Genomic DNA, 113961 nt, shown 5'->3' with positions numbered 1-113961 from the left:
GGCTTGGCCTGGCTGATAAGAGGTCAGGTAACCCTGTGCTACACCACTGGGCCAATTCACTGCTGGGACATTCCTGAAATTGCTGCAAGATTTTTTTGCCTTTTTTCCTTTTCATCCTAAAGCTCCTAATTATGCCTCCAAGCACTGTCCTAAATAGTTTTTTTCCCCAAGAGCTGTGATATGTAATTTTTGCTAGACATAAAAATCTGATAGTTTTTCACTGCCTCCATAATTTTTAATAATCTTGCCTTCCTTTATCCTTGTTGAAGACCTCCTTTCCCTCACAATCTGTGCAAGTTCCTTGACTGCCACCAACTCATACTTCTTGCTAGTGCCTCTCATTTCTTTCTTAGAAGCCCGAGGAAGAAGTTTTCCTCAGTTTAAATCCTTTCTTCCCCTCTTTTTGACTGTGGCCAACTGCCTTTCGATAACACATTGCCAGTGAGGCGGCTCCAGTGTCTGCAACCCCAGGCTGCAGCCACGTACCCCTCGGCACTGGAGACGGTAAGGTCAACTCCTGAGCTAGGGGTAACATGCATTTTTCCTGGATATCAGCTCCTTCAGAGATCAACTTAGTGATAGCTTTTACTTCTTACAGACCTAGGTTATTTATTGTATTGTAATTTAACTAATAAAAATACTAAAAATACCAGTTTTCTGCATGTCATTAAAAAAATGAAGCTTAAATCACGTAATTAAATGCAAAGTATCTTCCTGGTCAGCAAAAAGAAGTATAAAATTCACCGCAAAGACAACATTTATTTCTACACTACCTGCTTTAATGGTTACCGCTCAGGAAAGATCAGTTTCATTAAGACAGTAGCAAAACCAAGACTAAAATGGAGACTTTGCCTAGACACTTAATGAAAAATCACAATTAAATTGAAGAGATTTAAAAGAGTAGTCACTGGATACAGATTCCAGGGATTCAAAGTCAAGAGAGTACTTCACTGACCGCTGGGGCCCCCATCCCACCGACCTGTCCCTAACGCAACGCACAGCCTGTGTTGGAACCCCAGAGACACCTGCTCTGTGAGGGGCGGGGGGGGGGGGGGGGGGGCAGTTTGTGCCCCACAGGGTGAGCAGCGCGGTGACCAGACACTGTCAATCTTAATTGTTTGAATATTGCGATTATTTGGCATTAAACATGTTCTGAAGCTTTATCATCACCTGGCATGCAGTTTCCTTCATATCTCATCAGAACGTGAGAATTGGGGGAAAGCAAGTGTGCTTGTGGCGGCAGGGACTGCTGCCCGGCCGCTGAGCGCCACGAGTGGGTCAGACACACGCGTGTGGAACCTCACCAGCACGGTTCAGAAAAAAAACGCTCTCTCCTGACCATGGACACGATGACACAGAAGTGCTGCCACGCCAGGGAGCTGAGAACTGACTGCAGCGACAGGGCCCGAGCCAGGTGCCCTGGAAGGGAAGGCAGGAGCGATGGATGGCCTGGGGACTGGGATACACAGGGCCACTAGGGTCCGAGCGAGGACTGGGATACACAGGGCCGTAAGGGTCTGAGGGGTGAAGAAATACATCGCATGCTGTCGAGGCAGCGGGGGGAAGCATGGTATGTTTAGGAGACGACTTGGAACAAGGCAGCAGCGAACATAGTGGCTGCTGGAGAGTGCAAGGCGGATGTGACCGGGAAGCATATGGGCCATTGCACTTGGGCTGGGGCAGGGGGCAAGGCTGTGGTCAGAGACATAATTTTCCAACTGTGTCGGTTCATTGGGATAAATGAAGTGATAATGTGCACTAATTAATACAGGAATTATAGCAGCAAGCAACTCTTAGTACTACAGAAGGTTAAAAAAAAACCCAAACAAAACCTTAGATTCTTTCAAAACCTTCCCCCAGTTCTGCCCCTCCAGTAGCCTCCCAGCCCCCAGCCGTGCTCCCCAAGTTACCAGCGTGCATCCCCAGTTCCACCCTTTTCTTCGTAGGATCCTTCACTCCCCCCTTCCAGGGGAGCTGTAGCAGAGCTGCCTTCTCCCCTCTCCTGGCCGGGCACCTAAGGGAAGGGGTGGGCACAGGGAGGAACCTTAACGCTGACAGGAAGGGAGCACAGCTGGCTGTGATTGCCAGGGGATTATTCCTCCTCCTCCGGATGGTGTTTGCAGGGCAGGCCCAAGTGCTTGCACCACAGCTGAGTGCTTTAAGTGCAAAGTGAGTGTTCTGTGATGTATTTGCATTTGAAATTCAGTGGTGTATCCATCTGCTTTGGGTAGCTACAACCGCATAATGGTAAACTGCAATTCCAGTTTGTATATATATTGTATAACTATATATATATATATAAAATAAGTAGATGGCTTGATGATAATTTTTTGCTTTGCTTTGCTTAAGAGCTTTAAAGCATTTTTGAGAAGCACCTAATGAAGAAAGACATTTTCAAACTAAAGACGAATTTGTGGGAACCTTAGTAAAGTGTCAGGTTCCAAAGTATTTAGATCAGAATGGCTGTGTCGAAACTGCTAAAGCTCTAACCCAATTTAAGTCAGAGGTTGTTCAGGGTTGAAGCATCAATGTAAAAAAATGAAACAAACAGTATTTTTGAAACATGTTTGTTAAGTAAAAATAAATAGCTTAATGTTAGAGTTCTAAAAGCAAAATTTAATAAATTAATGTATGCATGCCAGATAAAAATACAAAATTACAATCAAAATAGCAATAATAATAAAGGAACACTGTTCAGCATTGCAGATTTCACTGCAACCACCATAAACATCATGGAGAATTACTTAAAGTAACGTTTAAAGTACACATTTTGTTTCTGTTAAAAACAAATTACTATATGATGAAGAAACTGAAAGAAACCCAAGAAGAAATCAGCCCCAAAAAGTGGCAGAGAATGATATGAAATGTCAGTAAACTGCCAGAGGCTCCATTTCACGTCAGCCTTCTTTTTAGTATCAGAAACCAATTACATAGAACATAAAAGCAAATTCACAACAGGTTTACACAGAGAAACATGCTGAATTACAATCACAAACTATCCAGAACAAAGATGCTGCACCAGTTCAGTTGTTTTCTTCATGGAATGAGTCTCACCAGAACAGGGAGAACAGGGAGCAAATCATGCAATAGCTTTAGGCTTTTTGTCTTTTATTTTAACATGATAAACACCCAGGATTACTAGTACTGGAAAGTATGTGTTAACCTTTTTCAACATCAGCTGAATGGCACTACAGAAATGACAAAGAGTTCCTTCATTTTTATCCTGAATACATCGAAAGCTCTAGCAAATATGGAATTCAGCAACAAGAACCATTAAATTACTTTAAAATATTCCTTCATCCATAGAACATGGTTGCTTCCTTTTTTATTACAAAACCCCCAAAATATTCAAAATAAAATGTCTTCATTTTTTATAAGCATCTCCACCACAAGTCTCTGATAACGGATGTCATTCAACGCCGCCATTGCATCCAGCTCTGGTGCTCTCATAAGAGTTGGTCCGAAAACTATGCCCAGATTCTCTGCACTCATCAGATTTTCCTTTTCATGGAGCGTTACTCTGTAAAAAAAGGACAGTGTTTTTCACATTCCTTCCAGGCCAAACCATGCCTGGATATGCTTGAAAACCAAGGAGACTGGAAATACTCGCCTCTTCCCAAAGCCTCAGAGAGGCTGCCATTTCCAGCAGGATACATACAGAAGCACTGGGTGAAATGCTCAGAAGTTAAGAGTGCAAATGCTGTGTGGGCTTAGCGTGACTCAAATACCTCTGTCCTACCACGCACACAGACCATGCTTACTTGCAGGAGGGATCGGTACTCTGGGGCGAGGGAAGGGGCTGAGGGGTGATTTCAGACAAATCAGAACAACTTTGCTTTTGCTCTTTACAGTGGCACCACACGGAAGCCGTCCCTCCGGGGGGCAGGCTGTGCTGGTTATTAGGTTAGCAGCTTTATGGTCACTAGAGACTTTCTACTGTGCCCACCCAGGTGGGATTCTGCCCAGGTCCCCCTGGTGGCATGGCTCCACGTGGACACACCGGTCCTCTCTTGTGACTGGACGGTGATGGGGGTGAAGCACAGCACGTGTGGATTCCCTGCCTTTAGGCACTGTGGGCTAACCGTGCTAAGCTGCACACCTGGTTCCTCTCCGAGACAAATGATGCCCTGTGGCATGTATTAAGAAAACCTAAATCATCACTTTGGGGCAGCTTTGAAACCACCAAGGTCTCACTGTAACCTCATTTGCACCAATAAGCAGGTCATTACACGTGTGCTCCAACAGACCCGCTTCCACCCTTCCCCTTCCCGGGGCCCTCAGCAGCTGAGCCCCCAGCCCAGGGCAGCCTCCCCCGCCCGCCTCCCATCTGCCGGAGAGGAGGAGGTGGGGAGGCTGCGTTCTGCTGCCCCACAGGAATCCGACCTGTTCAAAGCTGCAGGCTGAGGCCCTGCCACGGGCAGGTTTGCAGGCCACCTCCAGAAATGTAATTTACCCAAGACTTACACCTACAGGAGATGCAACCTCTGCCAGGGCTACCGCAGAAACACGTCTGCTCAGCAAATGCCAGAAGGGTCACCGCTGCCCTGCCACGATGGTCCCCAGGGTCACCGGGTGGTATTTCTTAATGTGGGCTCAGAGGGAGCTTGTGCTCTCCTGTGTGCTCAGCGTGGAGCTGAGGGTCGCACGGTGGGGGCGGCAAGGGGACAGCCTGCTGGGGTGCCCTGGCTCTGCCCGCGGCCATCGCGGCTGCCCGCAGCAGGCAGGCACAAACGTGCCTGGAGCCTGAGCTTCTGCCGTGGCTTATCCTGGCGAATTGCCCCGCTCAAGGGAACAGATTTAGATGATGCAAATGTTTTCATACACACGATGGTTTCAAGAACACATAAGGATTCTCAGAAACAACTAAGAACCCAGGGACAGGGACTGAAAGGGTCTGGCTAAATTTTTTCTCTTTCCACCACTCTGGTATCCTGCATTCATGAACAAATCCTTCGGTATTAAAAAAAAATAATAAAAAAAATTCAAGGCTTTTTTTCCTTTTTCCCCCCTCTGCCTTAATTTTTATTTTAAAACAAGTCAGACTGATTTTTCCAGGCTACTGTGCCTTCAGTCTGTAATTATGCCAAATAAAGGAGCTCTGTCTGATTACCTGAATTCAGCAGCAGGACAACAACCTGTCGAGCACCATGTCTCTTTTTAACAAATGTATTAAAAGCAAGTTTAAAAATGAGTGGATTTTGTCACGCTTCTACCTTATCATTCACCTATACAACGTGCAAAAGCAACTTGCTAATTAGAGCAGCAACAGCTACCCCTGAACAGGGTAAGGAAAAATTAACTTCACACTTCACAAGCAGTAAGGTGGGTTTTTTTGTTCCTGTGTCTCTCATCCCTATGTCTGTCCTAAAACATCCATTAGAAACATTGAAATAAATGGACAAATCAGGCAGAAACCCTGTGGCTGAATTTTGCCTGAGGCACTCAGCAGAGTCAACATATTCCTACTTCTAGAAGAACTGCAAAAGGAAAAAAACAGAAGAGAGCTGAAAATAAAGTATTTTTCTAAGGAAAGGGAATGATTCTTATATATTGACAGTAAGTTCATGTTACTTGAGAAACTAAAATGGATACCCTAACACACCACACTGATTTTTCCCCCCCTGCTTTTCTGAAAGAAAGAGAACCTGTGCTGTTGTACTGGATATTCATCTGTCAGTCTCACTCTAACAATTTTTCAGCCTACTGACCAATTTCAATTGTGTCTTGGGGAGCAGGAGAAACCTCAGACAGAATTTATGCTCCTATGGTTTTGAGAAGGCGGCGGGTGGAACAAGGGGCTCCACGCTGACAAGGAACAGCTGGCAGACCTCACCAGACCTGCAGCTGGAGGGCCAATTAACACTGTGCCTAACTGGCAGCAGCTAAAGCCTAGTGTCTGCTGTCTTGTTTAGGGTCTCAGGGACGACCAGGGTAGACGAGTCTTGGCAGAAAAAGACATCAATCTGTAGCCACTAAGCTGTATTAGCTCCTTGCCCAGGGAGTGACTTTATTACTCCCAGAGGTATGAATGGCTTGTTTACCATTAATATTCACTGCAATCTGAAACGCAGAACAATTTCGTTGTTCGACTTTCAAGTTTCAAAACTGCGTTTTTTTACTTATTTCCTTCAAGTGCTTTGCAAGTGCTTGTAAGTGGGATAAACCCCAGTGTTTGTGTATTCACTGTTGCGCAGACTATAATTCCCTGCCACAGTCCATCTCCACGATTTGGTGGGCCTTGCCCAGACTTTTCTGGACTTTGCTAAAAATGAGTTTGGGTTGAGAGTTCTTTCCAGCTAGTCCACCTACCTCTTCAGATGTGCCATGAGATACCGCAAGGTTTCACAGTGCGCAGGTGGCAGCAGTTTCAACGCCTCATGGAGAATTTCCAGCTGTTCATCCGGATCGGTGGTTTCTGAAACACAGATGTTCAACTGTCGCCACATGTACAGCCAGAATTCACACACAGAAAGACAACAATGGTAGCCTGAAGAGAAGACCAGGTCTCACAGCTCTGCTGAATTACTGATTCCCAGAATCTATCAAAACCTCACAGTGGAGGATTTGCCTGTGCAAAGAGGTGCTCAGAGCACTCTCAGGATGTGACTCGTTTTGGACAAAGAAAGCTCCTCAAAGCAAACTGCACTCCACCAAAAGATTCCCTGCAGGCCACTGAAAAAAGTTCCCCTGGCAATCCTTGATGACGGGACTAGTTTTGCACAAATAATCTACAGGTGCAACCCTGGGACAGCAGAAGGTACTGGGAACATTGCCATCAGCATCTTTGGCTGTGTCTGTACAACTTGGAAAAAGCCTTCTCCAGAGGAGCAGTAAGGCCAGCATCTGGCCCTTGTTTTCTACCCATGGCTATCACACCTTTCCAGGTGTGGCTCGTGTGACTGCTACATTGCAGAGATGCTTCAGGCAGCCAGGACGCTTGCGAGAGATGTTCCAGCTGGGCTTATTGCCATGCTGGCAGATTCAGTGTCTACAAGGCCAGCCTCGAAGGTGGCCTTAGGATGTGTGCTTATCAGCTTATGAAAACACTCAAAATGGACACCTCTAGAAACAAAGGACTTCTTATTTCTAAACATTTTCATAAATCACATTCTTTCTGGCATCACAAAACCAACAGACTTAAAATGTCACTGTTAAGTACCAGGGGTTCATGCAAGACATACAAAGGGATGTAATTGGTAACGTGTGATGAAGAGGAAGCATACCTGGTGACAAAGGCAATGAAAAATATAACCATGATCACACAGCACCGTGCAGTCATGTCGTGCACGCAGTACATATTTACTCCTGCAATCCCTACTAAATAGGGCATGCAGGGTAAAAGCTGATGGGACAGCTATTAAATGAACAGGCAAGTACTGCACAAAAAGGAGAAGAAAAGGTTGAAAATGAGAATCAGGAGAAAAAACGTGTGACACTTACTTGCAGACTCCATAAACTTTGGGTAGGCATCATACGTGATGAGTGGAATTGGCAAATCCCTGAAGTACAGTTTAAGTGCACCAGTGATAATATTGATATCTTCATACATATTCACAGAAATATCAGCTTTTTCCCCATCTGTGTGGAAAAGGCACTGACATTAAAGCCTTGGAAATGTAAACAGATGTAAAACAGCACTCGCAAGAAAAATAATAACTCGCTTAAGCAAACATTATTAAAAAGGACACAACTACAGATGTTGGCCTTTATAAGCAAAACAGAGAGTTACTGGCTTGTGAAGTTCATACTTTCAGGATGAAAACCTCAACCATTTTTACAAGGAAACCTATCCTTTCTGCATTTAAAATGATTACAAAAAACTGCAGGTTTTCTTGGGGGGAAAAACCTGCCTACCTGATCTAGCAGTATCTATCTTGCATTAATGTGTGGGAGTTTAGCTATTTCTGAACATAGTGCATTGCCAAACAACACATTTGTCAGCAACGAAGGAGAAATCAGGGGAGTCTGGGATAAAAACCTTAAAGAAAGAAAACCAGCTTAGTCCCCAGCCTCCTTACTTTACAGGATAAACATGTGTTCACCATTTAGCTCCAGCATACTACCTACTCCTGACCACAGTGGACACAGATCCAGAACTTGGCTTCTCCAGTGCATCCCCACCCTGCTAACGCTGCAGAAGAGACAGATGTTGTCTGAGTAGGTCCAGTTCTCCAGAGAAACATGAGGGAGAGTTTCCAGCATGGATTTTGGCCTCGATTCCTACTGCGACAGGGGGACTGCAGCTGGAAAGCCTTTAATTTTCCCATTGCCTTTTCTCAGAGAGAAGGGATTGTTCTCACTGACGTTCTTACAGACTGTAATAATTCAAACTTTGTTTGCACTATTGTATTCATCTTATTATTTTGGAGCTTTCATCCAGAAAGATGGATTTCAGTTGCACAGCCCTCTTAAGATACTTTACCACTTGCCCTCTATCCCTCCCCCACCCCCCTGAGCGTAGTTTTACTTGCAAACTAGGGCAGTAGTTCAGAAAGCTTTGTCCTTTTCCATGCACATCATTACTGAAGCACAGACACTGATAGAAGGAGAAAAGTAGATTTTGGTCATAAAGGCCAAAGTGAAGCTGATAAGCATTTCTGATGGGAAGACTCCTCTTCTGCTAGCACAGCCGCCGGACTCCTTCAGACCCCTGATGCAGTGGAGCATGAGACAGACCAAGGCTGTGTAGAAAAATTGTGTATATTTAATACATCAGCACAAAGTTCCAGCATGCAGGAAAGACCGTACCTCTGTCAAAAGCCATTTTGACATCTTCAATAAGATCACTAAATCCTGAGACTCGGTATAGTCCTTCAGAATTAAGACCTGCAGTGAACATTTTAACGAGACCAAAATTAATCTTGATTTTACAGTTTCCTTCCACCCAGTTCTTCCTTTGCCAAGTTCTTAATTTAAGGCAGAAAAAGAAGACACATTTTAAAAGCCTTATGAGGCTTTTCTTTCAGAATGAAATCTTATCCTGGCCTTTTAACCCTGACCCTTGCATTAGCAGCACCAAATTCTGTTTACGCAAATGATTTCAGACCTGAAGAAACAAATTAAACCTATCACAACCAATTTAAAAATAACATGCTTGACGTTCAGTCATTATTTCAGAATGAAAACAAATACTCTAATTCTAGAAAAGGATACTTGGTGTGGGCTAGGGGAACTAGCAAGAGGGAACACATCAATACTAACTGCCTTTGTTTTAGCACGTTCACTTATTTTTAAAATAAAAATATTAAAGGAAAGGTAGGTGCCAATATATAACTGTAAAGCAGTGATTGTCCATTAAGCAATTTCTAGCAGAACCTATAAAAATTATAAATGGGTATGAACCATGAAATAATGCAAAGTGTAATATTAGCTGTGCAGGGTAATTGGCAGTCATAAAATGTCTTGTGCAAATCTGTTTTGAGCAATCATACATTCCGCAGAAATCCAGATGACCCAGATCAATCTAAACGGATTATCAGTAAAGCAAGGAAAGCCCATTAACTATGCCTTACCTCTAGATTCAATTTCCCTAATGCACATATCTACTACCATTGGTCTCTTAGTGAAGTGTGCTTTTACTAGCGTTGTAAGGTCACAGCTGTACACTTTTTTGACATGCTTCAGGTCTGGCTTGCAGTCATTTGGGACCATCTTGGAACATTGCTTGTGCACATTTAAACCACAATCTGAGAGAAAAATGAAAATATGATTAGGCTGGTGTTTGGTGAAAACGTATCCCAAGGTCAGTACTGCGCAGTACACGTCTCCTGCGGGATCTGACCTGATCTCACAGCTACTGCTTCTGTTGAGACCCCTTACCCATCAGATGTGTGAGGCAGGGACAGACCTGAACTAAGATTTTCTACCCAAGGCATTTCTTCTGTCCCTGGAAGATCTACCACAAAGCAACACACTTTCCATATGTTTTTTTGAATCAGGATCTCAGAGTCAACTACGTTCCCCACCACTATTGCAGATGTTGCTACCATGATCTAAATCTTCCTCCCAAGTTGCTGCAGATCTAACACAGCTTTAATGTAGTCCTGGATTGTGGCACTTCAGACACCTCCTGGGGGAGATGAAGGTCGGGACTGGGTCTCAGAGGCGGCAGCCCCTCCGCAGCATGCACTGGCGAGGCAGCCCCCAGACCTGAACCACTTCGGGGACCCCCACCCTCCTGCCAGGGGTGGCGGCCCATGTTGGTGCTGCTCGTGACAGGGTCTGTTCCCCAGCTCTGAGGCACTGGGGTCACCAAGCTGGTGAGTGGTGACAGCAATTCTGACACCGTTTCACAGGGTGTTTCTGAAACAAAGTGTTGGCAGGCAGCAAAACAATGCTATTGACTTTAAAAAGGTCTCAGGAAAAAACTCTTTTTTTTTTTTAAACATAAACAAACAACCCCACAGCTTTATTGTAAACATACTGAGAACGAGGTTCAGTTTAAGTGAAACTTACTTGAAATCAGATTATAGAAAAATATTTATTCTGCCTAAAAAACACTCAGGGTTTTGGATGGAAAAATCTCAGGAAACAGCACCAATAATAGGATGAAGACTGTGATCAACACGAGCAGGCAGCAGGCCAGTGTCAGGAGCAGCCTCCGCCACTGCCCCCAGTAATTCTGCTGTCACTGCCACTTCTGCCTTCCACCAGACTCACAGGTGCTTGCGAGGAAAGAGCAACCGGCAGGAGAGGCAGCACCTCGCAGCCAGGGTGTTTGCCATGCAGTACGCACGGAGACTCCAGTTCTGCAAGCATTTCTGTACCTCACTGCATTGCCATTTGCGAGTCCCCTGGATTTCTGCAGAATTAAGGGATGCAGGAGCTTGAAGGATCAATGCCTTGACGAAAATTTGTAATTTCCTCTCCCACTGCAGTACTGAGTATCTGTCTATACAGATCCCTTTCGTATTTCATTCCTGATGATTTTGCCAATACTTGCATTTTCATTAATGCCCCATAGATTATTTGACTTTGCTCTTTCCAAAACAGTAAACCTCAGAACTCATCGCTAAGTTTAATTTCCACTAAGTCAGCCGCAGCCTGCTGCTAAAAGCACTTTGTTTACTTAACAGGCCTGTAAAGCAACCAGCTTTGTCACTTAGGATCCTCTGTAAAACTTCCAATCTCTGATTGCAATTAAAGTTCGGCACGTCACCTTCAATCAGTCAAAACTTGCACAGACCCTGATCCAGATGAAATGGCTGATTAAAATTCTCTTTAGCTATTTCTGTGCAGGAGCGACTCCCTGCCCTGCCAGGAGCAGTTAATGCACAAGACTGAGAGCTGCGAATGCCCAATTTCCCACCTGCTTGCGATTTCGTGCTGCGAACCCCCCTGGGGCAGAGCAGTGCCACGCGGCACCCAGCGCCCTGCCCACGGGCTGCACCACGAGGCCACCCCAGCGGCTGGCTCTGTCCCACAGCCCTCTCCTGGGCTCACCCCAGGAGCTGCACGTCACCCTGGGCTGTTCTGGAGCCCCAGGCACCTGCTGTCCCTCCAAGCGTGAAGTTCTTTTTGGTCACTTGGGTTCCTCCAGTGTTCGCTTAGTTGCCTCATTTGTGACAGAGAGGAACTAGTAACAGCCAAAGCACTTGCTTTCACCAGAACACTGATTTATACTCCGCATTTAATCAGGGGTTTTAAGACCCCAAATCAGAAGGTGCATGACTACGTGATCTCTTTGATGCACAGCATCTGCCACACCTGTGGGTGTGGAACAAAGCAGCTCTGAGCACGCCAGCCAGCGCAGGCCAGGGGAGCTCTCCACCTACACTTCAAATGTCTGTGCCCAGTGCTGCATTTTGCCTGAACTTTGAAAAACCAGGTCCCTCTGTGCTTTAAATAGGGAATCCAAATTCACTGGAAACGTGTGACCTGAACCCTTCAGTGCCTCACGCTTCAGCTGTAACACGGGAAGGAGAAGCTGTTCTTGCCTCCCCTGGGTCTTGCAGAAACAAGTCATTAAATGTTTGTGGAAACGCACGGGGAACAAACCTTACATCTCCAGTGTAAGGTCTGAATTCTGCACCTTTAATAAGACCAGCACTTTTAACGACAAGAAGACAAAACACCGGATAGGTGCTATTAAGCAAGCTCTGCTTTCAGAATAAAGACAAAGTTGTGGAGTCAAAATCATACATAGTCAAATTAATTGGAGGCAATATCTTAACAAACACACAGAAGGGAAGCAAATTAACACTACATGGGAAATCTTAATTCTTGATTTATTTTGAAACGTCAACTTTGCAATAATAGTATTTACAAATTCAAATATAATTATTATACACAGAATTCCTAGAACTCCTGCATGAAGCACCTATTCCAACATGTGTGAAATGCTCTAGTATGTCTGTCAAAAGTGATGCCTAGAAGACTGGAATAGTAGTGTCTCGCTCATGAGGCCTCATAAGCGATTTTGTGAGTGCAAATTAGCTGCTTCACACAAACAGCAATATAGCCCAGAGTCATGTTTCTGGGAATCCAAGGATAATTAAGACTAAAATATATTTAAAAAAAAAAAAAAAGGAAAAATGTGCTTCCAAGTATCTTACACTTGACTTCAAACAATTATCGCATTCACTGAGATCATCCTAACTATATTTATATACAAGAAAGTTTCATTTCATTAAAGTATCTAACTTACAGAGATGTTTTTAATGTGAAAACCTTGCTTCTGAAAATAATTGTTATTGCTAATCCCACAGATTCAAATGGGCTTTGGATCTGACCTCATTAATATCAGAAAAATAATTACAAATGCAAAAGTCAACGTTTCTTCTCTCTCATTTGTTTAGATTTTATGTACCAGTTCACTGCTTAAGGGCTTACAAACACTCCTGAGAAACATTTAAAACCTAGAAATACTTCAGATACCTAATGCTCAGGAAATGCATGAGCACTACATTCAATATTATTGGGCCTTGCAGTGTTCTCCTAACAATCAAGGCTCTTTGCCTCTTTTGTAAGCGTAGGAAATGACCTTACTTTAGCAATTCCGCATCAATAAATACTTCTAGGAGACTTCAGCGAATTTGGAACAGAAAACCTGTATTTTTTCCAATAAAGAAGCTGAAACTCACCAACGCTTTGCTTCCTACCAGGTGGGCCCCTCCCCCCAGCTAACAATACTTCACGGAAGCAGAACAGCCACATCTTAGTCACTGGTCTCTGGTTCAGTTGGTAACTTAGGATGAAGGATGATGCCTTGCTACCTCCAACAAGGTAAAAAGCACAATGGCAGGAGGTCAGTCTTCCTCTCCACAGAGCACTGGGAATGTGCCAGCCTTTAACTATACTCTGCTTACTTGCTAGTACTAAAAGACAGGAATTATGCTGCAAATTGCATATCATTAAATAAAAATGCCCTCTGTTCTCATTGCAGATGCTTCATGAAAGCTTCAAACCCCATCATTTTAGAATCAGCTAGGAAGGAATGAGAAAGCTGAGTCCTGAATCTCTCCACGTGGTGAAATCTTAGGACTGCCTGCCTTGTTTGCACATGAGCTTCACTATTTCGCTGGGTTTGTTAAGACCAAGGGGATTCTCTTGATTCCAGATTTAGGGTCTATTTAATTTTGGTTATATCAAAATAAATCCAGAACAGCTAAGTTGGCATTAGCAGCTTTACCTCGGTTCTAAAGTAACCAGGAACCTTATCCATTTCTTACAGAAGTTCATCAGAGCTTACCTGCTGGCTGGCTATACAAACTGGTGAGGAGCTGAAGAAAAATCCCCCTAAAGCACTCTATCTGCTGATAACTCCTATAATAATACAGGGCAGATTTAAAAGATGCAGTCATGAACCCCTGCAGCTCAATAGGAAAACTTCTCCTGACTTCAGTTAATCAGAATTTCACCTTATACAGGGATGATTGCTCAGGACTAGAATTGTAAGTCATGCTTACCACTCCTTTTTACAGTGCTATCAAACTGTGGCCACCTTTCAAATACACCAAATGTGAAATTCAAGGCTTTATAGGAAGTTTAGAAATTTAGAAAAAAAAGTAATTGTAGATGACAGGTTTAAAAAAGTCTGCAATAAGCTGCCCTGACTCTAATGGCATATTGATCTAAGAGTTCAGGTAGGCTGTGACATTACTTCTGTGAGAGGTATTAAATTTAAAACCAGCCTGACAACAGTTTCCTATGATGCCTAGGAAAAATGCTTGGTAACGTTTTAGAAACAGCTAATACTGATGCTAGTCCACTGGGCTGAAAGAACAAATAACATGTTCATATTAATGCCTGAGCAGAGCCAAAGATACATGTACATTAATACCGCCCCACGAGCACACATTATAAATATTTGCACAGACTAAAATATACTTAGCTGTTGCTTTTTGTTATGCTGATTTGACTTTAGCCAGTTTTAGATTTCCTTTCGTTTATGATTTACTGGCTAATATGGCTGCTGATCACGCACCATTAGAACAATACTGTATGCTACATACATCACTCTAATTATATTTTTGAATTATCACAAAGAAAAGGTATGCATTTTGTCACTCTGAGGAGCTAAAAGGTAGATTTACATTACCTGCAAAGAGTTCTGAAAGGCTCTTCAGAGGTTTATGGTAAGCGTGGGAGGGTGGGAAGCGCAGGTCTGCTGTGGTACGTGCCAGGTGGGATAACACCCCCACCTTCGGCATGCCGACATGCAAAGACAACAGGTTCTATGCAGGCACAAAATACTGGCATTGTTACTTTTGCAAGGGTGAAAAGGTTAGAAAGGCATTTGCTCTCATACATCAATCATGAGCTAGTAGCTTTCCTTTAATAATTTAATGCTTTTTTCTGTAGCAGAGGAAGCAATGTTTTCTGTTCCCTCAGATGCAGTGTGTGAACAAGAGTGTGAACGCAGCAACCCCGCTGGCCCTGCGTGCTGCACTTTTTGCTTCCAAGCACAGGGCAGGGGGGTGCTGTGAACGTCTGCCCTCCCCCTCCTCGGCAGAGCTGTTCCAGCCCGGGTGGCCATGCTGATGCTGCTACACTGCCTTACGTGCATGCCATTTGTTAACGTGCAATGCACATCTGGAAGCAACCTTGGTTCCGCCAGAGCCGTAAGCCACTTTATTAAGCAGTGCTGCGGCAAAAAATTGCTTCCAAACACACATGTATGCTCCCCCAAGCCTGCTTTCATCCATACTACCACATCATGCACTATAGGGTACATTATTCTTTAGGAAAGAATTTTTAGAGGGCAGCTAGTTACTTGGCAACAAAATTGCCTAATACTACAGAAAAATCAGGGCTTATGAAATTAAAAAAAAGCCCATCGAGCAAGCCAATCTCCCCTTATCCCAAATCAAAAGGATATATATAGAGATATATATCCGGGCCTCCAAAAGCTGGACACGTTTGATGATGACGGTTTGATTTTATGGAAGTCTTGAAAGATCAAAGTCAGTTTGTTCAAAAACTTCCCTGGCTTCTGGCCACGACACCTGCCTACCTTCTCAACAGCTCCCCTGACGGGCCGCTGGCTTGCTCAAGGCTTCCAGGTCTGTGTGGGCTTGGAGATAAAGCTGCTTTTAGGACTTACAGTTTCAAGAACATATAGCTCCAGAATAGCTTCCCCATGGGAACAGCTCTGAAGCAAGGCTCTGTTGCCTGATTAGCATTTCAAAATTTTGGAGCTCATTCCTCGCAGGAACACCATCAGATCCTGAGCTGGTGGAACAGCCTGTCAGGCAGTGCGCATCTCTCCTCCAGCAGCATCACCACCTGCCCGGGGTGGGCAGGGACTGTTCTCCAACCAGTCCTCTTCTCACGGCCCTGACCTCTGTGGCTTTGCTTTGCTCTAGTTCCCTTTTTGGGCTGCCTGTCCGTGTCCTGCATAGTCGGGGAAACTAGCAGATCCTGGGTGCACATCTCAGAAGAAACTTGGATGCATTTTTAAGGTACAAGTGTGAGCAGAATGGGAGCTTATCATGACCGAGGCATGCCAGATACCTCAAGAGCAGACAACACAATGAGCACATCTTGCCTTCCCCTTTGCTGAGCCACATCACTAGACCATCAGCCATTCTTCCAGGCACTAAAAGCATGAGCCCTGTACCTGCAGAACTAATGCCTAAGGATGGGCAGTCCGCTTTGTGTTCTCCTTCATCCTTGACACACCAGTGGAGCAACACAGGGCTGTCCAACGCCAGGGATTCAATAGCAAGGCAAAACAAAAAAGCAAACGAAATGGGGCAGTTGTATGTTTTTTCAATTGCTGGAGAAAGAAACAGATGAAATGGGGAAATTAAACACTTCAGTGGTAATTCACAAAACAATCCTGCTTTGAGACTGTACTTCAACTTTTCTGAAAACGTACTCCTGGGGCTTACTGTGGTTAGGGCTGGCAGCAATACAGCTTGGCCTCAGCCAGTGGCAGCTGGTTGCCCCCACACTGATAGTTCAGCTGCAACTTTATTTCTACCAGTTCTTTAGAGCAAAGTTATCTACTCCAAGGAAAGCAAAAATAACCGCTACATGGGTGGGAGGCTGAGATAGTTCAGAGCAAATCTATCAAGGCAGCAGAGATGTTGCTTCATGTACAGCCTCAGACAGCGGTGCTGCCTGGTGTTAAAAGGAGCAGCCCAAAATGCTATCAAAAGCATCCAGTGAAATACGGTCCAAAAAATTGCCTTTCCTTTAAGACAAGCTAACTGATGCTCTTAAACCAGACTGTTCCAAAAAAAAAAAAAAAATCTTCTGATTAAATCACTTAAGGACTATAAGCGAAAGGGTACAGAGGAAGGATGAGATTATACAGTAACTTGAACAGTTCTGATGGGCTGGGAAAGGGGACAGGACATACACAGCAGCTTGATGAGTTTAATAGTCTGCTTGTCTACAAGTCTACTTGGGTAGTACACTAACAGCACCATTAATGCCATCCTTTAGTCTCTGAGAACACACACTGTTCTCTGTTAATGCTACTGAGTATTACGTGTTTGCATAATTCATAAAATTAACTTCCTGCTTCATATCTGCAAGTTTTCTTTGGATATTGTTATAGTTTCTCTCCTGAAAACATTCTGGGCAATGGGATGAGCCCTGTGAGCATGGAGGAGCCTTATACAGGAGCAATGTAATTAGGAATACATTTTTTTTTAAGTTCATGCATTGGATTTTGAGCCGGGGTAAACTCTTATGTCTTCATTAGCTTCTGCTCAGTTTCAGTGTTTACACAAGCTGGTGGCATTATAATTTCAAACACTTCTTCAGTCATTTCTACTTATGGCAAAAGCCTGCAGGAAAGCATGTTGGAGATGGAGCACGCTGTCAGAAAAGGCAGATTCCTTGCATACAGATAATCTTCATCTCACAAAAATTTTAAGGGTCTGTGGCTAGGATGCAAAAACTGGAAGCATGACCCTCTGAGGCAGTAGGGCAGATGCCTATTATAAGGACTGATTCTAAGGGAGCAAATCTGTCTTTAAAGAAATTGATGAAATAAAGATCAAATTTGAGAGAATAACATTTAAGGAAAAAGAAATTATTCCTGTTTTGCTGGATATACCTCCAGCGGAAGTCAGACTACAAAGTAAGTCCACCAATTCATTTCCTACATGATCTAAATCTTGGACATCACCCTAAGTCTCCATGCTGAAAGACAAAGTCTTGTCATGTGTGGCAGCTTGCATTAATGCAAAAACCTTTGTAGTCAAGACGACAGCTAGCATCTTACTTCAACCAATAACCACCCTTCAGGTGGCAAACATGGTGCCTACATTTACCCCTTATCTTTACGGAAGACCACATACTCCTTCTTCTTTGCCTGCCCCAAAACCCGAACAAGGGTAAGCTAGGGAGAATCATCTTCTAGGAGTTAATCATACAGGACTGTACCTGATAAGATACTGAACACACTCAAGGCTGTATTTTGGCAGAGAGGGACACATTCAGTCATGCTGGACTGCAACAAAGCATGAGTCAAGGCAGTTCAAGTTGCTAAGGCATCCTTGCCGGTTGCTATGGCATGTGTACTGTTATGAATGGTTAGTTCTGGTTTATTATTTTTCAAAGGATTGCCTTAGTTTCTGTAACAAACTAATCTATCAGCCATTAGAAACATGGCTTTTTCCATTAGATGTTTCCATTTCCATTAGAAACATCCACATTTTCCTCCGGCTCCTCCTCCTTTCTGAAATGGGTGACATTTATCTTTGTTGTCCAGTCTTGGACTGTCCCACACTTATCTTCTTGGATGTGCTTTTTGTGCTTCTGCAAAGAAGAGGATTTTAAATGGTTGAGAATAGCCCATGCAGTAATCCATTTGTATCTGTTAAACTTATCACTTTGGTACAGCAAATAGAGTCCAGACTCCCCTTGAGATGTGCAACTGTTTGCTATAAAAAGCAAATGCTTTAAAAAGTATAAAATTGCATATGATCAGTGCCGTTTCGCTTATAGGTATTTTCAATAAAATGATTATACAGACCACCAAACAGATTTTGTGCGCTTCCCTGGAGTGGCATCAAACCCCATTTGAATGCAAGTGGGCTGCCTCCTGCTAAAAGCTGTAATTTTTTTGAAGTACAAACCCACTCTGAAAAGCAATGGCCTCATGTGGCTCCTTGTTTACTGTGCCTCATTGTTTCCATATTAAAATGGCTCAGTTCAGAAGCAAAATGATTACTTTTTTTTTTTTTCTCCTGGAAAGACACCCCCACTCTGAGACCCGCACAAACGCAGCCAAATTCACAGCACTCAAATCTGAGCTCTTCCGCACTAGTACATTAACACTGGTTACACAGGTCCTCGCTATGTGTCTGCACGCCTCTGACTTGCCCAAATTTGTGCAGCCTCTGGCTCTGATGGCTTGCGCAGCCACAGGTGATAGAAGCAGACAGCCACTGCTGAAAGTGAGGCACAGGCAAGGCAGACTGGGGACCGCCTGAGCCTGTCCTGCCGTCTCCATGTCCACACGGCTCTGCCTGGAGTCCCTCTCCTCTACCCACCTGCTGATGTATATGAAATTTATGTGAACAAAGTCACCTGGGAAGGCCCTAGTTCTCTGTCAGCTACAGCTGAGATGGCTAAAAGCTAGCCTTGCGGTGAGGGCAGGGCAAGTGCAGTGGGTTGGCTGCAACGTGTGCCCCCTTGGGAAAGCCCAACAGTCCTGCTCCTCAACCCCAAGCAAGCCACGCAGGACACACTGCAGCAACCAGATCCACCAGGCTGCAGAAGCGCCGCTCGGCAGCCTCGCCACCACACGGCTCCTCGCCTGCCCCTCCTCACACCCTGGCTGATGCTGCTGCACATCAGCAGCTTGCTTGGCTGTGCCCAATGACCCCGAGCCTGAAAAACCTCAGCATCCCCCTGCCCCAACACCTTGCTGACACTTCAGCAAGCAAGTGCATGTATTTTATATTTTAAAATAGAAGTAAGATCACAGAAATTACTAGAAGCTACCAACAGCGATATGAAACCTTACACAAGACAGAAAGCCCTAATTATAGTTTCTAAACCTATGAAGTCATCTAATACACATATGTTCCTCTACACTGCAAGGAGCAAAAAGGAGACATACAGTACTTACTACCATCCTCATAAGGAGGAAAGAAAACCAGACTTTGGAAGCCTTTAGAAATTAATAATTTACAAAATTCTGCACAAACCCAGAAAATCAGCTCCACTTCAGTTAAAAAAAAAGGAGGGGGCGGGGCACAGTACAAAGTCATAAGCACTTCAGGTTTAATTACAAAAGCGATATTATTTGTTCATTCCACAGTGCCACGCAGCATTGCAAGCCTCCACTTGCTTCACAAACTCACTGTTTGTTTTTATTGATTTTCTGGATTAAAGTTACTTAACATAAATCTGAAAAGTAATTTGTATTTCTCCTACATGCCAAAACTGAGGAATCTACCTTAGGTGAGGAAGGAAGATGGCACACTCACTGGCCCATGTGTCATCAAAAAATGACTACTTAAATCAGAAAACGATTCAAGAAGAAAATAAGGCTTCCTCTTTCTCTTCTAGCACTGTACACACTGTGGAAAATCACCAGCAGTAAAAAGTACTAAAAATCTTCATTCATAAGTGAAGGACACGGCTGCAACCCCAAATACTTGGTAGGGGCAAAATACTGCGAAAGGAAACACCATTTTAACATAAACATTTCTTAAAACAGAGCTGTACTCTCCAACACATCCTGGACAGTGCAGAGGCTATAGATAACAACAGAATATTGCATTCAAATAATTATGGGGGAAGCATTTTAAAATATTTCAATCCTATTTGGCTATAAATTAAGTTTTACATTATTTTACAGGTCTGTGATAGAAAGCCCTCTTATTTGCTTGAGACAAGACTTCGGAAAGCTTCAGACAGAGCAGATTTTCTTAAATTAGCTTGAAAATACAGTTTCCAGGGCAACATACGCAGGTCTTCATACATCAACATTTCTTTTCATCATTTTTATAAACATGGTTGCTTGCTAGAATGTCATAAAATACTTTTAAATACAGTAAACTATTTTGATCACTTTGATCCTTTTCTTTTTTTCCTTGGAAAAAGCTGACTGCCCTTTCTTTTCAGAAGAACGATATCAATAAAACCGTCAAACTGTTTTACTTCAGAGGCTTTATCCCAGAAATGCCTGCAGTGACACCCATGCGTAATACATTTCTACCAGCACCCGACTGCTTATGTAACATTTCAGTACGCATCCCTTATTCATCATTCCTTTTCTTCCTTATCAGTTTGCAAGTTGGGGAGACGACTTGGGTCTACAGCATGCTGGGAGTCTGCGGGCTTATACATAAAATTAACCTGAATGCCTGTTTCTCCGCAACAATGTGAAATTTGCTGATGCCCACCTTGCATATCAAGAACCTCTGCGAGTTTCTCGCACCTACCAACCATACAAGTGGTATAAAAGAAATAAAGCTAACAACGCACCTACCTATTTCCTCCTCCATTCCAAAAAGGGGGAAAAAATAAACCCCTCAATGATGGTTATCATTCCCCCCCCCGTGAAGGCTCAAGAGGTACTCTGCATCACTGCAGTGACATTGCTGAAACAAGTACCTGAAACCACGAGCAGCAGAGCGGGTATGTTTCCTTCTTTGATTTTAACAGGGGCCAGATGGGACCCTCGCCACACGGCGTTACGGTGGAGCAGGCAGCACATTAAACAGTTGCAACATTAGGACTGTCTTAGGAAAAGAATACTGAACGACTGTTACCTGCACATTTTACTCCCTGAGCAATGAGGCCCCACATAAAGTTGGCGCAGTATTCACACCAGTGCGGGCCCCTGAACGTGTGCACCTGGAAGACAGTAGCAGAAAGGCAAGTTACAGAAAGCGACCCAACTGTTTCACAGACAGCAATAGCAATGTGTCTAAACAAGGCAGCATTCGTCTTCTTCGAAGGCACCACATGCAGCCACTGGAAGCGTCCCTTTGTCACCACAGGAGGGGAAGAAGGAAACCTAAGAAAGATTTAACTGCCAAGATTTTTGCAGACCTATGGGATAACAGGAGCTCTCCGTTCCAAGCCAACCAGAGCAGCAGAACCGGGTCTGTGGGGGTCTGCCCCCAGACCCTGTGGGGCAGAGGAGCAATGGCAGGTTGCAGCCCTTCTCCTGCCTCTCGGCATCCCTCCATCTGGGCAGGATTTTAGCTACGAGGTGAAGTTTTTGCAGCGACCGTGCAAGAGCTCACCTCTCAATTTAAAACAGCTTCTCCTTTGCCCTTCCCTCCATAAGGTGCTGTGTGAAACGCGTGGGGGGCTGCAAGATTTCGCCTTCAGCAGAAGGAGTCCTGCCAGGCAAAAATACCAGTGCTTCACAGAAATACTCCACGCTCGCTTAGGGACCTTCCAGTTTAGAATAACTCTAAAAGGAAATTAATTCTCTTCAAACTAATGCTTCATATTGAAAATCCAAACGATTCTAGTAAATGGAAAAAAGAATCCACTGAACCAGGAAAAAATTCAAAGCTAAAGAAGAAAATAACCCAATGCTGCTTTCAATCCCGTCTCACACGCTTGTTACAAATCCTGCAGCCACCATTAGCTGCTTCGGATTTTATTCTGGTAAAGTTCCTGCTGTAGGAAACCACAGGATTCTTTACAGAGAAAACCACTGCCTCCTCAGCCAGCACAGCAGGCTTCCAGCCTCTCCTCAGAACAGACAGGCTGACCAAAAACCCAGGAACCGAAGATCATGAAGAAATGAAATTTGCAGTGAAATGCAGTAGCAGTGCTTTAGGCTGAAGTGTCTTGGTCCCCCAGCACGGCTGTGTGGCTATCGGAGCGGGCAGCACCCGCAGGCCCGCGCTGCCCGGCGCCCACGCAGGGCTCGGCTCAACACCAGCAGCACGCCATGCGGGCTGGCCGAGGCGGCGGGCACTCCCTGCCCCACCAGTGTCAGCTGGATTCCAGTGACAAGTGACAACCCAGAGCAGCGCTGAGCAGTTCAGACCACATTTGGCTACGGGGAGGTCTGGGGCCTCCCGGGCACCTGCTGCCCACGAGGCAGCAGTAAGGTGGATCGCTGTGTTGGTCGGGAAAGTTACTGCTGAAGTCACCAAGGAATTCATGTGTGTGTCCGTGCTAAACTCGGCTTATCATCACCTCCAGCCCTGCACTGCTGAGCACCTCTGAGGGAAGCGTAATGGCGCACAGTGCCACGCTCCCCGGTGCCGGCACAGGCTGCCGCCCGCCCGCCACACCAGCTGCCATCCTTTGGAAGGTGTGATGTGCTTCCCAAGGCCCCTTCTCCCCCCAGCTCCAGCTGACTTCTCTACAAAGCAAACTGACACGACTGTCAGCAGCTGTGATCTCCATTTTCTTTTTTCCTCTCACCACAAAGAGATTTTTCACACCTTCTTCTCTGTTACCCACCTGCACTACCCACATCCTCCTGGCTTTCTTCCACAGCCTGGTGTTTTTTTCCCAGGTCTTTGGCAGTGTTCCCTTCCCAGAATAAGCACATTCGAATATCCTCAAGCAAGACACTGTGCTTTAATGCCTGCAGGACTAACAGAACTTTTTCAGGTGGAAAATAAAAGCTTCCTTTCAGTCACCATCTTTTGCCTTTGGTCAAAGGAACGTTCCCCTCAAACAACACTTATTTAAAATATTTCCCAAAATTCCTGTTGAGGAAAATTGAAACAAAAGTGACAGGTCAAAAGTTTGCGCAATAAATAATCTTTTTTTTTTTTTTCAGAATTCTTTTCAGTTTTTTAAGAGGGTTGGGTTTTTTTTTGGTTTGGGTTTTTTTTTTTGGTGGGTTGGTTTGTTTGTTTCTTAGTATTTCTGATTGTACAGGAGGGGGGAATTTTGTCTTGTTCCTTGAAATGCTGGCATTTTAACTTCTTTCTTTAGGCAGAACAAGAACAAATTCTGACACATTCATATTTCTTGCTAAATAAAAAGAACAATACTATCCTGTGCCTCTCTGCTTGCTGATTTCAATGCATCAAATTCGCTGAACATGCCATTTGCTGAAGCATGTCTAATTCTTTCCCTGGGTGCTGGGGTCCTATCCTGCCCTCTCCAGAGGCACCTCCAGCGCTGACACTCACCAAACCTCAGCTGCTCAATCTCTAACTGGCTGTTGTTTCAGCGGTGAACATCCCTCCTTCTTAGTATCTTGCCCCGCATGTTTCCACCTCCTCCTGACTCTCCCTAGGAACTATTCTGCAGGGTCTGCCACATCCCATATCTGCCATTCCAACCTTTTGCCTCCCTTCATTTTTATTTTTATCTTATTACGATGATTTTTTTTTAATGACCCCAGTTTCTCTTATGTTTCCAATAACTATTATTCATCTAGACACAAGAAAACCCCCAACCTTTCCACTACAGCCAGTTCTCCTGACGTTATCCTGGCTCTCAGCTCGCTCATCAGAGAAGTTTACATGACTCATCATCAACTTAAAAATGACAAGGACAGAATAGATTTTCCTCTTCCCTAGCAACACTGCATGTATTGGTCACCCTTCACAAGGCCAAGACTGACTTTGCCCTTCAGGATCATTGTCTCAGCATCATTAGCATCATTCTCTCATCCCATGCATCCAGGCTTCATCCGAATACTGAAATGCCTTTCTGTATCATCAACTAAGAAATTAAGTGCTCCGTTAGAAGATTTATCCAGAGTTTGCTCAGCTTTACACTGCTGCATCCAAATTACTCTTTCTTACCCGCTATTCTGATTGCAAACTCAAAACAAACTACAAGGTGAGGAGAGGTTTTTCTATGTTCCATAATGCTCTACCTTGCTCTGCCCATTATCGGACATGCCATCGGGAGGTTAATATTGCCACAGAACTAGGAGGCTCAAAGGCCGTAACGTCTTTCCGTCCCCGGTGTACCCAACCCTGCAGGATCAGCTCTGAAGCCTCCTGTGGGGTTTCCAAACGGTGCTGTCTTCTCCCAGAGCTCAGTGGTGCTGGAGCGTTAATCTTGCCACTACCACGGAGCGGAACTGGACGTCTAACCCTGTGCTGGTCTGAATACACACCATCTCTGGAAATTAAATCAGACACAGTAAGTGATGCCAGAAAATAGCAGAAAATTGGTCTTCTGAGGTCGGAACAGCCTCTAATCCTGTTTCATCCTGCAGAGTGGGGCCTGGCAGCATGCTAAAAAGAAACACGTTTGCATCCCTTTGCTAGTTCAAGAGCCAACACCTGCAAATACTGCATTTATTACATGACATTGTTTAATACAGCATTCTGATTTTTATATTTAATTCCCCATTCTAAAAATCTGCCAAGCGACCTGCTTGTTTTCAGAACTGCAGCAAGCTTTCCAGAAAAATTTCTAAAAACACACCCAGCAGAGTCCCAGAGATCCTGACTTAAATTACAAGGGGATTCTTTCCCCTTATAAAAAGAGCATCTGCCATATGCAGATTTTACTGTCTTATAAAATGTGAAAGAGCAGGATTGCCAACTGTGGCTTTATATCTCCCAATCCTTCCATTCTCACTCCCGCCCAAAACATCTTTTTCTCTCTCTTTCCATAAGGCTTCAACTGCGAGTGATTTTGTAAGAATGTGGAAAATGGGTGAGTGGGAGAGCAAGAGAAACTGGCTTTAATCTCAGTTTGTAAAATTCCAGGGGAAATAATAAATTTAAAAGAAAAATCTAGGTGATCTTAAAGGAAAATATCTGCCTCAAAACCTAGATAAAATCTTAGGATTTTATCCTAAGGTAAAATCCTAAAAATTACTAAGCTGTCCTGCAAGTCTGAGGTAAGAGGAGAGCCTGATGTTGAGCTTACAACTAGACATTTCTATTTCGAACTCTCCTGCAACATCAGCAAGGTACAATAAACATTTAATTACTGTGACCTTACATAGGAGGACAGTTTTTTTGCTTAGGCTTGAAGGCATTTTCTTATCCACAGGGCAAAATAGCTTAACTTCTGAGGTTAATAGGTGTTTTAGAATTTAATTTATTTTTGGTTTGCATTTAATTAAATTATTTCTTAGAAAAAGAGACAAAGTTTTAGGAGAAGCAAATAAAAAACAACCCGGAGGCTCTGACAACAGATTATACCACAAGCTGTGAAATTCTTCAAGCAGATCTCTCACCATTATTTCTCAGGCTCTATAAAGGTCACTGTTGAAGTTAGTTACCCATGTACCTTCAAACCACACTTATTTTTTTACACTTTTGGTATTTTTTCCTAGGTAGTTGTTCAGCTAGCCTTGATTGCTATCTGAAAACCAAGAATGAGACAGCAGATAATTAGTATTCTTAACTGGGAGCTTACAACATATCCCTTGTCAAGGCAGGGAGGAAGGGAATGAGGAAATACCAGCAAAGTGCTGTGCAAACGCAGTATGAGAGAACACGATGATCAGAAGAGCTTTAGCAAAGCTGCTGCTGGGCAGAAAGCAGGGCTGGATCTGACAAACTATGGTTATGCAAAATCAACACCAAACACAGAAAGCTGAAGTCCTTGTGACAGTATACAAAATACCCTTCCTTTGTTGAGAGGCTGCTGCCATGCTCCTTCTGAATGCCCGCTCCATCAGGACCCTGCTGCACACAGAGTACCTCTTCCACAGCCCTCCCCACTGAACTGCCGGTGAGAATAACAGGTTTTGGAAAATCCAGGCATTACTCTCTGTGTTGGGATGAAATGCATCAACTTGAAAAAGGGTGAAAAACAACATTGTTGACCTACCCTCTCGGGCTCCCAGAGTCCTACACTCTGAGTAAAAAGCTGTGTTGGCACTCGGAGAGGAGACCAAGCTGACCAAGGACTGAATAAATGGCAAACACCCAAGCATTTGTCCCACACGATGCTCTGAAGGTACAGTTCTGCTGGCTACACTGTCTTTCAGACAAATTTCCAAGGACGATGGGACACTGCTGATGAAGGCTGTCAGCTCAGTGGTCCTAGCTGATGTGCAATTTCGTCAACTGAATTCTGCCTGTTGGGACTCCACCAAGCTTTTAATTGGATATGGGAGGCATCATAAGTCCCAATTAAAACAATGAACTCAGCCTGTATTATTAATGTCTGTCTTCCCTGTCGCAGCTGATTTTTATCAGTCACTGAACGTACCCGTGTTTGCACCCAACAGGCATGCCCTTTTCATCCATTCCTGGCCCGGGCACAGATTGCCTGGCTGTGCAAGGTACAAGAGAGATATCAGCGAGAAGGTCAATCGACTCAACTATCTGTTTGGGCAATGCTTCAATTTAATCCTTGCATATATTATGAAGATTAGACAGCGCCTCTAAAACAAGGGTCTCCAGCGCTCCCAGTATGCCAGCACATGATACTCCTCCTGTGAGGCAAATATTGCTGCTGCTGAGTAATCTGAGAAGTGAAAAGACTGCCATGACAACCCACACAGCAGATCTATATCTGCACGATAATTGCTTTCATCCAAAGATGTAACAGAAATGAAAGTAACTGAGACCATTGGAACATACCTTCTCCAAAACCAGAGCTGATTTTGCCTGGAGCAGAGGGGTATTAACTGTGGGGACCCAGCCCGGGATCGTGCAGCCACTCTGCCCAGCAGTGCCGGAGAGGAGGGATGCTGGCTGAACGCTGCAGCATTCAGAGCCTGGAGTATGAACAGCATCGTTATCGCCAGCGGGTACACCGACACGCACGTTGAGTGGGCAAACCTCCCTCCAGGTCCTCACCCACTTGGAGCCTGAAGCACTGACATGTCTTGTTTATTCTCTGGTTTGCACTGATCATGTCAGCAGAGATGGGAACAACTGGGAACTGTGGTTAGGTCATGCTCTATAAGAGCCAAAGCGAAAAACTGGAAAATAGCATGTTGGTGTCTTTTTCTGCTTGAAAATTCAATGAAAATGGCCACCCTTCTTTCAGGGTGGAATAGTAGATTCTCTTTAAATTGGTATCTGGAAACTGGAACATAGCTCATTTTATTCCAGGCCCAAGTTAGATACCTGTGTCTATGCAAAAAATTGTGGAACTAGAGGTGAAACTTGAATAAAATCCTTAGAATTAAAACTGTATATATATGCATACCATATGCACTATATGTGATGATGTAAATAGAATACAAAACCCTAAGAGATTACTAAAGAAATGTTTTTGCAGTGATGCGAAGGCTAATTTGGAGGAAGAGTTGTTGATGATGAGAGAGCATGCACTATGTGCTTCTTGAGGCAAGCTCCCAGTCCTCCCCAGCAGAGCACTTCACCACAGACATGAACTGGTCTGCTCCTGGGGCTGTGCCCATGGACAACTCACAGGATCCACATCTGCGGACTAATAAAACTACTAGTGTGGTGGGAAGGAATTACAGCTTAAATAAATGAAGGATTTAGGAAAAAAAAAAAAAAAAAAAGGTTGCTTGTTTGGTTGGTTTTGTTTTCAACAGAGGCAAAACTTGAATGCAGGGACTAGCACCAAGAGACCAGAAAGGGTTAAATAATATTGTGCTATTTGGAATCTGCTTTGGCAGAGCCCTGGCTTTCCCAAAAAAGTAAAAGTTACATTAAATAAATACCTTAGGAGACTAAAATCCATCAACACCTAAAAGCTTTTCTGGCTAGAACTGTTTCTTATAATACATTATGAGTTTCAGGAGCAACAACATTGAGCTGATGAGGTCTTCTCAGAAGTTTTGTCTAAGTTTTTCCTCCAGTTTTGTTCTCCAGCTATTCTCCCTGCCTTTGAACAGTTTTTTCCCTCAAGTACTAGGATTCCAGAAGAAACATCACATTTCCTGAGGTTTTCTTATCTGTGAAAACGTGCAGAGACTCTCTCCAGGGACTGTGCTAGAGGTACCCAGCTCTTTCTGAATATTCATTTGAGTGCAGTGACTCACTTAAAGATGTTTTGAAAATATGTTCAGTGCCAGGTCCATACCTAACAAAAAAGAAAAATATAAAAAAATCAGCATCCTCTTCTCAGTGGAGCTAGACCAATTTACCCTAAATCGGCTTCTGCCCCAGTTTTCAGAAGATCAGAAATAGAAATGAGTTCATGTTAGAAGTCACAGTAAAATGGCTCTGCTTAATATAGTAAGAGTTTGTTATGGTTTCTGGTCTTTTCTTCTTCTGCAGCATTTCTTCTGCACTTTCCATCTCCCTGTTTCTCAGTGTTTAGGCATGGCTTTGCTGAGCAGCTTGTTAGAATAGTAAGATTTGGCATGGAAGTGATTTGCTATGACTTTTTACACTACCAAAGCACCTAGCACAGATGCAATTACACCAGTGAAATCTGGGCCAGGGCCAGGTTAGCTTACTTGTTTCAAAGAAGCAGTACAGATTTTGCCGGCAGAGTAACCCTTGTTAAAATCAGCAGTCTCTCCATTAAAGTGATGCTTGAGTCTGTCTGTAACAGCAAAGCCTTTCCAGTAGAGACTGGTCCTCACTTGAGACCTCACTTTTTGCACACGTTGAAAGCTATATTCTACCCCCAGTTACTTCTGTCCCTGCTCCGGAACTACCCACCCAGCCTTTCAAATGGGTCACCCTCAAAGGGAAAGCCAGGACGCTGCTTCAGTTGAGGAGGGAGATGAGGAATCTCAACAAACAAGAGTCGTCAGCATCTCTGCTGACTCTGCTTAAGTAACCATGGAAAAACATCTCTCCTCTCTGGCAGAAATGTTGGCTTGAAAGGGAATTACGTTCTGAATGTTCACAGATTCACCAAGCAGCCTTGCAACTGTTACTTATTACAATTAATTGACTATGCCGTCTCAGGCATTAGTAAGATAGTGACTAAGAAACAGCACGACAATACCAAATACTACACAGCAAGATGGTGAAAACAAAAATAGTCTTCTGGAGACATACCTATTTTGTGAAGAGCAAGTGAGAAATGAGACAATATCCTTGGGAAAATGATGCACAGAAACACAGATTTCAGTCCAGCTCTGATAGGCACGGACACCTTCTTGCTTCAGTGAAGCACCACAGCACTAATCTAGGCAGAAGAGTGGTTTTATGCCTCGGACTATTGCAGTTACAAAACACCTGCAGAGCACTCCGCTGGCTCAAGGCATCAGGAGCCAGAGGTGTCTGAAGGAATACCTATAACCAGCCAAGGGAACTAAGCATTCCCCCCAGGGCCCATGAGTCACAAAAGCTGGAGGGGAGTGAAGACCTTTGAGGTGTTTTTCCAGGCTTATTTTAAATTTGCCAAGTGATGAGGAGGTTATTGCACTGACTAACACGTTTCACTACCCAGGAGATTTCTTGCTGTTAATCTCAGATTTTCCCTTTCCTCCTCCTTTTAAGATAACATCCCATAACTCCCAGCTAACACTCCTCTTCCGTGACTGCCCTCCTTGCCACTAACATTTTTCAAGCATAGTTCTAATGGTTTTTCCATCCCCACACAACAGCAGGCAAAGGAGTGAGTGCCCAAAGCACAGCACCAGGTGGGGAGGAGGTGCAGATGATGTTCCATGTCAGCTGGGGATGGACTCAGGGCAGAAGGTACCTCATTAGGTGTATTTAAGAGCAATCTATGGAATGAAAGGGGTGAGACAGAGAGGTGGGAGATGCAGAAAGGGAAAGTCCAGAAGACTGAGCCAGGGGCATCCTGTATATTCAGTACCCTAATAAAAACTGCCTCACCAGAGAGAGACGATGGGGTAACCTTAAACCCAACTTGGACTCCCCTGCTGTGCAAGTCCTTTGGCCTAAAGCCCACCTCACACGTCCCAACCCAAAGCTCCCCCCGCCCCCTGTCTTCCTTTCCATAACCAACCCGGAACGTTTCAATTCACAGGCACCTTGACACAGGCCACTCTCCGCCTCAAATGTGAGGTTCCTGCTGTTGCCTGAAGCTCCTCCTTCACCTGCCTGCCCAGGAGATGCTTCCTCCCCTTAAAATTATTGAATGGATCAGGTATCAGCAAGGTAGGACATCATATTTTAAGTTATAACCTGTCACAGTTACTGCATTTTGGGGACCAGATAAGCAAATGGGATATTTATAAGGGCCAGAAAAAAAGCATTCTTATTGGTAGAGTCCACCTGGAGAATACATTTATGGGAACGATTCTGTATAAATCTACTCTGTCTACTTCTATGAAATGTTACAGAACTTTCCCCTATGATAAAGCTTCTTTTTGTAAAAAAATAAAACCAATAGCTTCAGCTACGCTCCTTGTCAGCACTTCAGAGCACCCCACAGATCTCTCACAGCTTCCAAATAGAAGATGCTATTGTTCATCTACACTGGGTGGAAGAATGAACTTGATATCCACCAAGCACATGTGTCCCCACAGATACGTGTGTACCCGGGAGCATGGGGAGATTTATTCCCCCAAATGGGTAAGAAACTAAAAGAGAGGAAAAGCATTTCTGTGAAGAAAGGTAGGACTAAAATTTTGAGGATGGTGAAGTGAATACCCTGATTTGGACTGATGATTCATTTTACAAGAGACGTCATTCAGTGTGCTGGATTTCAGAAAAGCAGAGTATACAGAGGGAAAGGAAAAGAAATCAAATATGCAAATAGACAGATCCAATCAAGTCACACTCTCGCTCCTAGCTCACCTTCAAATCCCATTAGTCAATTAGAGCCAAATAAAATGGTGCCAAACAATGCAGATCTCTTTTAGTTGATACGTTTGAATTAATAAAAAATTAATCTTTTATATAGATTTATAGTCAACACAGAAATATTAGTTGAAAACTTTTTCTAAATAAGAAAAAGCCCAAATACACTTAAAAAAATAAAGTATTTTTAATACCTAGCTTTCACCCTGAGGAACATGCATTAAAAACTCAGTCTGATCCGACATTTATAAATCATCATCCCTTTCTTTGCTTGTGAAAATTAATTTAAGAGAATTCAGCCACTCTGTATTTGCACTTCAGATGTGCTCACAAGAGACCAGACCTCCCCCGTTATGGACCCATAGAACATTATGGGCCAGCTCTGCCTGCACAGCTCCCCATCACCCCAGCTAGCCAGCCTTCTCATGTCAGGCAGGAGACAACTCACATTCCAGCAGATTTAAGTAAGATTAAAACCTTTCAAAAACCCAGCCGTGTCAGCACTCCTAGCAGAACTGTCTTTATGCTCTTCTTTCAAATAACCCTCAGAACAAAACACAGGTTAACACATTTATTCAGGAAACCTCTTGATGATTTCAGAGTTAAAAGCAGCGTTGGTGTTCACCCCATCCCTAGGCACCTGCACTCCTGTGAGGACCACCGCTACACTGCTCCTCTGCCCTGTGTTCCTCTACCTGAGCTTTGCTGGAGGCAACAGTCAGAGGGTTCAAACTCCATCTGCATCCTCACCCACCCATCCCACAGGGCCAGGAGGTGCAGGGCCAGATGAAGAATTGATGTCTCCCAACCTGTGGCCAAGCCTCTCAGGCATCTGCTAACCCCAGCCTGCCTCTGGAGCGGCTGCTGTTGTCTCTTCCCTTCTCCAAGACAACGGTGCTAGTTGCTGTGCATTAATGATTCTCCACTTCTCCTCCCTCTGCTGGGACGTTACAGCATTTCCAGTATAAAAGGATTTCTGAAACCCCTTCACTTCTACGACTAGCGATGTGACTGATCAAAGGGTTAGGGCCCCTGTCTGTTGCCTCATGCCTGCATAACGAAGACAAGATTAGCTGCAGAAGTACAAAGCAGTGTGTGTCCTCCTTTTTGCTGGTGGAGCCTCTGGGGCCAGCAGTCACTGTTGGTTGGCTGAACCATATAAATTTATTTCATTTCTGGGTTATTTTTTCTCGTTTTGTTTCAAAAGTCTAGGTTCAAGACTCTGGGCCTGACATTTCCTTCCTTCCCACACGGGTGGCACATTTGCTGCTTGGCAGGCAACCTAGAAGACTTTTGCAGTCATTTTAAATGATGATGTTTATACATCTGACAAGAAAAATTTGACAGATGCAAGGAATGATAAAGGAGAGAAGTGCACAAGCTAACGATGCCCAATCATTTCAGATCCAATACACAATAATTACGAAAGGCTTATGGTTATTTTTTTTACAAATGGGACAGTGGCCACATTTAGAGCTCATCAACGCCAGCAGCATTCCTTCAGCGGGTAGGCTGGCTGCTGCACACCCTGTAAGGGGTAAGGGGTTTGTTCCCTTCTTTTTTGTAGCAAAAAAAATCTGTATAAGGTGACTCCCTTTCACTGACTTGAGAAAAGCATTACTTCTCAAGGTAGATTCTTCTGGTAACTGCATGTATACAGGAACTACAGTACAACTGTTATAAAGAAAACAATCTGTGTGGAAAGTTTGTGCTGTAGCTATGACCTTGGATCAGACACACAGTTTGGTTTTGAAAAAAGACTGTTAAATCCACAGCTTCCAAACTTTCCAGAAACGGTTTCTGGAACAAAACCAAATAAACTAACCCAAACAAATGAAAATTAGATTATCAGATTATTTTCAAAACAGATGTGTCTCACGCGGTTAAAAGAAAGCAACTAAGGAATACAGATGTGCACAAAGTTAAATATGTATTATCCTACATACACTGTAATACATGAAAAAATTGGCATATGCAAGAATTCTCTTCGAACCCTAAGGAACAAATTAAAGTTGCAAGATATTTCAGATCTCTACGACACCTCAAGAGCCTGTGAAAAAATGCTCTATGTTTAGCCGATAGCTGGTAGGACTGTTTTATGCCAAGCGCTCATATTAAACACTTTTTAATGTAACATTTTGTACATGATTTTCAAATTTGTGCTTTATTGAAGAACTCAAGTCAAACAAAACATCCTGACAATAGAAAGTTCCCAATTTTAGTGATTATCTGAACTCAAAAGCCAGAAGTTGGTTTAAATAAGATCCAGTGGACGACAGGTGAATATACATATCTGCATGTGTGTATCACATCACACATGCACACAAATGTGATGGAAATCAAAACTGAAAATAAGAGGCAATTAACAGATGCTTGTCACCACATGACTGTATTGTATTAACAATTACCCCTTCTCCTAAAATAAATAAAAGCAAAATCTATATGGGGGAAAAGAACACGTATTAAAGATAAAATCTGGGCTTTGGGTACTATACGTGAAGTCTGTACCGTCATCTACAGGAGTTCAGTATCACGTCAACTCACTTAGTCCTACAGATGATGACTGCCTATTATGCACTGCATTTGACTGCCAGAAGGTTAAATTACTAAATCCTTACTGGACACTTATGACAGACACAGGCACAAAACATGCTTATGCTATACTGACATATGTCTCTGTTACCAAAGAGCATTGTTTATTTTAAATAATGAAACGAATAATTAGAAGCTATAGAGAAGTACATTTTATTAAAACACCAGTTGGTTGCTAATGCCAGCAGCTCCAACAGCCCCACTGTATAAGCCATGCTGCTTTCAACACACTCGATTCATTAACACAGGAGAAAAGCCAGAAACGAAAGGAAATGCAGACCATCTGCTCCATCCAGATGCAGGAGAACATGCCTCTTACCTCCAAAGCTATTCATCAGCGACCAACCGAGATAAGATCAATTTAATCCTCTAACCACAGATCTAAAAGATTTTCCAGCATCATGTCATCATAAGTAAGACGGAACTACATTCATTTGGATGGAAAGAAAACTTTGCCAGTTTTTCCCACCTTTAGCATCCCTCTCCTATAAAGCAACACTGAATAAAAGAGAGAATCTTGATGCGGCAGATACTACTGGAACAAACACATGCACACATGCAGCCACCAACAAAATCCTTGTTCTTCTGCTGATACGTTCTAAAGATGTCCAACTGCTTTAACTGGCAGTGAGATTTAGGCAAGTGTTTAAGTTCCCAGAAAGTCACAGCCGGCATATATATTCCCTCCTTGCACTACTGGACCATTTTGAAATAAAACCTCCAGCCCCCGTGCCTGCAAGAGAAAGCAGCAGCACAATTTCTTACCTTGAAGTTATGAATCTTCTCGTATTTTGGAATGTGTTCATTTTCTTTCAGCGTTGCTCTTCTGACAAGCGATGTCAACTGTGAATAAGCAAAGAGTTTAAGAGGTTGCCAGATCGTCACAGGTGACTTCCGAGTACCCAGTTTCATCCCCAAGGCTGCTATCAACAGATCTTGCTGGCGGCTCTCCCGCTTGGCGCCGCGCACCGCCGCCCTGCTCGCTCTGTGCCCCGAGCAGGACTCCTTGGACGGCATGCTGGAGCTGACGGGGAGGAGGAGCAGCGGCCCCCCGGCCCGACCCGCGCCCTGCCTAGATCACACCCGCTTCCAGACACCCAGAAGGACCATTTCGGGCACTAAGCGGCCGGGGCGGCCGGCGCGGCCATGGCGGGGCACTGGCGCTCGGCGCGGCTGGCCCGGCGGGGCGGGCCGCCCTCGGTGCGGGGCGCGGGGGCTCGGGCCTGCCGGCGGGCGCGAACGGCAGCCAGCGGCGGGAGGGGGCAGCCCGCAGCCGCTCCCTCCATCGGCGGCCGGCGGCGGCGACCGGCGCCCTCTTCCCTCCCCTGCCCGCCTCGGGGGGCGAGGCTGCGCGGCGCGGGGCGAGGCGGCACCGCCCCCGGGGCGGGGGCCGGGCGGGGGCCGGGCGGGGGCCGGGCGGGGGCGGCCGCGGCCAGCGCAGCCCCGGCGGGGCGGGCAGCGCGGCTGGGCCCGGGGGAGGCGGCCGCGGGAGGGCTGCGGGCGGGGGCGGCTCAGGCGCCGGCACGAAATGGCACCTCGGCGCCCTTTGGGGGTGCGGGGCGAGCCGGGGCATCCGCGGGTGGGCGCGGTGAGCGGCAGCCTCAGGGGCCGCGGCAGAAAGCGGCGCTCCCGGCCCCCCGCCCCGTCTGGCACGAGTCGGGCACCGGGGGGTACGGCTGGGAGCCGCTCGGGTCGGGCACCGGCGGGTACGGCAAGGCTGGGAGCAGTTAACGCGACTGAGTTGGTGCTCATCGCTCTGCCCTGAAGGTGACATTTTTCAATGCCTGTCGTGTAAAAGGGGGCTCGTCAAACTCACATCACGTAACAGCCTCTTCCAGTAGGGATGCGAACACACATGCCGCCCGCCGTTCGTTGCACCACCCCGACCTCAACACCGATCGCTGTGGTGCCTCTCTTTAGGAACTCACCAAGGTTAACAGAAGGTGAATGACCCGTGGCCTCAAATAGCGCTGAAAGCCCCAGTTTGGATGGGTGCCAGCGACGACGAAGTGGTCCTCGCTAGCCACCCCCCAAACCAGGCGAAGCACTACTTCACACAACCATTACCGCCTTGAACCCACTGCCACAACAGGCTCCCAACTGCCGGGGCAGCCCATGCCACATCCACCCGGATGGAGCCGCGCAGCGGGGCAGCCCCACTCTGGGAGGCTCTCCTTCAGCTGCACACTGACAGCCGGGAGGGGACACCACCATGGCCGCTCAACTCCTGCCCTTTTTGTTGCAGTGCTCTCCAGGCATCAATGAACAGCCTTTGTCAGAGACAGCAAAATCAGACCTTTGCTCTGACTAGCTATGGCAGTGATTTACACCATGGGGCTGACCCCCAGCCCGACACCCAGGGTGCAAGAGGACCCTTCCTCCTGCCTGTGCTGCTAGCCACAGCGCAGCTCCCCCTTCCCTTGCCACAAGCTGCAACACCACAACTGCTCTCGCCTTCTGCAGCAAAGGTATTTTTATCTCTCATGACTCAGTAACAACCAAAGACAAGCACAGTTTGTCACACAGGCTTCTGGGTGGAATCGGTATGTGTTTTGCAGTGGATCCCAGCATTACAGTTTAGCTCAATCCTGCCGATGTAGCTGAGGGTAATGCTCTCCGTGAGCCCCTCCTCTGTTTGCTTGCATGGCCACCAGGATCTTCTCTACCAGTTTTAGAAATCTGCTGAGTTTCAGCATAGGGTCAGGTTGCAGAGATTAAGGATCAACTTATGTGTCTCACCAACCGCTAATCTGAAATGCAAGTTAATAGCTAATAACCGAAACACTGGCTAAAGATCACACAGGATGAAGCTGTCAGGCTTTAGCGGCTCATCCAGGGGTCTTAGGAGTAGCTGGCTCAGTTCCCACTTTCAATACAAACAGGAGGCTGGTTGATCCTATTGAGAAATAACTTTTCCAATGGCTACCTCAGCCTGCCTGTCTTGCTTTTAACCATTCATTTCTGCTGCAGGTGAATAAATGCCCCTTGTGTTTTTCTGCACATCCTCCTAAGTGTAACGCTGCACCACTATAGGAGTTGAAGAAAAATGAGGTGAGGAGTAAGAGTGGCAAAATCTGACCACCTCATCTATGTGAAGTGTGAGAAAAAGTAGGGACTTGGGAGGAGGAAGTGGACAGGCCTTTGAGCTCATTCTCTCCTTTCTTTCTAGCTAAAGCCACTTCACGGTTTCATTCCCAAGAACTACATCAGGTAAAAGTCCTCATGGAACAAGGTGGACTTAAACCTGCCCCAGAGGAGTCACCCTCTCCCAACAGCTTTGAATGACAATTGGCTCGGGAAGCAAATTGCGGAGATCTGGAAACACGGTTTTGTTACAGCTTCCTTGGAAACCAAGATCCTTCTTATTAAAGGGAAAAAATAAATCGCCAAAACTTCATATTAGAAAATAAAATATTTGAACATTGAATCTGTTGGAAATAAATAACCCAGTGATTTTCAAGACTACATTTACTATCAGACTCAACCTTTATAATTTTGTATAATTCCACTTAAGAGGCAAGATAAAGCATTCTGACTTTTCCTTTCAATCGTTGGTAGAGCACCTATTTGGTTTTTGACATACTTATCCCTTAATTGCTAGCTTCTCTTTTTCCTAATTCTGAAGAACTGATTTATTTTCAATGGCACTTTAGAGTCACATTAGTAGAAACGGATCTCTGGATCCCAGAAAATTAAATCTTAAAAATGCCAATGAAAAGGTAAGCAAAACTACCCAACAGGGAAAGGTCCTATCTCATCGCTGTAATTATGAAAAAGCATTATAATCTGTAAAGCAGTTATAAGATTATGAATTTTAATTCTAACGTTATTTTGTTACAGTAATCTCAGACCGCTTGTTGGTTTTACATAAATCAGCTTCCCATTGTTCAGTGTAAAGCATTTTCTGCTGTTTACAAATATAGGAATACAGCAGGCTCACCTACACTTACAGCCCTTCACACATGCTATATGCACAATGGTTGTGCACACCAGAAACCTAGAGTGAAAGCAAGCCATAAGGCTAGCAACTGAAAAATTATGAAAAATAGATAACAAGTATCTATTTCTTAATATATTGCCCCAACATAAAGTAGTGTTGTAATTAAACCTCATACAACTGCATTCAGATGACATTCTACAATATAGATGCTCATTCTCCTGCCACTGCCTATTTGGTAATCTGGTGTTGCAAGCTAGTGCTCTTAACACGGCCCATTTCTTTTCATTTGACAATCAATATGAAGAATGAAATTTCTGTTGTACACACCTTCCTGACCACGGTGTGGGACATTGGGCAGCACGTGAGATAATGAAGTAAGAGAGAGCGAGCTGCTGTCCTTGGGTAGCCCTAGTCATGGCAGGGGTGAGCCAACATCCCTGAGAGCAAACAAAGTCACGGACCTGGGGGTTCAACTCAAATCCTGCAGGAAGCTGTTCTCTCCCGAGGATGGGCTCTCCTGCTCCAGGTGCTCTGTGCTTTCTCTATTCCCAGCCTGCAAGCCTGCAGGTCCTGTGTGTCTTTTTACACCCTTGGCTGGCTCTTGATTCAATACCTGCTTTCCACCAGTGGCTCCTGCGCTCCTACCGGCCAGCAAAGTCTCCTCTCCATAGCCCTTTCATTTTCCAACAGTTATCTTTATAACTTGCTCTGTCTGAAGTCTGCCTGTGTTTTTATAACTTACTCTGTCTAATGGGGACAATTATTAGATACTGTCTGCTACATACTGGATGAAAAAGAGGTAGAAATCTGGGGAGGAAGGTCAGAAGACCTTCCATTTTTCCAAGTATAATCTTTATTTTATTTTTTTATTAATTGTTTGTGACAGACATTTGCAATCATTGCACTTATAGGGAGCAATATGCTGCACAGACTCCAGAAGGAAGGAAACTGCAGGGCTGTCTTTTAAAATTTAATTTAAGGATGTAATTTCACAGGATTGAGGTGAACTGAAAATGGAACGACTGGAAGTAACAGCTGAGCAACATCTGAGCAGAGCATGCAACCAGAGCATTCTCTCAGTCCTGTACATTTTAGTGACTTAAACACTTAAAAACCAAACCCAGCAACACAACAACCTTTAAACCAAGACATCTGTTTAGAGATTCTACATTGTATGTGGACTAAAGGGAGAGGGGAAAGGAATATAAAGACTGTAACCTGCTATTTCAAATGTTCTTCTTTGTCCTAAAACCTCAGCCATGAAAGTGGCTCAGTCTAGGTCCTACTGGGACTCCGCTTTCCTTACTCCATCATGGAGTAGTCCTTCAGGGTGCAGGAGAAACAGCTGTTTTCTTAAGAACTATCTGTTCTCAGCATTAGCTGGATAATGTATGCGTATTTGCTGGTACTAATCTCACAATCAGTAAGTCTTATTATGAAGACTCCACAGAACTGATTTTAAAGTCATCCATGGCTTGCAGTAAATTCCATTTAGTCATTCTCTGGAAGACACATTACGTACGTTTCATCCAGTCAACATTGGACAAATTATCTTTCTAAAAAAGCAGATAAATGAATTCCCATTTGTTGAGTAATAAACTAAAACTGCTCCAGAAAAAAACAGAAAAATTGAAGTCACGTTAAGCTCACAAGTCCTAAAATGCCCAGGTTTGACTTGATCAGACCTCCTGAAGCCCACATGCATTTCCAATACAACAGAGTGTTTAGTTTCATGACCACCTGGCTCCTCTCTCAAACACAGTATCGTGTTTTCTTCAGTCTCAGGAATGCATGTGTAGTACACTGCAGGTTTTTCATTCTCATATGGTATTTTCATGTTGTTATGGCTAAATATGCAATTATTGTTTCAGACTTTATATATAATACGATCCCTTCCCTCTAAGGAACGTATTTTAATAATAATATTAACCAACAGTTATATTGCATGCATTTTTCTAAAAATCAAAGATGATGGCCCACTGTAACTATCTCAAGAAACAAGATATTTGGTTTGTTATGCAGTTAGCTGCTGTATATTTTGTTGTGTTCTGTTTCACTGTATAGCTAACATAGCCAAATGTGTATGCTTAGAAAATCCTTCCTTGCCTGAACACTTTATAAGCATATTTTATGGGCTCAGTACACAATTTTCAAAAGCTAATCAGTCAGATTGTGAAACTGAGCCCAATTTCCTCAACGCTGTTCCTGGTGGAGGCTTGTTCCATGCTAAATATAATTTTCCCAGTCGTATCTTTCACAAAATTGTTCCAGAGGGGGAAGGGGAGCCCAAAATTTTACTTTTTATTTAAAAGTGGTGAAAAGCTGTTTTCATTTTCTTCACTTGCAGAAATGCTAATGCCAGGCATAGCCTCTGCCCACAGATACATGGTGTGAGTGGAGGGTAGGAATGCTATTAAAAGTTCAACCTGAAAGCTGACATCTCAGAAGCTGGAGGGGAAGGAGGGGAAGGACTATCACGCAGTCTCAGCCACCAGAGCAAGACTTCTCTTGCTGCCATTCCAACACAGCCACACTTAACGGGCACACAGACAGCAGTGCCCAAAGTATACTGGGATCCTCAGGCAACAACACACAACTCTGCTTTGAGTCCACAGTTTCCTACAGGGGAGTTGGGGTTTAAGACGTGGTTGAATGATGAAAACTTACTGCTGAGAAAGTTCTGGGTTTTATAACAAAACTTTCCAAATGGGCTGAGTTCTAATTAAATCAAATCACCTCCCCCAGTGAAATACTTGTGGAAAAATCTAAAGAAATGGCTATTTAAATGTTTAAATTTTTATTTCTGATAAAAGTGTATGCCATTTCCACAGCAAGTAATGAACATTTTTATATCTAGAATTTTAGAAGGTTTTTTTAAATGTTCTAATTAAAACTTTAATTAAACAAATTCAGCCAAAGTGTTGGCTTGGTTTCAAGTACGATTGTTAAATTTAAAAAATAATCTAAACCAAAGTTTATATTATGGAAAAAATATTGCCCAATATTGCTGCTAGAAATTACTGCACAAAAAGAGAGTTTATTTGGTACTGTATTGTGCAATACAATTAGAGTCCATTAGCATTATTTGGGAAGATTTTATGTTTGCACTGATGTGCTTACCTGAAGTACCCAGGTTTTCACACCAAGGGAGCATACTCACAAAAAAGCAGAGACACCTTAGGGGAAGCCAACAGAAAAGCTGTTTATCTGTAGCTTTACTCATATAACCTACCGTCACTGCAGCTGATTTGGATCTAGGTCAGCCAGCGTATTTTGCTCCTAGTGGCATGATGGGTTGCAGATTTGCTCCCGGCAGTTACCAACGTGGGCCTTTGGAAATGACAATTTGAAACCACACACTGGCAAAAAACATCCACTGTGACTATTCCTCTCTTTCAATAGCTGACGAGACAAAAACGATCAACATTTGCTGTTCTGGATAGCGGCACAAAACCAGGGCACTTTTCTAGTGGCAAACACAACACATTTCTTTCCTTCTGGAGGGCACTATTTTGGTATATAGCCATGGATCTAGCCATGGCAAAAATAAAATAAAAATTTCACAGTACCTCTAGTAACAAGTTCAGCTTATGGTGTGGTTCTGGAGGACTTTGCTAACATCCAGTGACTCAGCTTTTAGCGAGGTCAGCAGCTGGCCTGCTGTGCCCGCTGAAGAAGGGGGCTCATTCTGGGGATGCCTGCACACTCCATAGGTACAAATGCCACTACAGGGGTGTATGTGGGCACTTGTGAATGCACGGAGGCAGGGATGCGGAGGTTGCAATCAACAATGGTGCTAAGCTGGGTGTTACAAGCAATGGCTATGACTTCATTTGTACTGTGTAAATAATAATATGCTTCATCACAGGGTTATATTCTGGGCGAGACAGCACAGTCCTGTACCGCTCCCAGGGCACCGGCCTTGTCTTCCTCTGTTCCTGAGCCAGTCAGCACCCCAGGGCTCTTCCCTACAGACACCCATGAAGAGCATCCCCACAGGCCCAGCTGCCTCTGTTACAATAACCCACTGCTCCAGTCCTTTCCTTAAAGACAGGGGTCTACCACCTTGCTCACAAGGGGCAAGATATGACTGCTTGACAAAAGCAGAGCTGCTGCCAAGCTGTGTGATGCTGAGGCAGGATATGCCAATCAAACACCATGAAAATAGCTACCCAGAAAGCTAAGAAACAAGGTCTTTTCACTCCTGAGTCTGTGGTGAGGAAAGCAGTTCCCCATGACAGTGAGTTCAAGCTGGTGTATCAGCCTCAGCAATTCTCTCTGCTGCTTCACAGCAGCTCGTTACCACAACCCCATTCTCTCTTTGGGAAAACAAGCTGCATTAAAAAGGGGCCAGCTCCAGCCAAACTTGTTAAGTACAGGAGGGGACTGAGAGCTGGCAGAGCACAGAAGATATGCCTCCCCACCTCGGAGGGCTGGCAGCCTCACTGTTCCCCAGGCAAAGCAGGCAGGACAGTTCATGAGCAAGGAGAGAAGCATTACAAAACACCAAAATCTGCCTCCAGTAAATCCTTCAGACAAAGCCTATCCTTTACAGTTCTGCTTTCAGTTCTTTCCATCCACCCTTCCATCCTTCATAGCTTTGGTTTTGGTCCACCCTATCTTCCTCTCCTCCTGCCAGGAGCCTGGGCCATGGAGGTGGTAAGCTAAGCAGCCAGTTAAAGCAGCCGCCTGTGCCAGGCGCCCCTCTCCCCGGGAAAGGCAGAAGCAGAGAGACTGCAAGGACTACTCACATAGTTTAAGTCAACTATTACACTGTCACACATTGCTAAATTGGGGCTAGAGAGGTCTGTCTTGAAGCTATGAGACCTACGGAAGGATGAGTTGATGGAGCAAGGAGCTCTGCCTAAGGAAGCAACCCTCCAGAGGCTGCTCCTCAACAGCTTCTCCATCTCGCTCCCATTTAGTCAGCATTTTCTGTTTCAGGTAATAGCATTGCATTTTCTTTCCTTCCCTTTGTCCATGGCATGTCGCCTTGCTGGCCTGCAGGAAGCTGTGCTGTTGTGACCAAGGCACGACTGACGTTCATTGCAGGGAGGGGCCACTCCAGCAAAAGCCTCTTGACTTGTGACGTGTCAAAGCAGACTGTATTCCAAAAAGACCTTCAAAGTAATTTAAAAGTGCCACAAGACTAAATGCTGTCTAGGAGTGATAACGGTCAAAGTGTAATGTGAAGTGGCAGCTTCATGAATACTACCCTTTTGGCAAATGCTTTTTGTTACTAAAATACTAAATTTAAGTATCATAAGAGAAAATAGGCTGTTAGACTAATCTTCTGAAACCAAAAGAGACTGGTGATGGTTTATTTCTCATCTGACCCACACTGTTATAAGGATTTCCTCAAATAAAAATAAAATAAAATACATAAAAGAAAAGGCACATCAAAAAGCTTAACCATACCCTTTGATGAGGAACCTCACCTGCCTTCTAGCAAGGAAATGTTGACAGTGGCCAAACTTCATGAAATAAATAATTTACAACACTTCCTTTAAGATATCCATTTAAGAATCATATTGATAAAAGCAGTTTTTACAATAGACCTCTTTATCTTTTTTGTAACTCAAAATGTATACACTTAGGGATAATGATAATCATGTAATCCACAAGGTCTTTCTATTAATACATATATTAGGGTTTTTTTTCATCTATTCTTCATGGAATAGGAGCTTTGGCTACTGGTATAACATGGGCAGGTGGTATGGAAATTGCTTTTTATGTCTCATTAATATTTTCTTACCTGACGTATAATACTCATTTCACATTAGCCTTTTTTGTTAGTCTAATGCATCTAGTATTAGCCTTTTTTGTTCTACACAGTAATTCAATTTAGAGTAATTCAATGTATATTATAATTGAGAACTGCAGCTCATTAATTTCTAAACACTATTTGTATTTCAGACTACACCTGCTCCTTTGGCACATCCTCTATTTTGAATCCATCCACTTCTTCCTGAATAAGCGATGTTGCTATGATACATGTGCTGTCACAGTTTCTTTCTTCAACATACTTTCAGTCCATAATCATACTTAATTAGCATACATAAGACTAAGAGTGCAAAGTCTCCTAATCCTTCCTTAATTATCACTTGATTCAACCCCATGCATCAAAGTGAACACAATTTTTAACCTGAAGGAATACTAGAGTTGTGATATGGACATACAACATTATTGCAAAATTTATAATGGTGAAAATCTGCTTAATGACCACCTCACTGCAGAAAAATTACAAGACGGGATAACCCTCAGTGTCCATCAGCACTCCTTGCAGACCCTGATTACCAGTCTTCTAGGTGCATGCGTGTCCATGGGCATAGCTGCAACAGCGCAGTGGGCCAGGGTCTACATTCATTTTATACAATGCAATTAGGCAGATTCAGAAAATGAGGTAGGCTGATCATCCTTCAAATGAGTCCCTCATGTGGGCTCCCACTATCCTTGCATAAATCTCTATTTAAATCAAGACTGATTTGAAACCTGCAATGAATGAAACCAGAGTGGAATTGGCAGTGGAATTACACTCTGCTCCCCAAGTGAAATTATCAGTTATTATCAAATTATCAGTTTATTGCCACCCATAAAATCTTCCAATCCCTGATCACATTCTTAGAAAAGACTCGTTTTACATTGTTGACTAGCATTCCAATTTTCTCATTCCTCCTTTTCCACATATGGTTCATCTTTCCTATTTATTCCCTCTCAGTTTCCTAATTAACATTTTAAAATGCCTGTGTCATGAAAATTTTCATATAAGGGCAGGAAGCATTGCATTTCCCTAGAGGAAGCTATAACTATGAAAAATCCTTACTTGACAAAGCACTCAAGAAACCATCATCTCAAATGGTCAACCCCAGCATCTTCGAAATAAATTTAAATAATGTCTTGACTTGAAAACAGAGTAAGTTTGAATGATTCCAAACAGGGCTGGCAATGCAACTCCCCATCACAAATTGGGCTACAAAAATTATTTACCTTTTGGGGGAGAAGCAGGCATCGGCATGCGGACAGGTTATACAACTTCTGTCATGTAGGAAGGACTTTGGGATTTTTTTTATGTTGGGTTGGGTTTTGTTGGGTTTTTTTTTTGTTTGGGTTGGTTTTGGTTTGGTGGTGGTTTTTTTTTTGTTTTTTTTTGTTTTTTTTCCATGGTTTCCCAGTGGTTTCTTGCTGTTTAGTTGATGCCTATTTTCAGTGGAAATCCACTAGTCCCAATCAGCAACTCAAAGTTCTGACATTTGGGATTTCAGAGGCACATAATCTCTGGACAGAAGATCTTATTTTGAGTATAGGGCACATCGAAAGTAAAAGACTAAGTCTGGGGTATAGTTCCATTTCTTAAATTCATTGTCAATGAACAGAATTATTGACAATGAACAAAATGTTTATAGCACAACTGCTTTCTTAGTCATGTTTTTCATCCCATCTTACAGGGCAATTTTTCATTTGTACTGCCACCATCAACTAGCACTGCTCATAAGATTTTTGTTTGATTTTTCAACAATAAAAATAGCTCAAGAGAATTAACCCATAAGGCCCATAAAAAAAAACCCCAATCCAGTAAGCTCTCAGCATTATCAACTTGCTGAACAGTGAGTCTGCCCTGAGAACTTCAGTGTGTGACATAGGTGATGGGCATTTTTCAGGCACCAGGCTGCAGCACTGGGACAAATGCTAGCAAGGATTTGCAGGCTGGAGTGAATGAGAAGCTGTCACTTAAAGAGATGGACCACTTCAAATCTGTGAAAGATAGCAACGCATGATACTTTTTGCAATTTTTGTACATTTATATTAAACACATCGTTACTTTCATCATCAGCTAATTCACCAAAATGCCTGAATGCAAATGTAATTCACTATCATACTAACTGGAAAATGCTTCAAGACTTCTCCAACAAATTATCTGAAACATGATATAAAGCATGCAGCTTTTAAAATATTTCACCATCACATGCAAAATGTAATACATTCATATTTCCACAATATTCCTCCACTCTTCTCTCAGGAAGGGGAAAAGCTGCTTGCCAATAAGTGCTACTAATCTAATTCACAAATTGGAAATAAAATTTACTAAATCATAGATATTTTAATATATAAAATTTACTAAATCATACGTACACACATGACTAAGGTTTAATAGAGAACATTATACTTTGTGATACTAGCTCTAATACTCCTTAGGCAAACAATTTCAGACTGCTTTAGCTCTAACCAAATGTAATAATAATTCCCACTAAAAAGCAATATAGTCCAAGTGCATTATAATATGAACATCACTATTAGAAACACATAATCCTGTGGTTATCTTGGAAGTTGTATGGATAGGAAGGAATATCAGTACTAAGATGATAAGAATTAGAGCAACATTCTCAGTTCATCAACTGAGAATCAGATTTTTCAGTGTGATGATTTTTAACTTGCATAAACATTAGGACTGTAGGAACAGTGAATACCAGAAGCAACACTGTTTCTAACTGCTGATGCCATGCAGAAAAAAGGTTAAATATGGAAAAGTTTCATGTTCTCAAAGTTAATGAACAAAGGAGGACTTTGAAAAACTGGCAAGAGTTGCTGTCTTCACTGATGATGAGGAGTGTGACAAGTTTGAAGTAATAAGAGCAAGCAGTTTATTGAGCTTAGTAATAAAACTGCTCTCCTTACTTTGTTCACATTCTGAAAAGAAAAACATTGATCTAGAGACTAAAACCAAGCATGAGAAGTTTATCTGAAAACATCTTTTTTCTTGTGAAAGATCAAAAGGAAAGAAACAAGAGCAGATCAGCTTCTGAGGCATTAACCGTAGGGTAAATGGTTGTTCTTTTTTTCTTTCACAGTCTAATACTTCATTTAAGCACCTCTAACTACTTCTCTTTCTGCTACCACTTCTAAAATGCTTCATTTCATTCTTCCTAGGTCTTAAGGGTTTGGTAACCACTTATGAATGGGCAATTATTGGTGGAGCAGATGTGCCCTAGTTGAATGGGAGGCAACACAACAGCCACAGCTCCATGTCCTTTCCATCTTTGTACAGAAGGCAAGTGACACGTATATGTACTTGTGAGCATGTAAACAGTGACCGATGTAAAATGCTTTCTCCCCTTCCAAATAAATAAAACACACACTCCCCTGCAAACCCTAAGAGGGAAAAAGGAGCTTATCTGAGGTAAGTGGAGAAAATGCCTGGTAGTCAGACTCAGCACAGATTCAACGCAGGCTACAGAGAATTGCAGAGGGCACAAAACACAAGGCACACTGGATATTAGTTCACAGCCAAAGGTGCTACCAGCCCAAATTCCTGCAGCCTCGGCTCTTCCTTTGGCCTCTCATGTTCAAATAGTGACCAGACCTGACCCTGCCTAGTTTATGAGATTAGACACGATCGTAGCCCAAGGTGATTATCACCAGCTATACAGTGTCACGTTATAAAGTCTAAGTGAGGTAAGAACCTTGTAAATAACAAAATTATCCTTTTATAGGGCTCTTAATTCAACAGTCCAGTCTGTTTCCTGTAGAAGTGATTAGTAATAGAAAATAATTAGGAGATGCCAGATGGGAGGAAGAGTTAAAAAAAAAAAAAAAAAAAAAAGAGACGACTCAAAACTCACATAGCTAAGAAAGGAGAACAACAAACGAGGGAGCTGCCAGCAAGCGGCCCACGGCAGTCCCTCACCATCCAGGAAGCTCTTTGCATAAGCAATAAATGACAACCACATGCCTGCTTTAGAGGCTGCTCTGAAAGAGACTCACCTTCTCCTTTCTGCGGCCACTGCACAGATTATTCAGTTGTGAGAAGGCATAAAAAGTCAAGGGAAACCACAAGGGGTTTTTTGTTGTTTTTTTTTAAAAAAAGATTATTCTAATTTCCTTATACATGCCTATGAGGCTTCCCCATTACACATCTAGGCAGCCTTTTTGGAAACCTCAAGCGTAAGGCCCATAGGGAAGGTAAGCAGCAGACTCCTACAGCATGTTAGGGCTGAAGCCATGACAGCTCTCCATTGCTCACCAGGAATTGAGCTGGACCTCTGTATTTCTGTGTTCTGTCTACTAAGGCCAGGATGGGAAAACTCTCTCACCCTGAAGAGCACCCAAAGAAAGTTATCCTCTTTGGCTCTTCGAGAGCTAAGGGAGATTCCTTCCTCCCTCCCTGTGATCCTTCTTGTGCTAGCCTATCCCAGTTAAGGGATAACAAAACTTCAGCCAGTACACATAAGAGAAGCTAAAGCTACATGGTCCTTTTTGAAGGGTCTTAAAAACGTAACCAGACCCAAACCACCATGCATTAGACACCCTGGAAAAAACTGCTGGTGAGGGCTTCACACTGACTTACCTCACAACACTGGAAACACAGGAAAAGAATAATAGCTTACTCATTGCTAATGGTTTCATTTTATCAGGAAGAACACAACCAGTATTCTTCACATTTAATGGCACAGCAACTGTACCGACTTACAGCCTTTTTAACAGTTATGTACACTACTCATTTTACAAAGGCTAGATCAGGCTCAGGGCATACACTGAGGGCAGGTACTCCCCAAACTTTTGCTGAGGGTCTGGTCTGTGAGCCTGAGAGGCCAGACCCCCTGTATTCACACGGCAGCTGCCTGTCTCAGTGCAACCAGCCACTGGACTTTCTGAAGACTCCATCTTTGTGCACACATCTCACATGCCAGATCATAAAGGGCCACAATAATGTGAAAAATCAGAAAGTAATGTGAAAAGTCATCTCAGCAAGCAGTCAAGTGACTTGTACCCATGACAAAAGGCTGAAGTGGGATGCTGATCCTCAGCTGTGCTTACCTACAAAACAGAGGAAACCTCCCTGCAGGAGCAGCATCACGACGGGAGGCGTGCTGTGCGTTTGAAATGCAGCCTTACCTAAGCCGCTTCTTCACTGCCTGAGGTTTGTGGAGCATTATTTGTTTTGAACCTTGTAATACTAGACCAGCAACACACAAGCAGGCTACCAACACAAGCACAGAACTTTCACTTCACATTAATCCCACACATTAATGTGCTTTGGAGGCACAGGCAGGCAAGGTCCTGCGAGGCTAACTGGAATCAGCTGGGATGCCATTTGTAACCTGCAGGATCTATTAGAGCACAGCTGAGCACTGACCAGAGCTGGCAAGGAAAGAAGAAAGAATTTGCCCCGGGGAAAACAGGAGAGCTATAGGACCATGTTTAGCACTGGAACTGAGCTACAGGTCCAGTTAGAGAGCCCTAAAAAACAATTCTGGCTTGCTAATTTATGCCTTATAAGCATGAGATACTGACAAGAGAAAGACTAGATATTTTGTGACCTGGGGATTAAATTAGCAAAGCTTATGTTTCATTTGGAAGCTCTGAATCTTAAAACAAGATCAGTTTATATAATCTTTTTAGTGTATCAATTTTACTGTCACACTGAACATATATAAGGGCTTAGGTTACTCTTGGTGATTACGAGTAAAAAAAGTACCCTGCAGTTTAGAGAAAAGAATTGTCTGTGTCTGGACAGCGTGTGCTATTAGCTCTCCTTTCTCAGGTCTTAATAAACATATAGTTAAGTTAAAAACATATATGCTTATAAAAAGACATCACAACTGTTTGCAGTTTTAGTTCGAACTGTATGTGCCATATATAATTGCATATATGGCACTAGATCCTTACCGCCATAAATGCTAATGCACAGAAAGGGACGATGAGGAAGACTGATGCTGGGGCAATCTCTGCAAAGTACAATGCTGCCGATATGCTGGAGCAGCTACCTAAAAAGTAGTCCTGTCCTTTATCCTGCTAAGAACTTTCTTGGTATTGACAATATCGTATGTGCTTTCAAGTCTCTGCTGAAAGATGGGCTAAACCTAGAAGAAATAAATAGAAGTTTTTGCCTTCCACAGTGTTATGTTTTATTTATAAATTACATTAAACTTACAGAGTGATTGTCATGGACACCCGCGCAGGGATGGGAAAGGAACGTTTGTGAGAAAACAGTTGACAATCTTCTCAAGTTAACCCATGGGATTCTTCAGTGCTCAGTCTCCTGCATCTTTAAATGTACTTTAAGGTAAACATTCATTAGTTGTACTTTTAAAAAAATTATTGCTTTGTCACTATCCTTGTTACAGCTATGGCTTGTCTAGAGTTTTATACATTACACCCCCATTTTTTCTCATAAAATTAAGTTAATTCAAGTAATTCAAGAAATATTTCAAACAACTTCCAGCAGTGAGATTGTTTCACTCTCGAAGCCACTTTCCTCCCTGATTATTAAGCCCACACCTTCTTTTTAGTTCCTACCAGTCCCAGCACTGGCATTCCTGGGCACCAGTGTTGTTCAAAGCTGTCCTCCTCCCTCACAGACCTTGCTAAGGGGGTTTATGCTTCTATGACAGCCTAGTATAACTTCCTTGGCTACGTTTTCTGATGTCCTTTCACTGAAGACAAAACTTGGTGAAGGAAGCTTTTAAGCTGATCTTACTAACAGATTTGACTGACAGCAAAAGTAGAAAAGCAGAATCACAGAAGAATCATTTTGGTTGGAAAAGATCTTTAAAATCATCGAGACGAACTGTAATGAAATGCCACTTAAATATTTTTCTCAGTACCAGATTTCTGGTTTCCACCTTTCAGCTTTTCCTTGGTTTCTCCTACAACAAAAATATTAAATCACAGACTGTGAGCCACTTGAACCCCAAACTGCAAGTCAGGGGTGGAGTAGGAGTCATCATGAAATCGGTTCCTCAGTAGCAATACAGAAGTAAGAGGTTTTGCTTTCTGCTTTGCTTTTTTTGAATGCTATATTTTATTCTCATTTTACCTTTGCCTTGTTTTCCCAAAAAGCGCTTCCACAAACAAAACTAGAACAGTGAGCATTTTTAGGATCTCTCGAATTCTCAAAATTTTTAATTACACTAAAACTTTTTTTTTTGTTTGTTTTAAATTTTTGTTTTAAATTAAGCTCAGGTCCCTTCTCTGTGAGATATACTGAAACAAGTAGTAGTGTCATTAATGAAAATGTCAGTCTCTGTTCAAGGTTGGAAAGTGAAACTGGTCCCTCTGCAAACACCTATAAGTAAGATTCTTCATTTTGTATGTGGAGGCCGTTATGAATCCATTAGAAATGTACACAGAGACTGCAATTAACTTTGTGATCTGGATTATCTTTGGAGGCAGGCTTAAAAGCATGTTTCCTACTAAAATTACACAGATTTACATTTCCAGATCTCCTTGCACAGGGTTGCAGGCAATCAGCCTTCATCACTGTGGAAGACTAAATGACCATTAAGGTCATTAAAAACAGAACAAAAAGGTGCTTTTGTTGGGTGACTGCTGCCACAAACCTTTTCTCAATTCTTTCCACCTGTCAAAACTGAACTGAATGTAGTACTGTCTAGAAAGGTATCTTTGCTAGAAAGCAAATGCTTTGCTGGAAGGCAAATCTTTAACTGATTTGCAGCCACTAAGTTTCTTGATGAAATGGCACTTATCACCAAAGTAAACATGAATAAATGTAATTCAGTTGCTATCCTAATGTTAACCTCAGCGTTTTGGTGTGAAAGATAGGATAACTCGTAACTAATTATTTGTTTTCGCGTAAAAAAATACTAAATCTTGAATAAATCACTAGTACAACTTCTTACATTAATATCTCAAAAGCATGTCAAAATGGAAAAAAAATCATGTTTTGCAGGGCTTTCAAGAAGGACTGTAATATATGTATCTAGGTACTTACTAATATCTGAGAGCTACCTTTTTTATAAGGTATTTAACAGAATCAAGTCATCTGCTCCAAGGTCATAATGACCTTTGAGAGTGGGAAATGTTCAGAGATCCATCAGTATTCAAGGCACTGGAGGAATAATAAATCTTGTGATAGTGGGTATTATTTCCACTTCCACGCTAGGCCATACAAACTGAATCCACATGGGAAGCCCTCTTTCAAATGAATCTTAGTCCTCTCTTAACACACAGACCACGACGGCTGCACAATTGAGTTCTGAACAATCCACAGACTGTTTTGGGAACCAGCTTCACCTTTTCTAGTAGGGCAGCTAAAATATCTATTCAGGGCATTCAGGCATGACAAGCACTCTCCTGTTTTCAATCTCCACTCCTCCAGTTATCCCTATTTATTAATTCTGTCATAGGTTATGAAAACTATAAATCATTAACCAGAAATTTTAATTTCTAATATATACTTGTACACAGTAAGCAGTCATATTCCTTCTCATAATCAGTGAAGCACATGCTGCGCAGTGGATTATATTCTCATGCTTTTCCTATTAGACACTGCATCTTAAATCACACCACAATATGGTCTCTTGCAGGACTCAGTACTTAGGAGTATTGTGATTTGTGTCCTACAATCCTCATCTAATGACTGCATGATTTTTGTCTTTTCTTCTTCTATGGTCTTTAAATCCTTCTCCTTTACTAAGGCTCATTTTTAATGTATTGCATATGTCAAGTCACTCAACACATGCTGAATTCTTCTACTATAATAGCTGAAAAGAGTGGGAAACAAACAGAGTACTATTAGTGCACGCTGCAAGGCATCTTAACACAAATCTGTGGCATTCCCCGCTACTGCCACACATCAAATTCAAGGCTAGGTGAAGTGCTCTTTCATACTTCACTCTGAAGTTTGGGGTGTGTTCTCTGGCTGCCCAGTTTCCTCCACCTGATTTTACAGCAGAAAGCAAAACTACATTCCCCCCAGCTGTCCCCCCATCAAAGCCTGCGTGCTGCTCCTTGCCTTCTTTCGAATGGTTCGTCTTTCATACACCACCCACACAGGACTGGGCAACAGCCGCAGGCACAAAGTTTAGATTCCTACCTGAACAGCCTCAGTCTGCAAATCTGGGAACGTGTTTTGGCTCAGGATGACCAACGCTCAGGACCCAGATTTCTTCCTCTCTTTATGGAGAAGGAAGTGTACAGTGTAGGATTAAGCTGTGTGGCCACAGTATAAAACAGGTAAAGACTCGTTAATTGCCAAATACTGTACCCTGCAGAATTTTCATCCTTACCGTGAGGCTTATGGGCTAATGTTGTAGCACACGGATTTTACTGTTTGCATCATAAGACAATGGTTTTTTCTCATTGGATTTTGAAGAGATTTGTGTTCTTTGTTAGAATTGTCAGTATCAATTCAGTGATATTCTCTTTATATCGGACAACAGGAATCACTCTGCCATCCCTCCCACCAAAGAGAAAGACTACTTGACCTATTTATAAATGTCCTATAAGAAAGCTTCCTTATATCATGGTTAAATGAGTCATAATAAGGTAAATACTTAATCGAAGTTTTCAAGTAAATAGCAATAAGAAGCAGAAGCCTGCACAAAAAGGGTAAAATTACTTTCTGAGTAATTTAGTAGAGGATATGTATATTCTTCTTATGTCATTATTATTATTTTAATAAAGCTTATAAACTAGCAGAGATTGAGTATTTTGTTTAAGTGGAGATGTAATCTCTCCTGCATTCCTCACTGCTAGCATGTTAACATTTTACAGTAGGTAGGCTAGAGAAATATTTCCTGTCATCCACTACTTGTGCTTTAAATGCAAATTATTTATCAAACAAGTATATATGTCATTATTTCAATTTTTAATATAAAATTAACCACCAGATGTGATTCAGTCACCTGCCTGTACAGTCCTCCAGTTGGTTATATTCACCCCATGGAACCTGAGTTCTTCCAGGCTGTCAAGGTGACAGCTTTAGTGGGCATGCAAGTAGTCAAGTCCCCCAGACAGTGACGGAAGACACTTGGGAAAGCCCTCTGAGGCCTCCCCTCCCCACCACTCCCACCCTGCACATAGCCACCACTCCCCATGAGACATTCGGTGAGGCCACCACTGTACCCCTCCCCTTCCCATGCTCCCCACATCCTGTGGCTTACAGAGGAGAGAGAAAGGATTTGGCAAGCCTTAGCTGGATGCTGGGGCTTGTTCCAAATGCTGAGGTTGCTACCAGGATCGGGCGCTGGCCATGGGGTTGAATGCCTTATTCTCATTGGAGATTTGCTGGGTGAAGCGACACTTGGTACTGTGTCATCTTCCAGCAACGACCCTGAGAAGTATAAAAGCAGCAAAGATGTCACCTAGGCACCACTCCACAGTAAAAAGGATCACACTGTGCCTTCCCTGTGCAGCCACGGGTAGTAATCCCAACTGGATAATGACTTGAAAATTAAACTGAAATTTCCACATTTAACTATACTGCAATGTCTGTGTGCCTCCTTGTGTTCACAACAACATGGTTCCAAGACAAGTAAAGAGAAAAGGCTCAAAAGCTGGGCTTCAGGCCAGGAAACACCACTGCTGTTGAAGTGCGTTGCAGATGAAGCCGCTTTAGTTGCCTATAACTTCCAGACACACAGGTGCGATGTTGCAATTACATGACTAACCAGTCTAAAGGTTTTTCACCTAAAATTTAAATCCATGAGAAATATTTAATAGTTCTTGAGCTATTTCATTCAAATGTTTCAAAACAATATGTATAATTGTTGATGAGTCTGACAAAATGCCATGTGATTATGGAAAAAACAACATTCTTCAATAATAATCATTGAAATTCCTTTACTATGAAAACTTTCTCATCAGTCTAAAAATGTTGTGACAGCATAGAGTTCTGTTGTCACTTGAAAGTTGCTAAATGCAGGAAGAGTTAATTTTACCACAGAAACCCAAAGCGGTGACTTGTAGAACTCTTACAGAAGATTTTTACACAGGCTTTGCATTATAATGAACTCTCTATGATAACATGCAAAAAAATTCTTTTGAAACAGCATGCTGCAAGTCAGTGGCTGTCAGGAACTGTAACTGATAACTCACCTTTCTACTACTGGTACCTAACAAGCAAGAAATTGGATATTTAACATGGTCAGCTAGCTTCAATATCTGCACCACTATTTCTTTTGCAAAATGATACGGCAACAGTGAAGATTCATACTTTAAGCTAAGTTGGGTGCTTCATCTCTCAGCAGATTCAGTGCAGGGTGACAGACTCTGCTGGAGAAGGATTTGAAGGACCAAAGCTATGAGCCTCCTCTCTCTCTGTGGACTCTGTATGGAGCTTAGTTTCGCAGTAATAGTCATGTATGCTGGAAATTGTCAGTAAGACCTTTCCTCCACCTCAAGAAAAACTGAAATCGCAGACATATTTCTGATTGGAAAGACAAACAGATGATCCTAAGTAAGGCTAGCATTTCTTCTAAGCACTATAAGCATTTTAGGTATTCCTAACATCATTCTGAAGTTTGTGAAATGAGGGAGCATATCAGACTATTATACATACATTAACACCTACACATATGTAAAAATACACTTTAAAAAGACTTTCATATGTCAGCTTTTCAAAAAACAAAGTATTTAGTTTAACATGATGAAACTTACATTATATTTTCTTTTTAAGCTTAGTCTCTGTCACAAGACAGGAATGTCTGCCTGATACATTCCCAACCTCCTTTAATATTTCTGTGTTCACCGGTTCTAAGATTTCTTTGTTGTTCGTTTTTTCTTTTATAATCCAGGACACAGTTCTCAGCTGATACTGCAACTCTCTGAAGAGAGCAATCGTTCTTCATAAGTCTTACTGAGGCCAAAAATAGCTTTGTCAGCTTCTGACAGGCTGAACTTAGCCAAGTGAAATGTTTTAACATTTTATCAACTTAATGAACAGGCTTATTTATAATGTGGACAACTTTACTGTCATTGGATGCAGACTGCTGAATAGATTATGGAATGCATTTGTTTGGGGAATACTAAATATATTAAGAATATAGTTTTTGACCGAAGGACAGTTGTCTTATACACTGTAAACGATGTTAAGATTAAATATTCTTAGCCTGTTTGAAATAAAGAAGTGCCTTAATGGAACATCTATAGCATGAAAATACCTGAAGAAAGGAACCTCACAATGATAAATAACTAACCTCCAAATCATAGAAATTTGCAATATGCAAAAATTACCATTAAAACCCCCTATAACCAGTTTAAATATTACTATTAATGCAATACTGGAAATAAATGTGGACTAAATATCTTCAGATACCTTTAGCACTTTATAGTAGAGGGGGAGGGTTAAAAGTACACAACAAAAAGTCTAACAGAAAAATGAGTGTGGGTTAACAATTGCTTACCCTCTTTTCTGCTACCTTATCCTGTCCTGTAGACTCTTTGCCATCATGTTCATCTCTCAGGGCTGGCATATGTTTTTTGTGTGCTGGCTCTCTGTTTAAAGTTGTATATCCTATGTGTTCATAAATTGGATTTATTGTCATCTTGGCAATGTATTCAGCTGCCTTCGTTTCAATATAAAGAGTAATCAATCCATCTGTCACCAGGTCATGGATGGACTCAAAACGTTTCTCCCCAACAAAGTGCTTTCCATCGTAGTAGAGTCTGAAGTTTCTGGTTTGACTTCCAAATCTGCCTCAATGAAATGGGAAAGTTTTTTTTTTAAAGAACAGTAAGCAGAATAAAGAAGAGTAAGCAAGCCTTTGCAAACAATAAAAAACACTTTATCACTTAAAGCTGTGACTATGCTCTGTGTCTGGTCCAGACGAGAATGAAAAACTCAACTACTACTTAGCACAGATAGGAAAGAGAGATGAACAACAACTGCAAATAGACAGCCAAAACAGCGACAGTCCCAGAAGGAGCTGTTTGTTCTCTTATTCTTTTAGCCCCTCCATTATCCCATGGAAAAACTGAAAATTACTTCACACTCTTTCTGGCCTTTTTTTTTTTTTTTTTTTTTAAGTACTTTACTACTGCATCGCTGCAGTCAATTTGCTTGGTTCTGATATGAAGAGTTCTCATAATAGAGTCCTCTATTACAGTTGATCAATACGGAGTTTTGATGCTGTCTCACACCTCTGCACCCCTGCTTGCTTGCAGGAAGAGGCCATTCAGGGTTCAGCTGAGCTTCAGTGCCAACAATTACACTGAAGCAGAACCGCTGCCAGAACTGGAGCAGCACAGGACAAAATGGCACAAGGGCAAGCATTCTTTATTCCTGGCCAAAGGCCAAGGACTAACTCTTCGAGCTTTGTACAAAAGTCCTTCTGTGTTATGCTTGTTAAGTCCTGAGCTTCAAGCAAATCTTTGTAATATACAGGATATATAACGCGAAAGCTATCTGACACTAGCCATTCTGCAGTTGGGGTGGAATAGGATTTCGATACAGGCTCTCAGCAACCATGAGAATGCCAATTTTACCTGAATATTCACATATTTTCAGAAACTGTACTTAGAATCTGCAACAATGTTCTGCCTAAAAGCGATCTAAATGTCTGAAAACACACCAGTGTTTGCACTTGGCAACAGGCAACGCATTTCCTGCGGAGAAGATGAAGGCAAGAAGCTGCTTTCACAGCTCACTCCAGTGTTATTCCTTGGTCAGACAGCAGCAAGTGTGGCCGTACTGGGCCCCCTTGTGAGGTCAGATCAGCCAAATAAGTATTAAAAACTAAATTTGAAAGGATGAATTGCTTTCATTTTACAATACAATGCTTCATAGGAGATGTTAAAGGACAAAGTAAACACTGGTGCTTTGCTGAAGTGGCTCCTTTTCAGTGGGGCCTTGCCAAACAGGGGAAACCATGATTTTAGACCTTGCCCCTGGTGAAATATTGTACTCTTGCAAATATGGGCAAAAACACTTATTCTGTGACATGCATTTTTTTCTTGTGTTCTGAATCAAAATGCCAAACCTTCCCTTCTCCCTATCAACAATCTGACAGTGACTGTGACTTCAGGAGCTGCTGTTTTTACCTAACGCTCAAAGGCGAGGGGGCCCTCTAGAATCTGCATCCTGCTCAGTAAGAAAAGAGGCCAAGATGCATAGGAACTACCTGGGCTTTTTACTGGAAATGAATCGGTACTTCTATGCACGTTTTTATGCCACACAAACTAAAAGCAGAAAATCACAAAATGACAGAAAGAAACACATTTTTACCCAATGCTAGTTTTGTCACAAGATGCAATTCTGAGTGAATACAAGTAATTCATAAAGTTGAAAGATAACATCCTAAGTTACAGCAGAAGGGGCAGGAACATGTTCAGGCTTATCCTTCAGAGCATCTTTCTATTCAACATAGTGTGTGGCAAGCAAGCTTTGACGACGAGACATACTCCTTGCATACCCTCCACTGTCAGAGAAGTCAATGTGAGCCAAGAGTGCTCAGCACTTTGCCGTGCCAAAGCGAACAACCTTCACCGTCTTCTGCTCAAGTCAGTGGGAATAACGCACATGGAGCACACACAAACATTGTGATGTTAAAATTTGACAGGAGAATGGAGTAAGTTTGAAGGTGAAGAATAATGACAATATGCAACAGAATTCTTTTAATTAAGAGATGTAGCATGTGAACTGCTGCTCTGATCAGTAACATATGCTCTGACAGTACTTATAGCAGAGTTTTAAATAAGCCAAAGGTCATTTACTTCTCTTAGCTTTCCAGAAGAAAAAGAATTGCACTAATCTTATCAAGAGAAGATAAGGCATAGGGAAGCTTCTCGGGGCCTGTTACTAAGTTCACACGGTGCCTTGATTTTATTAATATCCTTCAGAGTCTAAAACAAAGTTCTGAAGAACAAAACGGCCAAATACAGAGAACATTCTTAAAGGATTAGTCCTCTTCCTGACAGGGTCAGCAGGTGCGTGGTTCTACCTCAGCCATGCTTTACTGAGCAGCCCCTGCGCTGTACATCTGTTCAGATTGCTGCACATAAAGCGTGTCTGAGAGATACTACAAGGAACAGGATTTCCAAAAGTACGTTATCCCACTGCTCCTCACCTGCATTTCAGCAAACGAGTATCTCATAGACAACGTTCCACTGTTTTAATTCTTTAACAGCATCCCGTGACTAAACTCATCTCTCTTGTAAGCCTCACAGACTGAAACACTTCCTCCTGTATGGATCTGGGGAACTGCACACCAATTTCTTTTAGCACGTGTGGCCTTCCAAAGGTACATTCAACTTTCTTGTTTTAAAATTAATTGAGATAATTTAACTATTACCACTTCAAGAAAGGTAGTTAAGGTAGTTAGACAAACAAATTACTCTGCATCAGTGTCATAAACATTTGGAAAAGGTGCTTGCATGCATATTGCTGCAAAAGGTGAACATGAAAATGGCTTGCCTTCAACTGATTTCCCATTTGTTCCAAATCAAACTTTTTTCTGTTCATTTATTTTTGGATATGTTATAGGAAAATGTATTGTTTTTCAAATAGAATCTAATTAGCAACAAGGAGGAAAAAAACCCCAACCAAACCCCCCAAAATCAATGAAACACCAATCTTTTACAAAAAGACTGTACCATCAAAAACGTCTCCTGTTTTCTTTCTTTCAGACTCATTTAAATTGCTTTCTGACAACACAATGATACTATTTTGATCAAAATACAATATTGATACAAACATACATGTCCAGTTGCAAATGATCCATTAAAATTTAATCTTCAGTCCCTTCCTTCTTACTTAAAACTATGGTTTAAATTTTTCCATTAGCAAAAATATTTCCTTATGTTTACTTTCTATAACATTACTGCAGCCTAGTTAATTATACATTGCTGTGGCAACTAAAAAGAGCCAAGACCTGATATTTCAACTTCCTCATGATCTCTTCCTAAAGGCAAGCACTAGTACCAGCTGTTTTTTTGTTTAAGAAATAGAAAGCAGGACACAGATAATGTATGTTCTCTTTTGGTTTAAACAGGGGAACATTAGATGTTTTTCCAAGAAAAAGAAATAGACCTCTGAAATGTCAAACAGTCTCATTGTGTCCACTGTGCATTTGTTTGCAAGCAGCAGGACTACAGATAAAAGACTTTTTTTATTCTAAGTTGTCTGAAAAGCAATCACTCTGTCTAGTCCCTTTGGTTGCCAGTGGGGCAGAGTGGATAACAACGTGGGAAAATGTATTAAATGGTAGAGCAAATGTGGCTAGTAATAAAGGACTGCAGAGTTGAATTAGGTATCATAGCATGAGAGAGACAGGCTTCAGACTCAGCCACCTACTCTGTATGCAGCATTCACTGATGAAACAAAAGGAAAAAGTGAAGGACCGAGAGCCCATCCACACTTTCTTACCATCTAAGAAGATGGATTTTACAGTTCACATACAGAATTGTACAGTAGCTATTCACCTCTTTCACAGGCTGTTTTATGATGAGAAGAGTATCTGAACAAAGGCATTATTTAAAATGTGTAGCTGCAACCAGACCACAAAGTTAATGCCCCTTGGGGCTACTCGTGTCCTCATTAGTTTCAAGCAACTTCATACACTGAGCTGGGAAATCTTAAGTTCTGTATATGTGCCTGAAGGTCACTTGGACTTAATCTTCCCTTGGAGAAAAAGTGTCTTAACATGCTTTGCGGCCAGAAGGTAGAAAAGTCTCATTTAAAATTAGATGCCAGAATTTCAGCTCCAACTTCTGAAAACTCAAATGACACTTGAGACTACAGTCTTGACACTCCATAAAAACCCACAGAAATGTAAGAAATCTTGCAATTAGGAATGTCTCCTAATCATGCTGTGTTCATGTGAAAGAAAACAAGGTTATTCCACAGATGCCCTTTTGGCCCATTTCCTTATCAAAGAAACACAAGTCTTGCATGCAGTCAAAACCTCTTCTACGCAGTTATCCCCAAAGGTCTCCAACTCCTGAGAACAGCTCATTTTTGTGATTTTTTAAAAAAATTATTTATTAGCAACATTTCTGAGGATGGCCAAGGACTTGTAGAACTTGCGTGACATCTCCAAAACCTTAGCATTAGTTTACAAGAACACAATAGGCATAAATGAAATCAAATACATTAGGGATTGAAAGTAAAGGTGCATTTTATACAAGTGGAGACAATCCCCATTGTCTGATATGGCTAGGAAAGGTGGCAAAGTACACTTACTATAGATAGTTTTCCTGCGCCATTTGGAAAGTCAGAATTGCCTGGCTGGCTGACTGTTGCTTGATGAATGTTAATTAGGTATAAAGTTATCTCTAAAACCCAATCAGACCTGTGCACTGGCTGAATGCATGGTAGTTTAGTTTGACATGAAAAAAACAGGGCATCCTTCAGAACAGAAGCCAAATCCCAGAGCTGGAACTGCAACGTGTCTACCCCACGCCAGTGTAGATACAACCTTCAATCACTCTGTCTAGTCAGGATCAAGTAAAAAATTTCAGAGCTGGTGCTGTATCATTAACAACAGCTTCCCAGTGGTCTCCCTCAACTGAGACTGAAGACTGTTTACCTGCATCACTGCCCAAACTTCCTTGTCCAAAAGGGAAACAATATTGCGCAAACAGCATGCTGCAAACAGCAGGCAGTGAGGACCAGAGCAACGCACCTTCCTGCGGCTCATGAGCACTGTCAGGGACAGCACAAGTGAGAGACAGACAATTGCTTTAGAGTAGGGGTCCTCAAACTTTTTAAACAGGGGGCTGGCACGCGGATGCAGTGGCAGGGAGTCATCTGTGGCTGCTTGGTTTTCCCCCCCCAACCCCCGGTGGGGGGGGCGTGGGGGTTCTGTAAATACCGGGGGCCAGATTGAGGACCCTGGGGGGCTGTATCCAGCCCGCGGGCCGTAGTTTGAGGACCCCTGCTCTAGGGCATTGGCAGTAGGTAACAGCTGCTGAAAACAATAAAGACAGAAAGTGGTATCAACCCTTGGTACCTGTAATGGTGTGTTTCACAACTAAATCTAACAAAATAATAAAAAAACCTCTTCTCTTGTCTCAATGTCTTACTTTACTTTAAAGAGCTTTTAACAGCTAATTTTCACCATCTCAAACTCTGAACAAATGTCAGCTGATCAAGGACCATGCATGCTATTAATATGCAGTAGTTTTTTATAGTGTAATAGTACTATAGTAGTAAATTAATGTTCTTGATCAGTGCTAGATCATTTGAAAATAATGTCTGGTATTCAAAAGAAGCTCTTTTACAGATGTATTACCTCTTCTTAGTACTGTGTTTTCATGCCCTATTCCATTTAAACTTGATATAAGTCCCTGGAATGGATTTGATGATTGAATCAGAATCAATACCAATGTTTTGGGCAATGTTTTACTGCTTTTTCTACCTGATGAAACCTCCATGATTCCTGGGAAAAGACTCACTGTGGTTAGTGATTAAGACACATTTGAAATCTATATGCACATGGGAAAGTAGTAAAAGCCTGATACCTTCTCTTTAAATGAAAGCAGTATTTGCAAAACCTATGCCAACATGCCTGGAATAAACACTTACTGGAAATGTTACTAGCAGGAATGCTAGTAATTTTCACAGTTTCGTATTAAGCAAATAGTTATGTTTCTTTACCAAAAATTCTGAAGAACTGTTCTCTGAGAGTTAATTTTACAGTATGACTTCATGCTACTGAGAGCTTTCATTTTACCTTAAAGCAGAACTGTGTCTTAATTCTTCCAAGCTGTCAACCCTTACCAGTGTCTGCTCAGCAAACCTCAAAACAGGTAGAGTAAAATTTAAATGCACATGTATAACATTTTCATTTCAGGTCATACATGACATTGTTTTTCTGGTCAATTTAGAAGTAGAACAACATCAGATCTGTAATGGCAACTCCACTACAATCAGACGTAGTATGGAGAGACAGCTGCCATAGCATAATGCTCAAACATGTTAACTTTTGTTTCACCTACAGCAGCTTTCCCTACAAGGGTTTAAGTTCATAGAATAGTTTGGGTTGGAAGGAATCTTTGAAGGTGATCTAGTCCAAACCCCCTGCAACGAGCAGGGACATCCTCAGCTAGATCAGGTTGCTCAGAGCCCCGTCCAACCTGACCTTCAATGTTTCTGGGGATGGGGAATATATCACCCCTCTGGGCAACCTGTTCCAGTGTTTCACCATCTTCATTGTAAAAAAATTCTTCCTTACATCTAGTCTAAATCTACCCTGTTTATTTTAAAAGTTCCTCATGACTGTCACACTTCTTTTTTGCTTCTACAGGTTTTCTCACACTAAAAGCAACTTGCTCTTAACTTACCTTAAGACAATATGCATATTTTATTTCAGTATATCAAGGAAACCTGAGCAGAAGACATCAAGTGAAAACCCCCCAAAAATGTCATTATCACAAAATAACTTTGCAAATGCACGAACGGTTTTTGGAAAGCAGAGTGGAGAAGTGTTGGTTTTGTTCCTGTTTTGGTTTCTTTTTTTAATATACACTCTATAGGCTATTGTTCAAGGTCTCAAAGTTTATATTAAAAAAAATATTCTATTTCCCTTAGATTAAAAATAACTACAGTAAGATTTCTGTTCAAATTTTGCCTTAAGCCACTATTAATCCCAACCTTACAATGCATGTTTACTTACTTAAAGCTATTACACAATTTGCTACTTAAGTTGTTTTCTCAGTGTATTCTACCTCTAATCTTCTAGTAATCATGTTTTTGTGAACAGGCATATTGACCAACATAATCATCCTGCCCTCTGAAATGTTTTTTCCTCAAGGCTGCATTCCTTAACAATAAACAAAAGCATAATAACGCAAAATGCAATGGTTCCTGCATATACAATGTACACTGTTAGAATTTTTGGGGCTACTAACAGCTCATCAATAAAGATTGATAGCTTTTATATTATTATATTCTGCTTTTCTAAATACAGTTTCTTTCTTAGTGCAAGCACAGCAGTAGGTGGGGCAGACATCAATTTATTACTGAAACTGTTACGAGTTCATTTATTCATCTCAAGTTATAAAAGAAAAAAAAGTAGCCTGATTCTCTTCCTAGCACCTATCAAATGAGGAGGAACTTACACTTAACTCAGCTGATCGATTTCAAATATAAAAGAAGGAAAGGAAGAGGAAAACTAGGCCAGGTAACATTTATTGCTGTCAGAGGTTTTAGCGTTTGAATAATTCATAAATGTTTTGATGAAAACAATTATAAGATTAAACAATGATACGAGGCTATTGTGTGTTACTTTAAAAACATATTTATAAAGCATCCATAGTATCTACAGCTGAAGGACCTTTTGCTTATTGGTGAAGCACAGGAAAAAAGTTGTATCTCCAAACACAAAAATTCATAAATATGTATTGCAAAAGCATGCAAAAGAAGAGGCCGACCAAAAGGACTAACTCGAAGATGTATTTCTAAGTGGCATTTTCTAAAAGCAAGAGAGCAAAAAAGGCATTCCAGTAGAAACTGCATAGGACAGAAAATGTATGTATCTTTTTCACAGGGGAAGGAGCAGGGTAGAATAGGAGAACATATACACACAATTTAGTTATCATCTGATTGCATCATAATTTGACTTGTTACTGCTTCAACTCTAACAGTGTCTAGAAGCTTAAAACCAGGCAGATATTAAACACCATAAAAACAGCACAGTACAGCACAGATTCCTGCTGTGAGGAGCTGTGACTGGGGGCAGTCTGGGAGATGGGGTACAACTTTGTCTGGGCCATTTTTAAGAGATCCTAGACTTATGTACTGAAAAGGCATGTGAGACAGTATGGGAAAGAAAAAATCTTCTCTAATGAAGAAATGAGGCAGGGGAAACTTAAAAGCCTCAAGCCAAGTCAGATGTGAAGCCAAGAAGTGAGCCCAGGTCTTCTGAGCTCGCCACAGCGCCTCAGCACAAGCCCAATGCCTCCACCGCACACCAGCTTACAGTAGATCTCTGTGGTGCAGCAGGAGCTACAGGCAGAGGTGAAGGACATAGCACAAAATGAACGAGCTACACACATTGAGCAGACAGCTCTTGGACAAGTTACCAAAAAGTTCACAACAGCACCAAAGCATAGAATGTTCCTCTGAGAAGCGCTGAACTTACACGAGCAGGAGAAAGACTGCAGCAAACTGAATTGCCAAAGATAAATTAGACACTCTAGCCAAAAGAAAACAGAGCTGACAACAACAACAGATGGGAAGAGGAGGGAAGGAGAACAGGAACACAGCAAGAAGACATGAACCATAAGGAAAAAAGCATTCTAGTCTGTGGGAGGACCTAGGTAGCCAGTTAATTACTCATTAAGGTTAGTAGCTATTATTATTCTACATACTTAAGCGAAGCCACCTCAGTAGTGCCCAGGTGCGCTTACATAAGGCAGATGACATTCAGGACACCTATTGTTGTTTACTGGTGGCTGAACCTTCCACGTCATTGACAAAGTAACAGTGTATTATTTAGTATGAAATTTTATATAGGAATAGAAACTTCTTTTACATGGAAGATTATTTAATTAGAGGTCCAATTGTTTTACTTCAGAGCAGAAAAGCAAGCTCCAAAATTTAGCAGCACACCTTCCTCTGGGGCTAGCACTAGCTTGTATGATTTACTCAGCCAACAGAATGACAGCTTTAGTTACAGCAAAAATTTAAGCTTTCATGAAATATTTGGCTCTTCACAAGGGGGGTGGGGGGGAAGCAGCCCATCATATTAGCTGGCATACCTGTTGTGTTAGCCTAATGAAACAGCTTCACCATGAACTGTTTCTTTCATCTAAAAGAAGCCACAGATACCAGAGTGGCCAACTTTTGAAACGTGCCTGAATTCTGCACCTATGGAAGTGTGACAGGCTAAGCCTGGGGGAGAAGGAACAGTCCCTCCCCAAGAGCTTCAGCTGGCCACAGAGGAAGGAGCACTCTTTTGCCATTTCATGCAGAATAAAGAAAACTGGTCAAAGTGGGTCAGGCTGAAACATATTTATCCCACAGATAGAATTGCTCCAAAATATGATCAAACCTATTTATCCCAGCTAAGCTTTAAAGTTGGTGTGTGCATGTATATCTGTACACACCTATGTGTATATAGTTTCCCAGGTATTTCAGCTAGTAACTAAAGGAATATTGTATGAATATTTTAGAAAGGTTTTTAGACACTGAATTCAGTCCTTGCTACTGCCAATCACTGCATTTACAAATCAGGTAAAAAAAAATACACATAAAGATATGCAAAGTATAGTCTTTAAAATGGTCTTTATAATTTTTTCCTACCAACTACTATAATGTCAGAATACTGTTACCACGGTGAAGTGAGGGGATGGAGTCAGCTAGTATTTTGCGGGGCTCCTTCTGATTACTTATAGATCAGCTGTGGATTCAGGATAAACTATGACCAAATTTTGATACATTCATAATTTTAAAGACCATAATTTAGTTATTAACACATTGAAAGTTTTTTCCAATGATTTTTCTTTCCCCAATTCTTCCATGTCTCAGTCTGTACAATGAGGCTTTCCAGAAGAATGCAGATGCACAATTTTAACCTCTGAATTCAAGAAGCCTCTTGCAGTTGTTGAATTTTACACATGTAAGTAATCCCATGGCAATCAACACATGTTCTGGAAGAGCACTACACGTGTGTCCTGAAAGAGCCCGCTGAAAATGAACAGCATTTGGCTACCGAAGCAATTGTCCTGAAATTAAAAAGGTTCATTTGCAGTGTTATGCTTCAATAACCTACTAAAATAGCCTTTTAAAATATCTGTGGCTAGTTTCTTAATGCAATTTCATAATTTAGGGAGGCAGAACATGTGTATCAATTTCTTGCACAGTACGTGTAGTAGGTTGACTAAACTAAGGATTACTAATTCTTGACATTTATTTTGCCTCAAGAATTCTCTCCTGATGCCACATAATCTTCAACGTGCCCTAACCCTCAAACATAAAGCAAACTACTCATAATCACAGCTAACATCATTACCTTTTTTTTTTTAAATCATGCTGCAAAACCTTATTTCCATTCATTTTCAGTATCACAACAATAGAAATTGCAGGAAGGGAAACCATGGTAACCAACTGAACGTGCTACAGCAGATATCTGCTCAAAAGAACATGCAGTACCATCACACTTCAACGCCTACCACTAGTACAATCTCTACCCATTTCCTCCTTATCTTCATCCTAATTATTAAACAAGCTCTCAACCACAAAAGGCTACATTGTCTTATTGTTACTGTCATTTGCTATAGGTCCTGGCATTAAGCACTGTACTACACTTTTGCCAAATTTAAAAGCAGATCTAATACCTCCAGGAGCTAATTAGGAATTTTCAGTTCTTTTAATCAGTTTGGAACATCTAATTAATGTTACAATGTATTTTATATATTTTTATTGTCAAAGAGACTTGCTGATATGTATGGACACACATATATACCTACAATAATTTTCTCATGTTAGTAATTTTTTTTAAACCTCAGGGTTGCAAAAAATTTTCAGTGGCATTCTCTGGTTAATTAATTAGTAAACATCAGTGAATTCTGCTATGATTTTTCTTTTTTTTTTTTTTTAAATAAGCTATGAGAAGCCACATTCATGATTAAGTACAGGCATTAAATATAGTAGGGTGCTGCTTTCTACTCTTATTTGTGTTTATGCTTCATTCTCTTGCATCTGATGTCTGAACTGATAGAATTTCCCAGGCTTTCTTAGGCTCTGAACATCAGTTTTCTTTGCAGGACAGGTCTGAATATTTAGCCAAACACACACTTAACCCAAAATTTAAATTATCATTTTCTTTTTCCCTAAGAACGTACTTCTACCTCAGTTACAAATTCTGGGAAATTTGTTTTCTGAAAAAAAACCCGTCTTTTTTTGAATTTAGATTTAAAAGGTAGTCTCTTAAAAACAACAAAAAAAGAAATTATGCAAATTAATTGCACAATAATGGATGAAGGTAGACAAAAACAGCTCATCAGAAGGTGATCAAAATGCAGCTTCTCATATAAGTGGAAAGCAGATTTTACAGTAATTCACCAGCAACTTTAATAACTGAAAAGGTATTTTGTGTAAGAATCACTTTTTCTACCTTATTAAAGAAGAAGAAATACTCAAAATCTTCACTTTGAACTCAGTTAACTATTCCACAGCATTGCACTAAGAATATTTGACTGCCTCGGTTAAGCCTGAAAAATCTATTATTTGCCCTGTCCTATATTTGGTCATTTAATCGGTGCTAGGCTATGTCTGTAGCTATTGCAGCTCAGGAACAAGATCTTTAGATCTGCTAAAGCTTGTTCTATAAAAGCATCAGAGCCTAATGCTCCACAGCGGTCAAAAACTCATTTAAAAAGATTTAGAGAACAAAGAAAGAAAACTCCATGGCCCACTTCATCTTGAACAGGATGTGCAGTCCTGGTCCCCTCACCTCCAAAAGATCATCACAGAGTAAGAGAAAGGCGCAGAGAAAGATGACAGAGATGATGAGGGGTATGGAACAGCTTCACTACAAAACCTGAATGTATAGTTTAGGACTCCTTGACCTGTAAAGAGAACAATAAGGGGTATGTGAGTGGCATCGAAAAGGTAAATGGAGATCAGTTGTTCACTGTTTCTCATAATACAGAAACTAGGGAGCATCCAATAAAATTGCAAGGTGGAATCTTCAAAAAAGGGATGCTGCTTCCCATAACACCTGGTTAAGGCATGGAACTCATGCTACAGTTGCAGACAGCAAAGTCTACCAAGGTTAAAAAATGGGCTCAGAAAGCCACTAGACAAAAATCTCTCCATCAAAGGCCTGAAGAAATAGCGAAGATAACAATTTGGCTCAGAAGTCCCTGAACAGCAAATTTTCAGAGGCTGGGAGAGCACATCAGAACTACTACTACATGTTCATCTTGTTCTGACACTTTTCTTTCAACGTTTGCTATTAATAGCTAGCAAAGAGTGGATACTGGATTGGACTATGAACTGGTCCTTTGATCTGACCCAGTCAGGGAACTTGCTAATACGTAACAGATATATAACTCAGGAGAAACTCTTTGCAAACTATTACCCAGATCTCTCCCCAACTCTATCCATTTTATGATGGCTTAAAGCATCCCTTAGAGTAACTTAAGAAGAAGTGAGATGCGGAAGAACCACGTTAGGAGTAGAATGGTCCATAAAAGAACCTTCATGCACCAACTGCATTTGCATTCTGTGCATTTTGGATGTAGCTAAAGGCTGTAGCTTAGTGTGATTAGCCAATCTGTTCCAGATTTCACAAAAACATGTTTTTATAACTGTGAATTCTGTCTGACTACAAAGTAGTTATGATTTGTGGTGTTAACAGTTTGTTCTTTATCTTGTAGAAAGATTAAGTTGTGTAACAGTGGAAATCTTCAGTGCAGAGCAAAGACAATCTAAGCATCTCTGGAAGAAGCCCGCTATAAGTACAGTCTAGAATGGAATGAGCAATGAGGATAGAGACAGAAGAGAATATCATTGTTTTTCCCCTATAATACAGCCCCCTGTAAGGTGATCTTTAATAATTTTAGAAAAAGATACTTACTTAACAAAGTTGAGCTAGGTTTCATTAATCTCTATCAGAGTTGCAGCATTGAGGATGATGTATTCAGAAATACATTTAGGCAGTCATAATAAGGATTCTTAATTCTACCCTTATGTCTCAGCTAGCTTGCTTTGTGGCCAAAGGAGTTTTGTTAGTGTTTTTTCTAACTTTCAATTTAACTAGGTTAGAAACTTTACAAATGCAGGAGATAACTGATGTTAAAGTTGATAAAACAAACTGTAATATAAACTAAATCTATCAAACAACAAACACCAGGATATCTTCCTTTTTGAATTCTGAGGATGCAGAGGACACAGTGCCTTCATTTAATTTAGTAACACAAAGGAAAACATTAGACAACACGGAACTACAACTGGAACTAAATTAAAAACAACTTCACCAATGACTTGTGTGAGGATACCATCAAGATTGTAGACATCAGCTACAACAGTTGGCGGAATTAAATGTAGAATTCAAATTTTTCCATGATGATTTGAGGAGTTGCCTGGTTTGGGTCCCCAGGACAAAGCATGAGAAGCTTGGGTTTTTGCACTGCAGAAATGAAGAGTGGATATATTTCATTGCAGAGACAGCATACCTTGCCACAGAAGGGGTTATGATCCTGTTTCACTAAACTGCTCTTCACGACTGGATGCACTGGGTTTTTCAGGATTCCCAGGCATGCTGGCACAAACACAGGAAGAAGACATCTGCCAGATCTAGGTGTGCTGAGCTGTCTGAAGTGCCTGCCCCTCAGCCAGGGAACAACCCTATCTCAGTTTCAACAGCAGCTGATCCTACCCAATGCCTCCACAAGACTTTTAGGTCTCAAAGAACTGGGATCTTATGATGCAATTGCACTTCATAGCTAGTTTTCAATTTGTCCTATTCACAACCGATAGACTGTCAAAGACAGACAAGTCAGGCAACAAACATACACGGAGACAAATGTTCTCAAACGTCTAAATGGGGTCACATCTGTAATGTAGTGGGAAAAGGGCAAAATGAAGCACTACCAGCAAAAATGTAATTGCTATTATCCTGATGGTGCAAGTAATAAGGAATGTTAGCACTTCAGAAAGGGTTAGGAAAGGTTAAAGATACCAAATCTGTAACTGAAGTAAAAGTACCACCACGATTTTTAAAACAATAAAATTAAGAAAATCACAAGGAAGTTCAAGCACTAAGGTCAACAACACAGTACAATCTTTTGAATATTTTATAAATTTAAAAATGAAGTATTAATTACGAACCTTAATGCCAAAGTGTAGGTTCCAGGTTGCCGTTGGCTTTCACGAATGAGGTAGCTTCCCTCTGCAACGCTTAATAATTGGTCAGCTTCCTCCCTTGAGATCATCCCATGGAATCTAAGGAAAAAAACCACTTCTGAAACACACGTTTTCACTTTTAAATCACCTGTTCTTCTTTTAAAAACCACCAACCACAGTAATTAAAAAAAGACACAAACATAAAAGTGACTGATTTTTAGGAATCTACATCTTAAACTAATCTCCCTTTCTGCCTGCATTTGAAGTCACTTTAAATGGTTTAGAAAGGCTTCTATGAAACAGTATCTATGAAATTAGTATATTGCTTTTAAAATCTGCATCTATCAATTTAATATGTAGAAATAAATCCATTTTCTCCTGCTGGCTTCACATGTTTTGTGCCAGTGGCATGCAATACAACATTTTGCAGCATTCAGGGACTTAATGGCAATTTGCTAAAAACTTGGGGATGACATATAATCTCAGTAATTACTGGTGTAATATCCCAGCAATACTACACATCTTTTACCAAAAAAAAACCCAAGTAAGATCTACTTTGTTTCCCCACACTAAAATCTAACCATCTTTGCCTTAGCAGTCTGAAACAGAAGACACACATATACTGTACACTTGTATTGCATTTGTGATCCAAATCTCTTATTTTCCTGCACACAAACGCCTTCTGCAAAAGCCAATTGGAGGTGGGGGTAGAAAGAGACAACCCTCTGAAAGTACAGAAACATGTTTTTCTGACTTAAGGTAGCACTCAATGATATCCATATCCATCAGGAAACGCAGCTGTATATTTTAGGCAGACAAAAGTGATGGTACTGCAATAATAATGTAATGGTGAACAGGACACACTGCTGTAAAACACACAGCAGCAGCAAAGGCCTCAGAACAAACACTTGCAACCTTTTCTGTAATAATATCAACCAACACAGTCAAGATAAACCACTTTCAGAGATGTATGTTACTTACTCTCTTCCATAATATTTGGGTCTGTTCTCTACCTAGAAGAAACAACAGAAATTGTAATGTTTCATAACAAGTGAACCTATACAGTAAGCATACTGTCCATAATATAGTATTAAAAACAGAAAGGGATATAAAGTGAAAGTACAGACAAAAGTCATCTGCTATCCCAGGATCTTCCCTGTGAGTGGAATATAGGGAAACCAAAGGTAGACCTCTGGGAAACATCGCACTCTGAACGGCTTAGAACTGACTGAGCAAGAATGAGCCACTTGGATCACATCATCCTCAGCGCTCCACTGATACAAACTGATGGCATTAAGTATTGCTTGTACACACGGCCAAAAAGGGGAAACAAAAGATTCATTTCAGGGGTGTAAGTGCACTATATTGTTAAATGCACTAATACAGTGTAACATCTATAAAACTCTTAAGTTTAGAAGTTATCATCCATCATAGAGCTGTCGGTGCCACTGCTGTGAGAAATTAAGCCTCAGAGTGAGGGCGAGTGGTAGATTCAACAAGCAAGTGCCTAAGTCTTGCACTTCTTGACTTCATTAAACTGTGCAATCAGCAGTATCACCTAAAAGACCTCAACAACAGGTATGCATGTGTTATGCTGTGTAACACTAGCTCTTCCATGCTCTAGAGAGCATACAGTGTAAATGCAGAAAACACGCAAGGGTGTCAGAACACAATTTGCCTGCCAAGTATTTCAGATGAAGTAACTAATCTGCAGTTGTCCAGGAAGTTGAGAGACAAGTGAGGAGAGGAACTGCAGACCTCCCAGAAATCAGCTTAATAAATATCCCTCCTTGCTACATTTAAAGGAAGAAACGCTTTGGAGAGTAAACTTCAACATTTATACAACTGGAACTACAGGAGTACAAAATGATCCAGCTATAATAAACCACAAAATACTCACAGTACACTTTAGTTTCTTTTTTCCCATCTTTTCAGGAAAAAGCCTACTAAAACTGGCACTTCTCTCCAGTTACCTTAGCGGAGTATAAATAAAGATTTCAGATGTCCAAAACAACAACAAAAAATACATCCTGGTGTACAGCCTAATAACAACTCTTCCACATTCCCACCAAATAAAAAGCTATTGTGATAGTTCACCACTTTTAAAAATCATTTAATCACTGGAAAGATGTAAAATGTTCTAAAAGATTTCCTTTTCCTACATAACAGCAAACAAGAGTTGACCAGTGTGATAACTGGGCCTGAAGAGATTGGATCATTTCAGAAAAGAAGAAGTCTTACATATTTTTTGTTAAATGTAGGCTATTTCTTCAATAGGAAGACAGCAACATGAATGGCAAAAAAATGCAAACATTTTATTGTTGTTATTACAGAAACTTGCAACAATTCGTTAACTAAAACCCCCAAGATAAGACATTAGTCTCAGGCAGTTGTTAAAAAAAGAATCCTGTTATGGTAAGATTTTGTTGCCTGTCTATTGAGATTTTATATTTATCTCTGTGAATACAGTGAATTTACATGACAGAACTGGAAAACTTATATAGGCAAAAGGATTCCATTTCAGAAATGGATTAGTAAAGTGACAGGACATCTTCAGAGTACTTGCAAAAACTAAGACAAATTATAATATTATACTCTGTGTGCAAACATTTGAAAATGTAAACTGGTGGATGACCGGACAAAAACTGCTGGACTTCAGACAGTTGTAGCTGGGTTTGCAGTTCATCTTGGTGGATGATGAGTTAAAAAGGAAAATAAGCACCTCTGTGAACACTGAGTCTCTACTGATCAGTTTTACCAACTCACAAACTCGGTATAAATGTTGATGTGTAACACTGTTTGCTTGTGTAAGACTCAGTGCAACTGGAACACCAATTCACTGAGTTTTATTGCCCGTTTTTTGGTGTTTTGTTTTTTTAAATAACTTTTAAAATTTATGATATTTGGGGCTTTTGACATCTAGATTGAATGCATACATTTAGACTCTAAGGCAACTCCAACAGAACTCAGCAGGGGCATTCTAATTCACTCAGAATTAGCTGGGCTACACACACACTTAGTGCAGTCCACGTGAACTTACAAAAACACAGATTTCTTGTAAGCCAAATCTACCATTTAAGACAGTAAATACTGTTCTCCAGCTTCCTATAATGCTTCCTACAAGTATCGTTACACCAGCTTTACTCATAACAACTTAGGCGTAAGAGGCAGTGTGACATTTGTTCTTACTTCAGGTATCCCTAACTGCACCAGAACTAGAAGCAACATGCAGCTTTCTTGGTCTTTTGAGTCTGCCTGGACTTCAAAAAGTTCCTGCCAGACTGTATTTCTACGAATTACAGTTGCAGGCACCCACATATCTTCCAGCTGCATTTCAGCGCTGAAAGCCAAAACACTTCAGCTTAGAAGCCTCAGTAGCCTAACTTTCACGCTTGGTCAGCCTTAAATCATGGAGACAAAACCAAAACATCCATCCAGATTGGAACTAAAACCCACCTAAGAAAGGAAATACGTTTTTAGATAAAATGAAAGCAGTAGCAAGAAAATGGTCATTTTAACTAAAGCTGTTAGCTGAAAATACAGTGCAGTTGTCCTCTGCAGACTTTCTTTCTAATTTGGCAGTATTTTTGGACCAAAGTAGCGTTGAACATGAGTGAAGGCAGCCTTAGCTACTTCATTTTCTCTGTATCCAGCAAAGATCAACTGACTGCTAAGCCTTTTGACTTCTCAGGGCTTTTTATTTATGAGAAAAATTTCCTACTGCTGTTTGTTTGGCCTGTGTCTGGCACAGTTCTAAAAAAAGGCTTCTAACTTAAGGGGGAAAAAACCCAACAAACTGTGAGATGGTTGATTTCAATGTGCTTATTTGTATAGCACTGATGCAGAGGCCACAGAAAAGATTCAGGTCTCACTATAATACTTGCAAAAACCATAAAGGTCAATGAGATATCCACTACTGTTTCATTCTGATTTTTTCAAACCGAGGTATGAAGCAAATGAATCCAAGTTTACGAACAAATAAAAGGGACAGATTTGGCAAGTGCCTTACAGTAGCCAGTCCTTTGGAAAAGAGCTTAGTTACCGTCAAAGCTGGGAAGTCATTCTGGTTGAGTGTCATACAGATAAAGCAATCTTTGAGAACAGGTCTAACAAGGGTGTGCATTATATATGCTCATCTATGCTATGTTTCTTGACTGCCCGTAGAGGCCATTTTCACAAGACTACACAGAGATGCTGTTCAACAGGCTTGTTAACTACTAGCTCTGAATTAGGATGAAGTCTCATAATAGGATGGAAAAGGCCAGTGATTTTAATTATCTTCATCATTTGTCTGTTTGATATTTTCTCATACATAGTTATTTAAAATTTATCATGGAGTCCATTCATACAGCAGTCAAGGATGCCCTAAATATGCTTGCACATGCACATGTGTGTATATAAAAGATTATATGTACAAAAAATACAAATTCCATGAAGGTAATACAATATTAATTGGACAAATTATAATTCAGATGTAAGCATCATGTAGAAGTCAAGCATCCTTAGAATGTTAAGGAATCACCAACTTTACAAATTAACCTCACACAGTGTTAAAAGCTTTGGCTCTGCCGCATCTTCACAATAAAAAATCCCAAATGAATGCTTTTTACGTCAGCGTAACTTCACTGATCTGTGTGTTGCTCTGATATGAAACTGATGTAACAGAATAGAAACTCTAATTCTCTGTATTTGAAAAGCATTTCATTTTAAGTAGGTCATTCTGTTGAATACACCTCTCAGTATCAGCACTTGTACAACATGTGCTTTTGTACCTTAAATAAAAGGTTGCAGTTTTTATAGTGTGATTTCCAATTATTCTTTAACAAGTGCTTTTTCCCTAATCATCACTCTTGCTTATGTCATCAAGTGGAATACCATAAGGCAAGAGGAGCAATTTACACGCTAATACCTTACCAAATTACATGTTGTTCCCTCCCACTGACCTCTTTGATGTTCTCTGGACCAAAATTATTTTCCTAATATTTATGAATTTGTTTATACAGCTGAATAATTCAACCACTTAGGAGAAGATTCTGCTTCCCACTGACTCATGCATGGCTGCTAATAGAAACCCAGCTGAGAAAGAGCAGATCACAAAGCTCAACACTAGCAGAAGAGGCTGAGACCAGAGAGAAAGGTTAAATATGTTACTGCTTGCTGAATATATTTTCACTTCAAATCTGGCTCAGCTGCATAAATTGCGCAATACTTATAACAAAAAAACAATTATCTGCATTATAACAAATTAATGCAGAAGTAGGAAAATGCACACGGATAATGTACTATTTCAATTTTACCTTTTTTAGGTAAAAATAAGCTTCAAATAGGTGGGTTGTTTTAATATAAATGAATTCTTTAATGAGACATGTATTTAATATGCTCTGTTCTGCAGCTAAATACCTGCCACTGACTGATTCTTTTGTAGCTCTCTTTTATTTAGCTCAATTCTCACTAATTTCTAAAACTTGCAGCTTTTATTTCTCAGTTTCTACAGTAATGCTCATGGTGCAGACAAAGGTTTAGTCTGCAGAATTCAAGAAACTATTTTAAAAACACAGAATATATCTTCTTTTTTTTTTCCATTCACTCTAGCACAGGGAAAGTTTTACACTTATTCAGCGTTTGTCATATATTATAATCCTGTTTTGGAATAAATTCATAGAAATACAACATTATAGACACTAATGTAGTGCATTTCTTTCTTCAGTTGCAGAGTGTTTTGATTGCTTGTGGTATTTTTGCCAATCCCCCATTGACTCTAAGAGACTACCTGTTTGTAGAATTAGACAAGGAGGACCTCTATGTAGGGACGCTCTCCAAAGAGCTTGGATGAAAGGTTCATGCAGGACACCACTCATCCACAGCAAATTTTCCTCCCTATAACAATCCAACATTTCAATTTGCCACCCGTATAATAACTAACAAAATTTATAATTAACAGAATTAAAATTCAGTGATAACATGGATGAGAAAATTACAGTGGTCAGTGTAATTCATATTTGAAGAAGCTTTACACAGATGCTTTTATATTTGTCTGGCAAGAGCATGTCTCTTGTTTGATTCTGAAAAGGCAGCAATCTGGACCTCATCAATAGTTGAAGGATTTCCAGCACTCCAGAGGCAGAACACATTTTTTATTTTCAGATACTGAATACACATTAAATTTATATCTCTGCTTATTTGACTGGATAGGCTAATAGTATTCTAAGAAATACTATGAAGGAGAACTTGGTATAAAATTTGCTTGTGGCTTCTAATCACCTAGGGCAAAAAGACCCCAAAGCTCTTCTTTGCTGTCAAAGTAGCATGGGATATAATGCCAACAGATTTTACTGAATTTACCAGACCCCTTTATCAGTTTATAGTTTCTCCCTGACTACAGGGTATGTATGCACTGTGCAGTTCACAAAAAACCCAATTACAATTGTTATCTGCTGTAAGATTTCCTTAACTGCTACTACTTTCCTACTACTTACATTTCTAATTTTTTTTTGGTTGGTTGGTTGCTGTTTGTTTTTTTAAAGAAGCCAAAAGGCATATAGATAAATGAAGATTCTAATTCTCTAAGAATTAAAACATTCACACCTGAGGCTCTCAAAGTATCTAATTAAAGAAACTGAAGAATTGTCACTGATCACAAGAGCTATGCAACTTTATGAGCAACACTGTAAGTCTGTCACTATATGAGTAAACAATAGCAGGGCTCTGAGATAAGACTCAGCAAACAAAACCTACAATGATTTTACAGGCATAATGTCAGCACCTCAATGAACAGTGTCAGAAGCCTACCAAATATCCCTCATACGCTTTACAGTATGTATATGTATAATATATTTACACACATACTAGCACTTCTTCCACCAGTGAAATATTTTTGAGGAGAGTAAGGAAAAAGCAACTATTCAACAGTACTTAACAACAATAAACACAACCCATTGGAAGCAGGGAGTAAAATACTTCATCCTACCCAGGTGAGCACTCTGTACAATCACAAACCTGTATTATAAGACTAAGATCCTACAAGACTTCAGATATTTTGTATATTAATATAATGAAAACCCCTATCATAGAAAATTCACAAAATAGAAGAGAACCTTCCTAATAATGTTGCAATGGGAACAAAAACCTGGAAAACCTCCCATTCTTTCACAGCTTAGATCTTCTATAGATCTTCCCTCCAGATGTCCACCCTAACTTACCTGATGCACAGAAGATATCTGCACAGCAACCTTAACAAGAATACTCCAGCCTGGACCCTCATTAACAGTAGAAACACTGGTTAAAACAAAACTTTTTGCTACAATGCTTCTTGTAAAATTAATGTATTGGTCTTTCCTATAATGATGTCTTGCTTAAGTGCGATCAGCCATAGCTATACCTTTTATAAAAATACAAATCTATCAAATTAACAGAGGAAAACAAGAGTTCTTCCACTAAATGCAGTATTTCACTTCTGTTAAATCTCTACTTTTTATTTTAAAACCTGAGACTACTTCATAGAATCACAATTGGGCATTTGACATGATGACAGGGAAACGGCTGTTTAATTCTGTAAGTAATACGGCTTGTGGTCTAGGCTGTAAGCTAGCAATGTTCCTGACAGTGCTATGTCCCTCTGTATCCAATACTACGCCAAAGTGACTAACATATTTCAAAGATTAATTTTCTTTCTCTTGGCACATGATAAAAATGCTTAAGTTTTATTGCAGCAATGTAACAACTTTCAGTGGTTATTCAGTAAAAGCTGTGTTTTGTAATACTGCTTAACAAGTCAAGCCTAACATTTTAGCATTTTTGAAACTGAAATTAATGTTTTCCAGGTTCCTAACTGAAGCTGCAAGGGAGATGCAGTTGTAAGTGAAATCTTGCTGACATGGATGTTTGGTATCAGTTAAACCCTCCAGCAACACAGCTCCAGAGAGGTGCTGCTCTGCTGGATGGCAGCTAAGGGCACACTAACAATTTGGGGTCTGCCTCAACTACCCATCAGCAGGTGTTTCTGTATCACTGCATATCAATGGGATCCCATTGATACTGTTTGGATCCTTAAAATCTGTGGCTCTGCATAGCTTAGCTACTAGTATTAATGAGTCTTAAAGTACTACAGCTCAAATAATAGCACCAGGGGACATTTCAGTCTTCCCTCCCTTGATTTATTGCACACATTTAGCAGCGATGCATGTACAAATGGGTGCATAGCTCCACTGTTCAGCTCTGCTCTTGCTTCTGTGGATTTCTGACCCTAAAAGGGGGAGAAAAGGCATGTTTCCATATATCTAAGAATCAAACCCCAGTAAACTATTCTCATGTATACACACCATACTCAAAATTCTTTTTAACTCAATTTTTAGATCAAATAGATTTCCAGATACCAGTGCCCCCAAGGCTACTTACTCTAATCACAGCATGAAATGCTTGGGTTGGACACCACACAGTATAGACTTGGAATTACTGGACTCTATAGAACTGAATCTTTACAATACCCACCTCACGAGTGCAGGTTATCCTTCTAGGATGGGGAGCTTCCTGTTGCAATTGATACACTGGGAGAAGGCAGAAGTTAAATTCTGATTAATACAGAAGCATTGTATAAGTCAGGCATTTTAACATTAACATTGCTGTTCAAATAAAGAAGGCTTTCTGCAAGATTTAGTTCAAGTATACATATATCAAGGTCTCAAAAATTACTTACAAGTGGTCAGAAAAAAGAATGTTGCTACCCAAATTAGGATTATTTATTGTCTTTACAATTAATTGATCATGTACTATGGAGTAACTAGGTGAGACCAGTCAAGTTTCTATCAAGCAGATCAGAAAAGGAATCATAATAAATGCAAATTAAATGTTATTATATGTCAAATCAGGCTGCTGACACACTTTCTTCAGTAAGCAGATAGAGTCCCATCCTATTATGCTGGATCCACACTCAGTCACCTGAAATATGCCAAGACTTTACAAGAACCATTCAGAAACTTTGCAGAATCAAACCCTCTGTTTTTGACACTGCTCAGTGATGACCCTTCTGAACAAAGAGCAAAATGTCCTTTGCATTTGCAGATCTAAAGACATCAGGGAGTTGAGTAGCAGAGTAAAACAGTTAAAGCCCAAATAATGATATACACTTACTAGTATCTTCCCTCCCCCTTTTTTTCTTTTTTTTAAAAATAAGCCTCATCAAGCCAGAATAAATCTTAGGAGCCAGTTGTAAATTTAATGGTACTAATGCACAGGCTTTCTAATATAATACCAAAGGAGTGACTTTCGACTTCTATCCCAGTAAGAGTTTGGTTTGGCAAGTCACCTTCAAAATGAGGCTGTCAACGCTAAGTTAGCACTTGAACAGTACTCTAGAGCTGATCAAACAGACATTTGGAATGGTAATCTTTTAAAATTCAATTATGTTTCAATCATTAGTACTAACACCAAGGTCTAATAACATGTGCTGTCACCTTCTTAGGCAATAAGACCATGCATTGATTTAACCAATAGGATTTGACTTCATTACACTTCTCATTTGATTGTGAGTCTTTTCCACTGACAAATGCTGTACTTATGTGTGAAGTTACATGGGAATGGAGAAAATGGCAAGATGCCCAATGATACAGCAATCATAAGATAAACTGGAAAAATGCACTCCCTTTGTTCCAAATGAAAAAAACCAATGTTTTTTCATGACATTACTAAAATCAGTCCTTACCATCCTGTATTGTAAAAACCCCAACTTTTGCAAGTAATGAAGAACAGCACACTAGTATATAAAACACTAATTTTCATTTCAAGCATAGCATGGCCATTTATTTTTCTAGCACACAGGTTTCCTAGCTTCTGTTGTAAAAGTCATATTTGATGGCACTGGGCCTTGACCATATCTAATTCGGAGAACTGTAGAGTGAAGTTTAAAGGAAAAAAAATAAAACTCACAGAGCAAATAAGGATTTCTCTGAATTTCACAGAAAAGCAGTGGAGACTCACAGTCAGTATGCTCTGCAGAAATCAGCTAAAAACCGAGAACTGTTTCCCACCTTACTTCAAGCCAGGCTGAAAAGATTTTCTGGAAGGAAATTCTTCTTCTCAAAAGGCAGTACCTTTCTCCACTTCCAGTCAGAAACACAGCAGGTAGACCAGTTAACTTATAACAGAATGCCTATTCCTCCTCCTCCTCTAACTGATGTATGCAATTCAAACTGTTCAATACCAGTTTACATGCTGTAATTATTGCCAGGGAAGTCAAACAAGACATTCTTTTTCATCCATCATGAGACAGAAACATAATCAAACCCCTTGACTCTGCACTTAGTTCTGAACCATGGGAAGAATTCACCATGGCAAACCATGATGGTGTAGGAGAGTGCATACACATTCCGACTTGCCCAAACCTTCACCTCCTGGCAAGCTGCCAAAAGATTTGGTATTAGAGGAGTGGAACTCCCTGTTATAAATTATGGCATGGAATAAACCAAAGAGGCAGAGTTCCCCAAGTTCTCAGAAGGTACAGAGCTGTGATTCATTGTTAATGCTTACAACAGGAAGCAAAATACACAGATCTCAGTAACGAAAATGTATTGCAGTGATGACTACTGATGTTAACACCAAGGAGCAAACTGTCTCAGTTTTATCTTTCAGCCCTCTGCTGCAAGAAAAACACTTGTTCAAATCATCCTGTTTGCAAATTCTCTAATATTAAGCGGCTGACTTGGCATATGACAAACTACTGGTATAACAAATGATGATTCAAAAGACCCTGACAGGCTTTGCCACCAGATTCACAAACAGACCAAGGTCTCAGCTGTCTCAATTACAGGACAGCAATTGCATATGTTGGCAATTATTAAAAACTGTTCAAAGTCATCTGATGAAAACACTCAAGCTGGACAGATTACAAATCTTCAGTCTTTTTTTAGACATTGTCTTTCTATTTTCTTTAATTAACATAAATGTATTTTAAGAGACCCTGACATTCCTAGACTGTTAAGGCGTACACAGTTTTGCCAACACCTGTAATTTTTACTACGATTTTCACAGTATCTTACTATTTTCTTTCAGCCTAAGCAGTTTGAAATGTCTGATGAGACATGTTCTCATTTACAGAAGTCACCTGATGTTCATTTGGACAGAAGATCTGATCACTTTAACAACTCAAAAGCTGGAAACCAAACCCAAACAAGAAGGCTGATTTATGAGTTTTAAGGCCTAACTGTGATTTTTGAATGCATCAGGTTGGCAATGGCAGGGACAGAACAGAAACAACTGACCTCTGTGAGCCATTAACAGAAGACTGGCCCAGGTGACAGAAGAGGTGGTTTTGTAATGCTTGTTTAATTCTACTACATATATTTTAGCTGACAAAAATACTTTGTTCTGTTTTCTTAAATTTACTCTCTTTCTAACCCTGCTTTTCACTAAGCCTTTAAGACCAACTCAAAATCTCCCAAAAGACTGAAAAGAATCTCCCACTGCAGGATTTAAACCTTTTTGAAATAACTACATTTTCTCAGGTGCTACATCTTCCCAATCTTTAGCGAACAACATTTTCATCATGTGATATGTTGCTTGAGCAAATCCCTTTAGCCAGCCTGAAGACACCAAGTTTGGGAATATATACAAAAGAAAATGCAAATATTAAGTCTGATGTCTCTAAACTGTTAAGTGTGTTAAACACACAAACATTCTTGCTTTCAAAATCTGCTTTTAAGAGAAGACTCTTCTTTCTTGCTGTGCCTCCTCAAGTCTCAAAATATCTTGCACCTTAACCTTTCTGTCTACAAAGAACGAGAATTTAGAGGTGAGACACTGTGGGAGCTATAATGCTTTGCTACAGTGCCATTTGCCTTGTGTTCTCTTCAATTTCCCTGAACCTCCAGCAGCACTACCAAACAACAGGCCATCCCTTTACATGGATTTGTTTTGTTTTGTTAATTAGGAATGAAAACCAGCAAGCTGCAAAGTTCCCAAGGGAGTGGCACTCTAATCTGTGGGCAACACATCCAGCCTACTGCCCTGTGCACCTGACTAAGGCAGCCTGCAAGGCCGGCTTCCTCTCAGCTAGGGCACACATGTGGAAGAGCTGCAGAGCCCAGGCGAGCAGCTGGTAGGAAACTGGGCCCTTCTAGTCAGGGCTCCAAAAATTTGTTACGCCAGGCCAAACTAATGTTCTCATTTTACTACATCAGCAAATTCTGGGGGAAAAACTATTTATTTTGAGTTTTTCAAACCATCTCATGTCTCAGCTCTAGTGATACAAGGTACTAGAGCAGAGGACCCCTAAAAGTTTGTAAGGATACCAACTTTAAGGTATGAATGGGGTTTATATAAGCCCTGGTCTAGGCAGGCAAAGCAATATAAGCCAGACCCACACAGAAGCGGGACCACTTATGTTAGTAAGGTGCAGAAATGTACTCCTCCAAATAATCAGCATCCACTTGTCCTTTAAGATAAACAATTGCACCTATGTCTAAAAAAACCCTTGATGCTTCTTAAACTCACATTTTCATCAAAAAAAACCCGAGTCTCTTAAAGCACCCAGCTGAAACTTTTTCAGCTCTGACTTGGAAAAAAACCCCAAACAAATCCATTGAGATACTTACAGTAAGATTTCCAAACAGGTGGTCTGTATTCATCAGTATCTGAAAGAAAAATGACAAATCTTAATGTTGTGTAGGAATGTTTTAATGTAGATATTACCCTGCAGAAGCACTTGCAGATTTATTGAGATAAATATTGCATGTAGATATAACCCTGCAGAAGCACTTGCAGATTTATTGAGATAAATATTGCACCTAGGTTCTAAAATTATTTTTTACTCTCAGAGTACAGAATATATAGAAGAACCTGTTAAAAGTTCCCCCTTTTTACTTAAACTGAAAATATGAAAAGGTATTGTCTTTATCTAGCTAGAATAAAAACTATAGAAATACATTTGCAAAATGGCAAACATGCAGATCAGAAGCTGAAATACTGGTGGGGGCGTGCATATTATTTACTATGGATATATCCATAAGTAACCTTTTAAATTCTACCAGAAATACTTTTTTAATCTCAATTTGTATTCCCATAAATCAGTTTTTATCCAATTTATTCCTGCCATTAGCTTTTTCCTCTTCTGAAGGGAAATTAACAACTCCTAAAATAAAATCAGAGCATGTAAGTACTATGAAATATTTTGAAAAAAAGGAGGTTTTCTTTCATACTGAGTCAAGCTCTACTTGGAAGCTGTCAGTATGTATTAAAAGTACCAGCATACTTCCAATTCCAACTTTTAATTCTCAAATAACACTAAAAAGAAAAAAAGCCCAATGTTTTCTAAGTTCTGTCACCCTTATGATTTGCTGACAACTGACCTGACAACCTGAGCTCAGGGCTCTGTTGCAAACTTCGTCTCTGATCCACTGTTTTTACCACTCTGACCAGCTTTAGCATTGGTGCTACAGGTTACTGAGGTTTTCTGCAAGATGCTGTGCTTATCTGCCTTGGAGCTGGTGGGAGTTGCTCAGTGCTCATTACACCACAGGGTCACAAATTGAGACAACCATTCAGCCAGGCAGCCAGCCTTACTGTTTGAAGCCTCTTCTCACTGCAGCATTCATTTCTGAGCTCCGTTTGCAATTGTCTGCTCAGTGGAACTACCTGCTGCGTCCAACAAACCCTTAATTTCTAGGTTTTATTATAGGTTACGTAAAGATCAAGCAACCTGGGAACTTGTTGCTTGAATTTTGGCCTGAGTGGTATCTCCACCTGAGAGTCCTTAAGGCCTCCAAAACTGCGCCTGAAGCTGGGAAAGGATTTTGCTTTGCCTCCCCTTAGGAAAATTTGCTATAGTTCATCTCTCCCACCTACAGTCATGTCAAAATATCTCTAAATTAGAGCTTAGTGGAGTAAGATATTTTCCAGTTTAATTGGCCCAGACTGGCCCAGACCCTCCCCAGACCCACCCAGCATACTCTCTGCCCTGCCTGAGCTATCATTTTGCTCAATTTTTAACCCTGCACTTTAGTGCTACACAGGAAGAGGGTGCAGTCCTTACAGACTACCTTGGTGGCAGTGGGGTTTATACATACAATTTATTATGACTTTATTATTAAGGCGGCACTTGGTCAAACTGCCATCCCCCAGAATATGATGGATTTCGATCTTTGCAAGGTCCTGCAGATGTGCTACCACATCCTAGGGATCAGCCAGAGCACCTCGAACCTACACAGAGACCTTCAGTGGCCCGCACTGTACTACAGCAGGGAAAGAAAATCAGCAGCAACAGATGCAGCCATAGTTATTTGTTCCTACTTTGATACATTTAATTAAGGCAGTGCAAGTCAATTCATTCCAGAAGCATTGTAACATGATCCCTTTGCACTGCAACGTCGCATGGAAAAGGGGCAAAACTTGCAAGTAAAAATAATGGGGTTAGTCCCAGAAGGCAACTCTTAGCCCACTAGCGGAATTTTCTTTTGCTATAGTCTGTTTGTTGGCAATATATCCACCAGTTGAATTTACAAATAAATAATTTAAGTAAAGGACAACACACTATATTTGTAAAATACGAGCTGACTGTTATGAAAATACAAGTATCTTGGCAGTCTAAGCTATACTTGCTCACACTCAAGCCATATAATTGTTACAACTAAGGGCAGCATGATTATAAAACTGAAAAGCAACAATACTTGTGCCAAACAAAAAACCCCAAACCTTGTTAAAGTCAGGCAAGAACAGCAGTAACTTTCATACAACAAACATTTAACATTCAGAAATTGGAAGGAATGATTTATGTTATGCAGCTGTGCACAAGGATTTTGTTAGAAAACCTGTCGGTGAGCTTTATTGCCTTTACAGTGTGAGAACACCCTCCGGCCATCCCACATGCGGTAATGAAAAAACAAAAGGTCATTTCTATTGTAATTTTTTTTTAAAAAAAGTTATCTGATATAAAATATTGTAGCAGCAAGTACAGCACAGTAACAATGAAGCAGAAGGTCTACAGTGTTTGTTTCTGTGCAAGAATGTTTCTATTATTAAACCACCCCACTGAACAAAGGAAAAAACCAGAATCAACACAGACATCAGGCCGGTCTGTAAGTTACCTGTTTTTAAAGATTAATTGATGTGGTCCCATTTAACACATCGTCAGTTTTTTGAAATGTGTTATTAGGAAAAAGGCTTGATTTTCAGATAGTGCAAGCTTTCATGAACAGCATCTCCAATTAGGCATCCAAAGCACCCGAAAAGCACTTTAAGGCATGATAAAAAAACCCAGAGAAAATGCATACATTTTCTCACTAACGCTGCACCACTTTCTAATTAACGCCATAAACTCTACGCTGTCAGTTCTCAGATTTTTCTATAGCTCCCATCAGCACAGTATCTCAGCTCTGCTAAATGTTTCCATGATAAAATAAAATCGTTTTCTACAAGCTGTGCATCGTGTTTTATCTTAACTGTATTTTCTGCCTTAAGTGAGATGCAATTCAGCTTAAAGCTGCTCCTCTCCAAAGGTCTACAGCAGAAAACATGAATGCATAAACTGATGCTACCAGCTCTGCCCAGATGTGATCCTGCCAGCACTAGTAAGACTTTTGTCAGCATGAGGGCACATTCATCAGCAAGGACATTTTAGATCAGACACACTGTCCACATACATAAATTGCAATTTCAAACTGAGACCAGTTTCAAGCTGACAGATACTGGTGCCGAATAGTCTTCCTAACCTTTAAAAGTGAAAACATTTGATCATTTCCCATTATCCCAAGTAATGACAGGTGGTGGGTTTTTTAATTCTTCAGAGTTTTGTTCCGATTAGAAGGATATATGTATAAGATTTTGTTTTTACATAATATAATGGGACGACTTAAAATTCTCTACCCTGAATCCCTACCGATATCTAATAATTTTCCAGCCTGGAATAGGTCAGAAAAGAAACGGCTGTCTGCCCAAAATCTGTACTTTCAAGCTTCTAAATAGACCTGTCATAGTATAAATATGTATGTGTAAAGAAAAGAGTAAGAATATCTTAAAGTGATACATCACTTGAAATCCCACTGGGACTCAAAGCTATATGCAAGGTTAGGGGATGGGGGAAACAATGCTGCAGGACACATGAAAATACACATTAACAGTCCTTTACCCCATAGAATCAGTTTTTGCTCTTGAACCCATAGCAAAATCAAACTTGTCTTTGAAGCAAGCATCTTATCACAGACCTGTATCAGCTAGCACCTCTAGTTCAGGCATGGACCTACATATCTTTACATACCCTATGTGACAGGTTTGCCAGCCCATGTCCCTCTCTCTCCCCAATGGACAAGGACAGGGATGATCCCTAACTATTAAAGAATTCTCAGCACTTTCCTGCCACTATCTTCTTTCCTCCCAAACACACTCTGCTCCTCTCTTTTCCAGGACTTTGCCTTCCCCCAGCCTTAGCAATCTTCATCTGCACACAAGACCTCCCCCCTCATCTTGAGCAATACTTCGGTTTGCTCCCCACTGCTGTCCTGCTAGGACCCACCTACCCAGCCCACTCTATCTGCTCAGCTTCTTATTCTCAAGCCATCTCATCTCTACTCAAGGCTTCCTTGAAATCTGCCTAAACACAGAGAAAACAGAGGCAGCAATGCCCAGAACAGCACAACAGGCAACTTCTGGCAACAGCCCCTTTACAGGCAGAAATGTCACAGTGGGGCAGGAGCGCTGCTTTCTTGGCTCGGTGTGCCCTCCTTTAAGCACACTAATGGGGGGGGGGGGGGGGGCGGAGAAAGGAAACTATGCATCTTGGGCATGAAACATGTGCAATTAAGAAGTGAAAAGCACTGAGTGATTGTCAGAAATACACCCTTGCACAGAAAAGAGCTTCTGCCAATAGACAATCACACAGCCATTTAGAAGTTCATATACAGACACAAATGCTGGGACAGCATCTCAGATTTTTCCATAAACACAAATGTGACTAATTATGACAATACAATGTAGCATTTTACTTGGTTATTTTCCTTCTTTCTTACCCACTTCCATTTTATCCCTCATATAAATCTGGACAACTGTAGTACTTTCAGAGCGTACATTTTAACTGCAGATTTAAACTGTTACTATTGCCTCAAACTGTTTAGACTGCTTGGCTCCGCGTATTCCTTTTACAGAAAGAATAGAAATATTTACCTCTGCTTGGAATGGTTCTTTCTTTCTCCCCACTGAAGATCAGCCAGCTCTATGGTACAGCAGCAGCAGCGTAACTACGTATGGTAACCCCATAGAGCAAATTAGGGCATACTGTGAGGTTTCCTGTAGAGAATTCAGTTTTATTTTTCTTTTACTGTACGTCATTCCCTGCAGCACGGTGATCTGTAACATCATGCTGGAGATTAGTTTAACACTGTCTGGGAGGAAATAATGGAGTGGACACAGCACATCTTGCCCCAGACTTTGATTTGATTTGGCAATATCCCTGTTGAATACAGGTGAGGCCTCAGGTAGTGAACCTTGTGGAAGTGGCCAGTTCTTAACCATGTGGACCAAACATCAACATAATCAGGAGAAGAAAATCTAATTTCATGGGTTTTGAACGGATCTAGGACCAAAAAATGGTGTGTGTCATAAATATGAAAAGATGCAATAAAGTATAAAACATTCTTCTGTAAGCCACGGCCTAGGCACTAACCAGTAAGCATTAGCATGTGGTTTAAGAGACTAATCTTGCTTTGTTTGGCAGCAGCATGTGTCAAAATTTAACTCATGGAGAGATACATGACAAGCAGACGTGGCCGTTTGTTGACCCATACAACAGACTCCTTTTTGTGCCTAAAAAACAACCGCCAGAAAATTCCTCCTCAGCCTCAGAATCTCTCTTATTAGCACCTTCTCTAAGCCCAAAGGATGCATATAAAAAAATCTTTCAACTTACAGAAACAAAGCTATAATTTATTTGCTGGTGAGATTCTCAAACCACAAAACCATCACAACAGAAAATGACATTTCATCTCTGTTTTTCAGAGTACAAGCGCCATCAGCATTTCAGTAACTAAGCTCAAGCTAGCACAAAATGTTTTAAGTAGCAGCCAAGCAGGCCCTAGCAGTTAGGGCTTTTATGCACTCCAACCAAAATAAAACTCAAACAGCATTAAGGTAATTAAAGGATGAATGCAGCCACTGCCCTAGGCAGCAGCAGTAAAGCAGATGGGCTACAACACCATGGTTTCAAGGTAAATATGAGAAGCTGATCGCCGGCTGTGGCAGCACCCAGCAGCACTGGAAGCGTTTTGCAGAAGCCCGTGCACAGCCAGCAGCAAGAGCTGGGGAAGGCGATAGCAGGCACCTTCTGGAGAGGGAGCAGCAGGGCCGAGAGTGCAGAGAACAGACAGAATATCCCTGTATATTCTGTGTGTACTCAAGAAGGAAAGGCACACACCAAAGGTCCTTTAGCATTCCTAGATGAGACCTTGGGATCCACCTTTTTTCCCCACAAAGCCTCTTTCAATCCCTCTGCTACACCTGCCCTCACATGGGGTTCTGTGGAAACCAACCCATCCCTACCCTGGCAAGCAGGGTACCACCAACACTGCTGCCAAAGCCTGCAGAGAAGTTCATCTCAGACGTGCTCGGTAAACAAGAGGGAAAGCTGCGGTCAACCTTTATTGCCTTGCATGAAATGTTTTCTTAGGAACAAACACTTCTTCAGTATTCGGGTCCTGCACATGAATATAAAAATGGAAATGATTCTCTTTGCCCTTCCATAGCACAGGGGTAACAAATTATTTCTCACACGGGCTTACAGCACACTTCTAAGAGATGTTAGGCAACTTTTTGGTATGGTCCCTTTCTCTTAAATAAAAACTATTATTAATTTGCAGAAAATGTTGAGGTTTAAAAATGACTGAATAAATAATCCAAAAGTAATGTTGCTCTACTAGTCCCTAAAACCAAAGAAATTAATGACAAGAACTTGATGCACACATGTCCTGGGCCCATACGGAAAACGTGTAGGTTTCACAACTGGGGCATCACAAAACTTCCCTTGTTTATGGGAAGATCTCCGCAGGGCTAAGAACACTCCAGGCAGTGAGCACCACATTTTCTCCCAATTCCTGAATATAAAATATACTGTATGACACTCAGCAACAATGACTGATATTTCTAGACTGTTATTCCATCTTTGATGCTACTTTAATGTTATCCTTGGCATGTGATTTCCTTTGAATTAAGACAAGAAAGTAAACTTTTAGACATGTTAAGGCTCTTCCTCAGGCAGGCAGACACCATTACTGTAAAGAGCTTCAGTGCAAAAGCTTCCAGATAAACCACCATCTATTTTCTCCACCTTCTCCAGGTGGAGAAAAGATGCCAGACAGGCACCTGCTTTAGCATGCAGGCAGATGTAAGAGCTTGGCACGTGTCCTGGCTGCGTGTGGACAGCTAACCCTCCCCACGGAGGATCCCCTGCTCTGAGCCCACTGTGCTGCCAACACAGCCCACCCTGGTGGGGATCTGGAGTGGGGGAGCTGTTAAGTGTTAAACTAAAGCCCAGTCTGATCACAGAAACAAATGGCCTCTAGGTTCAGAAAGGAGCTATCACCAGCTTACATGGTTTGCCTCCTGCCAGGGGATGGCAACTTGCAGGCACCCTGCTCAACCACACCCAAGTGTTTTCAGGTTAGCCCTGGTGAAGCTGGCACAGGAGGAAGTCGTTTCACCACTGAAGCCATCCATCCACAGGGATGTCCCCAGGCCCATGGGCAGAAGGGACAGTCACCAGTGACAACTCTCCTTATGCAAAGTTTTATTCCTTTGCCTTGACCTTTGGCACAAGTAGCTATACTCTTAAAGCCCATAAAATCCCATGCACGTGGTCAGCTTTGGACTTTTAAAATTAAACTGTTTGCGTTATTTAAGGAAGACCACAGCTGAGTGTATTTTCTTCATATTTTCAAAAGTCATTCCCACCTGGGAGGAGAACAAGAGTACAATACAATCTAAGGGAAAGAGACAAATGGGTGAAAACAGGCATCAATAACAAAAGCATCCCTTTGGCTGCAAGATGGCACTACATCACACACACCGTGCCCCAGGAACTTTTTAATGGGACAAAACTTACTTTTCTCTGCTCTTTCATCCTCACGTGTTTTTGCCTTTACCACTCCAGACAAGTACAATTAGGTTTCTAATTAATACCGGAGTAAAAATGATTAAGAGAAAGCTAGTGTGAATGATGCTACAGAAAGCTACAAGGGCTACTGCCATTTCTGTGACATGACCAAGTGAGAGACACAGAAGCACTCTCAGCAAAAGTGAAGGGGTTTAAAGAAGGGCATGCTCTGAATAATTGCATCTTGAGGGGGGAAAAAAGATCACACTACCGTCCTGGTTTCTATAAATGTCTGACCTGGCAGCAATAAATTCTGTGGGAATGCTTCTAATGGGGTTGAATGAGACACCCACTGAAACCAGCTAGAGTTCAATGCCTTTTATTAGCAGGTCTGTTATTACTGCCTCTTTATGAATGATGGGAAAATCTTAATGAGTAATATTTTGCCTATCACAGGCACTGCTGCCTTTACATGAACTCATCTTGTAAGTGATTAGACCAGTTTGCAAATGTTCTGTTTCTAGATTTTCCTTTAACCAATGCAAGGGAAGAAAGCACTCATTTTTCCTCCTCTTCGCCAGATAAGCAGTGGCATATGACTATATGAGTGATGACAAATAAATATTTTTTAAATCCTCCATAACAAAAAAATTAAAATGCATTTTTCATTTTAAGCTGGAATTTTCATATATGCAATGATAACAAGCAAAACACAGCTGTTGTCCTTTTTCTCTTGCCTGCAGTTTAATGGAGGGGTAGGAAATACCCCTCCCATGAAAGCACAGTTAGCTCACTGTTCAAGAAAAGTTTCAAAACCTCTAAAATTATTTCTTACTGTTGCTACAAGCATAAAAATTTAGACCTCAGAGAGGTAAAAAGATGACAAGTGCCACCTTGTGGGCATTGAACAAAGACAGAATTTAATGCTACTTCCCATTTCCAGCAGGGTACCTCAGCCTCCAGACAACAGGCTGCAGCCAATTTTCAGCATTTCTAGGGACACCATCTCTTCATCTTGAGAAAAGACAGACACGATGGGAACTGCTACCTGACATGGCTCTGCAGGCTAGCTGTAGGTACAACAGAGTCAGGCCACCAGCTATTTGTAGCCCTCTGATTTACATTGCTACAGGAGTTATGGTAGCTCTACAGACTTAGAGGTATCCTGGAATGTCTGGTTTACACAGTAAACAACTTCCAACTGAAAATGTCAAAAATCAAAAATGCCTCTTTAATTTATCTATTTCAAAGAAAACCAGCCTGTCAATTATTTTTTTTTTAAACTCACTGTGGCAAAACTGACTGCCTGGCTGAGGCCCCAAAGTGCTAGATCAATGAGTTAGGCAGTATTGTATTCTCCCCCTAAGGGCTATTTGAAAGGTCTTCTGCAAACTAATTTTGCAAGTTCAAAACTGATAGAAATATGCCTTTATTGGATGAATCACATCTTTTATATTTGACAGATAATTTGTCCAAGTATCTTCTATCAGTACAGTAAAGCCTTGGAGGAATTCAGAATAACATCAGGCAACACAAGCCTGAACACTGTAATCAAACTTCCCTGATTTAAATGCAGACCGGTTTTTATTGGAGAAAATATTTTGATCACGGTCAGTGAAATCTGCTTGGCAGCCAGGAGAAATACCTGCCAAGGCTATTGCTCTTACACTGCTCTCATTTCAACCATGGCGAGGGATAATATAGGAGCAAACATTTACCCCTCGATGTTTCCTTTCCTATTTTTTCTTTCCACAAATCCTTCTTTGTCTTCTGTTTTAAAAGTCTGCCTGCACAAAGACTGAGCTCATTTCCCATCACTTGTTTTACTTCTTCCAAATTAATAATACCAACAAGGGCACATCAGTTTTAATGTAACTTTAAGCCAGTGACAACTGTTATAGCCACAGCCGCAAGGCATTCACAAAAATACATTTTTGTCTTGACTCCTCTAATGTATCCAACAGGGAATATTGATTGGAACTGGATTACACAAATGTTCTGAGCAGTCACCCTAATAACAAAAAAGAACAGTATCATATGGCATAAAGGTGTCTTCTAGCTGTAAATTAATCCCTTTCCCTGAATAAGAAGTCTGTCTAGTCAAGGTTGAGCAGAAGAGACCCTAAATAAAGGATGAGTTTTCAGGCATGTTTGAAATGCAACCTCTCTATCCATTGCATAGTGCCCTAAATTGCTGAACGGGGAGGCGTGTTTTATCACCATTCACTTGGTTGCTTTTAATTTTTTTTTCCACACACAGCACTGAGATAATGAACTTATGTTCACTTTCTGTCATTAAAATCCACTTTTAAATAGAGCATTGTGGTTTTACCAAAAGCTGAACCACAAAAGAGCACAACATTTACCCTTCCACCTTATACATCGGTAAAAATCTGCTGAGAACTTGTCCTCCCTTGCATTTTAGACCAAGATAGCTGCTGTGCACTCATTAGCCTTCTGAAGGAAAAACAAAACAAAACAAACCCACCCATGAGCAGCTCAGGCAAAAAACAGAGTCACCTGGAGAAAATTAAGAGCAGATCTGATTTCTGACTGCTGTTATAACTGGCCTCAAGATGGACTCACATGTTCCAAAGCACATCTCCCTCTCTGTCAGATGGTCTAATAGAAGCTGTTGCCTTTCCTTCCCCCAAACTTGACCAATTTAAATTCTCAGACCATCAGAGTTATAACAAACCTATTACGATACTTATTACAAACAGATTTTTCATTTTCTTAAACAGTCGTCAATAATACACACCATTGCTCATGCAAAAATATGGCTTGTATTTACGTCCATATTTCCAGAACAGATGCAATATACATCAACACTCATGGCTGGAAGGAGGACAGACTACCAAGTACCCTTGCCAGGAACCATGATCGTTGTACAGTGTCATGAAGGAAACTCCTAAAAACATTATTGGCAGTGTCAGGGAAAGGGAAATGAACACAACATGGTGGGATGCCTTTTCTTGAATTGGAATTAAGATTTTACACCAAAAGTAATTTTGCAGTTGCTGCGAGCTTTTCCCCAGTCTGAAAGCTGCAAGTGTCATTCCTTACCTCTTCCTGTTCTCCTACAAAACATCCAAGAGGCCTCCAACGGCACAAGGTAGGATGTTCCAGGTAGAAAAGCGGAAAACTTCACATTCCTTTTTGGCAATTCCATGGCTCAATATTACAAGTGCAGTCAGATAACTACAGCAAAAGGTATTTACCAATCAGCCTCACCCAGTTTACAGCATTCAATCCATCTTTTTCATAACTCTCTTCCTCCTCAGCAAGTTCACCTGCTGCACTAGGCAGGAACAAGGAAAAGGAGAATGAGCAGGTGTGAGGTCCAGTCCGTGGAGAAGTTGTGCTCTGGGTCCTCTTTTGCGCCACCCAATGCAAAGTGGGGCTGGAACAGCAGCCAAACAATCATCTTGAATGTAGTTTAGCAGCTCTGCAAGCACAGGTTTTCTGCATGGGCCCCCAGTTTGTCCTGTTTCCTCTGCGTTTGGGTGGATGAAAGCAGAGCAGTGGAGCTGGGAACAGGCTGCTGAAAGGAGAGCTGAGCTCAAAGGTTTATCGCCGCCCAGAGGGAACAGGAGAGCTGTCTGGAAAGCTCAATATGATCAATGCTCAGAGATAACCTCCAAGTCCTTTTCTGGGCAACTCCATACGTTTCTTTCCCCCTCAAGAAAATTAATTCAGATGGTTTTCTTGTCTCTGTTTTGAAGTTCTTCCTCCTTCTTTCCACTAATTAGAAGAAAGACAAATAGCTCTGCAAATAATGGAAATGTGGGTTTATTACCTCTCACTTTATCGTGGCACCATGTTAAACAGGAGGTTTTCAACAATTATCAGCTGCATTTCTGGAGATGCATCCTTACTGAAACTGAGATCCCATGGGACTGTCCACAAGTGAAAAACAGACTTTGTCCTAAAGAACAAGATGCCTCAACAGAAAATAGGAACAGTTGCTGGTGAAAGAAGCAGAAGTCCACGTAGATGAGATCACCCTACAGCTCAAAGATCAGTATCTCTATTCCCAAGTCTCCCTAACTCAATAAACCCCCAGCCAGCATTGCCTCTCTAGGTAACAGCTCTTTTGGTGTCTTTAGCTCCACTTTGGCTTTATAAAAAGAACCCTATCATGGCAATTGGCAGCATGGGAAAACAAATACAGACACTCCCAGAATGCTGCTAGCAATTGTCAGAGACAATTGAGAAATACAAAGGATTTCTGTACAGAAATAAGGGCAAATGCTAATACAGCTCTGAGACACAGCAAACCCTGTCTGTGTCTTCCATGGCTGCTCTTGCGCAGCAACGGGAGAAGAAAGATGCCTTCCAAAAAAGGCAGAGTCTTTATATTTAAGAGTCATGACTAACAGAAGAGCTACCCCATCAACAAAGCATTTAAGAAGCAGAAAAAAGCTCTTCCTGCTTCTCACAGACCTTTCTACGAAGTGGAAAAAAATGCCAACAAGCTTAGCAGCTGAGTTAGCCAGTGTGAGCTCTCCCTTAGACTCACTAATCTCAGAGGCTTTTTAGAGGCATCCCTGCGAGTTACCAACCCAGGAGCACAGCATAACCTGTCCCACCCCAGGGCTCACCATGCTTCAGGACAGCAGCGACACAGGGGCTACATTTCACCTCCTGCAAACTCTGAACCTGCAGAAGAGCTAGTTAGGACAAAATTATCATCTTGCTTTGGTCTGACATGGTTGGAGGTGCATCTGAGAGTCAAGGATATCTTCTTAACACAGTGCACTTTCAATAAAAGCTAAGGAGTAAGAGATGCTCCACTCAGTTACTGATGAACCTGCTGGTCTGCCATTGAGGAGGGGCAGACAGGGATGCTGTGACCACAGCTTGGTTTGACATGATGTGGAATGGGCAGATATGCAGTGCAGCCAGAAGCTCCCCAAAAACCACAATAAAGCAAATAGCACAGCCATACGCATATGAACTCACCGTTGGAAACACTCTGTGATGTTACCTCCTCCTCTTCTGTTTTTAGGATGGTAATTTTCCTTCACATACTTGCAAATATTTACTTTGTTATGTACAAACTCAATAAAAAAGTACCTGACGTAATACCTTTACCACGTAAACTCTGGTATTGAAATAATATGCAAAAGTTTCTGAACGTTTTCTCACCAGAAGAATCACTATTTTATTTTGAAATACTTCTCTGCTTCTATTAAACCAGTGAAGATTTTTTCAACACTGTCAAGTCCCACTTATAAATATACTGTTTGAAAAAACCTGAAAAGGAAATCAGTACAATTAACTGCTGTGTCAAAATCATGCTTTCTTTATTGGAAGATACACCTGTGTGTGCATGTTTAGCCAGTAAGGCAGAGGTGAGAAAGAACTATATCCTGTTTGGGGGTTTTCTGGGGTTTGTTATTGGTTTTGGTTTGGGTTTTTTTTGGGGGGGTGGCGTGTGTGTTTCTGTTGGTTTGGGTTTTTTGTTGTTTTGTGTTTTAATGAAAAATGATCCAAGACTGCACTGAAGCATTGTGTCAGATTCATATGGAAACCATAAAGTGCAAATAAAAAAGTATCGAAGACTCGCCCTACCAAATAATTATCAGCAACTTTTATAGTCTGCTCTGGATTGTATATGTATCAGATACTAATTCAGTATTGAGGAGACTGACTTGTACCCAGCCAATGTGACAGCAAGGTACTACACTAAAGCACTGGGTTTGCTTTTCAGAACTGTACTATTACTCCATTTTTCAGTGTCCCCCATTTATTCTGCATGAGGAATAATTCGATACCTTCTTCTCTACTGCTGCAGCAGTACTCAAAGGCTTTAGTACATGCTGCTCTATCATGCTTGCTATATAATTTAAATGGTTGCAGTTGTGGCTCTGCTAGCCATGGTAGCAGACCACCATGCAGTGGGCAACAAAATTCCAGTATTTAGGAAATATTGTTTTACCTTTACTTCTGGAGTAGGAATTTCCCACAAGCAAGCTGTTCCAGGACATTCAGTTTCTGATCAAGGTCAGAAACAATGTTTTTATTTCAGCTTCTTAAATGGCAAGGCTGCCTATAAGCAGCTGCTCTTGCAACAAAGGAAGCAGGAAGGAGATGGAGAGGAGGAGTGCAGCAGAGAGGGAACTACCACTTCCCATCAGCATCAGGAACATCCAGCCCTAACCACGTGATGTATTCAACAGTGTCAGATCCTGTCATCTGCACCAAAAATGGATGTGACTGGGCTTCTTCACAGAGATGACCAAGACCAAAAGTGCAGCAAGGTCCAGCTTGTAACTACAACAGTGGTCCGCAACCTGGGGATACAGTTTTCCTAATACATTCTTCCAGGAGACTAAGATTTAGTCATGTGAAAAAACAGACCACATTCTATCAGCAATAAACAAAATTTTTAACCAAAAGCCAACCACCCCTGACAGTTTCTCTATGATGCTTATCACAGAACTGCTAACAAAGTCACAAAAAAAAAAAAAAAAAAATCTGGGGACAAATGTATCAAAATATACCATGGAAATCAGACTCCCACAAGAATAAACAGGATTTTATGAACACATTTTCCAGTAACTGAAATCACTTCAGGAACATCACGTTTTTCATTCAGACAGAAGATGAATATTTTGAGTGCTGGAAATGTCATATGTCAATCAGCTTTCTCACATTCACAGGGCTGTTGCACACGCAGTAGATACTGCTGGCTTCCCAGCTGGGTGTGATCAATGCCTTTCCCCCTGACTAGAACCAGGACATTGACCCACTAACCCACTGTACAGCTAAACCCGTGAAGAACTGCAGGAACTCTTCTCAGCATCTTCTTGGGTCTGGCTAGCGAGGGTGCTTGAGGCCCAGATGCCATGAAATTATGAAGTCCTAGCTGTATTGTTAAATGCTTCAGAAGACCAAATAGCTCAGTGATTTTAAATTACACTTTTCCTTGTTTCAAGACTGAATCAAAAAAAAGCAAAATCTAGAGGGTTTTTTATTTTCTGCCATCATTTATGAAGACATACAAGGCAGATACAATCCACCCCACTGAAATGACAACTAGGACACTTCATGTTTTTACAAGGAAGCAGGAAGCATCTCATATTCTGTTAATAACTACAAAAGAGCCCCTGAGGCAGGTCCTGGCTCTGTTTTATTCCATTCTGTCTGAAGACACGTTAGTGCAGAACCGAACGATCTCTGTCCACAAGGTGGAGCAGCTAAATAGCCTGAGATGCAGCTCCTAAGACCCAGTTTCAGAAAAAGGAGAAAGCCTTGTCTAACAATGCATTGCTGGCTGACTGTTACACTGCGAGAGAAGTCACCTATGCCTGCCTGCACCCTTGGAGCATCCCGATTAACGTGCTTTCATTTGGCAAAAATAACACAGTCTTCCAAAAGGCTTGTACTAGGTTTATGCCTTGAGTTTACTGATTAAAGTAGTATCTAACTCATAACTACAGTGCTGCCACTGTATGTAAACACATTCTTGACACTAAGACATGCTTTCTATCACATGGAAATCTTCTAGTACATCTAAAAAAACAGTTAAGAACTCTTGGAGAGAGTTAGTAACAGAATAAAGTCCCCAAACCCAACAAGGCAGAAAGGATCAGATGAGTCAAAAACAAATAGAAGAAAACCCAGATTTAGGCCTGAAACATCAGTCCTTAGCTGATGTGAAACGTGCATCACCAAAGCTTGAGAACGCTTCCTGGATCCTCAGATCCAGAGTGTATTTCACTTCACATTCCATTGGATGAGGGATGAGATTCTGTACTATGCAGACTGACTCTACTTCATAGTGGGTCACTCGATGCCAAGGAGGAAAGGGATGCATTTTTTCAATGGTGTGCCTGAGCTGACGATCTCGCGAGAGGAACTTCTTGGCGAAAATTCCAAAACCTCATCTTAATTCATTACTTGTACAAACAATTGGACCTGGCCTTTCCATCTTCAGCAACAATTGTCAAACCTCAGATTTCTTAAGACTCTTATACAATATACAAAATTAATAGAAAACACAATTTTATGCCAGCCACTGCATGAAGCAGACTTCTAAATGCTAAGCTGAGAAGCCATGGCTGAAGTTATTTCATCCTCATTTCTAAGTTTTCAAATCACTTCCCTGGTGTTGTGATCAGTTAACAGCAATTGACTAGTTAATAGATGCATCTCCTTTTCCCAGATCCTATGCAGGTTTTCCTTCTGGGTTTTTTTTTTTTCTTTCTTTTTCTTGAGATTGGACTGCCAGCAAAACCTTTTCACAGTTGCTCTCTTTATTTGCTTCATTAGGTTCTATAAATTAGGTAAGGTTAGCATAGCACCTGGAAGAAAATAATCTTATCATTCTCAGCACCTGGACACTTTGCCTCCCAGACACATGAATGGAAGACGGAAGATCTAGTTTCTCTCTCACATGGCTTCCATTTTTAAGAAATCACCTTCATTTTTACATCTTGCTAAAAAAAACCTCAAACATTGTACTAATGTCCCTAAATTATTTTGTGTAATTAGACTATTTGAAGTTCCTATTGTGGGTAGATGTTGAATGCTTAAATCTTCTTGAAAATTAGCCTGTATCACTCAGTACTGAATGAAACCCAAGTATTTTAAGGAAGGGCTAAGCACTTCAAGAATACCTACTGCAACTGGGTTGGAAAAGATCACTCTGAATTCACTGCTTTACTGTTGAAAAAGATCTAGCATAGGCAGTGCAATGTGGGGTATGTATTCACTATTAAAATAGCTTCAAGAGCGTAAGATGAGCAATTAAATTCTTTACGCTTTTTTTTTTTATTTTTGGCCTAGAAGCATCAGCGGTGGGTACCATTCCTACAGCACTCCACATTTATGTTCCCTGTAGCAACAAAAGCCCTACTATAAATGCTCCAATTCCATGAACACTTCCATTACCTACTTCAGTTAAGGAATAGATTCAAAGAACACCCTTCTGGCACAGACTGACTCTTACAGGGTTACAAGGGCTCTGCCAGTAAACTTTTACTGTCACAGCTAGCCACAAGTTTTAAGCATAGTTCAGGGCCACATATAAAGACACACAGAACAACTTGAATTGTAGGCGATCTGCTTACTCCGTCTTCTTAGGAGGCTCTGCACATCACACAAGAAATAAGCTGAATAATTTCTAAGTATTTCCTATCTTGCAGAGAATCCACGGGCATTACCTGTTGAAAGCCATTTTTAAAGGAACATTTACTTTCTATATACCTGTGACTAAGCTAACCAAGCACTCAAAAAATTTAAAAGCCTTCCCTAAGCAAGCAAAACATTTATTTAGAGAACAATTAATTAATTTAATTTCTTTCTAAGGCTGTCACATTAGAAAATATGTGCTTGTACCAACATAAGCATATCCTACCTTTCAAAGCAGCCATGAGACAGTAAGTACAGTTTGCATGGAGCACAGTAATCACAGATGCATAGGACTTAAAATAGTAATTTGTTAATTAGCATTTCAAGTATGGAAGAACTTACTTCAAAAGGTTTGCTTCATACTGATAGTAGTAAATAGATTCATAGAAAATTACTTCTGTACAGTATGACACCAGAGCTCACAGCTGTGGAAATGAATTCTGTTAAGTGGGCAAATTAATATTTGCATGCACTTTCAATATATGGACACCTGAAATGGAAGTATAATTGGTTTCTTTGTCCCTACCCTTCCTGCCTGTATTGCTTGTTTCTTTCCATCTGATATTTTCCCTATAAATTTCTTTTAAAACTGCCCTTGTTCATCATCTCCTTAAATAACCCTATCTGTCATGCTGACTACAGCTCTGTCTCTAATCCCATTCATCTGTACCCACTCATCAGAGTGCAAGCACTTCAAAGATTAAAAGAGAATTGCTTCACTTCTCATCCCTTAACCAATATTCAGGAGGGTGAGTTCTTATCCATTGGCAGGCTCTAGGCAAGAAAGCAAGAGCATGAATAACTAATGACAAATATGTCCGTGAAGATCTCTCCTGGCCGTTTTGAAAAGTCTTCCTTTGTTCACACCAGAGAGTTGATAAGCAAACAAATGAACAGAAAGGGAATTCATAAAACTTAAAGACAACTCACAGGCACTAAAATGTAACATAAAACTATTTTTTCTTTCAAAGTATAAAGCTGACTTTCTTTAAACATGTCTCAGGACATTCAAAGACACAAGCAAACAGCAGTAGCGATGGGATAACTTAACACTTCCTTTTTCCTCTGCATTGTTTGTTATCTTTCCCATACTTGAGTCATCCAAGTGGAATTACAGCACACACCTCAGCCATGTCACCGCAAGATCTCACAGCTTAGGGTATTAACAGATGGGTTCTAGGAAGTCTAGCCATAGAAACGTTATGATTGCTCTTCCTGTCTCTCTGAAGCTGCTACGCCTCACAGGGATTCAGCGGAGCAGAACCTGTGGGTATCCTTCAGCTCCTTCCCTGCTAAAAGGCAAGTGGTGTCAGCCCAGTTCCACAAAGGCTGGGTATGAAGCCACTGGACTTTGTGCTGAAATGGCAGAGGACAGTGGTTAATATGCCATTCCAGCTGCTGCAGAAAGCAGGAAGAAATGGTTAGAAAGAAAAAGGAGGCTACATCTGTAATCACCATAAGCTTTTGTAAGGGAATGTGAATCTGCTGTAGGACAAAAAACAGCACTAGAATTGGATGTCTGCTCAAGTTCCAGACATTTACACACACTGGGTGTGAAAGTTGGCACTGTTTTGTGAACAAAGACACTTTCAAAATCCCCATCAACTCTTGGTAGGCAATTCACCAATATAAAATTTATCACATCTATTATTTGCAACAAACAACAGGATCACAACAGGATCAGGCAGCTTCCCCCCACATGCACACTTCTCGGATCACTTTTTCAATACTAACTGTCTTTCAGCCTTCTGCTGATGCAGTCCTAGTACAAGATCGAAGTGCTTGGCCACTAGAACACAAACTCAACATACTGCCGAAACCCTACTTCTACGGGTACCACAAAAATCTGTGTCACATGTGGGTGACCACCTATGGTCACAACAGGCCATTTCTGCCACCGTAACTTTGTTATGAACCCTGTTGGGGCAACACTTCTGCCTGAAGTAGCCAACATGGTCGATAGGTAACAGCTAAAACTTCCATGCTTTCCCATCTCTGATTGCTTCCAACAGGGGCAGCTCCCCCTCTCCATCTCTGTGGAGCCGATCACCTCCTCTCCCCCATAACCCACACCACACACAGACTCATCAGATGTACAACTGTGTTGTGGGAATATGGGCAGCTCCCTGTCACCTTCCATACAACCAACAGTCAGCATAGGATACTTTGGAACGTCCTGATTAGGAGCATATGACAAGATGAAGAGAAAAATTTTGAAATAACTAAGGCTGAGAAAGTGAAGAGTGTTAACATTTCCCTCCTTTGTGCTTTGATGTTGCATCATAATCTGAACAATAAGATGTAACTGAAAATGAGTAAGAAGTCAGGAGACACATATAGTCCAAGGGTAACAGCCTTTTTTTTTGCATAAAAATGATGCTGATACACCAGAAGTTTGTTGGGTTTTTTTTCCCAACCAACTTTCCAAAGAGTCTCAAGGTGCCCCCTCAAAGGTGCAAACTGCATTTAGTGCTCCAGCAGCTACATGGTGCTGCTCTGAGGACAGCAGCAAAGCGCAACTTCCAACAGGAACAGGAAAATCCCAACCACTCTTCTGCCAAGTAGAAAAAATAAGGCATCCTTGACCTCTCAACTACCTGATAACTACAAGTCCATTTTATTCCAGAATCCACAACGTCACTCCACCCCCTTTCAGTACAATCTTTGGACTATGCACCAAAATAGCCATAAAACAGTATCAAGAGCATGGAGAAAGCATGTTATGACACTTCCCATCCCTCTCCTCTCTCTTGCTGTGCTCACATCCATACACACATTAATTGAAAAGGACCCAGCAAACTTGGCAGATTTCCCCCCTCAAGCTGAAATGGCAATTTATCTCAAGTTTTATACACTTTGTAGCACATCCTATTAGAAGCAGCCCTAAAATGTGTGATATTTGGTTCACTGTGATATACCATTATGGGTTAGGAAAAAAAAAAATGCAATATTCAGCCTAGAAATTATGTGAATGAGCAGAAGCAAAGCAAACACCTCCCTCAGGATCAGTTTGCTCAGAACAGTTTTACTGGTACAAGATAAGTGTAAATTTAAATTAGTACAATTATAGGTGCTTAATCCCTCAAAGCAGATACATTAATTCAGACAGACTAATTCTGCCTTTCTCCAGATTTGCTGGTGTTGCTTTGGTAGGGGCTTACATTGAAACAAATTTAAAAATGCTCTTTTGTGAGTTATATTTTTAATGAGTTACTATGGGTCAGCTTTGGTGCAGTAACTCAATATGCGACTATCCAAAGGCAGCCAAAATTCAGGATAAAGCCTGAACACTCCTCAGGTTTAAACCAAGCATATTGTAGTCTGTCTTTGTTATATACTAAGAGACAAAGTGCGGCAAGCTACCTCAGCTCAGAGGACACATGGCAATACAGTAAGCTGTGCTAACTCAACCGTACGTTAATCACAATCTTATCTACAAACATATTGCACATTTTCTGCATTTACACAACTCCCACTTACACTCTTGCATTCGTAGTTTAAGACATACTGTAAAGATTTTATATTTATGAAAGGCACCACATTCATTTGTTGACACAGGTTAGCCTTATATGTTGCATTGTTTTATTGTCACTTTGTGCTTTCTTAAAAGGATGAAATCTTGAGGTTTTACCCTTGGCAAGATACTGTTTAAAACCTATGCACAGCAGGGTACCGCACTCTATCATCTCTGCTCATTATCTTTTACATGTATCAATGTCATTTCCTCTAACAACAGGTGTGATTGCACACAAAACCACCTAATTCAATTTACTTCGTAATGCAGATTTATATTAACAGAAAATGTCATTAAGTAGATAAAATACATGTGAATGAAAGAAGAATCACATAAGCTTAAAAAAACCCCAGGTTCCTGACTTTGGAGTACCACTTTATTTAAAAGCTGAAATTAAAACATTCTTAATTTTTGGAGCCAAAGATTGTAATGACACATTAACTACTCACCATGAGAAAAGTGTGTATTTTTAATAGCTTAAAACTTTGATTTTTGGTTAAGTGGTCCTTGAGCACCTGGGTAACCACCTATGCCTTTTCCTAACAAGCTGAAGTTACAAAGATATACAATGTAATATGCACAGGAGGCTATTTCACAAAGACAATCTGCCATTTGAGCACCCCATGTTGACTTGCAGGTCTAAGGTGAAGAGCTGGATGCCAGCCCTGCCACCGTCAACGTGCAGGGCCCCCCTACCTGCACCGGCTCCTCCAGAAGTCTGGGGGCTCACATGAACTCAATAACAAGATCAGGCCTATAATGACTGAGACAGTTTACTGCAATGTGAATTACAATTTACTACCTTTCGCATCCTGAAAAACTCAGTCAGGAAATACAAATTCAAGTGACAGCACCGTAGCTAAATCAAATACCGCATAGACGTTATCGACGGAGAACTATCTTGCAACACGTGCTAAACTTGTTTTTAGATGGGGCTTAATATGCCATAATAATATAGCAGGTGTCAAATTTTAAGAAAAGCCGTAAAACCATGTTTATTCTTTTAAGAAATTGTACCAGCCCAAGAATCACGAGATGAATGAAAGAGAGCAATTTGTTTACATGGGAAGTAAAATCCACAGTCTGAACACTATGAAAAGACTCCAAATCATCACTTAAACCTATTCGCTAGAAACCACTTCTGGTGCACAAGCCTCCTACCAGAAGGAACACCCCTGCTATCCTGTTTATTCTGTACCGATGTTAGCCATGCTAATTTCTGCTTTCTTTCGAGTTGTTGCATTTACCTACCTTTACTAGAAGCAGTCTGTTGCTTCCCCCCCTCCTCGCCCCCCACTGTAAAATTAAGCATATTAAGCATAAGCAAGCTTAACCCTCACTTAAGAGGCCCCGCATGTTCAACAGTTAAAACTCGAGTTTCCACACACCGGCTCCCCGCGCTGTCTCAGGCCGGGCACAGCCCGCTCCCGACCTCCCAAGCCGTCCTTCCACCAGCCCGTGCCGTTAAACACCGCCGCGGGAACGCGACAGACGGTCGCGGCCAACGCAGCCGGCACCCGGCGCACCCAGGGGCGCGGGGTCCCCGTCCGCCCGCCCGCGCCTCGGCCGCGCAGCTCCTCGGGCGACCGCGGGGCTGACTGAGGCGCCGCAACTTTTGTCGGCCCCCGCCCGCCGCGGCCGGCCGGCAGCCGGCTCCGCTCCGCGCCCGGCACCGGGGGCTGCCCGCGGGGCGCCCTGCGCTCCTCAGCCGCCCGGGGCGCGGGGCGGCGGGCCCCGGCCTGCGGCAGCCCTCCGGGCCGGCGCCCACGCCCAGGCGCTGCCGTGCGCAGACAATGGGGGCCGGCAGCCCCGCGCCCGCCGGGCTGAGGCGGCGGTTACTCACCGAACAAGGTCAGAGCCATCGCGGCGGCGGCGGGGCGGGCCCGGGGGGCGGCGGGGGCTGGCCGGGCGGCGCGGGGCTGGCATTGGCGCGGCAGCTCTCGCATCAGCGGCGGGGCGCGCCTGCAACACAAGTTGGGCGCGGGGCTGTCAGGGCGCCCCGCGGCACCGGCGGCCGCTGCCACTTGCTGCCGCGGGGCGGAGCGGGGCGGCCGCGGCCCGGGGCGGAGGGGAGGGGAGGGCAGGGCGCGGGGGGGGGACAGAGGACGGCGGACGGGGACGCGCGGCAGCGGCGGGGAGCTCCCCCCTCCCGCCCCCTCCGCCCGCGCTCACGCTGCGGCCCGCCGCCTCGGGGAGCCATCTTGCGCCGCCACACGACCCGCCTTCCTCCCGCCGCAGCCGCCGGGACGGTTCCCATGGCAACGCGGCCGGCCCGCCGCCCGCCGGGGCACAAAGGGAAGCGCCGTCCCCTCAGGCGGGGCGGCCGGCGGCGCCCCCTCGGCCGCGGCCCTGGTCCCCTCCCTCACACGGCTCGTCCCTCGGTCACCCGCCGGGGCCGTCCCGCACGACAGCCCTCCGCTGAGGAGACCCTGTGGGGAAAGCGGCCCCGGGGGGTACCGGGCTGCCCCGGCCCCGAGCGGGCTGTGCCCGGGGAGGGCCCAGCAGGGCCGGCCTGCGCCTCCTCAGCCTCGGCGGGGCTGTGCCTACCTGCTGCGCGGGAAGAACCAACGGTCTTGTGAGAAACATCGGCTTTTTTAAAGCAAGATGAAAATTTCCGCTAAAACGCCAGCGAGCGTGAAGAGAGCAAAACTGTGGAATTCTCAAGATGTTCTGGTGCGAGAAATGTCAGCCAGCCCGGCTGCCGGCATTTTTGCTGTCCAGGACTGTACATTTAGATCAAAAAGCATTTAATTGAAAAGTCAGCATCGTGCCTTTATAGTTTGCATTTTTAACCTGAAACCAGATATTTAAAACGGACGTTAACTGGTGCACGGCAGACCTTCCCCAGGATGCGCAAGACAACCAGACCTTTCTCATTTAGTGAAACAGTAGTTTCTCACTTTCAAGTATTACTTCGTCTCTCAGTTGCAAGCTGTGTGTGCTGAGAATTCAAATCCAGCCTGAGCACATTTCACACAAATTATTTACTCAAATTTAATCCATTGCAGCTGTGCAAATCCACAATCTTCAGCAGAGGCTTCAGAGATGTCAGCCAGGGCAGGCAGATTGTGCAGGTGCTTTGATGAACATCATACAGCCTGTCCCGCCCTTGCCTGGGGTCCTGTGGTGGCTCCCACAGCGGGTGTGCTCTGGGAGGCAAGCATCAAGGTTTTTGCCATAGGACAGTCTGAAGGAGCAAGGGCATGTGTGGAGGCTGCATCTACAGCCACTGCAATTAGTGGTTCCAGTTGTGGGAATGAGACTCAGGGTCACAGAGTACATAAAATATGTTTTCTTTTAACAAGGCAGCTAAAACATAAAGGTCTGTCTGAAAAATGGGTGGTTTATGTAGTTGGCGGCACATGGGTTTTCATACTCTGAATTCAGCCTAATGTTTTTGTAGAGAACAAAAGGGAGAGATTGTGTGAGAGAGTTTTTAATATCTTTAAATCTTACTTAATACAACAGGAAAAACATGGGGTTTTGTTATGACTGTCAAATATTTCAAAACATGGGGTTTTGTGTTGATATATTTTGCTTAGTGTGCAAAGTTGAAAAAAATAAACATTTTATCCTAGAGTGATTGTTTCCTTCATTTTGTTCCTTCCCAAATGAATGCTAGCATGATGGGCCTGATTTCACAAAACATTTTCATTTTGCATGTATAAAGTGCAAAAGTCTATTGAGCGGCTGGCTACTGAGAAATAATATTTTAATTGCACAGCTAAAGAAGTTGAAAACAGATGAAAAAGGGTTTTGAAAAAAGCAACACAAAAAATATTTGCCATTCTGCCTACATGATTTGACCTTTGTGTGCACAGAGTGTTTTGCTTTGCTTTTTGGTCATAAGTTGGATCTTCATACAGATGGGGTTTTTTGCCTCCTACATTTCCTGGAATTAAATTCCAAGCTTTTACTCCAACTTCCTTCAATTAAACAGCAGCTTTTACTTTTCCACTGCTCCAAAACCTTTATTGCTATCTACTGAATTGCATATTTACATTAGAAATGTTTTTCTGTTTAGAGAGACTAATGCTGTTTTTCATAATAGGCCTTATCAATACTAGAATTGTTAAGATCAGTCTGAGTAATTAGTTTAGTCACTCCAATTGTCTAAGAGTGCCTTTGCTATTAATGCAGTTATGGCTAAAACCTAGGGAAGCGCGTTGGTCGTTTTGCAGCTAGTTACTAGAGTCATATTTTACTGTGCCAGGAAGAGTTCTGCAGCTGACCTGAGTTTTCAAAACAAATTTTGCTCAATCATTATTTCTGATTAGATGATTTGCTTGGTTTGGGAGGTTGTTTTGGCCTCGGCTCCAGCAGCCTGCAGAGAACAGCAGCAGCTTTTGGAATGGTCTCGCTAGTAGGCTCACACCCAGAGCTCTCTACCAGCCCTCCCGGGTGCTGGCACAAGAAAGGTGCTGGGGGTAGCAAGGAGAGTGGCCGTACGTGTTACATAGCATTTTACCTGATGGTGACTCTGGCTTTTACAAAGGCTGATAGCCTTAACACAGCAGGAAGAAATCAAAGGTGCAAATCAGAAAACAAATTAGCCTGAAGTTCACTAGGCAAAGGTCCCTTCCCCCACACCCTGCTTATTGAATGGACCTGAAATCCTCATGGAAATTTCTGTTTAACAACAACATTATCTTAAAACTACATAATGCCTTATCAAGCCAGAACATCTCAGTGCACCAGCAATAACAATGATTTAACTGCAACTCTGGGAATTTCATTAGAAGAGAGCTGAAGCTTACCAAGCAAAGCCCCAGCCTGGCCCTCTTCAGCCAGAGCAGCTGTTCATTCAGAGAGACCCCAGCTCACACATTGGCTCTTTTGCAGGAGAGAGCACAAAAGAGGACATTGTTTTGCAAGACCTTGATTTAAATGTCAGCGAGGATGAGCTTGGTGTCTTGTTCCTCTGGATCTTAAGCCCTTGAAAAGCCCTTTTCAAAATGGGTTTGCTAGCATTACATTCTACAGGAAAAGCACCATTATACTTGCCACCTGGTAGGAATATTTGGGGGTGTATTTACAGTGTACCTCAAGAATGAAGTCTCCAGAAAAGAAATATACACATAACGTGCTATTTTCTGGCCTGCACATTGTCCCTCAGTAGGTTTCTTGCCTTGTCTCCCAAGCCTCAAGGCTCTTTAAATACTGTAGTCAGTTACTGCTGCTTCATTCTTCATGTAAAATTTCATTACTGGGATTTGGTTTGGTTTCCAGTGGTTGAGGTTTTTTTTTATTTTGGGCCTTTCCTTTTGCCCCCTCACCCTGGGTGCTGAGCACCGCAGCAGCAGTGGCTCATTTTCCTCAGTGGCCTGTTTTCCACAGTGGCCTTTCCACCTTGTGTGAGGGTCTGGTACAAAATTGCTTCTAATTACCTGACGTTTATTCTTCAAACCTAAACTAATTCACTAATCATATAGTGATAAATGAGATTTTAAAATTAATCACTGACATTTTTAAAGATTTATACACAACTGTAAAGAAAGCTTCCCAGCTGGTAAATAAAATGTTGTGTGAAGAAAAAAAAACCCATAAATTAAGGCTGTCCTGTACTAATGGGAAACAGTAAAGTTGAAGACACAGTGAGATGTTACCTGATGAATAGGGGTAGCATCTTATGACAGTGTCTTCCTGCGACAGATCCCCTTGACAGCAGGAAAACAGCACCATGGAAGCCTTGTCACGTGCAGAATTTAATTTAGCTTCTAATGTGTAACTGCTGGGAGTTTGTGGGTCAGGTGGGGAGGCGGCCAAGGGCTGCTTTACTGGGCAGGTTCAGAGTTCACAGTATTTGCAACAAAACTCCTTGGAAAACGTCAAGGCGGATTTTTACCACTTGTTCAGTAAGATAAATTCAATTATTCTAGCTAATTTAAAAGTCATCAATAAAAAGTTTGAAGACTGGCTACCAAAGCTTGCTAGTTAAAATTAATGTTTATATAGATGACAGTTATTTGAAAATGACATCAAGCCTATCACCAAACCCAGAATTGTCATTGCACATTACCAGTCTTCTGGATAATCTTTCTCCCTTTGATGAGAGAACTGGCATTTGAGCTTATCTTTTGGATGCTGTTGATCTTCATTATTAATGGCAATGTCATTTAAACACAATATTACCCAAAACTGTACAAACATAGAGGGAGACAGAATCCCTGCACCAAGTACAGCTGCTACGAGCGACCTTTGCAAACCAGACACAATCAGTGTTTTACTGGGATCTATGCTAGTCTGTAGGCTTTGGTGTAATTAATTTTTTTCCCCTTCTATCGACAGGGTACAGAGTGGCAAAGTAACAGTTACTAGGAGGAACTTGTGTGTTGAATTTTATAATCATTGCCAAAGAAAGTGAGATATGTGTAACATATCCACCATAGCTTCTGTTTTAAATCACAGCTACCACATTAGACACTCACATTTGGCATCCTACCCTGATTAATAGGAATCACACTATATCCCATAACCACTTGGAGCAATTAGGTACACAGTAGGTGATGTACATCAGTGAAATGAAAAATGGGCTTAACATGCCTGCTTTGGCTCTCTGGGTCATGAAAAGTGTTTAACAGACATAGGTGACAACCTTAAAAGCTAGATTTTTTTTTCTGGGTCCTCTAGAAGTGAACGCCACAAGGTCTACGAGGAAGCAACACAGGAGCACAATCTTAATTTTAAAACTAAACTCAAGCTATATGCTTAATGTCTAAACAGTTTGCTGTGTTTAGACTGATGTTACGAGATTATGCCATTTTTAAATGAAACTGCATCAAAGGAAAAAAGCCCTCAATCGCCTATGTTTGCAGAGCAAAGTCCTTTCTAAAATACTTCTTAAGGACTTCTTTTACATTATGATTCCCGCTTAATTGGATTTCTGAGACGTGCATAAATGTGATGAGAATTACATGAACAGGTGCTATGGGTAGGATGTAGTAGATGCTATCTATGTATCTTGGCAAAATCGTACGATCTTAATCTTTGATGTAATTTCCATTAAAAAGAAAACCTCCACCTAAATTGCTCTTCATAGCCAGCTTTCCCCATTCAACAGATAAAACCAGCAGCATTTTCCGAGAACATCCACCTTTGCCCCCCTCATAAACATCTCTGCTCTGACACTGCTGACCTAAGCAGGCTGGAGAATGGAAAATGCTGGGCTAGGTACTGCTGAAGTAGACCTTCTTTTCCTCTGAATTAGGTGGCTTAGGTTCTCTAACAGGTATCCTGCCCTGCCTTTCATGACAAGAACCACCTCATTCCTATTTTCTTCCAAACTTTCACCTTTACCTTATTATTAATTTAATAAACATTGACAAACTCTAATACTTTCAAACACAAATTTACAGGGACTTGCAACATTACAGCTGTACGGAGGAAGGACTGGTCTTCCTGTCTCCCGCATGTCTGAGGACAGAGGCTGGGAAAGGATTAGAAAATGAAGTGTGCTATGTGGAAAGGGAAACCCCACAGCTACCCAAATTTCTTTTATAATCACTGTCATATAGATTATTAGGTTTGGCCAAACTGAGACTTACCTTCCGTTAGGGTGTGAGCTTCCTCAAAGAAGGTGCTGGTCACCCTCATGCTCACTGTGAATTGTGGCTCCTCAGCCTGTTGGGGTTTACGTTGACACTTGGAGCTTTCCTCTTGCAACAAGTTCCAGGTGATGTTTAGAGTGAGCAGTATCAAAACAGGCAAGTGACTAAACTATAACTGCAAAAAGGTGTTTTTATTTGCAGCTGGTCTGAATATACCTTAACACCCACCTTTTTATGAGCTTTCTTATTGCTTGTGTGCATACTTACTAGCATATCCCATCAGCATAGACTTCTAATGCAAATCAGTTATTAATAATATTATTAAAATACTAGGACATTTCAAACTTGCTTGCACTTCTGCGCAGATGTAAAAGCTATGTACTCTAAGTTACATTTTTAAGAGCCCTGTGTATGAAACACAGTATGGTTTTGATTGCTTGTTTTATTAAGTGAAATGAACAGGCTAATTACAGAAATTCCAGGAAGTTTCTGCTTTCTGTCTCCTAGGGACAAGCCTCAAGTGTCAAAGGAGATAATATGAATGGCTATAAAACACCCAAGTGTGTTTATAATGGCTGTAAAATGCAGCTTATAGCTTCTATTTAACTTTCATAATATTTCCTTTTTATACCATGCTTAGAAATACATATCAAGGCATTAGTTGAAGTAGTGCTTGTATGTATTTGAAAAAAATTGATAATTGCAAGTTAAAAAGCAGAAGGCAAGCCATTGGCAAAATAGTCTTAGAAATAAACTGTTATGAGTAAAATTTCATCTATAAACACTAAAAAATAAGAACAAGCTAGCCATCAAAAAAAAAAAAAAAAAGTAAAAATATCTGCAAGATACTTCTAGTCCTGACTTTCAAAATGTCTTTAACCCCGAGAAGATGAGCTCCTACCTGAAGCCATAAGCTATGCCACAGAACTGGCAATGGTTTTCATGCAATCATTTGAGCCTTTAGATCTACTGAATCCACTTCCAGATCCACTGGATGGCTTTGAAGAATTGCTAAAGAAATTAAACCTTCTCATAAGCAACCCAAACCTGCAGTTCTGAAGTGCTATATAGAACCTGCATGCTCCTAGTGCAATTATTTGACTTTCTAGTACTTTCTAGTACCAGAGCCCTCACAGCGATTTCTACATTCTTAGAGAAGCCAATGTATGTGTTACTGAAGCCAGTCAAAAATAACGTTTTTAATAAGGGTATTACTTATCCCATGCAACTTACTTCTCAGAGTTGCATCTTGTAGGATACCTAGGGTTCTTTGAAAGAATGTCTAAGTTTTAGAGCACATTAAATGCGTAAGGGTATTTTAAAGCTCAGTAATGTGCTTTATATGAACAAGGGTGCCCATAGGAACTATGGGCCCTAGTAAGGCAAATTGCAACAGATTTGAAGCTGCATTTCATGTGATAGTTTAGAAAATGGACTGTATGAATAAGAAGTGAACTTTGGAAATGTTCTGAGAATTTCCTGCTGTACAGACATATGCAATCCAGTTATTAAGTACCTTTGTAGAATTAACTTTAATGACCTGAAGATGCTTTTAAGTCCAAGTCTCAAAGTGTTGAGGTAGCCGAAGCATTAGCTAACTAACTTGTAGTTCAATAAATCTCTAAGAGAGGTGTGTTTTCTTCCACCAGGAAGACTTTTGAAGGGGAATACGAACGCCTCCAAATCAAGCAAGCAAGCACATGCACTAGTGGTACCTTTCTCCTTCACAACAGCTAACTCTGCAAGTATGCAGGTAACAGCAGCAGGGTGCAAAAAGCAGCGCAGAATAACACTGGAAGTATCTTTCAAGACCAGCATTAGCTCTTTAGGGTCACAGACAGATGACATTAACCAAAGCAATTTCAAAAGCTGAAGAAGATTAAAGTTCTTCTTCTTAATGATTCTAAAGTGTTATTGAAGAGATCAATAGCTTTTCCTGTTAAACAAGCTATTCAGACCAAGTATTTCTGGAGAGGAGATAAACCAATCCTGGAAGTGACAGTGAGATTTAATTAGGATTTGAGATTTTCACTATTCATTAATTGATCTGCCAGCCTCACAATAATTTTAGTCAACTGCAAGTTTACAACAGTAAGATTCCTTATGAAAGGACAAAATTACCTGATTCCTTCTGAGCCTTTTATCTGTGCCAAAAAACATAATTTATTACGTGTCCCACAGAGAGAAAATTCTCTTTTCTGTACCTGATGTCACTGTTTTTTCTGAGGGAGGAGGGGAGGGGGGGAAAGGAGAAAAAGCTATTATTTCCCCTTTCTTTATTAATAAAACAATTACATCCCCTGGTTCTGCACATTTTGCTTATTGTTAACCAAGACACGCGGAAAGCCCCTCAACAGAGCAAAACTAAATTAGCAGATATCCCGGTCCTAAATTGGCAATGCCAGAGACAATTACTAAGACTGGGTGACTTTCCAGCTGTGCACGCAGCAGCTTTATTTTAAACAAAAGCAGAGATCACACAGCTGATCTTGCAATCTGACTTGCACATCACCGCACCAACCTCAGGTCTGGAATTCAGCCTCACAAGTTCAATTGTAAACCCCAATCAAATAGATATATATGAAACTAATTCCTGGTTTAATCCTTCCAAAATTCAGTTCCTAGTAGTTTTCTACATGCAGTAGAGATATGATACCAATGCTTTCAGCCTGTGCAAATACAATGACTTCAGAATTCAGTTTATCTGCAGCAGCAAGTCACCGATAAGGGAAGCAGTTTCCAAAGAGCTGCTTTTTTTTTTTTTGGCTTTTTTTTTTTTTTTTTCTTAAACTCCAGTAAGTCAAGGAAATATGTGTTGAAAAGATGCAACTAAGCAAAGCTCTTGGGCAAACACCTTACAGTACTGCAGGAGCAGGGGGAGCCAGGCCCTCACCATTTCACTGTGGGTTGCAGCAAAGTTTCAGCTGACAATTTGCTGCTTGTTCTTAGAAAACAGCTTCTTTGGTCCACCAAGGGAAAACTGCTCTCCTTTCTGCTCCCAGATGGACATATTTTTAATAATGTGCTTTAAGGGAACATGGGACAAAGAAATGCAGTTGGTTTATTCTCCGAGAGTGTCAAAATCAAAAGCAACCAGATTATCATGTTATACAACATTAAAATTAATTTCCTCTATAGCATATAATCATTACTCATACAAAGATTAAAAAAAAAACCCAACCCAAACATTAGAAGTAACATTGCCTGTGTTCTGTCCAGTTCTTTGAAGGAATGAAAAACATTCTGTAGGCACTATATACCCATTCACTTACATTTGTATTTAGCTTGATAGTTTCAGAAAATGTGGATGCAAAGTTCAGATGGATTATTACTAATTAGATTATTTTCACTATTCTTTCCCCTTTATTTCAAGGTTAGATTGCATGGCCATTTGCTCTAAAGACTTCCTTTATTTCCTGCGCGCACAACAGAACACCTTCTTTCTGCCTGTGGAGAATTGTATCCTCTACAAAGCATCCTGCTGCTCTGAAAACTTGAGAGTGAAGGGCAGATGCAGCCACAACACCTGCAAGACCGCAGCTGTTACTCAGAGAAGCCACTATTCTGGCTTTAAGCAGTTGTCCCAGATCTAGGGTTTTCCTCATGTATTTTTAGCTAGGACAAACAAGACAGATTTGAAGATTTTTTAGACTGCATTTGC

General features: G+C 41.5%; 1 protein-coding gene across 5 annotated transcripts; it reads right to left on the bottom strand.

Annotated features, from left to right (window-relative positions):
* Positions 1-2595: 2595 nt before the first annotated feature.
* On the bottom strand, positions 2596-105274 carry CHN1 (chimerin 1). 5 transcript variants are annotated; one of them, XM_080400543.1, is made up of 14 exons: positions 104926-105001; positions 104597-104715; positions 82621-82659; positions 78524-78579; positions 71018-71049; positions 70022-70135; positions 55650-55938; positions 34332-34409; positions 21186-21270; positions 9513-9686; positions 8749-8826; positions 7441-7578; positions 6310-6415; positions 2596-3520 (listed from the first exon to the last, which is right to left on the bottom strand). In XM_080400543.1, the coding sequence occupies exons 2-14, from the start codon at positions 104697-104699 to the stop codon at positions 3349-3351; spliced, it is 1464 nt and encodes a 487-aa protein (XP_080256669.1). In that variant the 5' UTR covers positions 104700-104715; positions 104926-105001; the 3' UTR covers positions 2596-3348. The 5 variants fall into 5 exon arrangements, with proteins under 5 accessions (XP_080256669.1, XP_080256670.1, XP_080256672.1 ...); XM_080400544.1 differs by lacking the exon at positions 104597-104715 and having other exon boundaries at positions 104926-105274; XM_080400546.1 differs by lacking the exons at positions 104597-104715; positions 104926-105001 and adding an exon at positions 104088-104124.
* Positions 105275-113961: the final 8687 nt, after the last annotated feature.

The sequence above is a fragment of the Falco punctatus genome (genome assembly GCF_963210335.1).
Source record: "Falco punctatus genome assembly, chromosome: 8".
Classification (NCBI taxonomy): Eukaryota; Metazoa; Chordata; class Aves; order Falconiformes; family Falconidae; genus Falco; species Falco punctatus.
The sequence above is the reverse complement of the archived record's forward strand: the minus strand, read 5'-3'. Positions and strand labels throughout refer to the sequence as shown.

Coding starts and splice junctions, on each gene's coding strand:
- CHN1 (XM_080400542.1), bottom strand. CDS start 93,270: ATGGAATTGCCAAAAAGGAATGTGAAGTTTTCCGCTTTTCTACCTGGA. Junction 82,660..93,164: donor TTGTAGGAGAACAGGAAGAG/GTAAGGAATGAC, acceptor TTTTTCTTTCAG/ATACTGATGAATACAGACCA. Junction 70,136..71,017: donor CCCAAATATTATGGAAGAGA/GTAAGTAACATA, acceptor TTTTTTCCTTAG/ATTCCATGGGATGATCTCAA.